Below are 123,219 nucleotides of genomic sequence, written 5' to 3' on the forward strand. Positions count from 1 at the left end.
CAATGCCTGTCTTCCCTGCTAAACTATCAAATCCAGGAAGGGCGGCTGCTTTCACTACTGTCTAGTGATACTGCCTAGCCTAGCTCCTGACACATGTCAGAGACTCAATACATATTGTTGGGATAAACTGATAGTGTTGTCAGATAAAATACAGAACACTCAATTAAATTTGAATTTCAGATAATCAACAAATTTTTTTTAGTGTAAAAGTATGTTCATGTAAATCTAGCAAAAGCATTTATCCAAGTGAGAATTTCCAAAGACAGTTCATATTTAAAATGCTGTGGGAATTCCCCGGCAGTCCAGTTGTTAAGAGTCCATGCTTTCACTGCCAAGGGCCTGGGTTTGATCTCTGGTTGAGGAACTAAGATCCCACAAGCTGTGTGGCACAGCCAAAAAATAAATAAATAGAAACAAAAAATAAAATAAAATGCTGTTTCCTTTCCTGTTGTCAAAGTACTCTTCATCCAACAAATATCTGTGGAGTCCTAATACTTGTGTATTAGAAGCTGGTAATATAAACTTGAAAGCACAGTCCCAGCCCTTGATGGGCTCACCTGATTTAGAGTTCTGAAAATATGACTGGTCACTGTAATTGTAGGCACCCAAAAATTTTTTGTTAATTTATTCTTATGCCCAAAGTATCACTGTTGGATACACAGTTACATTTCCCCATGAAAGCTCTCTGTACAAATAAACAATAATGTCTGTACTAAGTGTGGCTAGGAAATGTTAAATCATATAAAACTTGAAAACAGAATAAACTTTACCAAATTTTAGTCACAGAATAGAATAAGTTATTATTTCTCATCTGAAAATGCAGCTGAAATGACATTGTGGAAAAATTTGTACTCTAAAAGTAAAGGTAGGAGAGACGTGTCATTAAATAAGAAAAGCATTTAAGGTACACATAGGAGTAATCTTATATGCCAAGAAGAGGAGGATGGACAAATTTTAAATGACTAAGCTTTGTGGGAGACTCCAGAGGACTGTTTAAACCAAAATCTAAACTAACAAATTGGCCTTGGGGTGAGGGAAAATTATTATAACTTTAGTTAAATATTTCCCCTTGTGTACAGCCTAAGGAGAAGCTTTCTGACCTGCTTTGGGGGATTTACAGGGAAACTACAGTCATCACCTGACTGATCACCTTGGGCTTCCCAGAGTTGCCCTGACTCCCTGCCCTGGGAGGTCATGCAAATAAAGCAAATCATGCAGTCTGGAATTTCAGAGTTCAAAGTTTTTCTGTAGAGGGAAGCAACCCTTATTTTACAAAGGCACAATTCTCACCAGTTTTGGGGCCAATCTCAGCAGCTGTATTTAAAAATTTAGACACACTCAAAATGGCTTGAAGGCTTAAAGACATAACACCATAAAACTTCTAGAAGAGAACATAGGCAAAACATTCTCTGACAATAAATCATACCAATGTTTTCTTAGGTCAGTCTCCCAGGGCAATAGAAATAAAAGCAAAAATAAACAAACAGGGGACTTCCCTGGTGGTCCAGTGGGTAAGACTCCACACTCCCAGTGCAGGAGGCCTGGGTTCGATCCCTGGTCAGGGAACTAGATCCCACATGCGTGCCTCAACTAAGAGTCTGCATGCGGCAACTAAGATCCCATGAGCCGCAACTAAGACCAAGCACAGCCTAAATAAATAAATAAATAAATAAATATTTTTAAAAATATACCATATCTTTTAAAAAAATAATAATAATAAACAAATGGGACCTATTCAAACGTATAAGCTTTTGTACAGCAAAGGAAACCATAAAACGAAAAGACAAGCTACAGACTGGGAGAAAAATATTTGCAAATGATGAGACCGACAAGGGCTTAATTTCCAAAATATACAAACAGTTCATGCAACTCAATAACCAAAAAAAAAAAAAAAAAATCGAAAAATGGACAGAAGATCTAAATAGACATTTCTCCAGAGAAGACATACAGATGGCCAACAGGCACATAAAGAGATGTTCAACATCGCTAATTATTAGAGAAATGTGGAAATCAAAACTACAGTGAGGTACCAGCTCACACTGGTCAGAATGGCCATCATTAAAATGTCTACAAATAATAAATGCTGGAGAGGTTGTGGAGAAAAGGGAACCCTCCTACACTGTTGATGGGAATGTAAATTGGTGCAGCCACTGTGGAAAACAGTATGGAGGTTGCCCCCAAAAATAAAAATGGAGTTGCCATATGATCCAGCAATCCCACTCCTGGGCATGTATCTGGACAAAACTATAACTCAAAAAGATACATGGGTCTTCCCTGGTGGCGCAGTGGTTGAGAGTCCGCCTGCCGATGCAGGGGACGTGGGTTTGTGCCCCGGTCCGGGAAGATCCCACATGCCATGGAGCAGCTAGGCCTGTGAGCCGTGGCCGCTGGGCCTGTGCGTCCGGAGCCTGTGCTCTGCAATGGGAGAGGCCACAACAGTGAGAGGCCCGCATACCGCAAAAAAAAAAAAGATACATGCACCTCTATGTTCATAGCAGCACTATTCACAATAGCCAAGACATGGAAACAACCTAAATGTCCATCAACAGAGGAATGGAAAAAGAACAGGTGATATACATACACACACACACACACACACACACACACACAATGGAATACTACTCAGCCATAAAAAAGAATGAAATAATGCCATTTGCAGCTACATGGATGGGCCTAGAGATTATCATACTAAGTGAAGTAAGTTAGAAAGAGAAAGACAAATACCATATGATATCATTTATATGTGGATCCTAGAAAAATGGTACATATGAACTTATTGGCAAAGCAGAAATAGAGTTATGGATATAAAGAACAAACTTATGGTTACCAAGGGCAGGAGGGAGGGGGTAGGACGAATTGGGAGATTGGGATTGGCATATATACACTACTATGTATAAAATAGATAACTAATGAGAACCTACTGTTTAGCACAGGGGACACTATTCAGTGATCTGTGGTGACCTAAATGGGAAGGAAATCTAAAAAAAAAGTGGATATGTGCATACGTTCAACTGATTCACTTTGCTGAACAGCAGAAACTAACACAACATTGTAAAGCAACTATACTCCAGGGACTTCCCTGGTGGCACAGTGGTTAAGACTCCGCACTACTAACGCAGGGGGCCTCCGTTCAATCCCTGGTAAGGGAACTTGATCCCACATGCATGCTACAACTAAGAGTCCACATGCTGCAACTAAGGAGCCAGCGAGCTGCAACTAAGACCTGGTGCAACTAAGTAAATAAATAAATAAATAACACAATGAGTAAACAAACAAACAAACAAAAAGCAACTATACTCCAATATAAATTAATTAAAAAAATGAAAGTTTCTATTCCTGGAATGATGGTGGATTAATTTGGATAATGAATTTTACTCTTCAAGATTTAATTTGACACATCATCACAATTCCTTCTGCCATCCCCACTTTTCCATTTTACTGTGGGTTGTGCGCGCATCCTGGGTCAAAACTTTGATCTCATTCAAAAGATAGAAAAAGGGCGTCCCTGGTGGCGCAGTGGTTGAGAGTCCGCCTGCCGATGCAAGGGACACGGGTTCGTGCCCCGGTCTGAGAAGATCCCACATGCCGCGAAGCGGCTAGGCCCGTGAGCCATGGCCGCTGAGCCTGCGCATCCGGAGCCTGTGCTCCGCAACAGGACAGGCCACAACAGTGAGAGGCCCGCATACCACAAAAAAAAAAAAAAAAAGAAAAAATCAGAGTAATTTTGATGAACTCATGCCAACGTTTAATAAGGTGGACCAGTCACTTCACCTAATCGGCTCATTAAGTCTCATGTCATCTGCCATCATGTTAGACACTGGTGGAGACCTTTACATCCAGGCCCTCTTGCAGCAATGAATGAGGAGTTACCACACCTGAGTTCAAGTACTTAATTCTATCCTCTTTTATTCTTTTTTCTTGATAGTATTAATTTTACTTCTGTAGATGATTAAAAAGTTGTCATGAAAAACTTGGTCTTTTTCTTTCTTTTTTTTTGGCTGAGCTGCATAGCGTGTGGGACCCTAGTTCCCCCATCAGGGATGGAACCGGGGCCCCTGGCAGTGAGAGCACAGAGTCCTAACCACTGGACAGCAAGGAATTCCCTGTCTTTTTCATTTTTTTTTAATGAAGATTTATGGGCTCAAACATTTAAGTAAAAAACTTTTTTTGTACCCATGTGACCCAAAGCAACAAGAACATTTTCAGGGAGTGATTTGGAGAGTAGAGTTTTCTGCCTTCATTCAGAATGTTTTCTGGCTCCTAATTTACTGGATGCTCTTTTCATATACAAATCCTTATCTACGCTTTCTGGTCCAACTCAAATGTCATACTTTTTTAAAAATTTTTATTTGTTTATTTTTGGCTGTGTTGGGTCTTTGCTGCTGCGCGCAGGCTTTCTGTAGTTGTGGCAAGTGGGGGCTACTCTTCGTTGCAGTGCACGGGCTTCTCATTGCGGTGGCTTCTCATTGCGGAGCACGGGCTCTAGGCGTGCGGGCTTCAGTAGTTGTGGCATGCAGGCTCAGTAGTTGTGGCACACAGGCTTAGTTGCTCCGCGGCATGTGGGATCTTCCCAGACCAGGGGTCGAACCTGTGTCCCCTGCATTGGCAGGTGGATTCTTAACCACTGCGCCACCAGGGAAGCCCCTCAAATGTCATACTTTTATAAAGCTTGCTCTTACCACTCCCAACCTTCTTTTGAACCTCCACACTGCTCTGTATCATTCTTATGACATTTATTACCTTATATTTTGAGGTATGAATATATTGTCTATATCCTTCTTGAGGGGTCTCAGTGGGCACTAGTACACGGAGAAGGACCTTAAAGTCTCACACACATATATTTATTGAAGAAAAGAATGGGGAAGCTTGGACAAGCCACTTAGCTTCTCTGTTCCTTAGTCGCCTCACTAATGCAACCTATTTCAGGGGTAAGTTGTGAAGAGGTAAGTTGTGAATGGAATGAGTTAACATGTGCCAAGGAATTTTGAAAGATAAAAAATGAGGGGCAGTGTAACATACTTTTTCCTGTTCATGAATACTATGCTTTGCTTGTTCATAACTATAATCTTCTGTGTGAAGATAAATGGCTAAATGATTCCAAAAGAGCCAGAAGATGATCTCAAGAGGTGATGAGCTTTCAAGGTTCTTAAGATTTTAAGCAGACTGGAGAGTGGTAGTGCCACACAATGAAAGAGCTTGTAGTTTAAGGTCAGACATGAATTTTTTTTTTTTTTGGCTGTGTTGGGTCTTCATTGCTGTGCCCGGGACTTCTCTCTAGTTGTGGCGAGCAGGGGGTACTCTTCGCTGTGGTGTGTGGGCTTCTCATTGCTGTGGCTTCTCTTGTTGCAGAGCACAGGCTCTAGGTGCGCGGGCTTCAGTAGTCGTAGCATGCAGGCTCAGTAGTTGTGGTGCACTGGCTTAATTGCTCCACGGCATGTGGGATATTCCCGGACCTACGCACCCTGCATTGGCAGGCAGATTCTTAACCACTGCACCACCAGGGAAGTCCCCAGACGCGAATCTTTATCTCTTCTTTGGCCCTTGCTGGGTTAGCTTTGTTACCCTAAGTAACTTACTCAACTTTTCTGAGTCCGGGTTTCCTTATTTGTAAAATAGGGATGAGGAAATTGTGTTTTCCAGGGCAGTACGAGAATTAGTAATAATGCACGTAGTAGTATATGCTACCTAAGTGGGAAGAATCGTTAATACTTAGGGACTTGGGTTGAAATAGCCCCACATTTGCCCTTTATTCTGTTGACAATATTTTCATCCTGGTATTTAAAGGAGCTGTTACAGAGTATGCAAAAATTAGTTTGCGCCGGAACTTGGGAATATGTATTTGTTCAATGAGTTATTAATAAAGTCTTGAATTAAAAAATTCCTCCTAAGTCCGTTTCAATAAAGTTTTGCTCAAACGCGGAGCTGGGATCTTATCGCGAGAATCTGGCAGAATGCGTTTCTGGCCCGGGACTTGCTCTCGCGTTGTTTGAGCAGGCAGTGGGGAGAGGTGAAAGGAAGCACGAAATACCGCGAGAGTACTGCAGATTCTCGCGATATTTCCTGGGATTACCCCCTCCCCCTTCCTCCCAGTGCTGTTTCGGTTTAACCTAGTGTGTGACTGTGAGCCTCTGTGAGGGAGCGAGTGAGTGTGAGGTACTGAGGTGAGGCGGAAGCTAGAAGAGGGGCTCTTTCAGTAGCGAGGGACAAAGGGGGCGTGAGGCACCTAGGCCGCGGGACCCCAGCGACAGGAAGCCGCCCCGAGCCGGGCTACCGGGAAGGGGAAGGGCCCGTGCAGTCCTCACAGGGCCCCAGAGCCGGAGTCGGCCCCACAGCCCCGGGCCGTCGGCTTCCTACTTCCTCGACCTCCCCGGCGCCTGGGCCTGAGGATTGGCTCGGCGTGGGGAGGAGGGGAAACAGACTCGAGCGGCTACCCGTTGTCTCGCAACTCCACTGCTGAGCAACTCTCATTTCTTCCCTGGCTCCTTCACCCCCCACCTCATGTAGGAGGGTGCTGAGGAGTCGGGAGGGAGGAGGAGCCTGGGCTACCGTCCCTTCCCTCCCCACCCCCTTGTAGGGGCGCTTTGGTAGGCGTGGGGCTGGGGCTGGGGGGGAGGGTGGGGGCTACTTTTTGGAGTGCTGGGGAACTTTTTCCCCATTTTGAGGCCAGGGGAAAGGGAATGCCCAATCCAGAGAGACATGGGGGCAAGAAGGACGGGAGTGGAGGAGCTTCTGGAACTTTGCAGCCGTCATCGGGAGGTGGCAGCTCCAACAGCAGGGAGCGTCACCGCTTGGTGTCGAAGCACAAGCGGCATAGGTCCAAGCACTCCAAAGACATGGGGTTGGTGACCCCCGAAGCAGCACCTTTGGGTACAATTATCAAACCTTTGGTGGAGTACGATGACATTAGCTCTGATTCCGATACCTTCTCTGACGACATGGCCTTCAAACTGGACCGGAGGGAGAATGATGAACGTCGCGGGACTGATCGGAGTGACCGCCTGCACAAACACCGTCACCACCAGCACAGACGTTCCCGGGACTTACTAAAAACTAAACAGTCAGAGAAAGAAAAACACCTGGAAGCCTCCAGCAAGTCGGGATCGATGAAGGACCGGATATCAGGAAGTTCAAAGCGTTCAAATGAGGAGAATGATGACCATGGAAAGACGCAGGTCTCCAAAAGCAGCAGCAACAAGGAATCCAGGTCATCCAAACTCCATAAGGAGAAGACCCGGAAAGAACGTGAGTTGAAGTCCGGGCACAAAGACCGGAGTAAAAGTCATCGGAAAAGGGAAACACCCAAAAGTTACAAAACCGTGGACAGCCCCAAACGGAGGTCCAGGAGTCCCCACCGGAAGTGGTCGGACAGCCCCAAGCAAGATGATAGCCCCTCAGGAGCTTCTTACGGCCAAGATTATGACCTTAGTCCCCCGAGATCTCACACCTCTAGCAATTACGACTCCTACAAGAAGAGTCCGGGAAGTACCTCAAGAAGGCAGTCAATCAGCCCACCTTACAAGGAGCCTTCTGCCTACCAGTCCAGCACACGGTCACCCAGTCCCTACAGTAGACGACAGAGGTCTGTGAGTCCCTATAGCCGGCGACGTTCTTCCAGCTATGAAAGGAGTGGCTCTTACAGTGGGAGATCACCCAGTCCCTACGGCCGAAGGCGGTCCAGCAGCCCTTTCCTGAGCAAGCGCTCTCTGAGCCGGAGTCCGCTCCCCAGGTGAGCTATTTGTCTAACAGCCCGTTCCTTCTTTCGGTGGCTTATGAGGAACTGGTGATTAGACATGTTAACATTTTGTTGAAGCCCCCAGTGTTCATCATTGACTGGAACACTTTGCTATTGGTTAGTCATCATGTAGGTGAGTCTGGTCTCCTCTTAACCCAGAATTGGAGAAGTGCAGAGTTCACATGCCTACAGCTGCTAAAGGTAGGTACTTCCAGTGGTGGGATCTTCAGTTGTAAGCTCCCATGTGAGAAAAATCATAGGCTTCTGCTTACCGACTGCCTAGGATTGATACTGGTGCCCAGAGTTTATCCAGCTATTTCAGTTGCTTTGTCTTAACTTTTTAAAAATCACTTTGGTATTAGTGCCTTAGGCTTCATTGGACCTGATTGGAGATGTAAGAAATTAAAAATTTTCATCTGTATTATCTCGGGGCTATTTGCCTAAGTCATCTACCATTTGTGCTGTCCACTGAGTCTCCAAACTTGTAAGTTTATTTCCTAATTGACAATTTTTTGATAACTTACAAGAGACTCCTGTCTTTTTTACGGTACGCGGGCCTCTCACTGTTGTGGCCTCTCCCGCTGCGGAGCACAGGCTCCGGACGCGCAGGCTCAGCGGCCATGGCTCACGGGCCCAGCCGCTCCGCAGCATGTGGGATCTTCCCAGACCGGGGCACGAACCCGTGTCCCCTGCATCGGCAGGCGGACTCTCAACCACTGCGCCACCAGGGAAGCCCGAGACTCCTGTCTTTTATGTGATGTTTCTAGTGGAAATTCAGCCAATTAGTTCTTTTTCCCTTTTATGATATAACCTAGCAGAAATTGTTTCCAAGGATAATTTGATTTTATTTACAGCATCACCATTGACATATTTGTGACCACAGGTGAATTTCAAAATCTTTCTCTTAAAAATTGGTAATAGTACCTTCACTGTGATATTTTTGGTGAGAAAGTCATGTTAGTTTGAAATTTAATTGTTGAAGTGAATTGTCTACAGAAAACTGTTCTTGTTCCTAGGTGGTGAGATGTACCTCCCTCTTTGTAGACTTAACATTTTCCTCAAAAGCAGAACTTGGGCTTTGGAGTTATGCCTGAGTGGAATCCTAATCTTGCTTTTGTGACCTTTGGCGTATAATTTAATTTCTCTGTGTGTGAAATGAGAATAATAACTACCTACTTCTAGAGTTGTTGTGAGGATTAATTAGTAAATATGAGTGCATAGCCAGGTACAGTGCCTGGTACTTGGAGCCAGTCAGTAAATTCTATCAGTGAATGAGGGAAATGTTGTTGAACACTAGTAGAGAAAGTATGCGAATTTGAAAAAATCCATGCATGTCTTTTATATGTCAGTGTGAGTAATTTTTGCTGACTTAAAGTTATAATTATTCATAAACTAGTTTGAATTCATCAAGCTACAGGAGTTCCTAGCTGTCAGAGTCTGAAGTTCCTTAGGCTTTTCCCCTCCATTTTATTACAATTTTTCAAGCACAGAAAAGTTGAAAGAATTGTAGTGAGGACTCAAGTATGTACCACCTAGATTCTGCAATTAATATTTGCTATACATTTTATCATCTCTATCCATCTCTCTCCACCTTCATTTGTTTTGATTCATCTCAAAGTAAGTTGCATACTTACTTGAAGTTTATAGTGAAGTTCCATTCCGTATACTTCACTATAAACACTTTAGCATGTACACCATTAGCTAGAGTTCACTTTTTTTTTTTTGGAGGGATGAGGGGTAAATTTATATACAGTGAAATGGATGTCTTAAGTGTACCATTTGTAAAATTGCTTAGTTTTTTAAGGATGCCTAAGAAATATTCTCAGAATATTTGTTTTCTTGAGGGAGTAGTTTCATTAAGCCTGTTCTGAGAATTTTTGATTGTTATGGGGTTTGGGAATACAGAATTACATTGAGGCTAAAACACTAAAACAAGTTTCAGTAAAAACTGCTACTTTGCAATGATTCCTTTTGGATTCAAATCTCAAGTTCTCTCTTCCTCTACTCACTTAGTTGGAACTAGTGCAGTGATGGTAAAAATAAATCAAGAAAGAATTGGAGACACAGTATTATAGGACACAAATATAAACACTACATAATAATCCTGGAGTCACATGCACATTTTTAGTTGGCTTGAAAAGAGCATTATGTGTTTGTGTGTGTGCGTTATGTACGTATTCTTCCTCATTCAGTTTCTTAGAGTCAGGCTGGAGGAACATACAGATGCCTTTTATGGTATTCTCTTTTTTTTTTTCCTTGAGAGAGACAGTCAAGATTAAACAAAAGATTTCATTTTTAAAGACTGAAAATGCTTTGGCAGAAACGCAAGGTCTTTGCATCCACCAAATTATTAGTGATTAATAGTAGAAATTTCATTTCAAATGGTGGGACCTAACTTAATTTAGGGAAAAAATACATTTGTTTTTGAAGACAATTTTTTTTGTTGCCTGCATTTACCTATTTGTTGTTCCCTATACCCCCTTTTTTCCTTGAAGAGTGGACCTGGACCTCAAATGTAACGTTTATATAACTTATGGCCATCCAAACATCCTATTAACAGTAGGCTTCTGTTCAGAAGTTTAAGGTTTGTAGCAGAGTTCCTTAGGAAGATTTAGTCATGCTGAAAGATGAAAGAAACAGTGGTTTGTAGAGCACGGTCTCTGACATTACTTAGTGTTTTCCTGAGATAATGTTAGTTTTAGACCAGCCTATAATTCAATCAGAGAAAACCTCTTGTTTTAGCCACTTATTTATAAGAGAAGTATTAGTTTTCTGAAGGGTAAGTGGATATTTGGTAAATTCACTTAACTACTTTCAGTATTTTATATCCTCATGTTCATATATACATTGTTGTTATTGTTGTTTTGAGCACTTTGATTCCAGTGATAACTTTACATTTTAATAAACTTGGAAGAAAGTTTCCAAAAAGCATTATAGGTATAAGAAAATCATGACTAACATCATGTGAGTTGTTTCACCTACCATGTATATGCTATTTGTTTTGAAACATTTTGAATCACATCAGCCTTACCAATGATCAACGATAAAGGGAGATATTGAAGATCTGGAATGGGAACAATTTGTTTTACACTACTGGGCAAATTATCTTTTGTCCAGTCACATTTTTTGTGCTAATTTTTTTTCCTCCTCACACTGAGGCCTGAGCACATTAGACTTTATGAAAAAGCAAAAAAGAATTAATGAGGGTTTGGGTTTTAATTTAGAATAATCTGCCTTATAGATTCCCAGATTTTACTTTCCAGTCCTTCCTTAATAATGGAGAAGATAAGTTGAACATGCAATAATACCTTGCTTTATGAATTCCTAAAAAGTTTATTGGAAATCATTTTATATTTGAAAGTACTAGAAGCCATCATAGTTTTAATAACTTCTAATAAATTATTTTGGTAAGACAGTTTCTCTGGTTTATCTAGTTTTTGTAAATCCTAACTCTTGTAATTGGGGGTTTGTTTAGTATAGGTGCAACTTAATTATAAAGTGAGGATACAAGGAACAGAATCTTTTCCTGGGATTTCTCAATAAAATAGCTGTCTAGTTTAAAAAATTTAGGTTTTGGTGAAGTGTGCTAGTTACTTTTAACTTCCTAATTGATATAACCCACGTTTAGCATTAAGTATGACTTTTTAAAATCATGTTTTCAGTTTATCAGATATTTAAACCAAAATACTAAAAGTAATCATTGTGAATATGGGTATTTTCTAACATGGGAAAAAAGTATCCATCCATCTTCCTTCAGTTGAATAAGTAGTGGGTAATTTTTAGATTATATGATTGAAATATGTTGCCATGGAGGATTTATTTCCTTCTAATCTATTTTTTAAAGTAAAGAACAGTTTTAAATTTACAGAAAAATTGTAAAGATAGTACAAAGAATTATTTTATGTCCTCAAACTCAGTTTCCCCTATTGTTAACATCTTACATTTGTTACAATTAATGAACCAATATTGATACGTTATTATTATTATTTGATGGTACCTAATCTATTTTTAAGATTGCTAAATACTCAGTGGGTTTTTTAAGTTACAGTTCTTCATAGTTTGTTTAACTGATCTATTCCACATTGCTGTAGTCTATCCATTTTAAACTGCTTTTTTCTTTTTCCAGTAGAAAATCCATGAAGTCTAGAAGTAGAAGTCCCGCATATTCAAGACACTCATCTTCTCATAGTAAAAAGAAGAGATCCGGGTCACGCAGTCGACATTCCAGTATCTCACCTGTCAGGCTTCCACTGAACTCCAGCTTGGGAGCTGAACTCAGTAGGAAAAAGAAGGAAAGAGCAGCAGCTGCTGCAGCAAAAATGGATGGAAAGGAATCCAAGGGTTCACCTATATTTTTGCCTAGAAAAGAGAACAGTTTGGTAGAGGCTAAGGATTCAGGCTTGGAGTCTAAAAAGTTACCCAGAGGTGTAAAATTGGAAAAATCTGCCCCAGATACCGAACTGGTGAACGTAACACATCTAAATACAGAGGTCAAAAATTCTTTAGATACAGGGAAAATAAAGTTGGATGAAAACTCTGAGAAGCATCCTGTTCTTAAAGATTCAAAAGGACAGGGAACAAGAGACTCTAAACCTGTAGCACTGAAAGAGGAGATTGCTACTCCAAAAGAGACAGAGACATCTGAAAAGGAGACCCTTCCACCTCTTCCCACAGTTACTTCTCCACCTCCTTTACCAACTACTACCCCTCCACCTCAGACACCCCCCTTGCCACCTTTGCCTCCACTACCAGCTCTTCCACAGCAACCACCTCTGCCTCCTCCCCAACCAGCATTTAGTCAGGTTCTTTCTTCTAGTACTTCAACTTTGCCCCCTTCTATTCACCCAAGGACATCAACTCTGTCCTCTCAGGCAAATTCTCAGCCCCCTGTACAGGTTTCTGTGAAGACTCAAGTGTCTGTAACAGCTGCTATTCCACACCTAAAAACTTCAACGTTGCCTCCTCTGCCCCTCCCACCCTTATTACTGGGAGATGATGACATGGATAGGTAAGTCCTGTGGTTAACTGGGAAATTTTAACCCTCTTGTTCTAAGTGTAATGTATTTTTTCTCAAGCTTTGTCAAAATTGATCTAATGAATGGCTGTTTAGAATGCTTTCATGAATAGGAAATGCCTTTGATGTTTGGTTTTCAGTGGAAAAGTCCTTATATATGACATTTATTAGGAAAAGAGAATTACAGTTTGAGGTCTACGTAACCCTTTTTCTCATAAGTGTATTTATTGATAATTTTGATTCAAATTTTTAAAAATCGTGTGTTTTTCTCCTTAACTTTTTATGTTGAAAATTTTAATATTAAATAGCTGCAGAAAAGTTAAAAGAATATAATTAACACCTGTATACTCTTCGCCTTGATTCACCAGTTGTTAATTTTCTGCCATATTTGTTTTAACTGTAGATATCATGACACTTCTGAATACTTTAGCATGTCTCTCCTAACAAGAACATTTTCCTATATAATCACAATACCTTTATCACCCTAAAAAACTTATCATTCATTTATTAAATAATATCAGTAGCATATCAATAATAATAATATCCTCAGTGGTCCCAAAAATGTCTTTTATAGCTGCTTTTTTTTTCTCCTGATGCTTTAAAAAAATTAATTATCCTGTAAGAAGAAAAGAACAATATGTAGAATCTTTGCTAATTAGAATATAAATTCACAGTGGGGTGATGGGAAGAGCTCTAATTTTAATGAGTCCTCTGAGTGTTGAAAACTGAAATAATTTGAAGCATGAATCTGATTTCATGGAAGACATTAGGAAATATATTTGTTTAATTTCTTGACAGGCCTAGCCAGGCAAGTACCACCAAACAAACATGATTTAGCAGTGACATATGCCATGGCAATCTTTGTATTATTCTTTTTCCTATGGAGATTCTGCCCTCTTGTTCTGGAGGATGTGAGTTTCACTTATTGCAACAAACTTCCACTGTAAGCACAAAAATAAGTATTATCGGTCTTGCATCCCAGACCAATTCCCAAGCTTCCCTTACTTTCCAGGTGACATCAGTAGTTTGAACAGTGATACATTTCAGCCCTTTAGATCTATATTTTTTCAGATTACACTCTGAACTTTTTTTAGAAGGTGCAAGTGCAATGAATGAGAGGGAAAGAGATTATTTAAAAGAATGGCTCCATTACTATACATAGCTGTAAATCTGATTTTAAAGAAAAATTTCACATGCTCTTTCTAATATTAATAGGTATTTATGAATTCTGCCACATCCTGAGAACTGCAAAGGAGAACAGAACCTGAAATTTATGTAGAAAAATTTGTTTGAGGTACACAATATAATTTTCATAGATACAAGCGATATATTTTTACAGTTTTTGTTGGAAAATAGTCAATTGAGTATCATCCAAAGGGAACCTAGGCCACTGTCTATCCGCAGGAACCTTGTTTAAATCTTAGTTTACATAGTGGCTAGGACAATATCAGTGTGGCTGAGGATCTTCCTTTTGAAATGTTTCCTTGGCTAACCAAATAGCTGTTGAACCTACCTACCATGCGTCAGCATGGAGTACAGGTTTCCAGAGGTGGAACAATTTTGATAGAAGGCACATAGGAATTTTTATCTTTCAGATTGCAGATGAGGGGTAAAGTAAGACCATTCAGTGCTTATTTGAGTATGTGTAGCTATCTTTAAAAATGTGTAAGAGAGAGAATGAAGTGAGAAAACTTATTGTTGTTATATATTTATTCTGATTCCAAAAGTGTAACTATTTTATTTTATAGTCCTTACTAAAGGTAGAAAAATGGAAGTGAAGATTTCTTCCACTATCAGTTTTATTTTTTCACTATAAAACTATAAATTCAAGATAGTTTTTCTGTTCTTGTTTTTATTTACTTATTTGGTGCCACCCTATCCATGTACCAGCTGCACCTATCTTTCACATGAAAAATATTTATTTATTTAAAAAAATTTTTTTGGCCACACCGCGCAGCATGCAAGACCCTAGTTCCCTGAGCAGGGATTGAACATGCCCACCTTGCATTGGAAGCATGGAGTCCTAACCACTGGACCACCAGTGATGTCCCGAAAAATAATTTTATGTAAGAAAACTTTTTAGGAAGGAATCTGAAAGTTGCACATGGGACTCATATTCCTCCTACTTTCTCTCATGTGAGGCTTCAGGAGCTTAAATGTTGAGAATGTGACTTACACATCTTTTTATTGCCTACAGTGCTTTAAACATAGAACACAGAATGCAGTCATTAAATATTGATTATTTGAATAAGTAAAACTGCTGAAGGAGCCAGAGTCAGGGCTTGTGTGAAATGACATCGGGCATGTAGTTAAATTATTTGCCACCTGGATGACATAAAGCTTGTATTAGAGGATTTGTCCTTTTGGGAAAAGATTGAAATTTTTCTTTCAAACATATATATTGGGCAGGAGTGTATTAACCCAGGTATCAAATGCAGGAGTGAATTTAATTAATGGTACTGCAAAAACCTTTATGATTCATGGTCTACAATTCTTGGTTTCAAGAAGCAAAGGCTGCCAAACATCCACCGTGATATGGTACATTCTTCATGAACATAGCTATTCATGGGGATCTGCTGCTTTTTAAAAAATTTTCAGTTAACCACATAGGGTTTTTTTAATATTGTTTTCTTTATTTTTTTGATAGCCTGGTTCATTTGGAGTTTTATCAGACTTGAATAGAGTCTACATTATTCTCAAAGGCTGTATTTTTAAAGTACTGAGCTCGTGTAGAATAGAACTGGGTAAACATTCAGATTAGATTTTAGGATTTTTGTAATAGAATGCTTGTTTTTTACTAGAATGCTAATACAATGTTTTTAATCACTCAAATTTTTAATAGAAGTTTGTAAAAATAAATCACTTTTTAAACAACCTGCTTTAAGGGGAAGGAGATAAATGAACTTTTTAAAGTAGTTTATTTTACATTTTGAAAATTAATAAGAATTAATTTTGGGGAATTCCCTGATGGTCCAGTGGTTAGGACTCTGTGCTTCCACTGCAGGGGGCTCGGGTTCTATCCCTGGTCGGGGAACTAAGAGCCCTGAAGCCACGTGGTACGGCCACCCCCCCAAAAAAAAAATTAATTTCTTTTCACATAGTTCATATGTAAATTCATATTTTTTTCTTTATTAACAATAAAGACTTATTAGAGGTGTTACATTGTACCTACAGATTAAATCCAGCATCGTAAATTCCAAGAGACTATCCGGATTCTAAAATTTCAGCATCTTGGAGCTTGGCAACTTTTTTTTTTTTTTTTAATTATACACAAGCATTATGCAACCTTGTCACTACATGTGAACCCATCTGCAGGTATAAATGGAGAACCAGGAAATACTGCTATTGGTAGGGTAGATCAGCACTTCCTGGTACTGAATCTTCAAGTAATGACTTAGATGTTCAGTATCTGCTCCAATATGTTAGGCTCTCTGCATCTACTCCATGCCCTCAGAACTATATAGAGCTTTATTTTAGTGAGTGCCCTACACTAAAGGCTAAAGAGCATAATGTTGTTAAGCACTGCAATTTTATGGGTCATCATTATTCCAAGGTTTTTGGTACATTTGGAATTTATTGAAACAGAATTTGACCTCTATTAACTTGTGCCCTGAACTGGTAGTACGTATCCCATCAAACACTCATTCTTTCTTGACATAAACATACTAAAAATATAATTTTTCAGAAGCGATGTACATTTTCACAGTAGCAAACAATATTTGAACCCATAAAGTAAATTTTGGTTAAAACAAGTGTAAATATAAAATACAGACTGAACATAAATGATGGTGAAAGGATTCAGATAATTTGATTCTAGTGACACAGAACCAAGATGGAATCTATTTCTGAGTCATGAGGAATTGAAATTTATAAAAAATATTTTGACATTAGTTGAAAAATTAGGAATTTTCTTTCCCAAATGTCTTAAAAATTGGGGAAATTTAAAAAATCTATATGGCATCCTGACTCAAGAGTTTTCTGGTAACAGGCTTTGTTCCCAGGGTAGAAAAATCTTAGTGCAAATTATAATAATGTTGTGTGTTCATCTCTATCAGTAATTTAACAGAAAGTTTCAGGTGATTGTTTTGCTCTCCATTGACTACCCCAGTTCTGGTTGATATGGTACAAACTAGATTCTATTGTTCTGTCTGATTTATAAGAGATTAAAATGATGAAAATTGGTAGGAAGTAGTAGCTTTTGAGATTGTGTTTCACACACAGAGGGCAGCAGTATGCTTTAAAAAGATACATTGTGGGGCTTCCTTGCTGGCGCAGTGGTTAAGAATCCACCTGCCAATGCAGTGGACACGGGTTCGAGCCCTTTCCCAGGAAGATCCCACGTGCCGCAGAGCAACTGAGCCCGTGCGCCACAACTACTGAGCCTGTGCTCTAGAGCCCATGAGCCACAACTGCTGAGCCCGAGTGCCACAACTACTGAAGCCCACGCGCCTAGAGCCCGTGCTCTGCAATGAGAGTAGCCACCCAATGAGAAGCCCGTGCACCGCAACGAACAGTAGACCCCGCTCTCCGCAACTAGAGAAAAGCCCATGCCCAGCAACAAAGAGAACGCAGCCAAAAAAAAAAAAAAAAAAAATACATTGCAAGGGGTAGATCTGTTCTTTATGGTTCTGTGGAAGTATTCATGAAAGAATTTTTTTTTAAATAACCACTTGTTGAAAACGTAGAGGAGGTTTGTACTGTGGTTAGGATTCTCAGATTCTTTTTAATCTTCTGATAACTGTGATGGAATACAAAAGACTATCTAGCATGGTTTTATTTGTAGGCATGAATTAGTATGCTGCACTATCTTTTCTGAGGACATGCATGGCACAAAATCCTTCCTTTACTCATAAATAGAGGTGGTTAAAAATTGGATCTGAAAACTGAATTTTCTAGTCTATTCCAGGAAAGCCATCCCTTCTGTTTTCCCCACTGACTATTAAAATTTGTTGATTATCATGAGAGACCTTCTGCTATCAGTGTTTTAATGATTCTGAAATAGTCTCTTGGACTCTTTCTCCTTAGATTTTTAGTTTGAAAGTTATTTATCCATTTTGGATGGTCGGATATGGTTGCCTTTTGCTTCCCAGCCAGTAGAATAAATAAGTATATTTTTCACTTATTTTGATTTCCAGCTTAGCTGTATTTCTTACAAAACACTGTAAAATACTATTTGCTTTTTCCAAGTTTCTCGCCACATCTTCAGTAACATAATAGTATTGGCTTGGCCAAAAAGTTCGTTCAGGTTTTTCTGTAACATGGAAAAACTCGAACAAACTTTTTGGCCAACCCAGTATTACATTGCTGGGCTTTCAGTCATTTAAATCTTTGCTGGTTAAAATATGGAGCAGGTTTGGTGACTTCATGAGTTGCAGTGGTGCTTTGCAAATTTAAGATTATAACTTCCTGCGTTTTATTTCATCTCAATAAAAATCCACATAGAATCTTAGGAAGGACATTAAAGAAGTTTATTAAAGTTGCTACAAATAATATGCCAAATTTCTTATTAGTTTTTTTAATATACTATAGATTTCTTTTTGCAAAATCCAAGTCTCTTTAACTGTGATGAACTTCATTTCATTGTTATATTACTGGGGGTTTTTCCCTTAAAAGTAAAATCTTTGTAATCTTTTAACAGCCAGACCTTATAATCTTTGAAAAGTTTTATTTGCACGTCCTTTAAGTAATTGTGATCTTTTTCATTTTTTCCTCTCTGTTGTTTAGTCCGAAAGAAACTCTACCATCAAAACCTGTAAAGAAGGAGAAGGAACAAAGGCCACGTCACCTACTCACAGACCTCCCTCTCCCTCCAGAGCTCCCTGGTGGGGATCCATCTCCCCCAGACTCTCCAGAACCAAAGGCAATCACACCACCTCAGCAACCATACAAAAAGAGACCAAAGTGAGTTTTTGGAGGGACCCTTCCTTAATTACAGCTTTCTTCCTTACCTTTGGACCACAACCTACACCAGTAGGCTTATAGAGGATTGGGCCTAATGTAGATCTTATTTTATTTTAATGGATAAAATCCTTTCATCTACACTCATAGATACCATGTTGTGTTTTTTAGAAAAACAATAATTTCCCAAGTCCAAGTATACCATGAACATTGATCCCAGTGTATCTTTTGAATTCATAATACTTAGCGTATTGAAGAAGAAAAAAATCCTTTAATTCAGAGGGTGTCAACCATGTACACATTAATGAAGAATTAATAGATGGGGGATTTTTTTCCCCCGAACTACATAAATTGCCATGCCATAAATGTAGTAGAATCTGAGTTTGATCTTCAGATTGTTAGCATTCTTCTCTTGGTTGCCATTTATTGAGCACATATTATTGCCAAAGTTTTATATTTTACTTACATAGTAACCCTATGATGTAGGGATTATTTTCCCATTCTGTGGCTGAGGAAGCCAGTACTTAATAAAGTAGCAAATCTATTGTTATTTGATCTTATGTCTTCCTGAAGCAAAAAAAAAAAAAAATCTGTGAGAGATTAGCCACTGTGAGAGACTGTTTAAACTATTTATTTCATATCATTTGATTCCTGCTTTTTTAATAAAGAAACTGATAAAAGACTCAGGAGCCAGAGAAATCATCATAAAAGAATTCTGTTTTGTTCTTTGAATACGCTCAGGTAATTCCTTGGCGTGGTTAGGACTCCATGCTTCTACTGCAGGGGGCACGGTTTTGATCCCTGATCGGGATCCCTCAAGCCATGTGATGCAGCCAAATAAATAAATAAAAAAGAAAAAGAAAAAAAGGAATGCACATAATTTTTTAAAATAACTTTTTTGTTTGTTTTATTTTTGTTTTCCCTTTTTTAGAATTTGTTGTCCTCGTTATGGAGAAAGAAGACAAACAGAAAGTGACTGGGGGAAACGCTGTGTGGACAAGTTTGACATTATTGGGATTATTGGAGAGGGAACCTATGGCCAAGTATATAAAGCCAAGGACAAAGACACAGGTAAATATTGCCACAAAATTTTAGATGTCAGAAGGTTAAAAATTTAGCAGTACTGATGTCTTAGGTGGATTTAGCAAAAGTAAACTTTGAGTTCTTATTTGGTCTCCAAAAGTTATGAAGTAGATTAAAATTTTCCAAAAGAATAGTATAATTATTACTGTCTAAAAACCTTCCTCCTTCTGTCCATTGTAAATGTTTTATAATAAGCTTGCTGGGAATTTAAGAGAAGGTGAAAATAAAATTTGTCAGTTGCTCTTTGGTAAGGGGCTAGTCCTTGAAGATAAAATGAAGTAGCTGGATTATTGATATATTTTAATAATACAAAATTTTTAGGCTTAACAGAATATTGAATTAAAATTTTAAGGGCTTCCCTGGTGGCACAGTGGTTGAGAGTCCGCCTGTCGATGCAGGGGACACGGGTTCGTGCCCCGGTCCGGGAAGATCCCACATGCTGCATAGCAGCTAGGCCTGTGAGCCATGGCCACTGAGCCTGTGCATCCGGAGCCTGTGCTCCGCAATGGGAGAGGCCACAACAGTGAGAGGCCCGTGTACCGCAAAGAAAAAAAAAATTTTTTTTTAAATGTTTAAAAAGACAAAGATAAGAAAGGGAAAATGGGGATTTTTTTTTTTTTTAACAGTATAAAAGTATCTGCTATGTAGCATTAAAGTAGGCATTAAGGGGCTTCCCTGGTGGCGCAGTGGTTGAGAGTCCGCCTGCCGATAACAGGGGACATGGGTTTGTGCCCCGGTCTGGGAAGATCCCACGTGCCGCGGCGTGGCTAGGCCCGTGAGCCGTGGCCGCTGAGCCTATGCGTCTGGAGCCTGTGCTCTGCAACGGGATAGGCCACAACAATGAGAGGCCTGCGTACCGCCAAAAAAAAAAAAAAAAAAAGTAGGCATTAAGTCTGTTTCAGAGCAAGAGCATATATTGGTTGATTCATGATGGTGGCCAAAAAATGCTAATTGTAATATAACAGTTTGAATTTGTTGTAACAGGAGAGCTAGTGGCCCTGAAGAAGGTGAGACTGGACAATGAGAAAGAGGGCTTCCCAATCACAGCCATTCGTGAGATCAAAATCCTTCGTCAGCTAATCCACCGAAGTGTTGTTAACATGAAGGAAATTGTCACAGATAAACAAGACGCGCTGGATTTCAAGAAGGACAAAGGTACTAGCAAAGAATCATGTTTCTTCATGGGAGATTGGTACATTTTATTTCCCTTTCTTAGCTTGCCTGTTTGCATTTTTTAACAAGTTGTACTAAAGTCCAGCTTCTTTCTTTAATCCACATCAGAATTAAGATGTTAACAGATTGTTCTTGTGCTGAACAGTGCTTATTTTATAAAATGTCCATTCGTCATTATTGTACTCATACTTTTAGAAATCATTGTTAATCATTAAAATTAGAGTCTGCTGTTAACACCTAATAAGGCCAGCACACAAACAATATAAGATTCTCCTCCAACCAATGTTTTGAAGTTGGTTTTTTTTGTTTTTGTTTTTTACAAATTGTAATAATAATAATGGAAATTAAAACCCAGATTTGACAGTTACTCTCATTTTTACATCCTTCATTTATATGCATCCTTTTTTTTGCGGTTCATGGGCCTCTCATTGTTGTGGCCTCTCCCATTGCGGAGCATAGGCTCCGGACGCTCAGGCTCAGTGGCCATGGCTCACGGGCCCAGCCGCTCCGCAGAATGTGGGATCTTCCCGGACCGGGGCACGAACCCGTGTCCCCTGCATCAGCAGGCGGACTCTCAACCACTGCGCCACCAGGGAAGTCCAGATCCTTTTTTTTAATGTAGTTTTGTACTTATACAGTTTCGAATCCAAAGCAGGTATTTCTAAAACAGTTTTCAGGTCACATAGTGGTTTGTTTTCCTGGATTTGTAACTTTTGTCTATGGGGGATACATTCGTTTGTTGTTTTCATACTTATGTTTGAAGTAGTCTATATATGACATCCAGCCTACTTTTATTAAAGTAAATCTGAAGGTTTAGAGAGGGGCAGCTGTGAAGAGGTGGCATCTGTGAATATAGCCTGAGATGTTAACAGAGAATATGATTGAAATACATAAAATTAGGAGGGTAATGGATAAAGTTAAGTTGGACTTCTTTACAGAGCCTCAAATATATTAGCTCTAGGGGGGTAATACCTCTTGAGTTTAGTAGAAGTAGTTTTAAAGAAAAGAGGAAATCCTGCTTAGATAAATTTATGAAAGTTAGATTGGAATAGAATTAAGTATACTAGGTATATTTCTGGGTGTGTTTTTTTAACCTTTTCTGATTATAAAAATAATACAGTGTAGGGGCTTCCCTGGTGGCACAGTGGTTGAGAGTCTGCCTGCTGATGCAGGGGACATGGGTTCGTGCCCCGGTCCGGGAAGATCCCACATGCCACGGAGTGGCTAGGCCCATGAGCCATGGCCGCTGAGCCTGCGCGTCTGGAGCCTATGCTCCGCAACGGGAGAGGCCTCAACAGTGAGAGGCCCGCGTACCGCCAAAAAAAAAAAAAAAAATACAGTGTATAGCTAGTTTCTGTGAGGATGCGTAAGAAAGTGTTAATTGGTTGCTTCTGGAGAGGTGCTTGCTTTTCATCCATGCCCTTCTGTACTGTTTAAATAATTTACCATGTACTGTTTAAATTCTTTTTTAAAAAATCGTAAAATAATAGGGGACTTCCCTGGTAGTCCAGTGGTTAAGACTCTGTGCTTCCACTGCAGGGTTCATGGGTTTGATCCCTGGTCAGGGAACTAAGATCCCACATGCTGTGTGGCACAGCCAAAAACTTAAAAAAAATTTTTTTAATCATAAAATATTAAATGAATGAATGGATGTGATGCATGCCCCTTGTGGAAAAATTGAAAACATAGGCGAGTAAGAAAAGGAAAATGGCAATCATTTCTCTCCCACTCCCAGTATATGAGCATCCATAGAAGATCACTGTAGTATTAGCATGTTGGCATTTTTTTTTCTAGTACTTTATATTTTATATATATTGTATTTATTTTAACATAACCAAGATCAAAGTGTATTTAGTGTTTTATAACTTGTCATAAGCAATTTCTTGTATCATTAACATGTTTTAATGACTGTGCATAAAGATAGATGAATCCAAATTTATTTCACCAGTCCTTGTTGAACAATTAGTTGTCAGTTTAAAAAAATATAATAGCACTGCATTGAGCATCTTTGTGCATAAATATTTGTATTTTGATTTATTTCTTAATATAGTTTCCTAGAAGTAGAATTATTTGGTCAAAGGAATTTTCATATTTAATGTTAGATTGCTTTTAAGAAAGATAGTAATAATTTATGTCCCACCAGTGAGTCCCATCCCACTTTATCCTCCCTAACATTGAGTTTATCTTTTTAAGAAATTGTCATCTTACCTCATAGGTGAAGTATGAATGATATCATTATTTTGGATTGCATTCTTTATATTCTGAGTTTTTTTCCATGTCTATCAATTTTACTTATTTTCTCTTTTTTTGAGTTGTCCGTTTGTTCCTTTATCCACTCTCTTTTGCAGTTTTAGTGTTTTCTTAATTCATACAAGGGCTTAGCTAAAGCTAAGATATTCCTTTAATGCAGTGGTTCTTAACTTTTTGGGAGTCATGAACCTTTTAAAATATCTTATGGATTCACTCTTCAAAAAAATACATTTAAAATGTTGCATACACATGTGTTTAAAATGTTGTATGCTATTTAGAGAGTTCAAAGAGTCCTTGAAGCCTATCCCCTAGATGAAGAATCCTTGCCTTTATGCTACTGAGAGAAGAATTTTAGACTGGATGGATCATTGTCTAACTAGGTCTAGTATTTCTTATGTTACAGTATTTGCTTCTATCATGCACCTGTTGAAAGTGGAAAGATAATGTGGATTTCAAATCTTTCACAATTCTCTTAGCCTTTTATCTACTTTTAAATTTAGGGAGTTGAATTAGATGATTCATTTTTCTTTCAATTCTTAAATACTATAACTTTCATTAATAATTCGTACTAAATGTACCCCTGGCGTTATTATGTGAGTGCTGTTAACTAGGGTAAAGATTTCTACAAAATAGCCTTAGACGATGTGTAACAAATGGACATGGTTGTATATTACAAATAAAACTTTATTTACAGCAATAGACAGGCCGGATTTGGCCCAAGGGGTCTGTAATTTGCCAACTGATTTAGATCATAAAAGACTAGTTATACAATCTAATTGGGGCAGTTGTCCCTTTAGAGAAGTAAGTAGTCCAAAGAGCACTGGACTATGAGTCAGAAGATTAATTCAAAAAATAGTTCTGTTATTTATTGTTAGAATGGGCAAGTTATTCAACTGCTTGAGTTTTAGTTTCTTTATGTGTAAAATTAAGTGGTTTTTCCAGAAAGGTTATGGTCAACTCCAAAATTATGTTAAAATTTGACGCATTGTCATTTCGGCATCCTTTTTCTCTTGTTTTTAATTTTTTCCTTCGTCCTATGTAGGAGCCTTTTACCTTGTATTTGAGTATATGGACCATGACTTAATGGGACTGTTGGAATCTGGTTTGGTGCACTTTTCTGAGGATCATATCAAGTCATTTATGAAACAGCTAATGGAAGGACTGGATTACTGTCACAAAAAGAATTTCCTGCATCGGGATATTAAGTGTTCTAACATTTTGCTGAACAACAGGTAACACAGTAACCATATGAGGTTAAGCATTTTCTCCCTCTCTTCTGACACCCTTAGTTTCAGCTAGTTAATTGGGGTTATAGGTAAACCCAGTAATGCACTTTTTTGCATTTACGTACATCTGATGTCTGTACCTTAGGAACAACTTGTGATAGGGGTACTCTGATCAGAGTCTCCAGACTCAGTGTTGGTAAGGACTAAAGAGGTAGGATTGTAAAGGTTTTTTTAAATGCAGACATTTTAGAGAATTACTTACATCCTATAGGAATATTCAAAGAGCTTTTGCCATAGTTAGTAAATAATACTTTTGTGGTCTTAGGCAAATTCAAACACATATTGAGTTCTTAATGACACTCTCCTTTGTTTAGTGGGGAGAGACATACCTGGTCTTTTAACTGCTCTTGAGACTTTCTCAGTTATCGAATTTCAGAGTAAACACAGATGTAGTTGGTGACTGACCTTGCTGCCCAGCACTTACTCCTGGGTTTTTTTTTTTTGTGTGTGTGGTACGCGGGCCTCTCACTGTTGTGGCCTCTCCCGTTGCGGAGCACAGGCTCCGGACGTGCAGGCTCAGTGGCCATGGCTCACGGGCCCAGCCGCTCCGCGGCATGTGGGATCTTCCCAGACCGGGGCACGAACCCGTGTCTCCCGCATTGGCAGGCGGACTCTCAACCACTGCGCCACCAGGGAAGCCCACTCCTGAGTTTTAATAGTATAGACAGACAGGAATTTGGTGAAGAACAGTGTTAATTCTTCAGAAGTTTTTATCATCTGCTTTCTTCCTCTCTGGCTGTTTGCCTAAATTGCGTTGGTGATATCAGTTGCGTTACAGTAGTCTTTGGTGATAGCCCTACATACTGAGGAATAAAAAGCAAGTCTGGTACCATTGAAATAAGGCCAGTGTTTGGTTCTGTAGGTAGTGGGCTGTTTATAGCCATCTTTGTCTGATGCACCCTCTGTTTTAAATATTTCGGATCAGTTCTATTTAACAAACATTATCTAGATGGGAATATGGAATGGTTATGACATATTTCCTGTCTTTGTGAAGTAGGGTGACCAACTCTCCAGTGTTGCCCGAGACTGTCCTGGTTTTAGCACTAAAAGTCCCACATGGGATGGTTGGTCCCTGAAGATTTCAGAGTTTAGTAGGGAAGCTAAACAAATAAGTTGCTCAATTCAATAAACATTTATTAAGCTTTTTTTTTCCCCCCCTTGAATTTGGGAGCATCTGGGAAGATGCAGTCTTGAGGAATGAACAGGAATTTATCAGAAAGACTGACAACAGAGGTTCACATTTCTAGGCAAAAGAAGAGTGCATGTACAGAAGCACATAAATGTGAAGATAACATAACACGTTATGTTTGGAAAACTGTAAAGGAGCCAGTATTGCTAGGGCAAGAAGAGGGAAGCACATAATGGCAAGAGATGAGGCTGGACAGTTGCAAGGAGCCAATTTAAAGATCTTGTACATCTTGCTAAGGAGCTTAAATTTTATTTACAGGTAACAGCCATTGAAGGGTGCTGGTTAATTTTTTGTTTTTAAATTATACAATTAATGCATTATTATATTAATTGTACAGATTACTGTAAAATTGTTATTTGTAGTTAAATACCTTTTTTTTTTTTAAATTTTTTAATTTTTGCGGTACGCGGGCCTCTCACTGTTGTGGCCTCTCCCGTTGCGGAGCACAGGCTCCAGACGCGCAGGCTCAGCGGCCATGGCTCACGGGCCCAGCCGCTCCGCGGCATGTGGGATCTTCGCAGACCGGGGCATGAACCCGTGTCCTGTGCATCGGCAGGTGGACCCTCAACCACTGCGCCACCAGGGAAGCCCTTAAATACCTTTTTGAGACAAAACACGATATTAAAAATATCATTCCTTTCTGGAGACTTCCCTGGCGGTCCAGTGGTTAAGACTTTGCCTTCCAATGCGAGGGTTGCGGGTTCCATCCTTGGTCAGGGAGCTAAGATCCCACATGCCTCATGGCCAAAAAAAACCAAAACATAAAACAGAAGCAATATGGTAACAAGTTCAATAAAGACTTTAAAAATGGTCCACAACAGCAACAAAAAAGTCTTTGGGGAAAAAAAAAAAAAAAAAAAAAAAAAATATATATATATATATATATATATATATATATCATTCCTTTCTGTCACTGTCCCTGTGATCCACCACAATTCTCATTAAAGCTGGCCTTGGTTAATCTGTATCCACAGTAATAGTGCTTCAAAAATTTGATGATGGCTATCATCTTGCAGCTTTCTGGACTATAGTATTAATATACTTTTTTCTGTTCCTTTTGCTCCTCTATTGGGGGATATTTCAGGCCAGGGAATAACTGCAGTCCTGCTTGGTGTCCTTTCTGGTGGGTCAGGCCCCTTTCTGTCCCTGACTTCCCATATTCAGGAAGCTGATAAGGTTTTAGGCTAAAGTGAATTTCCTTCTCAGGTTGCTAAGCAGGATGCAAGAGTCTCATGGTGTAGTCTGATCCAGCCAGCCTCTGCTCTTGCCCATTTAGTTCTGTCTACACAGAGACTTCTTGGTGAGATGGCCTAGAGAGGAGTCCTCAGGTGGACAAAGAAGAGAAAGCATTGACGAGAGAGGGAGGAGAGCAGCGTTGGGCTCCATGATGTTTATTTTATCTTAATTACACAAGTATAAATGACACCAAATTATTTTAGATATAGGAGAGACATAATTAGTCTTCTGTTTTAGAAACATCACTAAATGGTCACCATATAGCATGTGGACTGGAGGCAGAGAGACTTATTAAGAACAATGTAAGAAATGGTCAGTGCTTGAACTAACCAAGGCATTGCTAGAAGAGGATGGGCATGATGGACTTGGTAGATCAGTAGACTGATGAGTGAGTGAATGGTGGCAAATGAATCAAAGTACTTTAACTCAAAGATTTCTGACCTGAGAAACTATCTAGATGGGTGGCACAGTGGTCAATATAGGGAATACAGAAGGAACAGCAGGATGCGTCGGGGGAAGAGTAAACCCCTTTTGGATATGTCTGTTATATATCCAGGGTAGTGATTTCAAATAGGCATATGGTCACATGGGAGTTTCAAACTAGCATTGTAGATTTAGGAGTTATCAAGCATAGAAAAGATGTGAGAAGATGGAACCCCAGGGGCTGATTAGACAGATAGGAAGAAAATAAGGAAATATGAATGCAAAATAGGCAGGTTTAAGAAATGAGTGGTCATAGATGTCAGGTGATGCAGGTAGATTTTAAGGCCCAAAGAGAGAATCTGAAAATTAAAAGGTCAGTGGTGAAAGTGTGGGGTAAGTGGGTGGGTAGCACAATTAATGGGAAGGTGATTGTAGGTGTGACTTCAGTTTTTTGTTTTTATTAATTTTTTATTAAAGAAGCAGAGGTTTGAGCATATTTAAATGCTAAGCAAAAAGAAAATCAGTAGAGAGGGGGAAGTTGAAGATTCAAGAAAGAACCAAAGTAATTTAAAGAAATGAGTTTCTTAAGGAGATGGGGGTCACGGCCAGAGGTGGTAATACTGATTATCCTTGAATAAGAAGAGAGATTGACGCACTTTTCTGTAATTGAAGGGAAAGGAGAAAGCAAGGTTAGAGGTGTAAATAAGTTTATAGGTAAAAGTATGTTAAATAGGTCCCACCTGATGGCTTCTGTTTCCAATGAAGAAGGTTATTTACTGAGAGTGAGAGGGGGAGGGAGGGGATGGATTAGGAAATACGCTAGGTGCTGGTGATGTTTAGGTCTAGCCTCATTTTCCATAACTGTATATCTATTGCCATTTTAACTTTCAGTCCTACCATAGTAGGACTTACTTTGAGTCTTGGGATCAAAGTTAGGATGCCAAGAAATTTGAGGAACGCTTTTTGTCTCAATATAGGGCTCAAGTCAGCTATTTCTTTCCTTTTTGCTTCTCTCAGAATTTGCTTATAAATCGAACTTAAAATGTGATGATGTCTGGGACAGGTGGGTAAGGTGCCTGTAATCTTTACGAGGAATGGTAAGAGTTGATTTAATGTAAAATTTCGTTGCTAGTAGCTTTTTTGTTTTAATATTTTGTCCCATTGCTCAGACTTTGAAGAGTACCTCCTAGAAGAGCCCTTTTTTTTTCTCTTCTATGTCACTTTTCTGCTTGATCTGAGCTATCAGGCACCTGAGATATCCCCAGTCCCTTAAAAAAGGTGAATTGGCTTTTCATTCCGCAAGATGTAAGGCAAACTGTAAATGTGAATAAATAGACTACACAAGAATTTAGATAAATATGATTAATCCAAAATAGTTAATGATGGTTTTTAAATAGTTTCCCAACATTTTGTGTTGCATTTTATTAAACTATTGCTTGACATCACTGTCAAAGACAGAATATTTAGCAGAGTGAAACGTGGATGTGATCCCTTTAAGGGAGTGGTTCTCAAAGTGTGGTTCTCGGATTAGCACCATTGGCATCACCTGTGGGCTTGTTGGAAATGTGGATTCATGGACCATGACCTACTGAATCAGCATCTCTGGGAATGGGCCCAGAAAACATTTAACAAGCTTTCCAGGTGATTCTTATTTCGTATTAACGTTTGAGAACCCCTCTAAAGTCATAATTGTGTATCTTTATGGTATAGGAAGTGATGGCAGTTTGTTGGTAGAAGGGGCCTTGTTCATCATAAAAATTGTTTGTTCAGATCAAAGGTATGTTCTCTGTTTGAAAAATCTGTTATAGCCACAAAACTGTTGCAGTTTACTTTTTGTTATGAAAAATGTCAAATTATAAGAAAAAGTTGAGACACTAATATAATTAATAATACATATACAATTAACATTTTGCTATATTTGCTCCCTTTTTATTTTTCTGCCTGACGTGTTTTAAAGTAAATTACAGATATCATTACGTTTGATCCAGTGGTTAGGACTCGGCACTTTTACTGCTGGGGCCCAGGTTCAATCCCTGGCTGGGGAACTAAGATCCCGAATGCCCTGTGGCATTGCCAGAAAAAAAAAAAAAAGCCTTTTGTATAGCTAGTTTATTCAAACCAGAATCAGTCAAGGATTATGAATTGGATCTAGTTGTTAGGCCTCTTAAATCTCTCTTAATCTAAAACAGCCCATTCCTTTTACCCCAACAGTAGGTATTTAATCTAGCAGGTTCTAGCCACTGTTGTTTGCCAAGAAATAAAAGAAATACTTAGTTAAGGAGTCAAATCCAAAAATACAGTAGTAGTCCAAAAAAAACTCTCTAAGGCTTTGTATAGTGGAGTCCTCAAAAGAGGCTTAATCTGGCAGAGTGACCATTAAGAGTAGAACTGAAAGAGCAGAGGTTAAAAATTCATTTTTGTAATTCCTTTAACTCCTAAATTAGCACTTGACTTTTTAGGTGTAATTTGGAGGCTGCTGTTGTTACTTATGAAAATAATTAATTTTTGTTTTACAGTGGGCAAATCAAACTAGCAGATTTTGGACTTGCTCGGCTCTATAATTCTGAAGAGAGGTGAGTCATTCAACAAAATTACATGTGGGAAATAGGAAAGAGTCTTTTTCATTCTTGGATATGCTAGTATTCTGCAAATTGCAATAACTCTCTGAGTTCCCTAATTTTCTAAGTGTGTTACCACCTAGATTTTAGACAGTAAATTATATCTAAATTCTTGAATCTGCCTTAGACTGAAATAAATCAACCCAAATTGGAATGGAAGTTATTTCTTCATCACCTTCTGTCCAGTTTACTTTTGAACTCTTAGGTTGCTATGGAGCTGTTTTGATGATCCCGTCTCCAGTTGGCAGCTATTTTAATTTGCATTTAATTGTACAAGTATTTTTCATCAGAAACCGTTGTAACCATTGTAAATTTATGTCATGGTTATGATTTACATTTCAGCCGCCCTTATACAAACAAAGTCATTACTCTGTGGTACCGACCTCCAGAACTTCTGCTGGGAGAGGAGCGTTATACGCCAGCAATAGATGTTTGGAGCTGTGGGTAAGGCTTTTTTCACCTTTTCTTTTGTTTGTAACTCACATACTGTTGAATTTGTATCCTGCTTTATCTCTACTTTGGCTTTTTGCCACTCTTCTTTAAGTTCAAAAGGATGGGGATCAACTTTTAGCCAGATTTCAAAGAAATCTGTTGAATATTTCTTAATATCAGACACATTTTTTTTAACATTTCCCCAATTTTCTTTTTTTTTTTAAGCTTTGAATTTGGATCCAGATACATTCAAATAAGGCTCATAGATTGTAATTGATTATCTCAAGTCTTTTAATTATAGATTCCCCCTCCATCTGTCTTAGGATTTTCCCCCCCCTCTTATAATGTTTTTTAGAAGAAACTGGGTCATTTGTCCTACAGAATTTCCCATAATCTGGACTTTGCTGGTTGCATTCTCATGGTGATCTTTTAGCATGGTTCTCTACTTTTTTTATTTCCTGTAAATTGTAGGTGAATTCAGGTTTGATTCCCAACACCCACTGACCCTGAAACTATTTTACAGGTGGTTTTGAGTACTTCTGACAGATTACATAGTCACTTGTACATCAGAGTTGGGGGTAGGAAGCAGTGGGAGCCTCTGCCCATAGTACAGGCAATAACTGGATACATTATCTGTAGAGAACTTAAAAACAATTTAAAAATGCATTACAAATTAGTCTACTTTTTATTATCCTCTTATACAAGCAGTTCTAAACAATGTCTAATAAAATATTCATCCCTATGGGAGCAGATTTACACATACACCACTTTATATAATATGCAATTGTCTCTTTTTGAAATGTTATTAGCTATTAATGATCCACATCCATCAATCCATTTGTGGTTGTTTTGTGATACGATAGTCTAATCATTTTATTCTTTCTTGAAATAAAGACAGTTTATCTATTTGGGTACAAATGATACAGAAAAGGTTTAATTAGGGAATTCCCTGGTGGTGCAGTGGTTAGGACCCCATGCTTTCACTCCTGAGGGCCTTGGTTTGATCCCTGGAAGGGGAACTAAGATTCCACAAACTTCGTGGCACAGCCAAAAAAAAAAAAAAAAAAAGTTGAAAAGGTTTAATGAAAGGTTGAATTATTTCATTTTATTTACCAGTTTTCAAAATAATGAGGTGGCTTACTATTATCCTCCAAAGATGACCAAAGAGAAGTTATTTGGGGTTTGTTTTTTAGTTTCATTATGAACTCATGGATTTTAAAAAAATTGACATGTTTTAATTCGTTGTAGTTATCATCTTTATTCCTCTTCAAACTGTCCAGTCTTTGGTCAGTGGGAGTTTATGCAGGTTAATTCTTGGGACCTTTTGACTCAACCATATTAGTCTTTGATAGCCTTCATTGTTTTCTGGTTCTAGGCTCATCCTGTTCATTTCCTGCTACAGACCTGGAATTGGCCATTCTCTAAGGAGTCTTAGTTCCTTTTAGTACAAAATGATACTTAGAGGCCACAATTTGTATGTAGGGGCATAGACATTTAAATGGGCTGTGTTAGTTGTTTCATTTTTTTTAATACATAAATTTAATTTATTTGTTTTTGGCTGCGTTGAGTTTTTCGTTGCTACACGTGGGCTTTCTTTAGTTGAGGCAAGCAGGGGCTACTCTTTGTTGCTGTGCGCAGGCTTCTCATTGCGGTGGCTTCTCTTGTTGTGGAGCACGGGCTCTAGGCACGTGGGCTTCAGTAGTTGTGGATTGCAGTCTCTAGAGCACAGGCTTAGTAGTTGTGGCGCATGGGCTTAGTGACTCCATGGCATGTGGGACCTTCCCGGACCAGGACTCGAACCCGTGTCCGCTGCATTGGCAGGCGGATTCTTAACCACTGCGCCACCAGGGAAGTCCCCTAGTTAATTGTTTTCTTACACTGTATGATTTATGTATGCACACTGACCTTGACCTCCATACTTTAGGATTCTGACACACAACTTCCCAGTGGAGCGTATCACTTTTTTCCATTTTCTCTCCTCTGTTAATGTCATTCTTTAAAAGGAGCAGTATAGGGCTTTTATTTCAAAATTCAAAAGGGTGATGGAGAAAGAGCATAATTTCTGTAGTAGCCTACCCAATTCAAATGAAGCTTTAGTTAAATTTTACTGACTCAAGCTGGGCGTGTTTGTGTTCTGGACTATTTGCTCTAACAGTATTAGCATTTAAATTGTCACAACTAGGCTCTAAAGTTAATGCCCCATTAAGATGCACAGGGAAAGTTCATAGCTCTGTTGGTACTATTTCTGTGCAACCTGCTACGTTAGTGCAGTAGCAAAGTGTTGATTACATAATGATGTCTTCCCCACCAAAGGACTGGAAACTGAAATAAAACACAATTGGAAATTAAAATTATAGAAAATTATACTTTCTTTAAAGCTCAGTGACTCATTGAATTGAGATTTTGCTTAACTTTTGATGTGCACTTACTGCTTTGGTGATCCATGGTAGTCTCTCAGAGGATACTTTTGTGGGATGTTCTTGACAGAATTAATTGATGGAGCAGTTCAGTTTGAAAATCCAGGGAGAAACCAGAAAGACTAGTACAACACATTATACCTAGAGTGTGAAAACTCATCTGGGTTTGTTCTTTTTGCGTTTTATTTTACATGTTGTGATAACACTGTATTTGGAATTTGATTTGGCAGTTAATATTAGAAACAATTAAATTTTACTTATACTTTTCTTTCTTTGGATAAGGTTTGTGAGAATATTGGAAATAAGAATTTGAGGTTAACAAATACTAAAAGAAAGGTGCTAATAACTTTAAAAGCTGGGTTTGTTTGCTTTCTCAAATTTTGTCAAGCTAAAGAATTTCAAAGTTAAACTATATACAGTTGTCCCTCTGTATCCACCGGAGGATTGGTTCCGGGACCCCCTGCATCCAAAACGCGGGGATGCTCAAGTCTGTTATATTAAATGGTGTAGTGTTTGCATATAACCTACACACATCCTCCCACATATCTTCCAGTATACTCTCAATCATCTGTGATTACTTGTAATACCTAATACAATGTAAATGCTGCATAAATAGTTGTAAATACAATGTAATTGCTGTGTAAATAGTTGCCAGGGTGGCAAATTTAAGTTTTGCTTTTTGGAACTTTCTGGAATTTTTTTTCTAAATATTTTCAATCCATGGTTGGTTGAATCTATGGATAGGAACCTATGGATACGGAGGGCTGACTGAAAACATTGGTTTTGGGAATATTTGTAAATTAATCTCATTTCAGAGCACAGGTTAGTAGAGATTCATTGTTCACTTTTTTCTTCCCCACTTTTTGAAAAATATTTCAGGCACACAAAAAAGTATAGAGTATTCATGTAATTTTTTTCATGTTTTAAATTTATTTTGAAATAATTTTAAATGTACAGAAAAGATGCTAGAATAGTACAAAGAACTTTAGTATAACCTTTATCCAGATTCACTGATTTTTTTTAACCTTTCAATTGAGATTTACAATAAACTGCATATATTCAAAGTGTATAATTTTTTGACATATTATTTATATACACCAGTGAAACCATCACCAAGGTCACCCTCCAAAATTTTCCATGTGCTCCTTTGTAGTCCCTCTTTACTGTCCATACCATCCCATTCCCAGGCAACCACTGTTCTGCTCTCTATCACTTTAGATTGATTTCCATTTCTAGAATTTTATGTAAACAGAATCATACTATATATGCTCTTTTTTCCCTATGGCATCTTTTTTTTTTTTGCAGTACGCGGTCCTCTCACTATTGTGGCCTCTCCCGTTGCGGAGCACAGGCTCCAGACACGCAGGCTCAGCGGCCATGGCTCACGGGCCTAGCCGCTCCGTGGCATGTGGGATCTTCCTGGACTGGGGCACGAACCCGTGTCCCCTGCATCGACAGGCAGACTCTCAACCACTGCGCCACCAGGGAAGCCCTGCCCCTATGGCATCTTTTACTCAGCATTAATTATTTTGAGATCATTTGTGTTAGATTCACTAATTTTTTTTTTCTTTTTTTTTTTGTGGTACGCGGGCCTCTCACTGTTGTGGCCTCTCCCGTTGCGGAGCACAGGCTCTGGACGCGCAGGCTCAGCGGCCATGGCTCACGGGCCTAGCCGCTCCGTGGCATGTGGGATCTTCCCGGACCGGGGCACAAACCCGTGTCCCCTGCATTGGCAGGCGGACTCTTAACCACTGCGCCACCAGGGAAGCCCAGATTCACTAATTTTTAACATCTTGCCACATTTCCTTTTATATTCACTTACGTATATATTATGTGGTATGTATATGTATTATATATATGTACTTACATATAATACAACGTACAATATATACATAGAATAAAATGTGCGTTTATATATGTATACCATATATGTTTTTCCAGAACTATTTGAAAGTAGTTCTATGTATCATGCTCCTTTCCCTCTTAATATTTAGTGTATGTTTCCTAAAAACAAAAATATTCTCTTATAATCACAGTATAATTATCAAATACAGGGAATTTAACATTGATACAATATATTTAATAGAGTACTTTAACCTACATTCCATACTCTGATTTTTTTCGGTACCCTCATAATGTCCTGGAAACAATACTTCACCTGATAGAGGATCCAGTCCATTATCATATACTACATTTAGTTTTCATTCTTTAATCTGGAACAGTTCCTTAGCCTTTTTTTGGTTTTGATTTTGGCTGGAATATTCCATAAGTGTTCTTTTTTAAGTTTAGTTGATTTATAATATTAGTTTCAGGTGTACAACATAGGGATTCAGAATTTTTGTACATTATGTTTCATTTAAAGTTACTATAAAATATTGACTATATTCCCTGTACTGTACAATGTATCCTTGTAGCTTATTTGTTTTATACATAGTAGTTTGTAGCTCTTAATCCCCTACCCCTATCTTGACCTTCTCCAAGTCCTTCTCCCCATAACCACTAGTTTTTTCCCTCTATCTGTGAGTCTATTTGTTTTGTTATATTCATTCGTTTTATTTTTTAGATTCTACATATTAATGATAATATACAGTATTTGTCTTTCTCTATCTGACTTATTGCACTAAGCATAATACCCTCTAGGTCCATCCATGTTGTTGCAAATGGCAGAATTTCATTCTTTTTTATTTCATAAGTGTTTTTTTTTTAGGGTATTACATTTGTATTTACATGAACCCTGTTTGCCTCTTACTAATGATGTTAATTTTGGTTACTTGGTTAAGGTGTTGTCTTTTTTCCACACTAAATAGTTATCAGTTTTCCTTTTGTAATTAAGTAATTTGTGGAGAGATACTTGGAGACTGTGTAAATATGTCAATATAGTTTTGAAAGGCCTTTTCAAAATGGTAAAAGTGTTTAAGCATAATGTGTTTGAAAGTCCTATTGAAACTGATCCTGACTGATGACAATAAACTTTTCTTTACAAATACAGTGCCAAGAGGGCTGTACATGTACATAGTGCACATTCTGTAGAGCAGATGAATGAAAAAGGCTAATATTCTTTTTACTGAAACTGCTGAGCATCTTTGTAAAATTGAAGTGTGTGTTTTTCAGTGTTTAGTTATTTCCTAAATTTACAGTGGAATTGATAGAAAAGGCTTCTTGACTCCTTTTTTCTGCTTATAGACTGTCCTTTATAGGTGGCAAAAGTTTGATCTACCAGCAAATCTAAATCTTTTGTACTATTTTCACTGCAAGAAATATTTTCTTTTATGAAACTCAGACCCTGAGTTTTGGGCTTATTTAGTATATCAGATACAGTCTGATATACTATAAAAGTTTATTGAGACACTTTAAATAGGCTCCAGGGATTTCTCTTCTGACCTCTCATTTTTATTCTTTCTAGATGCATCCTTGGGGAACTGTTCACAAAGAAGCCAATTTTTCAAGCCAATCTGGAACTGGCTCAGCTAGAACTGATCAGGTACAGCTGTGCATGTGCTCTGAGTGCCCAGGGGTGATAGGTAATCTCATCCTCTAATTTCTAACACTTTTCAGTCATTCTACTAAGTGAGTTTATGCTCCTTACGTCTACGTAAGTTTCTCTTCACTCAGTCAGGTTTACCATATATTTTGTCATGGGTTGTATATGGAAAGAAGTTGTATTCCACCTACTTCTTAGGTCTTTCTTTGCATTTTTTTTTATTAGTTCTTCATATAAAAGCATGCTGTTTTCAGGATAGCTGTTGCATTCTTACTTAGGTTAGATTAAGATCAACTTTATCCAGCAAACATTCGTTGAGCCTGTTCTATAATAAATTCCTATCTCTGTTAAACTTTAGGATTCAGAGATAAATAAGATAGGTCCCTGCTCAGAGAACTCAGAGTTTAGTAAGTGATGCATCAGGTAAACAGATAATTATAAAAGGGAGCCTGTAATAGAGGATTTGGGGAAGGTCTGGGGGTGGGATGGAACTTGAGTTTTGTTTTCTGTTTTGTTTTATTTCTTTTCAATAAGATTAAGGGGAAGAATACGACAGGCTAATGTAGACCTTTTTTTTTTTTTTTTTTGTGGTACACTGGCCTCTCACTGTTGTGGCCTCTCCCATTGTGGAGCACAGGCTCCGGACGCGCAGGCACAGCGGCCATGGCTCATGGGCCTAGCCACTCCGTGCCATGTGGGATCTTCCTGGACCCAGGCACGAACCCGTGTCCCCTGCATCGGCAGGCGGACTCTCAACCACTGCGCCACCAGGGAAGCCCTAATGTAGACTTTTTTTTAAAGGTGGTGTGTAACTCGTGTTATGCAGTAAATTCAGTTTTCCATCAAAATTCCAGACTTAGGCTCTCTTCTGCTAGTTTTCCCTTTTAGGGACATTATAGGACCAGCTCAGCTCTTCGAAATTAATATTAACTGAACAGAACAAAATTGGTAGTTGAAACCTATGTGGAGGATTAAGAACATGTTTTACAAAACCAAATCAGTGGATCATTTTGGACTATTGTGCCAGTATTATCTCTTCACTATCGTGTAACCAGTCTTTCTGTCCTGTTCCTTCTGTCCTTAAAGCAGTGCGGTCAGGTTTTATCTCTCTGCATGCCTTTTAACTTAATACGCCAAGATCCCCCAGACCTGAGGAGGTAATAATTTCTCCTTCTAGAATCTCCAGAATTTATGATGCTGACTCACTGACTTCCTTGTTCTTGCTTTTTGCTTTGTTTTCAGTCGACTCTGTGGTAGCCCTTGTCCAGCTGTGTGGCCTGATGTTATCAAGCTGCCCTACTTCAATACAATGAAACCGAAGAAGCAATATAGAAGGCGCCTACGAGAAGAATTCTCTTTGTGAGTTTGACAAATGTGTACATCTAGTTTCCGTGTTTGGCTGTTGTTTGGACTTGACTTTTTCCTGTCCTAGGGAGTTAGTGCTGTCCCAATTTATTATGAAAACACACCATAGGAAAACATTTTATTTTTGAGCAGTATGAGTTTTATCATAGCCCTTTTGTAGTTTTCTCATATGAAGGCTTTAGCTGATAGAAAACCATTTTATTTTGAATGATATACAAGTTTTCTCATAGTCCTTTTGTTCTTCCTAAAACAAAAAGAATAAAACTGCTGGCTTCATGTTTTCTACCTGTATTACTATTGCATTTCTTGAATCCTTTGTGGAAGTAAATCTGCTTGCTTGTTTAGCCAGGTTCCAACTCCCTTCCCATAGTTTTACATGGAGCTGGAAATTCAGAGACCTTTGACATAAGGTTACCGGTTTAAGAACTGCGGGGTCATTGTGAACTCATTCTTTCTCTCTTCCTTTTCACAGCATTCCTTCAGCAGCACTTGATTTACTGGACCACATGCTGACGTTAGATCCTAGCAAACGTTGTACAGCTGAACAGACCCTACAGAGTGACTTCCTTAAAGATGTCGAGCTCAGCAAAATGGATCCTCCAGAGTAAGTGCTGGTGGCCATGTAGTGACCCTAAACCTTCCCGAGGCTTCAGGAGATGAGAAACTCAAAATAATAGGTTTTTTAAAAAAGGAACTGCAGTCGCCAACCAAATAGAGAGGTGTCCTTGAGTATTATGGTTGATAAGTTTATTGCTTTATGTTTTTTTCTTAAACAAGGAATAGATTTAGATATGATATTTGTTCTAACTGGACTCATGCTATCTTCTTTTGTCCCTGGATCCCCAGCATATTGCTCTATATAACCTCTTTGAAAGTATTCCTTCTAATTTTTGCTTTTAACCTTTTCATCTTTTTTAATTCCCTATATCTGCGGTGACCATGTTATCCCACACGTGCAAGGACAGTCCTAATTTTAAATAGTTTGTTTCACTATCAAGCCATATGTCCTGAATTTTGATATAGAAAATATGGTCTATGAATGTGTCTTTCTTCCATCAGAATCTTATTAATTTCCTGTATTGTATGAGATCCTCAGAGGTTCTACACTCACATCTCACATTCTGATAGATAAAAATCTTTGACTCTCACTGACAGCATTATAGCTTTCATGTCAGAGTTTTTGGGCATTTCTTTCTTATAGAAATACTGTGTATCTTAAATGTATGAGATGTTAGTACACGAACAGGTAATATCTACAAATCTGATAATCCAAAGAAATGTTCGAATTCATTTATTGTGTTTGAATTTTGATACATTGAATGTGATTGAAATATGTAAGCTTTTTAGTAAAAATTGGAAACTTGTTATAGAGAAATTTTGGCTATGATAATCTTTATTGTGGTAAGGTTTGACTTACTGGAATTTATTGAGTATAGGAAAGTCTGGAAATATGTTAAAATATACTAATAAACCTCACAAATGAAAATATCCAGTCATGAAATTCAGTGGGCGGAAAGAAGAAAGAACCAGTTTTTTGGTCCTTACAGACCAAGTAATACATAAATCGATTTTACACAGAGGTGATTTAATCATGATATTCTTATGTGGTTCCAAGATTTAAATTACCACCTTGCCTGGACTTTTTGTAGATATTAACAAGGCAGTCACCTCTGTTCTATTTATTCCCAACTGAAACTTGACCAGTAAAGGTCTCCTTTATTTTTGTTATGCCAAGCAAGAACCGTTATAAAACTTAACTGTTTGACTGGAATATGGGCATTTATATAGCAAGTGTGTCTGTGGTATTAGCAACATCTTCATTTCTCACTGTAGAAAGAAATTCTTTGGGCTTTTGGATTTTTAGTTTCTCAGACTACAATATGCCATGATTCTATTTACACTGCTACTATCTGTTTACTAATTTTTCTGGTTAGTTTTATATTTTCCTTATCCTTTCTACTTCCCCTTGCTCTTTGCCTTCCCATTTTATTTTATTTATTTTAAAAATTTTATTTATTTATTTTTGGCTGCGTTGGGTCTTCATTGCTGTGCGCAGGCTTTCTTTAGTTGCGGGGAGCGGGGGCTACTCTTTGTTGCGGTGTGTGGGCAGCTCATTGTTGTGGCTCCTCTTGTTGCAGAGCACAGGCTCTAGGCGCATGGACTTCAGTAGTTGTGGCTTGTGGGTTCTACACGCGGGCTCAGTAGTTGTGTCACATGGGCTTAGTTGCTTCATGGCATGTGGGACCTTCCCGGACCAGGGATCGAACCCAGCGTGTCCCCTGCATTGGCAGGCAGAGTCTTTTTTTTTTTTTTTTTTTTTTTTTTTTCCGGTATGCGGACCTCTCACTTTTGTGGCCTCTCCCGTTGCGGAGCACAGGCTCCGGACGCGCAGGCTCAGCGGCCATGGCTCACACGCCCAGCCGCTCCACGGCATGTGGGATCTTCCCGGACTGGGGCACGAACCCATGTCGCCTGCATTGGCAGGCAGACTCCCAGCCACTGCGCCACCAGGGAAGCCCAGGCAGGCGGATTCTTAACCACTGCGCCACCAGGGAAGCCGCTGCCTTCCCATTTTAATCTCTTGTTCCTCCATTCACTCACTACTGCATTCCCACACACATTTCTTTTGTCTTTTTCCAGCCTCCCCCACTGGCAGGATTGCCATGAATTATGGAGTAAGAAACGGCGACGGCAGCGACAAAGCGGTGTTTTGGTAGAGGAGCCACCTCCACCCAAAGCCTCTCGAAAAGAAACTATCTCAGGGACAAGTGCTGAGCCTGTGAAGAACAGCAGCCCAGCACCACCTCAGCCTGCTCCTGGCAGGGTGGAGCCTGGGGCTGGGGATGCAATAGGTCAGTGCTGGTAGTGGTGGGATAGAGCCTTTGTGCTTTTACTAAGCACTTGGCAGATTTTGAAGGTCAAGTGCAAGGGGGTGTGTGTGTGTGTGTGTGTGTGTGTGTGTGTGTGTGTGTGTGTGTGTGTGTGTTTTGTTTTTTTGTGTGTGGTACGCGGGCCTCTCACTGTTTTGGCCTCTCCTGTTGCGGAGCACAGGCTCCGGACGTGCAGGCTCAATGGCCATGGCTCATGGGCCCAGCCACTCTGCGGCATGTGGGATCTTCCCGGACCGGGGCACGAACCCGTGTCCCCTGCATCGGCAGGCGGACTCTCAACCACTGCGCCACCAGGGAAGCCCTGTGTGTGTATGTGTGTTTTAATTTAAGATTAGATTACCCATGGCTCTCTAACATAACTGGAGCCCTGTTTTATGTTAGATTTGATAAGACCTTCTTAGAATTTAATCATGTTAAGTCACAATTGCTAAATGTAGTTAGTTCTGTAGCCTGTTATTTGATCTAAATATATCAAAAACTGTGTAATAATGAATTATTATAAACAACAAAGTAGCTCTCCTGTGGTGCAACCATTTTTTCTGAACTACAGCTATTCCTTCCTTGGCTCATTTTTCCTTCCTTGTCCACTTAAAACAGTGTTTTTCAATGCTGGCTGCACATTAGAATCATCTAAAAAGCTTTAAATATAAACACCTCCAAACAATTGCCAGATCTCTAGGGATGGGACCTGAGGCTTCTAAATTTTAAAATCTCTCCTATTCTCATTGTAGAGCAATTATACTCTAATAAAGATATTAAAAAAACAAACAAAAAACCTCTCCTATTCTGATGTACAGTAAGGGTTGAAAATCACTGACCTTGAAGAATATAGATAAAATGAAGTCACTTTTACTCACAATACAGAGATGTTTTAATTAGTCCCTGTATTTTTAAGTGAAAATATAAAGAATAACAAATGTGTCATGACAGTTGGAGGCATGAAAAATGAGACATTCAAAGTGAAACTTCATTCATTGGGTATTGTAAGTTGCTATTGCCAATTGAAGAAGGCAAAGGTCCTTGCCTTGCCTCATCCTCTTATACTGGCTCCACTGTCTCTCCACAGGCCTCGGTGACATCACACAGCAGTTGAATCAAAGTGAATTGGCAGTGTTATTGAACCTGCTCCAGAGCCAAACCGACCTGAGTATTCCTCAAATGGCGCAGCTGCTTAACATCCACTCCAATCCAGAGATACAGCAGCAGCTGGAGGCCCTGAACCAATCCATCAGTGCCCTAACAGAAGCCACTTCCCACCAGCAGGACTCAGAGCCCACGGCCCCAGAGGAATCTTTGAAGGAGGCACCCCCTGCCCCAGTGGTCCAACCTTCCGCAGAACAGACAACCCCTGAAGCTTCAAGCACACCAGCTGACATGCAGAATATGTTGGCAGTTCTCTTGAGTCAACTAATGAAAACCCAGGAGCCAGCAGGCAACCTGGAGGAAAACAACAGTGACAAGAACAGTGGGCCACAGGGGCCCCGAAGAACTCCCACAATGCCACAGGAGGAGGCAGCAGGTAAACAGACCGGTCATGAATCTCATTGAGCTCAGGTGCTGTTGATCCTCTTAAAAATCTCTTAACATTTTCTTTTTCACATCAGTGGCCTCGGTTTCAGTCTTTCTGTCACCTAGTCTACAGGAGAACATAGCACCAAGTGCTGTATTTCTTGCCCAGCTTCTTTTATTTAAGTCTCAAAGCTTCTTAAAGCACCTTTCATATACTGATTGTTTTTCCATCTTTCCATTTCCTAGGAAGTAGGTAAGTAAAGTCCCTGTGTTCTCACACAAGGAAACCACAACTGTAGCTAGTGATGCATCTTGAACCACTGTGTGTGTGGTGGCCAGCTAGTATTGGCACTTGGAAATCTGCCTTCCAAACAAACCATTATCAGATTGTACAAATAGTCAATTGTACTCTAGTATAGTGGACGCTAGATACCAGAGTCTCGCCAGAAACATACAGTCAAGAAAGCCCTAATAAGATATCATTGTTAATCTCCTGAAGAATAATTTGAGATTTCTAAGTAGATAATTAACAAAGTACATTTCCTTTCCAAAAAATAGCATATAAAAATGATTCCTTTAAATCTGTGTTCCTGAAAGAGATAATTAAATGGGCCCCAGATTAGGAATTGAGCATTATATTAAAAAAAAAAAATCTGAAAAAAGGAAATATGTATACCTTGATCTCAGATGACCACAGCATACAATTTATTAGAGGGAAAAGAAGTTTAAATTTTCTAATGAATTCTGATTCACAGTCTTTACTTGCAAAATCTTTACTTATCTGAAAGTGATTCCAACTCCTTGGAAATTTTTGCTGTCCATGAAGACCCCATGAATTGGGGAATGAGAAGATGTACAAGGTCTGATGGGGTACACTAACCTTCAACTTTTAGGCTGTTGCATTCACATTTCATATGGGTTGGTATGGAGAATATATGCCTTATTTCCACTAGTACAAGGTCAAATATATAAACTATTTATCATATGTAAAGTTAAAAAAAAAACAGAAGGTAACATAAATAAAATTACCCCCTTACTTTATAGATAGGGAAACTGCAATCCAGGGAGTTTAAATAAGCCTGCCTATGGTCCTGCTGAAATCATATTATTGGCAGAGGCAGAACTAGAATTCCTATACTTTGTTAATGTGTTTCTTTTTAATGTGCTTCTTAATTCACTTTGCTATTATGCCATAACAATTCCAGTTGTTTTTAAGAGACTCCAGGACGTGGAATAACAGAGAAAGCAAATCTAGAATTAAAGTAGGCCTTTTTGTCTTATCTCTCATACCTTCCTTCCTTGCACCACCACCCACCCCCCAACCAAAAAAAAAAAAATTCAGCTATAATCAAAATATCTGAAAGAAGTTGTTCAAGTTCAATGGCATAGTGATTGAAAGAAATTCACCCAGTAATTGAGTCAACAAGCTATCAGCCAAATGGTGAAATTGAACTAAAATTAAGGCCTGGCTCATGGCCAGAAATTGTTGGATTTACTTTTCAGAGGAGAGTAGAAATGCCATTCCTAATGATTACAGTCACTTTTGGATTATCCCGTTGGTGTCTCTCCAATGTCTCTATGTTCTTGTTTCTCCCCTGCTATCTCTCACTTGGCCATTTTAGTGTTCATTAGCACTTCCACCAGAGGGCAGACTGAGTTAGCCAGAGAAGGTAAAAATCTATCACTTTGGCTACTGTTTAGCTATTCTGTACTCGTTGGGAAAGGGTTTTGGTTGAAATCTAATGAGTAAAATGAAGTTTTAAGTTATTTGTGTATTTCATTAATCCCTCCCGCCATCAGTACAGGCTTTTAAGGATTGGCAATATTGTTAATACTTTGAATCTTATAACAGTATGTTTTTTTAATGTGATTTTACTTTTAATTCTCTTAAGATGTTTTATTAACCTTTAATAGTTCTTTACAATCCATCTGCCTTTGCTATTTTGAAATAGTCTTCATCCTCTCATACATGTGAAAGAATGTGAGCTCAAGAATTAGTTCTGTTGAAACACAACTAGGCTATTTACATAAAAGGCAAATATGAAAAGTATTATAGATGGAAGAAAATAAGTGTAGCTTTGTCCATTTTTGCAGTTAGGCATTTTTAAAGTTGTTTGCCCTTAGTATTAAAAAAAAAAACAAAAAAAACCCCCAAAAAACTGGTGTTCCATTTCATGTACAGACCAAAAATACTTTAAAAAATAACTGGTACTGTGATTGATGTTCTTATGTAGTGAGATATGTAGTGTTCACGGCAAAAAGCTCTGAAATCTATAGATGTTTGTAGTCCAGTTAGCTCTCCTTTTTCTGGATGTCTACTTTTCAAGTTGTGAGTTGTCTATAGCTAATTCTTTTGTCCTTTAATTCAGTTTTCTCTACCACCTAGTCAACCAGCCAGTCTGTTAACAAGTAACTTGGGTGCGTATTGTATATAGGATGACCACCTTGTCCCTGTACTGTCCTGGTTTTAAAACTGAAAGTTAGCAACCTGGGAACCCCCTCAGTCCCAGGCAAATTGGGACTCTTGGTCACCCTACTTGTATGTTACACACCGACCTTATCTTCCTACTGCTCAACAGTTTTGTAGTGTTTTCAGAGTACTTTCATCTGCACGCTAAGGGCATGCTTACTTTCCTGATTGTTTTTGCAAAATATAATTGTGGTAAATATACAACCAAAATACCTAATGATAACTATGAAAACTACTTTTGGCTTGCCTGAGTAATGACTTTATATCACTATCTCAGATAATAATAAAGAATTGATTATATGGACATTTAAAAATATGCTTCCATAGGGAACAGAAAAATCAATCATTTGGAAGATATCCCAAAACTTTAAGTCTTTTCTTCAGCAGGATGACTCCCAACTCTCTAAAGTCACAGTTCTGATTGTACTTGGTTTTGTGTGTCCTCAAACTCACGCCATTGTACATGTCTAGTCTCTTGCCTTGGCAGGAGTTCATTATCAGACAATGATTGCCATGGTTAGGCAAAGTAATCCAGCAGTGGGTGACAAAAACTTTAGGGAGTGGTTCTAGTAAGATCTTTGGAAAGACAGAGTGTAGTATTAGTTCAATACATTTCTAAATACTCGTTTCTTGTCACTGTCTCCAAGATAAACAGATGTTTATCAACATCCCATTCTGCATGACATTGCTATAGTGATTTTTTATAATTACTGTAACAAAGGAAACTGAATGACAGTATGGTGGTTAATATCCTATTCTTCAGAATGTGATTATGGGGAAAAGGGACTCAAGTTGGGAGAAGCAAGTGTATGATTTATACGTGACGGTAATGGAAGGTTTTTACTTTATTTCACCTCTCCTGTATATTCTTTTAGTTCTGTTTTACGTGTTAACCTTATATCATCAAACGTTCTGTAAAATGTGTTAGCTAAGTCCATACAAGGTCTCCTATTGTACAGCAAGATTATGTCCTAGATATGTGACCACAGCATTTGTATTGTTCCCTCTCATCTTCCTTCTTTCTAATTTTCATTAATGTTTTGATCCAACAGCAAAAAAGGGGCGGGGAGGCTACCAACAGCCTACATATTAGGACAATTCCTTAAGGAAGGAAATGGAGGAAATCTCAGACAAAAATCAGGACAATCATTTGAAATATATGATCTTTTTACACCAGCTGTTAGATCCAGAATGCAACTGTTTTACTTTTAATCACTTGATTTTATTTATAAATTGCGATTTCCTGATCCCAAGGTTTTATTCTTTATATATATTTGGTTACTTGTATTGATATTTGTTTATGTCGGGCAGTGTGTGTGTGTGTGTGTCTGTGTGTGTCTGTGTGTGTCTGTGTGTTTGTGTTTATAGTCACATGTGATTTTTAAGATGGTGTTTAAAAGAAGTAACCCTTCCACAGCATGTCCTCCTCACATTCTTCCACCAGAGAAGAGGCCCCCTGAGCCCCCCGGACCTCCACCGCCGCCACCTCCACCCCCTCTGGTTGAAGGCGATCTTTCCAGCGCCCCCCAGGAGTTGAACCCAGCCGTGACAGCCGCCTTGCTGCAACTTTTATCCCAGCCTGAAGCAGAGCCTCCTGGCCACCTGCCACATGAGCACCAGGCCTTGAGACCAATGGATTACTCCACCCGACCCCATCCCAACAGGACTTACGGAAACAATGATGGGCCTGAAACAGGGTTCAGTGCCACTGACACTGATGAACGCCACTCTGGTCCAGCCTTGACAGAATCCTTGGCCCAGACCCTGGTGAAGAACAGGACCTTCTCGGGCTCTGTGAGCCACCTTGGGGAGTCTAGCAGTTACCAGGGCACAGGGTCAGTGCAGTTCCCAGGGGATCAGGACCTCCGTTTTGCCAGGGTCCCCTTAGCATTACACTCAGTGGTCGGGCAACCATTCCTGAAGGCTGAGGGAAGCAGCAACTCTGTGGTACATGCAGAGACCAAATTGCAAAACTATGGGGAGCTGGGGCCAGGAACCACTGGGGCCAGCAGCTCAGGAGCAGGCCTTAACTGGGGGGCCCCAGCTCAGTCTTCTGCTTATGGAAAACTCTATCGGGGGCCTACAAGAGTCCCTCCAAGAGGGGGAAGAGGGAGAGGAGTTCCTTACTAACCCAGAGACTTCAGAGTCCTGAAAGATTCCTTCCCTGTCCATCCTTCCGCCCAGTCCTCCGAACCTTTAATGAAACCGTTTGCCAGAGTGAGGTAATCATCTGCATTCGGCTACTGCAAAGCTGTCTGTCGTAGTTCTTGCTCACTTGCCACTAGCAAGCGACTTACAAAACAGTGATGTTGGCACCAGTTCCCCCTGGATGGGCTATAGCCAGAACATTTACTTCAGCTCTACCTAGTAAATACAAGTAGAGAATACGGAGAGGGTCATTAAATTGGAAAGTAAATGTTTAATTAGTTCATTGCCTGTACTTCTTGAGCAGAAGAAAAAGGAAACAGTTTCAATTCTGAGATGGTTCAGGAGAGGCTCTCTTTAGGTTTTTAAAGTTTTGTGGTTTTTTGTTTTTGTTTTTTTAAGAGAATAGTGTTCACAAAATTTGAGCTGCTCTTAGGCTTTTGCTATAAGGGAAACAGAGTGACTGGCTGATTTAAATAAATGTTTCCTTCCTCTCCACCATCTCACATTTTTGCTTTCAAGTGAACTCTTTTTTTACCCCATTGAGCATCTTGAACATACCTTTTTTCCAAATAAATTGCTTGTCCTTAAAGTTTGCTCCACTTTGAGAAAAGACATGCCCTATCTCTCCCTGCACATGAAGCAGGTTGTAGAAAGTGGCATTCTTGGGCAAGTAGGTAGACTTTACCCCATCTCTTACCTTTTTTACCCCATCTTTATAGTTTTTCTTTCGCTCTCTCTCTCTCTGTCTTCTCTCTTATTTGAGGCATTTGTTTGGAAAAAATTAATTGTTGAGATGCCCAAAAACCTGGGATAATTCTTTACTTTTTTTGAAATAAAGGAAAGGAAATTCAAACTCCTATATTGTTCTCTGTAAATCTTCAATTCTAAAATGTTTTTTGGTTTTTTTAAAACCACGTTCTGATGGTGAAATTGATTTGTAGATGCAACCAGCCTAGGACATTGCTGCTGAGCTAGGATAGGAGATGATGCCTCCATACGTGGAGGGCTACTAAGATCAGTTAGCATACATATTGTTTACGCATATATTTTTATGTCAAGAAAAACCTTTGAAACAGAGCATTGTAATATTGTCAAAGAGAAAAAAATACATCCTGAAAATACATGGAAATGTAACTTAGTTTAGGGTGGATATTTTTCTGAAGATGTATCACTACCTGAGACCTTTTTTTAAAAAATAATTTTAAAAGAGCAGACCATAAGAAAGAACAGTATTGACATATACACATCTCAGCATGTATATCCAGCCAATTCTTTTAGGGATTTTCCTCCAGAGAGGTTTGATTTTGGTTTTGGTAAAAGGGGTTAAATTATGACTTCATGGCAAGAATTTTGCCTTATTATAAACAAAATGGAAGAGGGAAAGGCTTTCAGGGTGGGATAACCTGGGAGGTTTCTCATTCTGGCTTCCAGTTTTGTGTGAGTACCAGCATATAATGTGTTTTAAAAACATAAACATTTAAATAAATTATCTGCACAGACCTAGACCTTTGTGAAACGTAGGTTAGTCCCGTTTTACAAAGAAAAGGCAAATATGTTTCAGCATCTTGGAGAATAGTTTACAGACCTCAACTCAAAGTTTCATGTTTCAATGCCAAGTTCTTATATTAAAAAATAAACACTACTTGTAAGAGAGAGGTGCGTTAATTAAAAAATAAAACAAAAACAACAACAACAAAAAAAACTTTAAAGAAATGAAAGAAGAACCCTCTTCTGATACTTACATGAAGACTATTTTCCCCTGTTACTGAAATAGGCAGATATCCGGTGTGTGCATTTCTTTATTATTCTCTGGGTTTTGGTCTGGCCTTGCCCTCAGGGCCAAACACTGATTAAAAAGAGAACCTTCTAGCCATTTTGGCATTGATGGCTTTTTATACCAGTGTGTTCGATTAGATTTGCTAGGCTCACTGACATGCTCTTGGTAAATTGCATTAAAGTTCATCTGAACCTTTTGTCTGTTGACTTCTTAGTCCTCAGACATGGGCCTTTATATTTTAGAATATTTGAATTAGAGTCATTGAGCCCTGCTCTCCCATTTTTGATTAAAGAACTTAAGCCTTGGATACTTTCAAAAGTATCCAGTGAGAAAAATTGGTTTCCCATCAAATATGAATAAAATTCTCTATATATTTTAATTGTATTTTGGCTATCAGCAGTCATCAGTAGTGTTTTTCCCTCTCCACCCCTTATTTTTAATTATGCCAAATACTCTAAATAATATACTTAAGTCTCCATTCCCCCATCCCTACTACTAGGGAAGGGGGTGAGTATGTGTGTGTGTGTGTTTGTGTATGTATGATCCCATCTCAACCCCCACCCCCATTTTGGGAGTCTAACCTTTAAAAAGAAAAAAAATATTTTGGACTGTTTCTAAAGGCGGAGGGACAAAGAAACAACCTGTAATCTGTCTGGAGGAAGAAAAGGTATTTGCTAATTTTTCAGCTATGTTATCTATAAACGTGATGGAAGTACAGGTTTGGCAGAATTTCTGCTTGGCTATTAGAAAATTACAAACCCAATTATATTCAAAAGTGGTTTTGGTTTTAGTTACTGAACCATGGGAGATATTGTCCATTAAATACATTATTTTGAACAGATGAGAAGTCTGATTCTGTTCACGAATGAGAGGCAAAACTGGTTTGACCATAATCATTTTTGTGTTTTGAAAACAAATTTGCCTGACACAGTTTCTTTAGTTTTTTCCTTCAACTGTCCATGGGAACAATAAGGATTTGAAAACATCAGATCTATATGTTTAAAAGCAGGGCAGTTAGCACAAATTTGTAAGTAGGATTTCTGTTAGCTTATGCCATAGACATCACCCAGCCGTGTGTGTGTGTGTGTGTGTGTGTGTGTGTGTGTGTGTGTGTGTGAGATATGCATATATAGTTACAGTACTAAAATGGTTACCAGCAGGTTTTGAGAGAGAATGCTGCATCAGAAAAGTGTCAGTTGCCACCTCTCTCCCTGATTTAGGTTCCTGACACTGTATTCCTTTCTCTCTCTTGTTTTTGCCCCCCATCGGGTTTACCTTGTCTATGTATAGATATTTTGTAATATATTAAATTTTTTCTTTCAGTTTATAAAAATGGAAAGTGGAGATTGGAAAATTAAATATTTCCTGTTACTATACCACTTTTGCTCCATTGCATTTACTTCTTAATCTGTACCCTTTGAGCAGATCTAATTATATGTATAAAGGGCATTTCTCCTCCACTTTATCCTAGGGGTTCTTTGTCTCAGAATCTCTGTAGACTCATAAATTACCACAAAAAAAAAAGTTCTCAGAATTTGAAGAGGTGCTTCAAAACACTAGACTAGGAACTAAAGAATAAAGAATTGGGGGAAATCATAAGATGTGATTTTCTAAAGTAAAAAACAGTTGTACAAAAGTAATGATGGTGCTAGGCCATCAAAAGAGTTGAGCTTCATGTACCCTGACTCCTCCTGAAAGGAGAGGTAAGTGGGTTTGAGCTCAACTGTCATCAAGAGAAGTTGGTAAGAAGCTGTTTAGACCAAAAAAAAATAGTCTCTTAAATCAGAAACTCTCACCCTCACGCCAGTTCCTATGTTGCCTTGAGTAGGGCCAGCATGGGGATGGATTAGTGTTGCTAGTTCTGTTGAGATTTCCTGATACATTGCCAATCCAGGAAGTAAATCGAAGTTATTTATAAGGGTAAAATTCCTATTATTTCCAAAATCGTTTCCTGTCTCCACATGAGGAGAAAATTGCTTTCCCTTCCCTTTCATGGTTTAGGACACTGGGGACTAAACGTTCCCTTGTAATATGTGCTACAGTCCTGCTAGTTATGACATAAGTAGGCAGAGGACAGAAAAAAAAAAAAAGAAAGGCATCAGGAGACAGGAAGAGGGGAGAACAGGTATCAGGAAGTTGTGAGTGGGGTAAGCAATCATACAAGGTTAAGGGGTACACCAGCACAAGGAAATTAGGAAGAAATCCAATTCAAAAACGTGATGATGAGGGTTGCCAGCTTGTTTTTGAATCCCCACAGTTTAAGTAAGATGTTTCCTTGCCTGTGGGCTGTCATGTCTTTACCCAGAAGGAGAATGGAGAGCTCAAGATTGTTCCAATTCCTGGAATCCTGTGTTCCTTTTTACCCTCCAGAGAAAAGGAATTCGTTTTTGATCTTTATGTACTGCAAGTTCATGACTAGGAGTGTGAACTTCAACCTAGTAGAGAATATTGTTTCCACTTCATAGCAATGGCTGTCTTCAATTCTGGGCCTGAAAGTTGAGGACCTAACTAACCTGGACTTTTTTCTCTATCACACTCAAGGCTATTTCTAAGTAGAAACCATACTGTTCAGTACCTAAATTTCTTGGGCACTGTCTTTTCCTAGACAGGCATCCTTAACTGTGTGGTAAGGTTAATGCCTCAAGGAAGTTAACAGTTAATATTCTTTGTGCTGAACTGGGATTTACATTGTTACTAAAGACTGCCCAATAGCTTGCCTTTTTTTTTTTTTTTTTTTTTGGTATTGAGTTACTTCTCTGTTCACAACTTAGTCATCCTGAACGGCTAGGTGGAATGGAAGTGGGGAGTTCCTCAAGTGAGTAAATATTCAAACATTCCAAGGGAGAAATGGAACTGCTGAGTCTTCTGGTTGTCCTGAGAGGAAAGGTGAGCATTCCTGGACACTTTGGTTAATTTTACTGTCCAGGTGTGGCATTTCTAGTGTTCCTATATAGCCTTAGGAATACTCTCAAGTGAGAGTATACTCCAAGCCAGTTGGGGGAGGTATGACACCTAAAGGAATTACTGGTGGTACTCTACCACTCCTCACCATGTGCAGCTCTCTCTCCATCTCCTGTCCACCCACTTCCTTTCATTTCCTATTTTTCTCTCTTCTCCCAACTCACTACCCAACTCACATGCTTTAGTCTTGCCAGAAATATTGATTGATTAACCCTGCAGGGTATGTAGAGTTACTGCTGCTTAGTAGTTTTGAAGGGTAGTGAGAAGCAATTCAGGAGACAAATGTCTATTCCAAATCCTCAACTTAATGGGGTGAGAGGTGAAGGAGAAAGTAATAACTTTCTTATTGCTAAAAGCTATGAAAGGAGCTTTTAATTTATGTTGTGTGGGGTACAAGAGATTCTTTAACTGGTTAACCTTTGCTTCTTCATTCTCTTCCCTCATATCCTGAGACTGTTGCTTTTGCTGATAACATTTTGAAGCTCGGTTGCAGATGGTGTCTACAGGAAGTAAAGCTTGATGAGAAGAGGGCCCTGCTGTCCTTGAGAAAGCAGATGAGGGTTGCTTTGATGTCCTGGTGATTTAATCACTAGGTTGCCAAAACACTGGACCACTGGGTTGCTCTCATATCTCTGTCTCAAGAATTACTAGTCCAAGGCTGAGAGAAAGAGGCTGATATGCAGTTAGTCTTTAATACTCCCTAGGTGGGTAGTTGTTAGCCAAGCCTTCTCAATATGCAGCCCTCAGCCACATCATACTTCTCTGGAATGAGAGGGTATAGCCATGAAGTAAATTCATTCAGACATATGTTCCCTAGGACCTGGAAACAGATGGATTTTGGGATGTTTTGCTCTGGCATAGTTGTAACCTGAAGATAATATTGATAGTTCTAAAAGAATGAAGGACATTGTATCCAAGCCAAACCATCCCTGACGCCGTCAACATGGAGAAACCTTAAAAAGGCTATAATGTAGCAAAGCTAAGTGAAGAGCAGAGCCTGGGTCTTTGAGAGCGTCTTGTCTTTAGTTGAAGGCACCTGCCTGATGGGTTGTCTCAAGGAGAGGATCTTTCTTCCTCTTGTGTTTGATGAGGGACACCCTTGGTGAGGATGAGCTTGTAGACAGATAGCCCTCCCTACCAAGGCTAACGCCAATTTTGAATGCTTTTGGCCCTGGAGAAAGGAGGCTGAATTCAGAGACCTAGAGAAAGCCTAGGAGTCTGATCCCTTTTATAAATTCAGGAACTTCTAGGTTTGGCCTTGTATCAGTATTTGCAATTTCTGTTAGGGGACCAAAGACCTCATATAAAATGAAGCAATATGAGAGGGAGATGGAAATAAGGGAAAGAAGGGAGAACCAGAGGAGTCTGGGGGTGGGGCTGCAGAAAGAAACAGTGTATCATTGCTTATAAAGAAGAGATACAGATATGAGGATGGAAGGAAAAATTGTTGTTGGGGTACTGAAAGGGGATAAGTGCCTTAAAGGTTCACAATTCATTTCAAGGAGGCCCCATTAAAGAGTAAAGTGTCCCCTTGATTACAGTAGTGTTACCTTTATGGTTGGAGGATGAGCCTGGAACCCTTAAGCTGGGGGATGCTCTGCAGACAGTTTCACAAGGGAAGCTAGATTATATTAAGCAAATAATTTATATCAAGGACATTTTGCTTAGCACTGCTATCTATGTAGTTCAAGAGAGTATTTCAGGAATAAGAAGGAAATGATATGGATGCATCAAGCAAAAAATTATTTGTATTTTTGGAGTTCTAAAACTCTCCTGCAAAGTGGTTTTGTATGTTTTAGGTCAACCTGGAAGCTAATTATTCCGCTCCCCTTCATTTTAGACCCAAGTGAGGATGATGCATAGAAGAGCAAACAAACCAGAAGATGTGAATTAGAGTCACAGAACGTTAGAGCTACAAAAGGACATTAGTTTGTCTAGTTCAGTGCCGTCGTTAGCCAGTGAAAAAACAGACCCAAAAGGGTTGAGAAAGTGTTGGGAGGAAGAAGGGAAAGAACGGGGAACTAACGTTGTCTGGAACCTACTATGTGTCAGGTACCATAGTACCTTTGCTTTTATTATCTGGATTATTAAGCACCTTGAGGCCAAGGGATGGAAAGAATAAAAGGCAAATCCTTATTGTCCTGAGCAATATGTAGGAGATAAAGGGGGGTGGCAGATAATTTTTTCCTGTCTAAGCACACAGGGCTAAACTAGAGGAAGTGGAGTCAACATTTGAGAGTGAGGTTAATCTAAGGAAGTACTTGCTAAGTAGTTGAGAGAGACTCATGAATAACTTCTTTATTCCTAGGTACCTTCCAAAAATGTGATGGGTCAGAGGCAGGCTAGAGACAAGGCTGGTAGGAAACAAGATTACTGTTGCCTCTGGGATTGATTTCATTCTAGAAAATCAGGTCATGACCTGAGAACATAGGATTAATCTTAGAAATAGGGAACAAAAAGGGGCTTCTCATCCTAAGGGGTCTTAAAAAAATAGTATATATACTATGAATTAAGAAGATAAACAAAATCCTATGGTTACTGTATATATATATATTTTTTAGGTTTTTGTTTTGTTTTGCAACACACTTTGAAGTCATGTTCAATGTTGGTAAGGGTAGGTGGCAGCCTGAAAACTGACATTGAGAGTAAGATTGTATTTCTTGTAGTTGTTTGATATGATATCCCGAATTATACCATGAGGGCTGCTTCTATGGGGAGCAGTAATATCATTAGCTGGATCATGTCCTGAGTACAGGGCAACTTCTGGGGAAGATTATGAGAGGGTCCCAACTTTAGGAAGCTTCTGGGTCTAGTGAGAGATGAGGCTTATACCTGGTGGGAAGTAGGGAAATAAGTCAGTACATTAATGCAGGTTATAAAATAAAATAGTAACATAGTACAGAAGGAACCAAAGCAAAGAAGTAATCAGAAAAACGGGAGTTAACCAGAAAAGATTCCTCGAAGGTAATGAGGATAGAGGACATGAAACAGAAGAGAGGAAGGTGATCAGAGGGAGAAAATTTATGGAAAGCTTATGTGTTTTGTGCAGAGGGCTATGAGTGGAGTAGTCAGGGTAGTACGGGAAAGGAATATTAGGAAATGAAGTTGGAGGAGCAATCTTGTTGGCCTGAATGAGGAATTTGAATTTGATTTGGTAAGCAGTAACAGAGCAGAGCATGATGAGATGAATATGACGTTGAGGCCTTTTGCAGCTATACTAGGTCATGGAAGCAGGAAAGCTTGCTAGGATATTATTGTTCTTAACCAGATGTAAGGCCCCAAGAGCCAGGACTAGAGTAGGACAAGGGGAAGGAGAAGAAAGAGAGGGGGCAGTAGAATTAGCAAGACTTCATGATAGTTTGGATGTGAGGGGAGGAGTAAAAGGTTGAAGATGATAACCCCAGGACATATTTATGCTGTTGATGGTGATGAGAACTTGGAAAGAGGTAGCTGCTTTGTTTTTAATAATTCCAATTGATGGAATATGTCTGTGTTCATTATTACGGAGTCTAGGAGGAGGCACAGCCCCTGGAAAATAGTTGAGCACATGCTATGTGCCCAGATGATCACCTGCACTCTGACTTTTTCAGGTTGGAGAACCAAGTGAAAGAGAGTTTATTCCTGGGGTGTACCCGCAGACTTCAGGAATGCTATCCCACTCTGGATCTGGGAAAGAAAATACAGTTTTTTTGCCAGTTTCTTCCCCTTTAATGCTTTGAAAATGGGATATGACTAGCCTGTGGCAGCATGTGCCTGTGGATGCACAGTTCTCTGGCTTGATTCTTGGAAGGCCTTTTTCTCTCCCTCCCTGGGGGTCATTTGTATCTCTGGTTCCTGCTCCCAGAGCCATAAAGTGGGAGCCCCCATTTATTAATTGGGTTGGGACTGGGGAAGGGGTCGGCAGGGGACTCTTTAGTGCAGCAGGCGGGGGTCTTCCCGAATGAGCCCATTAGCCAGCCCCAATGGCAGCTGAAACGGGGCCGCAGCCAAGTCCTCTCGGTTTCAAAAACCCTCCGTTGCCTGCAGCAGATCAGAACAAGGCCTGCGGGAGCCCTTAGCTTCTGATTGCAGCTGTGAGGAAGGACAAAACAATTTATAGGAAGCCAAGTATCTCCTGTCTCACTGTCTCTTCCTTTCTGACTTTGGGGAGGGAGAAGACTGGGATGTGGTGTCCCCTCCCACTACAGCTTCTTACAAGGCACATATAGGCCTAAGTGGGAGAGAGCAGGAGTGAGTGTATATGCATTGATCGGACATTTACGTCTATGCTCCTGAAGTGTTTACACATGTCCTCGCTTTCTTCTTCCATCCACACACAGTTGTGTTGGCTAAGCAGTCACTGGTTATACGGGGCTCCCTAGGGTGAGTGTGCTCAGTGTGTTAGTGGGGCATGCTTGTCATACTCTTTCCTGCCACATACCTGCCTTTTCTCCTATCTGCTCTCAAGATTCAAGGTTAGAATTAGATCACCTTTTTAACATCTTTTCTTCATAATCAGAGGAGTTTGGCCTCCTGCTGGAACTCACTTGTTTGTCCCTTTAGTTAAGCCAGCATGAAAAAGGCAGGCATCTACAGGGGAGCTTCTTTATGCAGTGGCCCTGAGAGAAAGGTGTGAAGGGCAGGACTATCTCACTTCCTTATGGAAGGACACTTGTGTCTTCTTCCTGATAGAATCATAGATGGCCAGAGCTAGAAAGGGAACTAGAGACCACCTAATTCAACTTTTCAGTTTACAGAGCAAGAAACTGAGGCTTAGGGAAGGGAAATGCCTTGTCCACAGTATCACAGTGAGTTAGTGGCAGCCAGCCAAGATTAGAATCCAAGAGCATCAATTCCTAACAGCCCTGTGCTTCCTCCAGAAAGGAAGGTAGGGCTGTGAGATTTTGAGGGGGGAAGGACAGATTGAGGGGGGAAGTTAGGTTAAAAAAATTAGTAGAAAAACTGAGAAGCTTTATATATTTTTACCTCAAAGATTAATCTTTCAATGACATGCAAATTTTACAACTGTAATTTTTATTTAGAGTCAAGAACTCTGGTTCGTTGGGAAGCAAGTGGCAAGCCACAGCCAAAGATCCTGATGCCTCAGAGTTACATCATAGTTCTAGGAGCTCGTTGCCAACTATCTCTGGGGGTTGGATAGTAGGGAAAAGATCCTCAGAGGCATTGTGAGGAATTTACCCCAAAGCTCAACTCAGGCTCCTTTGCATTATAATACAGCTATATTGAAAAATAAAATCAGAAGGAAAGGAGAAAGAAAACACCTCACTTGCTGGGAAACTAAGGGGAATTGCTGAATGAGAGAAGGGATTATAGAACTCTGAGTAAAATAAAATATTCTCTGAGATTACAGGCAAATGGGGGTGGGGCTGTACTCCTCCCCCCTGTTATTTAGCTTTGGGTTGGTTTTCTCCTTTGTTGGGACGGAAGGAAGGTGGTGTGCTCCACAATGACCTAAGCCCTGAATAGTGTGCTCAATGCGCTGACATGCACAGCAGGTTCTAAAATCATCTCACTCTGGTACTGAGACTCCCCTCCCCTCTTTGGACCTCTCCCAGATGTTTCTACAGTCCCTTCCAATGCTTATTTTCTGAGCATGAGTCTGGGAGCTACTGACGTGCAGGGAGGGGAATGCTAACGAGTTCCTAAAGTGGAAGCAGTATCTTGGAGGGAGTAAGGCAGTTTAGAGATAGAAAGAATTATAGGTCTGGGTCAGAGGGGCTGGGAGGCTGCAAAATGAGTATTGACTGCTGTTGACAAATAGATCCCAGTACATATCTTTACGTTTTCTCCATCACACCCTGGTTGATAGCACAGGAGGAATGTGGAGTTGGTCCCCATGCAGATTAATCCCTACACAGGGAGTGTATAGACCTACCTGCCCAAATTGCATCAAATCTGCTGTCCCACAAACCTCCTTTCTATCTCATAGGACCTTTTTCTGACCTCTGAGCCTTTCTTCAAGAAGCTGTTTTGGACAAGAGAGGCTTCAAATACAATCTGATTATCTGATCTAAAACTAGATGCCCTCCTTTGAGTCACTTTCTTGCATTAACTTTCCATTAGCCTTGAACCTTCGTTGCCCTTTATAATTCTGGGTTTCACAGCTTCTATTTCTGTTGAATTCCTAACTTTTAAGTATAGGAACCATGGTTCTTTACTTTATCAGACTGGGAGCTAGTTCCCTGGAGCTAGGAATCTTAGAACACTTACAACTCTCTTTGGGAGCATACTTAAGGTTCACCAGAATCCTTCTCAGCTCTGTGAATTAGAAGAGTGGTGACCATTGCCATCACTTTACCTACCAAGGCCATGCTCCCTGGGTGAAAGCCCATAGACCCTTTTTGGTGTCTAATCCCTTATCTCATTTCTAATATAACCTGAATTTTCTTTTACAGGTGGCAGCAGCAGTAGGAGTGATGGCCCCTGAGGAATTTGGTAATGTCCGTCAATTACCTGACATCCGGACCCCTGCAAAATTCAGTCACTTTCACAGACTTTAAGGCCAGGTAGGGACCTTAAGCCAATCAGAGGCCACTGGCCTGCTTTTGTAAGGGATTAATACACACACACACACACACACACACACACACACACAGTCTCAGGGAAGTTCTTATACCCAAAGATCTCCAGAGGAGTTTACTTAGCTTTTTTTTTTTTTTAAATTCTTTTCCATTATGGTTTATTACAGGATATTTAAAATAGTTCCCTGTGCTATGCAATAGGATGTTATTTAATCTATTCTATATATTATATAATAGTTTGCATCTGCTAGTCCCAAACTCCCAATCCAACCCTCCCCCCAACCCCCTTCCCCATTGGCAGCCACAGGTCTGTTCTCTATGTCTGGGAGTCTGTTTCTGTTACACAGATAAATTCATTTGTGCCATATTTTAGATTCCATATATAAGTGATATCCTATGGTATTTGTCTTTCTCTTTCTGACTTACTTTGCTTAATATGATAATCTCCAGGTCTATCCATGTAGCTGCAAATGGCGTTATTTCATTCTTTTTTTATGGCTGAGTAATATTCCATTGTATATATGTACCACATCTTTATCCATTCATCTATCGATGGACATTTAGGTTGTTTCCATGTCTTGGCTATTGTAAAAAGTGCTGCTACGAACATAGGGGTGCATGTATCTTTTCAAATTATAGTTGTATCTGGATATATTATGCCCAGTAGTGGGATTGCTGGATCATATGGTAACTCTATTTTTAGTTTTCTAAGGAACCTCCATACTGTTTTCCATAGTGGCTGCACCAATTTACATTCCCACCAACAATGTAGGGAGGGTTCCCTTTTCTCCACACCCTCTCCAGCATTTGTTATTTGTAGACTTTTTAATGATGCCCATTCTAACTGGTGTGAGGTGATACTTAGTGATGTCGAGCATCTTTTCACGTGTCTACTGCCCATCTATATGTCTTCTTTGGAGAAATGTCTGTTTAGGTCTTCTGCCCATTTTTTCATTGGGTACTTTGATTTTTTGTTATCGAGTTGTATGAGCTGTTTGTATATTTTGTAAATTAAGCCCTCATCGGTGACATCATTCACAAATATTTTCTCCCAGTCCGTAGACTGACTTTTTGTTTTGTTTATAGTTTCCTTTGCTGTGCAAAAGCTTATAAGCTTGACTAGGTCCCATTTGTTTATTTTTGCTTTTATTTCTATTGCCTTGGGAGATCCTTAGCTTTTTACTTGACCCTGTTATGGTGTCCTGTCTTCTGATTAGCAATTCCTCCCTCCTGGCTGGAGTGGGTAACCCTGTCAGTTGGCATTGTGGTCATTTCATTCCTGTTCTTTTCTCTTGGCCACAGCTGTGCTAATGAATATTCCTCAATAGTGTGATGCTGATATTGGCTACTCTCAGCCTCTCTACAGCACCTGCCCCACTCACCCACCACCTCATACGTACACATAGTCCTGCTTTCTTCTTCCCCAAGAAGCTATTTTCTCTTTCTTTCTTTTGCGTGAGGGTAGGGCATTGATATCCCTTCTTACTACCTCTCATCAGCTTCTCCACATCATTTCCAGGTTTGATGGGAGATCCCCCCTCTCCAAACACTGTGCAAAGACACGAGAAGTAGAGGTCTGCCAGCCTGCTTATTTCCATCCTCAATGCCTAGACCTGGGCAGGTCACCAACCTACTATGCCTACCCCTACCCTTCTTGCTGCCAGGTAGGTGTGCTCCTCTCCCTACCCACCAACCCTAAACAGGGTCATATTTCTCCCTGGGACTATTTCTCTCTGTTGATAAATATCTCCAACAAGGGGAAGGCCTCTGTGACTCAGCTCTCCACCTTGGTGACTTCCAGCCCTAAATTTTAGAGAGCCCTTCCTAATGTTAACTCTCCACCCCCTTTTCTGTAGCTTAAAACCATTTCCCCGGGCTTCCCTGCTGGCACAGTGGTTGAGAATCCGCCTGCGGATGCAGGGGACACGGGTTCGTGCCCCGGTCCGGGAAGATCCCACATGCCGTGGAGCGGCTAGGCCTGTGAGCCATGGCTGCTGGGCCTGCGCGTCCAGAGCCTGTGCTCCGCAACGGGAGAGGCCACAACAGTGAGAGGCCCGCGTACCGCAAAAAAACAAAACAAAACAAATACATTTCCCCCATTTAGTGCATGTGGAAAGAAGGGAACAGTAAACAGTAAATGGTTGGTATTTGACACTGGAGGGGAAGGGTCTAATGACAGGCAACCCTTCTGTTCGAGCTGAAAGCCTGAAGTCCAGATGTGCATTCTGTCCAGTGGCCTGGCATCCTTGGGGAACACTTGAATCTTTTGAGGGAAAGGTTTTATCTGGTGTCCATTCCTGAGGACAAGGATCTCAGACTCTAAGAGTCTCTCTGTATTCATTCCCAGACCCCTCCAGCGGGTAGCGAAGATTGCTACAGGGAAGAACCCAGCAATAGGTAATACTCCGTCTTGAGCTCGGGTGGCAGCTCTTGTCTGGCACTTACAGGGAGTTGGCAGGGGTGCCAGAGCCTCTCCTGCCACTGGAGTTGACATCAGCTTACCCTTTTGACCTTAGGTCTCGTCTCTCAGCAATGCCTCTCTCACCCCTGCAATCCAGACAGCACAAGCAGCAGGCCTAAATAAGCGCCAGGTCTGGGTAAGGTTCTCCCTCCCCCGGTAGGCACACACCTTGAGTTGGAGGTGAAGCAGTTAGGATGGGATGGAGGGAGGGATAGAGTAGGTGTTAGAAAGTAGGAAATGTCTCTGGAAGTGGTTGAGCAGTAAGTAAGCTTTGGGCACCTGGGGTACCCTGCCTACCTCTCTGTCAACCTGGATGTCTGATCCCTCAAAGCTGCTCGTCCACTTGGGCGGCTGCAGTCTTGGTTTCTGCCACACGAGGGCACTGCTGACCAATTAAAACTCCTGCCCCTCCGCAGACAGAGTTTGGGTGAGGGGAGAGGGGGACTCTGCGATCTTTCTCCAAGATAGGGGTCAGAAACACCCCCCAGAGAGCCTGAGACCAGGGGCCCAAGGACCCAGAAGAATAGTTAGTTGTTCTTTCACTTCTTCTTCCTTAAAAATGGCCTGAGACCCTGAATGCTCTTCCCTAGTGGACTGACATGTCACTATATTCCCAGCTGAACCTGGGAAGCCCCCTAGCTCTAGTCACAAAACACCTTGCACATGTGTTTCTCTCCTTCAAGGTGTAGCAGGCTCCAGCTGTCCACCCCACTGTCCCCAGCCTCTAAGACAGTCTCTTTCTGGCCCAGAGGGTGGAGGTATCTGGTTTTTCAGAGAGAGAAAAAAAAAAAATCTCTTACAATTGTTTTAAGAGAAGTAGCTCTTAAAGAACTAGCTCTCTTAGGAAAGAGTTTTGGGGAGAGGACTCTGTCAGAGAGACTGAGAGACTAGGAAAGTTCAGTCTTCTATGCCCCCGTCACCTCCCCCAGCACAAACCCGCAGAGCTCAAGATGATCTGGAGGATGTTTACCACCTGAATGGCTGGAGGACACCCAGGACACTCTGGGGCGCTGCGACGACAGTAGTTTCAGAAAGCAGGATGGGCATGGCGGCTGCTCTGACCCTTGATCCTCATGCCGCCTCCGTACTGTGTAATGTCTCTGCTAGGGATCCAAGTGGCCGTGGAGCCCTTATGGGGATGAGATGTCCCATATTTGACCCTCAGTCTCCATGAAGCCCTTCCAGGCTGAACAGGCTAAGGGAGATGACAGAGGTTCTCCTCCTCCCTCCTACCCCCATGATCGAGGGCCCCTCCCCAGGAGGACAGCTTGATTAAACAGTCGGTGCTGCTGGAATTGCTGCACAGCTGGCGCTCCCCCCAGCACCCCGAGCAGCGCAGCAGTGCAGATTAAAATCTCCAATTAGCGTTAAAGTGAAGTGAGGAGGTACTGAGGCTGCCAAGGAGGCCAGACGGGGGCCCTCGGTCGGCAGATACCCCCACTACTGCCTGGATTCTGAGTACCACCCTTAGTCACCCTTTTTTTCCTAGCTCCTCTCCCAACATCTCTCAGTGCCTACTAGCTTTGCATTGCTTGGGGCCAGAGGGCTTTAGAGGGGTGGAGGGTGGGGCTGATGCCTTACCTGACAAAATGCTGGGGACACCATAAATGTGGAGGAGCAGAGATGCCCTACTCACAGCCTGCCAGTCTGAGGTGACTTCACACTACTGCTGCTTCTTTTTGCCTAGAGAAAGGGCAAATAGGACAAGTCCCTCCAGATCTTCTTACCTATAAGGTGCTGCCCACACAAATGTACATGCTTGTATATTTTATCCTATTTGACCTATCTGCTCCCACCCAAATTATGGCTCCTTCCTTCATCGCTCCGTTTTTTTCTCAGCTTTCCTGTGGGCAGGGGTAGGTACAGCCCGGCTCGGGAGCACAGCCATGCCCTGCCACCTGGGTCCCAAACAGCTTCTCGTTATCTTCTTTGCAGTTCAGGGAAGAGCAGGGATATGCCAAGAATGGAAGCCTCAGATTCTCCCAACCCCTGAACATCACACCCCCTCTTAAGGGCCCTCTACCATTTATACTTCTACTCCTTCCTTCACCAAGCCCAGAAGGAGGGCAGTATAGCTAGACACACCCTTTGACTTCCCACTGCCCCTTTAAGGGAAATGGAAGTGGGTACCCAGCTGACTGAACCTACTCACACCTCCAGAAATTAGACACCAGGGCACAGTGCCACCCTCCCAGGCTGGCACATGCTACCCTGGCAGAGGTTCAAATAGCTCCCCCGCCGAATACCCCCACCTCTATGTCTTCCTCTTCTCTCTCCCTCTTTCTTCGTCTCTCTCTCTCTTTTTTTTCTCAGCTCAAAGCACAGCTGAGCCTTAAAATGGGGGTGGGGAGGACCAAGCTGGGGCAGGGGGGTGGAGAGTTCCAATAGCACGTTTTCACCTGCCATTTAATTGGATGTATTTTTAATTAATGGGACCTCAGGGACCAACATGAGACAATCTGATCTCTGAATAGGGACAGGGGAGGGATTGGGTAAGGGAGGAGGATTGGGCCACTGGGTGCGGTTACCAGGAACCCAGGCCCATCAATCACTGGCCACTTTGCGTTCTGGCATGGAGAATAGCAAGGTGGAGGAGGAGGGGAGGCACTGGGGAGAGGTACCAGGATTTCCCCCCAATGGCCAGGACCTCCAAAAAGGATGGAACTGTACCAGCTGACTCAGTTTGGGGCCCCAAAATTGCAGCCAGGATATTAGGTAAGGCTGTTTTCTTGTTCCCGAGGTTTTGTTTGGTTGAGCTTGTCCCATTGAGTGCTGTAAAATTGTGAAAGGAAGGTGGGGATAGAGCTTTGAGGTCCTTGAAGGGGAGGACAGGAACTAGGGACCGTAGAACCAGAGACTGTGGTGACAGGGAGGAGAAGGGCAGGGTTCAGAGATATTTCTGTGTGTTTAGACATAAAATAAGTGCCGTTGAGATTACATGCAAAACAGCATGCAGATGAGGGCTGGTGCCTTTGGGGTATGAATCATAGACCCTTACTGTTGCAAGGAAGAGAACCTGGAGCTCATCTTGCCAAACGATTCATTTTACAGATGTGAAAACAGAGACCCAGAGAAGGGAAATCAGTTGAATCCTGCCGTGGAGTTGCTTTTGTTCCTGGATTTGGAGAGTTCCTGGGAACACAGGGAAATGTAAGTAGGTAGGGTGTGGGGAGGAAAGTCAAGGGAAGATGGTAGGCAGAATATTATTCTCTATTGCTTGGAGTCTCTGGCTCCTAAGTCTTGGAAGCAACTCAGAGGAGTCAGGTGGGTGCATTACTGGGGGAACATTTCCCTTGTACAGCCTGTTCCAGAGGTCATCTCATCCGTTCCCTTGCTTCCAAGTAGACAGATCCCCCAGAACCTCCCACTCCCATGAGATTTTACCATATTCTAAAAGGTCCACAGGGAAGGAGATACACTAACTTCCCCAGTTCCTTAACCAAGAAATAAATCCCCCAATGGTGACTAAATATTGAGCTTTTCCTGAGATCTTATCACAAGTTTCTCTGCTGCAGTATAAGCTGCTAGAGAAAATTATGCCAAAAAATGTAGCGAGGAGTGGTCTTGTCCCATGTCTAAGCCAAGAAGAGAGACAGAATTAAAACTCAAGGCTCTGAAAGCTGAGTCAGAAATGCCCCTGTATTCACGCGGTGCCATGGCCCAAAGCTCTTAGTCAAGCCCCATTTGGCTCTATGCGGTGTTGGTGCACACTGGAGAGAGGGGCACATTTCCAGCTGTCCCCATCTCCCACCCCCACCTCCTTCACTATTCAGACACTAGAGTTAAGAAAGAATGATGGAGAGAAGTGGCTTGCCCACCAAGTTGCCAAAGATGGCATTTCCTGGCATCTCCTTCCTTCCTCAAAAAATTCAACATTCTTTGTTCTGTGCTTCATGAGAATAAGTTGCGGAAAGCAGTATGGGTAGAAACTTTGTCACACCCTCCAAACCCCCAACACTTATCCTTTACTCCCAGAACTGTCTTCTCCTCTATCTTAGTACACCATTTAATGTCCCCAGAGTCCCTAGGGAAGAGCAAGATGCACCTCTCTAAGTGCCCCCAGACTCACCCTGCCCTGTCTTAGACACTCAGGGTCATCTCCTTGGCTACCTAATTCTCTGCCTTTTCTACTACCAACAAGATGAGAAGGGCCCCCTTGCATTGCCTCAGGACAGTCTGGATAGACTCCATCTAGCTCCTCCCCTGTTTCCAAGGGCCTGCAGAAGTGGGGGTGGGGGAGGAAAACTGTGCCAGGGAGTTGAAAAGGAAGATTCTCTCATGGGGGGAGATGGGGGAGAAGGCTGAAAGAGGAGAGAAGTTAGAGAGGGGAAATTTGGAAACTGAGGCCTGTAGTCCCACCTGTGGGGCTGGCTGCATAACATAAGGCAGGCCGTTCATATTGAGTATTGTTCAGGGGGGTTATTAGATGGCTCCTGTTTACAGAGCTGCTGCTTCTCCTCTGAAACAGAGAGCAGCAGAGGAGGAGCACGCAGTGAAGAGAGAGAGGAGGTGTCAGGCTTTCTCTAGGCCCTCTTTCTCACCCCTTGTCCACCCCTACTCCAAGATTAGAGGTATATTGGAGGGGCTAAAAGGCCCTTAAAGCATTCAGTCTAGATTCTTGATGTTTCTCTAAGGAACAAGATCTCCCTCCCCTCAATCCCCACCAGCCCTGCCTCATACTCCCAAGGTTTAGTCAAGGGTATGAGATCTACAGCCCTGGAGACAGAGCCTGGAGCCTACTCTGGAATCCAGAAGAAACCCTGAGCTTTTGCAGGGAAGGAGGGATAGGCTTGAAGTAAGCAGAAGGCAGAGGTAGCGGTACCCAGAATCCCCTGCGCTCTAGAGAAGAGGGAATTGTTGAGGAACTCATTGCTGGCCCAGGGTTTAGCTTTTACTCTGATGGGGCTCCTTTCCTCCTTCTCCCTCAGTGTGTCCCATTGGTTGGTGAGAGAGCTGGATGTCTGAACCTCCCACCTCAACACCTCGAAGGTTATCATGCAGATCCCCTCTCTAGCTCCCAAAGCCATGGAAGAAGTGAAGGAAGATATTTCAGAGGTGGCAGTGCCATGATATCCATCAGTACCCAGGGAGAGAAGCCAAGGAGAAGAAACAGTGCCCAGAGAGGGAGCCAGGAGGAGATGTGTGCTCCTGAAACAGCCTTCTTACCCCATCCCCTCCCCTGCCCCCTCTAACATGCCGACAAGGCTCTGTGCCCAAGTTGTGCCGGCTCTCCTGGCTGGTGATCCTGCTCTGTTGTACAGGCAGCTGGCCCTCTGCTCCAGCACAGAGCACATGGTGGGGTCTGTCGCACTTCTTTCTAACTCATCCCAGTGTGTCTGTGGTGCAGATTCCTAGGGATGCAGGAGGGGGCTGTGGCCCTGCGAGTAGACAGTGGGCTCTGGGGCCCTTTAGGTGCGTATCTTCCTGGCTGGAGCGGCTGTGGGGAGGGAGAAGGCTGCTGGCAGCTCACCTGAATTCAAGGTTCTGGTGGCTCATAGCAACAGGGGTGGCTCATGAAAACAACAGAAGGGAAGGGGGTCTAGGCCTGTTAGAGGTCTCTTTTACCCCATTTCTCCCCCACTCTGAGCCGTGGATAGAGGTCTGTCATCTGGATTGTGGGGCAAGGAGAGGCCCCAGCTAAGAAGGAAGAGAGGGAAATGGGAGAGAAGATAGCAGGGAGGCTGAGCATTCCCAGGGAGAGGCTTCCCAGTGAGGAAAGGATAGGAGAGGCTAGTTACTCTTGCCCCAGTGTATCCATGGGCTGCACAGAGGGTTCTGTGCTGAGGCAGCTCAGCGTTCCTAGGCACCTTTCAGGAAAGGGGCTTTCCAGGCAGACACGGCTACTCCTCCCTACTCTCACTTACCTGCCCAGAGGTCTGGGTACCCAGCTGACACAGCACGACTTAGAAATTAAAAAAAAAAAAAAAGAAAAGAAAAAGGCACTATTATAGGACCAGAACCTGGAAGGATTACCACTACTTGGTCTCAGTACTCTTTCGCTGGAAACAGAAACCATGATCTTCAAAGGTGCTGATTTTCTCTTCCCTTACAGGTCAGGTGGGCAATGTGCATCTTCTCCTGACTTTCTGAATCAGGGGGATGATAGACTACTGTGTTTGAGGTCATATCAGCAGAACAGGGCCAGAAAGTGGACCAGGAGAATCAGCTGTGCTTCTGACCACAGTCCCAAGGGCCTCCCTGTTTCAGCAAAAGGAAACAGGGATCTCGGATACCAGTGTATCCAGACACATAATAGATATCCTCCTTCTAACCTCAGAGGAGAATAGGAGGGGAGTTCTCTGACAGAGCCTAAGTTTCCATTTGCCTATTTCTACTCCTTTCACCGATGACGGCTCTGCTGTCCAGCTGGGATGAGGGGCCCTCTGCGGGATGCTCCTGGGGATCCAGAGACAGTTTTGATTGGAGGAAGGGACAGACCAGCTGCTCTTCGTGTAGGAAGATGGGATCAGCTCCACTCCCCCAGCTCTCCCTGGCAGCATCAGGAGCCCAGGGGCCCCTGCTGGAACACCCATAATAAAGCCCAATCCTGAACTGAACTGACATATCACCTGGCTCTGGTATAAAAGTGGTGCTGAGGGGGAGCCTGGGTGCACCAGGTGGGGTGTAGGCAGGTGTAGGGAGTTCAGCCCCAGGAGATACAAGGATCACTCCTCAATACCACGTGTTCCTCCTCTTAAACCTTCTCCTCAGTCCCCCTTTTCTTCCACCTCCCTTCAGCTGACTCCACTCCTGGCTACCTCATGCCCTCCAATCTGAGAAGACATCAGATAGTAAGACATCAGTAAGTAGTTGTCTGTTCCCTATACTTTTCTCTTTCTCACTCTCCTCCCCTCCTCCCAACTCCCAGCCAAGAGTTACCCCATTTGACCTCTTCCTATCAGTGAATGCCATCAGGATCTGAACCTGGAATCACCCCCTTCCTCTGAGAATGCCACTCTGCCTCTGAGACTGACTCACCAGTCCTCATCCTCCACATAAGTATAGCCAGGCCAAGACAGGTACGTCCACTGGCACCAAGGCCCCTGACCTGGAGCAAAGGGCAGCCCTAGGGGTACAGTGGGGCTTGGCCCTAAATGCGTATATGCCTGTGTATTGGGCACACTGGTTTATTAGTGTTATTTCAGCATTGTGATGCAGAGAGAGTAAGTGTAACAGCTGCTCCTTGCTTGCAGTGTTTATTGTTACCTAGAGACAACCTCCTGGCTTTTTCCCAGCTCCCCCTCCCCCCCCAGCCCAACCCCCTCTCTGCCAACAGTCCTCCTCTCCCCACACTGATGGGAAATTTATAGCTTGCCCATACCATGCCTTTAACTCTCTCCTGTCCATAAGGTAGATGGGCCAAGGGAAGCCAAAGTGAGCTGTGAGCATGCTTAGGCCCTGGCAGGGTAGAATAGTGCGTGGAGGAGGGAAGGAAGGATGGAGGGAGGGGAGACACCTCTTGTTCCCAATCTGTGTCTAGACTCAGGCCCCAGTTTCCCTCCTGGCTCTCATGTTGAGAGAAAAGAGCTTTGGACCTAGTCTTGGGATCCTAGCCTCCTCCTCATAAGATTATTCTTTTTCCTCAGATTATTCTCTAAGCTCCTCCCGTTAGGCTGGCTGGTCCTGAGCAAGTACAGCAAGGTAGTATTGAGACGGGAGGAATAAATGCAGAGTGGCAGAAGCCCCAGATCCCTCCTTTCTATAGAGATGTCACATTGCGACAAACAAGAGGCTCTGGCGTGAGGGATGCTGGCCAGACCTCCACAGCTGGATAAATGTCAAACATGAAGCTGGCTGCTGAGCCTGGTGGGGAAAACTGACCACCTTAACTTCACCCTGAGCCCAGGACTTAGGTCCTGAAAGAGTCCCAGGCCATTCTCCAAGTTGGTCTCCTTGGTCTGGGTAGGCTACTCTCTCTGCTTTTCTTCCTGGTCCATTTTCTGCTCCTCATCTTTTGGTTTGATACCTTGGGGAAGATCCAAGAGACCAAGGGAACTGAGGCCTCAATAGAGAAATTCCTCGATCCCCTCCTGACTCAGGACCTTTCATGGAGGGGCACCATGTCATATATTCACCATCCCCACGGGAAACAAGAGAGGAAAAGGGATTGGATTTTAGCAGAAAGGATAGAGGTTAGACACATGGAAAAACTTATTCATGGGATATAAGACTTCAAAATGGACCTACTTCTCTTCAGAGATTTTTCTTTTGCCTGGTATGAGTTTAAGTCTATGTCCACCCAAGGGGCATTGGAAGAACAAAGGGTATTTTTCTGGGGCTCCTCCAGATGTGGGCCTCAGTGCAGTTTCCTCCCCATTTCTTCTAAATGTAGTATGTGTGGTGGTTAGAGTGTAATGCCAGTGCTGCCATTTACGAGCTGTGCCACCTAGGTAAGTCGCTTAACCTCTTTTAGCCCTAGTGTCCTTGTCTGTGAAATGCAGATAAACAACCTTTTAAGGTGGTGAAGAGAGTTTAGTGAAATCATGTGTGTAAAGTACCTAGGACAGTGCCTGATACTGAGTAGGTGCTCAGTCAACAGTGGTTGATACAATAGAGTCTATTAATTTTATGGAATCATCAGGGCTGACACCGTGTCAAAGACTCTATGAGTCCCCTGGAATTATAGGCCAAATGTGAGTATGTGCGTGTGCTGGGGAGGATGTCCATAGTTTTACTGATGATTTGGAGCAGGGGGTGGCAGTCTCCTGGAACGGAAGTAGCCCCAATCCTTTGACTCATACTCCCAAAGAAGTCAGTTTCCCCATTCCCATGCCTCCAGCTAGGAGTTCCTTAGGTAGTGTTCTGCCTGGAAGTACAGCTTCATCTAGGATGGAGCTGGGAGAGACAGCCATTAAGATAGCAACACAGAGGAATTCCCTGGCTGTCCAGTGGTTAGGACTCTGCGCTTCCACTGCAAGGGGCATGGGTTTGATCCCTGGTCAGAGAACTAAGATCCTACATGCCACATGGCGCAGCCAAAAAAGGAAAAAAACAAAAGATAGCAACACAGAGCACTAGCCAAGCACTTTACAGTTTGTCAAGTGCATTTACCTACATTAGCTCTTTTAATACCCAGAACATCCCAGTAAAGTGAACTACCATTTATTGACTGCCAGGCATTGTGCTCAGTGTATATATTTTTTTAAGTATGTTTAAAGTCTATAGAGTATTTCATCACCTAGATATGCTATGATGTATAAAGCTCATCCACTATTTTAATCATTTAGACATATTTACTGTTATAAATAATACCATGATGTACATCCTATCCTAAAACTTCATGCATTTTTTTATAGTAAATTCCAAGAAGTGAAATTATTGGGTCAACAGATACAAATATCCCCCCTCCCCATAGGTATGATTACTTTATTGATGTACCATAATAAGAATAATATTTTTTAATCTTCCTCTTTGGAATTCTTCAGTGGAAACACACGGGCAGCCCCTTCTTTCTCCTAAACCCAGCAGAAACATTAATAATCTATCATATCCTTTTTAAAAAATTGAGGTAATTGTAGATTCACATGCAGTTGTAAGAAATAATACAGAGAGATCCCTTGTACATTTTGCCCACATTTACCCAGTAGTAACATTTTGTAAAACTATAGTGTGACATCACAACCAGAATACTGACATTAGTTCGATCCATGTTTCCCCAGTTTTACCTGTGTATGTGTGTATATTAAGTTCTATGCAATATTGTTACCTGTGTAAGTTCTTACATCTGCCACTACAGTCAAGATACTGAACAGTTCCAACACCACAAGGTTTCTTCATGTTGCTCTTTTATAATCACGCCTACATCACCCCCTTCTTAACCCTTGGCAACCACTAATCTATCCTCCACTTCTAAAATTTTTTCTTTCAAAAAATGGAGTCATACACTATGTAGCTTTTTAGGATTGGATTTTTTCACTCAGCGTAAGTCTCTGGATATCCACTCAAGTTTTTGAATGTTTCAATAGTTTGTTTCTTTTATTTATTTCATGATATGGATGTACCACAGTTTAACCATTCACCTGTTAAAGAACACTTTGTACACAACATTGTAAGTCAAGTATACGCCAATAAAAATAAAATATTTTTTCATAAAAGGAACACTTTGTGCTCCCACTTTGTACTCACTAGCAACTAATGAAAGAGCCTGTTTTACTTGGTGTCCTGAGTGTTGTTTTATAATCACAATTATTAAGTTTCTTAACCCTTCAGGCATGGCACCTATTATTATTTCCATTTCATAGACAGGGAAAATTGAGCCTTATCGTAAATGATTTTCCCACAATCACATGCTGTTAAATGGCAAAGAAGAGCTTGGAACTCAAGACAGTAGGGCTCTTTCTACTACACCAGGCTTTCTCAGACCTTGACGAAGGTTGCTGGGAAGAGGGTGTAGGCAGAACCAGAAGAGAGATGTCGGAGGCAGGAAGAGCACTGGAGCAGCCTGGGCCACTTCAGGTCCTCACAGCTAACTTTGGTTCATAGGTTAGAAGATCAGTGTCATGAAGCAGGGGGCAATATGGCTTATGCCCTTCAAATTGTTTCCCCTTTGTTGCTTCAAGACTGAAGTGGATGGAGCCCATGAGCAATCTGCCCAAGACCTGGGACCTAGAATAGGAAAGGGAGGACTCAGCCTTCGGGTGTCTGTCTATCAGAGCATAAATGGTCAAGGGTCTCCTTGGAAATGTGAAGTTGAGTGTATCTCTGTTGAGGTCTGAGGAAGTTGAGTCCCATGACAAGTGAGCTCTCTATTCTGGGGTGGGGGGCAGTAAGGGAGAAATAGCATTTTAATTTTATTTTAGTGTGGTGGGGAACTATAGGTCATTTACACACACACACACACACACACACACACACACACACATACACACATCCCTTGGGTAGGCTCAGTGTCTGGGACATGGTTCGGGGAAAGCAAAGTGGAATCAAAAATGGTAGTTCACTGTTTTGCTGCTGCGGCCGCAGGCATGAGTATGCTCAGGCTTCAGAAAAGGCTTGGCTTCGGTGTCCTCCGCTGTGGCAAAAAGAAGGTCTGGTTGGACCCCAATGAGACTAATGAAATTACCAATGCCAACTCCCATCAGCAGATCCGGAAGCTGATCAAAGATGGGCTGATCATCTGGAAGCCTGTGACAGTCCATTCCTGGGCTTGATGCTGGAAATACACCTTGGCCCGCCGGAAGGGCAGGCACATGGGCATAGGTAAGAGAAAGGGTGCTACCAATGCTCGAATGCCCGAGAAGGTAACCTGGTTGAGGAGGATGATAATTCTGCGCCCGCTGCTCAGAAAATACCGTGACTCTAAGAAGATTGACCGCCATGTGATCACAGCCTGTACCTGAAAGTGAAGGGTAAAGTGTTCAAAAACAAGTGGATTATCATGGAATGTATCCACAAGCTGAAGGCAGACAAGGCTCGCAAGAAGCTTCTGGCGGACCAGGCTGAGGCCCGCAGGTCTAAGACCAAGGAAGCCCAAAAGCGCGAAGAGCGGCTCCAGGCCAAGAAGGAGGAAATCGTCAAGACTCTGTCCAAGGAGGAAGAGACCAAGACATAAAGTTCTCTCCCTCTTCTCTGTTCAGAGTGGCCTCGGCAATTACATAGATCACTCATTCAATAAAAAACAAGCCTTTATCTGCTTAAAAAAAAGAAAAAATGCCAGTTCACACTTAGTCCTCACTTTACCACTGCTCTTTCTCTCCAAATCATGGACAGCTAAGTCAGAAGGAGCTAGAGAAATCATTTGGTCTATCCCTCAGCCTCTGGGCACTGGTAGAAGCTGACAGGTGGAAACCTAGAGTCAGCCCAAACGCTGCCTCTTCCCACCTCCTGCTGGAACTGGATTTTTTACAGTTGATGTTACCATTGCTCCCTTGGCCTATTCTCGTAGCTGTGGTGGACTTATAACAACTTTCCCTGTCTACTTAAAGCTCCAGAACCAGGCTGAGAGCGCATATCACTCTTCTCCATCTTCCATGGCCCATCAGAAATGGCACATCTTCTTCCAATGGTGCCCTCCATCCTTATCCAGTAATTCCAGCCATGGGGGATAAACACTGAGGGCTTCAGAATGTATAGGGAGTACTTTGCATTGTTGAAGCAACCAGAGGTAACCATTCTAAACCTCTTTTTTGGGTGGACTTTTTCTTTTTTTTCTGCTGTGCCTAGGGGCTTGCAGGATCTTAGTTTCCTGACCAGGGATTGAACCAGGGCCCTTGTTTGTGAAAGCATGGAGTCCTAACCACTGGACCGCCAGGAAATTCCCTGGATGGAAGTTCTTAGACAAAAGGAGATCACTATTTACTGGCTTTTATCCCCTCTGAGATTTCCTGATTGTCAGAGGTCCTGAATGTGGAGACAGCTACCTGCCCTTGAAGCCAAGATGGTGCCTTATCAGGAAACTTCAGGGCCCCTGCCTCTTCCCTTCCCTTGGCTGCCCCTCTACTCCAGGTACCCTCCTCTCCTGCCACCACTCCCTTCCCATCCCTCCTTTCTCTCTCTCTCTCTCTCTCAGCAAGTTTTTTATGTGATTACAGGCACTGCATGGTAATTAGTGCTAAACTCATTTGCACAACTACAGTTAATTGGCTACAACAATTAATTAATGTGTTGGAAATTTGGCACTGGAAAAAAAAAGTTTGTCATCAAAAACAGGGCAAAAATTGTAGAGTGAGATACCCATAAAAATCGAGGGCAGGCTTCAAAAGCCCAGCTGGGCCTCAAACTTCAGGCTGGCCTCAGATGCCTTCCGACTCTCAACTTCAACACATTTTCCTCTTTCATTTTTTCCCTCTTCCTTTCTCTATTTCTCTTCTTGCTCTCTCTCTCTCTTTTTTTTTTTTTTTTACAACTTAAGCAAACTCATTTCCCTGATAAAATATAGCATGACTAATGGCTAGAGCATGTAAAAATCATTGGGAAAATGTCCTTGGAAGACGAATGCATTTTCAGCAGAATAATTAACTTAATTAACAAATTCACATGCATATTCATCAGGCTATTAATGTCTTCTCGGCTCAGCTTGATGAACATTGCGGTAATAACCATCTCATTTACATACTGCATTCTACTGCGATCCAAAACAGACAACATACAGGCGTATACACACACACACACACACACACACACACACACACTTGCACCACTACACACAACATGCCTCCACCTATTTGACTTCCAGGTTGGCTGGGGGAGAGAGAAGGAGAGAGAGAGTGGGGGCTGGGAACCCCCACTGGGTGGTGTGATCTTTAGAGGGTCATGAGTGAGGTGTGCTAAGGATACCTACATGTGAATGTCTGAGAGAACTTTAATTCTCTCTGTCTGCCTCTGTCACTCTCCCTCTGCCTCTTTTTCCTCGTTTCCTTTTCTCTGTGTCATTTTCTCCCTTCTTCTCTACCGCCCCCCCCAAACCATGTCTCTCTAGGGAAAAACTTGGTATCCGTGCCAACTTTTTCCCCCCTCCCTTCCTCCTTCTCTCTCCTCCTTCCCCTCTCCCCACTGCTGCCAGCCGGCATCAGCACCGAATTGCCATCTCCTTCAGCTCTCTGTGGAGCAATCTCAGAGAGCAGTAAGGTGTGACGCGGAGTTCTGCCGGTTTCGCAGCACCGCCTGCGGAAAGAGCGCAGGATGGTGGAGGAAGATTAAGAGAAATCGCGAGCAGGGCTCGGCTGCCATTGGTGTGTGCAAACGCCGAGGAGCAAGGGAGAGGGAGAGCGAGGAGGGGGGGTAGAAAGGGAGGGGGAACCCAGCAGCTGTCGGCCTAATTCTTCTAACACTCTGCTTGTGGTCATATTAGAAAAACAGATTATGCCCCTCGGTGCCACTCACTTATACTTGACATACGTTAATGTTCTATATCTCCATTCTCGGGGCTTGATGACAGAGGACTTGAGGTCTAGGAGGATGGGGGTCTGGGCGGCCAAGGGGCAAAAAAAGACCCTGCCTCCTCATTCTTCCTGACCCCCAGCCCCAGCCTGTGCCTGATCTTTAGAAAGGAAGCCTGGGCCCAGAATTTGCTTCTGATGCCACCACTTGCCCCTGCTTTTCTCAGCCCTTAGGAGGTGCAGAGGTCAGAGGACACCTGGAAGTCCTTTCCCTAAAAGTCACTCCCCCTTTAGAATCTTAACAGGTCACTTTAGAGCCAAGTGTACCAGCTCTGTGGCATCCCCACCCCTAACCTTTCTGTGGGCCCTGCCCCTCAAATCAGAAGGTGGGGGTCAGAGAAAGGGCTCTATGAAAGCTGGTGCTCCTTGAGGGGGTTACAGAGAAGCCCTAAGCAAAACAAGGCCAGGTTTGTTTCTGGGTTGCTATGGAAACCAGGTTGCCTCCCGGCAGGAAGGGAGGAGTGCCTGAGGCCTTCCTCCTTCCACCAATCCTGAAGGCTATAAAGGCGGAGTTTGCCAAGGCCTGGGTAATAGGGCTGGTCTTGGAGGACACACCAACCATTCCCCAGAAGCCCAGCCTGCCAGTCTATAGCCCTTCGACCCCCACCTTCCCTACTCTCTCACCCCAATATTAAGTCAAAGGAGGCTTTTCCTCTAGGTGCCTTGTCATCTATGGAGACCTGTTGCTTAGCAACCACTAGTGCCTTCTTCCTAATAACTCGCAGAGACTGAGAGATATAATATCTGTCTCTATATTCAGTTTCCCTCCCTTGTCTATTTATATTTAATAGCCGAAGCCCTGTCTTGGGTTCCCTTGGCATCTGTTTTAGAAGGAATAAGCTGCAGCCTTATAAAGTTACACCCTAGGAAGAATTTCCAAACAGGGAAGAGTTGGAGAAAAGACTGGAGTAGGTAGGGAAGCTGTGGAATCATATTCTCTTAAGTATAGGTAGAGGAAAAAAACTAGTATTTAGAACTTGGAATGTGGGGAGGGGATGTCCAAAGGGATTCCCAAGGGTCCACTCAGGACCTGGAATGGATGCCAACAGAGCTGCTTCCTGGCCTGGCATTTTCCTCTCCCCACACCCTGCCCCGTCCCTCCGTCCTCACCACTTCCGGTCTAGAGCGCTCTCATATTTCCGTATATGGGAGACTCACCCCTCTGGGGATGTCCAGTTTTCTAATGTCTGGATTAGACTCTAGAAAGGGGGGTTCTGTGTCGATGTGTGTTCAACAAGGCCTGGGTTTTTCAGGGAAGGAGGTCTGAGCTCTCAACTAGAAAACCTCAGACTTGACCTGGCAGTGGAGGTGGTACAATAATCAACAAAAATGAGGAACAAGGAAGGCCCAAGAGTAGCCTAATGGCTGCATGTAGAGTCAGGAGGCTTAGGTTCCGGTCCCCTCTCCTTACTCTCCTGTGATCCAAGTTATTCACTTAATCTTTGAAACTCCTTGTTGCTTTATTTACAGGTGAATAATAATAATGTTTACCTCCCTGGACTTTAGCAGGATCAGTTAAAGTAATATGTGAAAGAAAACACCTTGGAAGCCATCCAGTTTAACTAAAATATTATTTTAAGGTTTGGCAAAGGTCTGACTGCTGGGAAGAAGGAAGCATCATAAATCCAGCCTGGCCCCGGGCTTAGGAACATCATTAGTTTGTTAGCCAGAAAAGTGTGATTCTTTGCCCTCTTGTCAGTGGGGTAGGGAACCTTAAATCAAAATCAAACACAAAGCTATATGGGAGAGTAGCATGCAGTGCCCCTACCCTCCCCACCTCCATTCCCAGCCTCTGACCTCTAGTTCTTCCTGCCGGTTCCCCGCCCTGACCCTCCACCTTCTCCCCAGTCAGCACCTTCACTGCCATGGTACTCACTTTCAGACTGTGCAGTTTCACCCTCTGTACCCCCTCCTCGGCACCTCCTCTAGCCCGAGCCTTCTGTGGGAGACAGATGGGGTGTCTGCAATGGAAAAGGCTCTGGGCTCTACGCCGCCTTGGGTGGGCAGCCCCCCTCCTCATCTCCCCACTACTCCCTCTCGCTACCTAAGACACTCAGATTCACCCCGGGCAGCTTTGAGAGCTGCTGAGGATTCCAACTGCCTTCTCAGACTCAGCCCCAGAAGCACAGCCAGAATGCCATCTTTCTCCAAGCCCCTCTTCATGGAAGACCAATGCAAAGGAAGAAGTAGTTTGGGGGATGGTAGAGCTCTATGTAAAGGGACTAATGTGGAGAGGCCCAGAGTCCCTCACTGACGACTGGATGGCTGGGGTTTGGGGCCTGAGTTGACAGAGGAGGCTAAGCCTAGACAGTTCCTTTGTTCCAGAAAGCTGGGGTCCCTGGAGGGAGGCTCAGCTTAGGGAGGGGGAAAAGGGAGCTATCATTACAGAGCACCAACTGTGAGCCAGGCACCATGCCAGAGCCTTTCCATGCCTGTACTCACAACCAGCAGGTGAAGAGTCAGGGCAGATAGGTGTCTCACCAGCTTGCAGCATCTCTCAGCACAGTTGACCACCTCGTCCTTTGGTTCTGTGATGTCACTGCCGGTTCTCCTACCACTCTAGCTGCTCTTTCTCTGTCTCCTTTGCAAGCTCACCCTCAGCTCCTTAGACTCAGCCAAGTCCCCCGATTATATACTTTCATGGTACTATATATTCTTCTTTCATAACATTTAGCGCAGTTATTTCATACTGATTTGTGCAGTCATTTGAATAATGATCCTATTTCCCTCACCAGATGGAAAGTTCCACAAGGACAGTGACCATGTCTGTCTGTGTTCACCAGTGTGCTCCCAGTGCCCAGCACAGTGCCTAGTATAAAGCAGCTCTTTGGAAAATATTTGTTGAGTGAATGAAAAAATGACAGAAGGACATCTCTCTGGCCTAAACTCAGCTTAGTAGCCACACCCCCACCCCAGTGTTGACTCACCTGCAATGTGTGGAACAGGGAACAAGGTGCCTGGGAGGCCAGGCCACTTCATTTTCCCTGGAAAAAGCTATCAGGACAGGACAGGCCAAGTCCCAGGATATGGGGCCCTTGCCCTGCCCAAGCCTGGTCCTGCCTGTCTGCCCTCCAGCTTCTCCAGGGATTGAGAGAATTCAAAGTCCCAACAATGTCTCCCCATGTTGGGGCCTGAAATCACTCGTGAGCTGGAAGGGAGGAGTTCCACTGGGGAAGGGTGCTCTGCATAAAACCCCTCTTTTCTGCCTTACTGCCTTAGCTGAGACTGCAGAGACCATCTGCTATCACCCCTCTGTTTGCTTCTGTCTCTTCCCCTGGGCTTCAAGGAAGAAGATGGTTTGACCAAGTGGAAGGGATAGATGGTAAGAGCAGGATAGTCCGCTTGTTTCTTGAAATCTCTTGGGGGCTGGTGATGAGCTTCAGCCAGGTGATTGGAGCAGAGGAACACAGGATCCAGCGGCCTCAAGTCCTTTGGAGCTGAATTCTCTAGACCCTGGGAAGCAGGGGTGGACAAAATGACCTCTAGGAGTGGCCAGGCTTCAGTCCAGCGCTTTATCTGACCTCTTCGCTGCCCTTTTGCCATCTGACCTCAAATAACATTCCCGAGTCTGCAGAAAGTTCGAGTTAGGCCAGGCCCAGCAGCCCTTTGCTCTCCCTGGCCACTCCTCATTCTAGCCAACCACCCGGCCCAGAGCATCTCTCCCACCCAGCTCAGGACCAATACCCAGTCCTCATGGCAGCCTCTCACCCAGCCCCCTTATCCTGACAGTGCCCCTCAGCACCTAGGCACCCGGGGTCATGGATCTGGAAGCCATTCTAGGCAGTGTTGTTCTCTCTGACCCCACCTGTTCTCTGGGCCCCTAATGAAGTAGGACAACTCAGGCTATGGGCCAAGTCCTTGTGTCCTCATCAAAAGCAACATCTGTCCCCTCCAGGAAGATAACCCTGTGGAGAGGGGGGTGAGACAGGCGCAGGGTAGGAACCACCGTCCTTCCCGGGCCCTCACTCCAGATTCCACTACAGGCACAGATTGAGGGTGAGGGCCAAGACAGCCGCGGAGTATTACGCTCCCATGTGCCCTGCACAGGCCTTCATGTCTCTGAGCCTCCGCATATGAGGGCCCCTCCTTGACTCACCCAGCTACCTGGGCTGCCGCTGCCACCAAGCCAGCCTTCTTTTATTCATGCGTTGTTTTATTGTTGGCAAGTGCTGCTGTTGGAGGCGTTCCTGCCAAATCCATCCCAACATCTTGGCCTGGCATCAGGGCAGCATGCTAATGTGGAAATTTAAAGAGCCGCTCGGCTTTAAATCAGAATTTTAAATGAGCAGCAGTGATCCAGAGGGACCCGGGCAAAATCGAACAGTATCTGATCCACCCTTCCTACACCCACTCCCATAGCATCACCCCACTTCCTCCCACCTCTCCCCTTGACTTGGACACTAGATGCGGGAGTGGCATGGGGCACACTAGGGGAAGAAGGAATCGGTGCAGGATGGAGTCATCCAGGCCAGTAAGCAACTAGAACCCCCCACTCAGGACCAGGGAGGGATCCAATGCTTGCTGTCATGGGCAAATGGAGGCAGGGAACCTCTACACAAGGGAGCAGGGCTGGGGACGGTGAAACTGACATTCCCACTTCCCGTTTTACCAGAAAACAAGAAAAGAAGTCCCAGAGCAGAGAAAAGGTAGAATTCCATGAAGACACTCACATGCCACATATACTTGTGCACCCTGGGATATGTATACACAGCTGTGTACGCAGGTCAGAATGCTTCCTGAGTCCCCCTGTAGCATGTATACACGCACCTTGTACATCACTCATACATGGAGAAGAATTATTCACACGTGCAGGTCAGTCTTTCTTCTCATATCCAGGCCACTGTCCTAACCAGAGCAAGTTGGTTTCTGCAAGGTGCTAGCCAGAGCTGTGCCTCAGGTTTTTCCATGAATCCTAATGCACCAACATTCCCCAGCTCCTGGCAGCTACCTTGAGTCAGCCGTATTTGTGACAGAGCCCCAGATCAACTCTGCCAGGATGGCGTAGGGGGCACCTGAGCTCATCCTGTGTACCTGTAATGGCTACAGTGTGGTGCCTTCTCCAGTGACCATCAGGTGACAGGCTCAGACATCTCATCTGAGAGAGGTTCTGGGCATAGGCTTGGTTTCGGAGAGAAGAGGGGGCTAATGGCAGGTGAGAGAGGCAGAGCCTGTGCCTTTCTGTGACTCGCCTTCCTTCTTACCTGTTTCCCCTCATTATCAGAAAAACTTGATTGAATGTCTACCCTCAGGGAGACACTGTGCTTAGTTTAGCACAGTGCCTCATAATTTTCTGGACTGGGTTGATGACAGCCCCAGAATCTGGATGTGCTGTCCCCATTGGAGGATCCATAATGACTCGCATGGTAACCTCAACCTTATCCATCTTAGGCTGCTAGGCCAAGGGATGCTCCCTGACCTTCCGCAGGATTCCCCCTCCCTAAGAGAAGGAGCCAGCTCTTCTGTGGGCTGGTGTGGCTGCCAGCCAAGAGGCTTGGGGAAGGCCTGGGGCATGCAGCTGGCACCTGCCCCCCAGATCCCCAAGGAGCACCCTCCTCCCTCACTCCATAGCCCCATTTAGATGGCCCCTGGGCTACAGGGAGACAGAGCTCACCGCTCCCCATTCTCAGAGAAAACCTCGAGCTGGAAAGCCCATCAACTCCCTTTCCACTACAACATGCTCCAAGAACCTCCATCCAGATTAGATATACTAAAGACACACCAGGTACTTTTTCCAGACAGGACCAAACAATACAGTAGGGGTTGGGCTGGGGCTAGGTAAGGGGCCTTGAGGGGTGAGGCCTGGGCTGGAATTATGGGAGAAGTTGCTGAGGGCAAGAGATGGTTGAGGAAGAACAACTCAATGGGAGTGAGATAGGACAGGGGGACATGAAGGGAAGGGGCTGAGTGAATCTGCCTCCCTCATCTAATTAACAACATGCAAATAATATGCAAATAATCCCCTCTTTGTTTAGAGACCACAGGGCCTGTGTTTTTTGGAAGTGGGCTACTGAGGAACCACCAGGCAGTGTCTCTGAGACCCTCAGATATGGGACACCCAGGCTCAAGAGAGGCCAGAGTGTGGCCATCTGGTTCTAGCTTATTCCCCAGATGGACTCTCTCTATGGGCCTCAATTTTCCTATGTGTGAAATGGCAGGACTGGACAGGATGGTCTCTAAGGCTTCTGTCCATAACTGACAGTCTAGGATTATCTGATCGGGGACCCAGTGCCAGCCCAGGGCAGACAGCTTGATTCCATTCAGGGGTGGAAGCTACTCGGCTCTCTTGCCCCTGCCTCCCACCTCAGCAGCTCTGTCATGCCACCCCCCACATCCCCATGCACCTGCCATTCCAAATGTGGGGAGTTTCCTGAAGGCAGTGCTTTCTCTTACTCCGTGCCTTTACCCACACTGTTTCCTCTGTTTGGAATGCCCTTCCTGCTTTAGCCCCTCACCTGGCTAACTTCTTCTCCAACTACAACAGCCTTACCTACCTTACCCTTCCACCCTCTGGGCATCCCTATGCACTGTCTACTTCTCCCATTTCCCACTAGACTGTGAACTCCTAGAGGGCAGGTACTGGGTTTTGTTCAAGATGGAATTTCCAATGTAAATGTATTGGTTTCCCCAGGTTGCTGTAACAAATTCCCCCAAACTTGGTGACTTATAACAGAAATTTATTGTCTCACATTTCTGGAGGCCAGTAGTTCATCAGTTTCACTGGGCCCAAATCAAGGTGTCAGCAGGCCTGTGCTCCCTCTAGAGGCTCTAAGGGAGAATCTGTTCTTTCAGCTTCTAGTGGCTGCTGGGCATTCTTTGGTTGTGGGCACATCACTCCAATTTCTGCCTCTGTCTTCACGTCGCCTTCTCCTCTTCTGTGTGTGTATAATCTCCCCTGCCTCTCTCTTATAATGACACCTGTGGCATTTAGAGCCCACCCAGATGATCCAGGATATTCTATCTCAAGATTCTTAACTTAATCACATCTGCAAACGCCCTTTTTCCAGATAAGGTAACATTCACAGCTTCCAGGGATCAGGATGTGGACATTTAGACTACCAAAATAAGCAAAGACATCTTTAAATTTACCTTTTGATAAGCTTTGCCACCTTTGCCATGTGCCAAACACCATATATACATTCTTCTCATTGCATTTAAGTCTCACAATAAAGGTATTATGAAAGGTAGATATTAATGCCTCTACTCTACAGATAAAGAAACTGAATAAGGCTCAGGGAGATTGAGCCACCTGCCCAAACTCACATAGCTGATGAGTGTCAGAGCAGGATTTAAAACCAGATGAGCTTGGTTCCAAAGCCGGCATGATTTTTGCCTCACCAACAGCCTCAGAGCCTACCTCAGGCCCTGGCACAAATTTCTTACCGGAATAGATGTGCCAAAAGAGAAAGATAGATGGACAAGAGACGGGAAGATGAGGCCCAACCTGCCTAATGATATTGACTCAGGTTTTCTTTTGCCAAAGACCCCTTACCACTTCTTTAATCCTCCCCCATCACCCTTGACTCCCTTTTTCAGAAGACTGGAATCTCCCCCAGTTTGTAGCCCCCTGCCAACTACTGCTGCCCAGAGGAGTGGCACAGTGCCTGGACTTCAGGCAGGAGATATCAAATCACAGAACCAGAGGGAACTCTGGAGGTCACCGCTTCTAGCCCTCTGCCCACATACAGGCCTGCGCATGAGGACAGGACAGACAGGGTCAGGGTAGTGGGCAGCAGAAGGGAGAAGTAGCCATCTCTTATCTCAGCTACCCTTTCTCCCCACTTCTTATACGATTTGTGTTGGGAAGTCCTCACTCAAGCCTAACCTTCCAGACATCATGCTGTAATGAAAACTGGCCAGCGTAAGAAGTCATGTAAATCGGTCCTAGATTGTCCAAAACATAAAATGAGATTTTGGCTAAGTCCCTTCACCTCTCTGGGCCTCTAATTCTTCATCTTTAAAATGGGATCGATAATGATAATAATACCATCTCACAGGGCTGGTGGGGGTATAATAACAGGAAAGAAGCAGCTAACCCATAGCCTGGAGCAAGGCAGGTGCTGTGAGACTATTTTGTAACAGCCCCTCAGCCCTCCAGCCGAAGCCCTTCATCCTGGGTAACACAGGGCTTTCTTTGCTCACCTCAGCCAGTCTGGTCTGCCTTGCGCGCTAGACTGTGAACTCCTCTTGGCAGGACCTCGCTCAATTTTTAATCACTGCCCATTCCCCTCCCCAGTCTAGCCCTTGCTTGGGCGCGTAGGCTCAATCTACATTTGATAAACAAACGAGTGAGGGTATGAGTCAGATCCCCAAATCCCGAGAGGCACAGAGCCTGACTCCCACCACTAAGGGCACGCCCCTTTCCCCTGGGGTCCAGGAGGCGGCGGCGGCAGGGAAAGAGGCGCTGCAGCTTTAAGATTTCTCTTGGGCGTCTCGGTTGCCAAGGCGCGGTTGCCAGGGGCCTGCGCGGAGCTGCGTCCGGCTTCCGCCGCCGCCGCCGCCGCCGCCGCCGCCGCCGCCGCGGGTTCGGCTCCTCCGAACCGTCTGGCGGACTTGGCACCGGCCCCGGCTCTTCAGTGCCCCCGCGGTGCGTGGCAGGCTGCGGCTTCATTATCCTGATTGATTCCTCCTGCTCCCCGACACCGTGGGGGCCCCGGCCAAGGAAGGGGGGTGCCGAGGCCGCATCTGCGGGCCCCTTCGCCGGCCTTTGCGCCCAGTCGCTCCTCGGGCTGCCGGGTGTTCGGTGCCCTGCTGCGGCAGGCCAGGCAGAGCGGGTAGGGAGAGCCGGCCGGCCTTTGCCCCCGGTGGGCGGGGAGGGCCCCAAGGAGGAGCGGAGCAGAGTCCAGCTCTGAACTACGTCCCGAGGGCCCAAGATGCCCTCCCTGGGCCACGAACACCGCCGGCCTCGGGCCTGCCTTCAGCAAAAGTTTTGCCCCTTCCACAGGAGGGTATGGATGGTTTGGGGTGGAGAGGCAGCACAGTGATGGACTGAGAAATTCGGTGGAACAAGCCTTAGCAAAATGGGAAATGTGACATCTTTGAGGAGAACTGATCACATGGGCCAAGACAGGGTGGCACATGTCTTATCAGATGCTTCCCTGGGTGCCTTAAGTACAGTTCTTAGGGGAAGTAGGGACAGGGTCTGCTCAAACAACACAGGACATGGCAAGGATCTGAGCTCAAAGGAAGGCCAGGGGCCTCTAGAGAACCTGTCCCCACATCTAGCAGGGGTGGTCTGGCCATGAAATCCTGGCCCCCAGGAAACCAAGTGCTGAGGGCAGGCCTCAGTGGAAAGAGCATCTGAGGCCAGACCTGAGATTAGAGGCTCTTTTTAGGTCAGCTACTTGGTTTGTGACTTGGGCAAGTGATTTTACCTTTCTTAGCCTTGGTTTATTCATCTGTTAAATGGGGTTAAGACTCCCCTGACAGTTGTCAATAGCTGAATGGGATAATATGTTGATGGCAGGACCCTGCCTCAATTCTGGCAAGAAAGAGAAAAGGAGATGAGGGGCTGGCTTCCATCCCTGCTGCTGTGCTGGGTGGATCCCTGCTCTCTCCTTGAAGGAGGTAAGTCTCCATATGCTTACATCCCTTTTTAATTGGAGGAAGACCTGGAACCTTCCAGCCAGAGCTGCTTGCTTGTCAGGGTAAAGGGACAAAACTTCTCTCCACCTCATTGGCATGGCATGGACTTAACTTCTACCCTCCTTCCTTCCTTCCTCCCTCCCTCCGTCCCTTCCTTCCTTCCTTCCTTCCTCCCTTTTTCTTTTCTTTTTTCCATTTGCCAGTTTATTATAAAGATTGCAAAAGAACAGCAGACAGCAGATGAAGAGGTACACAGGGCAAGGTCCAGAAGGGTTCCCATGGAACTGGGGTGCACCACCTTCCCAGCACATGATACATTCACCAGCCCAGAAGCTTATCAAATCTTGTTGTTCAAGAGTTCTCATAGAGCTTAATCTGGCATAGACTTAATTTCTAATTCACATCAGGTTCTCCATGCCTCTCTCCGTGGAGCCTCTCTTCCAACAAGCCATGACGGTCTCCCTCTAGTGCCTGGGCCCTGTCCTTTCCAAGGGCCAAACCTGGACTATTTCTTATATATGCTTAGGCTTTTTGGCTAACTCCAACCTTTAGCTTTCCTCAGCCCTGGGAGAGAGAAAGCTGGTGAAGGATTTGAGGCCAATTTTTCCAGTGGCAGTGGGGTTTGCTAACCTGATCTGGGCCACTCTGGCAACTCAGTGTCTATCTCTGGGCGTGTTTCCTCATGGGTGAGTTCATTCATTCTTCCAGTCTGTATTTCCTGGGTGACCACACTGGTGCACCCAGCAGGTGGGAGTTTGGGAATAACACAAGTGGGTGGGAAGAACTTTACTCTGAAGCCACTGATCTGGGGGCAAAACAGACAGACACACATGTCAGCCTCTCTAATACAAGGGTATTTACTTCAGGAGGATCCCCCAGATTATAGAACATTCCACAGTGTCGTGATGCTTCCCCCTTCCTTCCTGAACACAGCAGACTCTTGCCCTGGACTCTTGAGCCAGAAGCTGATTGCTTTCCTATGGGAAAAGGCAGATCCTAGAATTTGAGCCTGGAGCTTTTGTTTATTCTGTTTTGTTGGAATTATCTGTTTCTATAACAATCGTGTATTACTTTCATATTCAAGGTAAAAACACAATAAAAACATTCCCAATTAGGGAAAAAAGATGTCAGAGAGGGAGGATTTTTTCCCCCTCTGGTCACCAGACGTATCTAGGCATGCCAGGCTGCCCAGGGCCCTTGATCAATGTGGCCCTGTGAGCAGCTGCCTGAGTCTACCTACTGACCCTGCTTCCCACCTGCTCCTGGCTGGCCTGCTCCATCCTCAGCGTTTATAGGCCTGGGCTCCACTTCCTATTAATACAAACCACGTGAGACCCTTGCTGTGGTGTCTCTAGGCAGAAGAGGGAGCCACAGCCGCCTAGTGGCTACCAGGGAGACTGGCAGGAAGGGGCATCTCCACTAGGCGTCTCCTGGGAAACAGCAAGCTCCCCAGAGCAGGGACACTGGGAAGTAAAATCCTGCCTCTGCGTGTTTGTATGTGTGTTGGGGCCGGAGGTGGAGTTAAGAAACCCTCACCCAACCCCCTCTGCTCTTCACTCTTCAGGGAAAGCATCTCTCCTTACTCCCTCCCCAAACTCCAGCCCCCTCCCCAGAAACATGTGGGTTCTGCTGGACAGGTGACCCAGAAAACACCCCTTCAGACTCATGATGCAGGTGGGGAAATCAGGGGACTGAGAGCCAGAGGCCCACGTCCTCGGCTGCCTGCCTCACCCTGTGGCCCCGGTCAGTTGCACCCCCTTTCTGAGTCCTGGGTTCCTCCTCTGTAAAATGAGGGCGCTAGGTGAGACTTCCCCATCATTCTTAGCCCCCCGCATTGGAGCTCCTCCACAAGGCCCGAGAATGCAGTGAGGGCATTCTAGGCCATTCTTTCCTGTCTTTGGAGCAGGTACCTGGTAGGAGCTAATGATTCCTTGTGTGACCTTGACTGGTCACTTAAACCAGCCTGGGCCCTTCATCGGCACGTTTATTTATTCTAGTATTTGTGGGTGCTTAACGAGAGTAGTCTACCCTGAGACGGTCCAGAAATGGCCCAGATTTTCATGAAAAGGCATCTGAGCCTCCCATGCCGTCCTGCACCAGAGACCAGCTGCATGCTATATTCCTTCCATGATTACCCCCTTGACACGGAGCTGGAGGGCGCTGGAACCTTCTCCTTCCTTAGTGCCCGAAGTCAGCCAAGGGGAGAAGCCATGGTACCCCCTGGGGAATAGAGGTGGTGGCAGTGTCCCTGCGCCCTTCCCCTCTCTCACACCCACCTGGTTCCCTTTGCCCTCCCATGCTCTTGAGGGACCAAGCCCCCCTCCCAGCCCAGTCTACCCCTCGTCAATAAAAGATGGGATGCCCGGACTGAGGACAGGAGCCCTCTGGAATCTGCAGGCAGAGGTCAGAGATGCTTCAGTAGAAGCAAGTAGCTCTCTCCCAGCTGGGTCGCCGCTCCTCCTGGCCTCACTTCGAGAGATCCCCTTCCTCAAGAGACCTTACCTTCTGGGCAGGGAGGGGAGTGCTGACAGAGAACTCCATGCAGGAGATAACTCCCACAACTCTTGAAAGAGACAGAGGAGCTCCAGGAAGGAAGAGGGCTGGGGGCGCTGCAGAGACCCAGGGGCCCAGGCCTCCGTTGGGTGTCCTCTTAGGAGGAGATACTGACTGGCCCTCCTGGCCTGACCTGACCCTGTGGCTTCTCAGCCCTGTGTCTGCCCTGAGGGAGGGGCCAGGGAGTCGGAGGTGGGAGAGAAGAATGGGGCTGGGGGCAGGGGAGCGAGGAGGGGAAGCAGCAGAAGTGGGGAGGGAGGGTGTTGATCTGGGTTCTGACTGTCGCCTTTATTGGGCACCTACTGTGTGCCAGGCGATGGGCTCTGTCCCAGTTTTACCTGGATAGTCTCATCCAGTTCTCACCCTCACAGAAAGCTCTGTGCCACAGAAGGAAACTGAGACTCAGAGGTGTTATGTAACTTGCCCAAGGTCACACAGCTCATCAGCAGTGAAGCCAAGATCCTAGCCCAGGTCTGTCAGCCTCCAGTGGGCTCTCCCTGCTGCCAGAAAGTCCTCCTCCTGGAAAAGCAGGTCTGGGGTTGGGGTTTTCAGTCAGAGCTCATCAGGATCCCCAGAGGCAAATCTATTGTCATCTGCCCTCCTCCGTCTCACCCATCTGCCAGGCAAGTCGCAGGTGAGCCCCCTGCCACGGCCCCTGCCCCAGCCCCAGGTGCTAGCTCAGCTTTGACTGGCTCCCTTCCTCTCCCTGGTGCCCCCAAGGTGGCTCTGAGGTCACCCCACACCCCAATGCCTTCCATTCTGCGCTTCCAGATCTCAGGATGCATAGGAAAAAGGAGGCAGAGAGAGGAGGTCACGTGAAGGTTGGAAGCTGGGGCTCTGGTTTTGGGCACAAGATTGGGGGCCTGCTTATCTCCTTTGATTCAAATGAACCCTTTCCCTAACTCCCACCCCTCACCCCCCAGAGACAGCCAGAGCTTTGCTTAGTTAATGAAATACAAAAGAAGGAGTCAGGGGGTGGGAGCGGCTGGAGAACACTGGAAAGCAAGGGAGAGAGGAGAAGTTGGGCCTCTTCCAAAGAGTTAATGTTCCACAGTATGATCGATTAGGTGTCAGATGTAATTTCAAACCAATACAAGATGAATGGCATAATTTTCCCTCTCTCATTTTAGACAGAATTAAGAATCCATTAGCTAACACAAATTTTTGGCAAGTTTAATAGGAGCTCAAATCTACATTCGGAGGAAAAGCTCCCCAAAGCCTGTTTCAAGCTTTTATTCCTCAGGCTTCTGGCCTCCCACGTCCTCCCAGCCCTCACAGACCCTCTGCTGTCTGTCCCCACTAGCCGTCCTCTCTCCTCCCTTCCCCTGGTCCCCCTATGCGCCCCTCCCCAGCCCAGCCCAAGATGGACTGGCCTGACCTCTCTCACAAAGGCTGGGCCTGCCCACCATTGTCTTCCAGTGGCAATGGGTGGCGGGTGAAGGGGCGGAGGGGCTGGCAGTGGGCCCAGGAAAGGGGGGAGGTTGTTGAATTGGCCCCAGGCTCCAGACAGACCCTAAGGAGAGGGGTGAATTGGGGCTTTGGGGCCTTTTGGGTCTCAGCTACTCCTCAGTTTCACCCCGAAAAGTTCTTGTTTTTATCCTAGACAAAGCATTACCCAGTTCATAAGGGGGACTCCAACCTCATTCTTCCTCAAGATCTCTTACATAAGTTAATCCACACTGTAAACCTGAGACATGGGAAGAATAGCTATCATCCCATTTTATAGATGAGGAAATTGAGGCTCAGGAGTGGGAGGAGGAGGGGTTGATTGGAGTCATCTGGGTACAAGAGTAGCCCTTGGCTCTGCTACTTGCTCGCTTACTCGGACCCCAAGGCATTTACTTCTGGGCCTCAATTTCCTCATCTGTAAAATGGAAAGAACATTAGTACCCAGCTCATAGAATTACCCTAAGGGACAGACGAGAAAGCTCTTGATAAAGGAGAGCCTTCGTGACTGTCCATCCAGGTGGAGGTGCCAAGTGTCTACTCTGCAGCAGCCTATGATTCAGCTCCTGCCTTTAACCTCTGAGCTCACAGCCTAGTGAGGAAGACACACATGTAGACCAAACCTTGCCCTGGAAGGCAAGAGAGGCTAGAATAATAATTATGGCAGCTTACCCTTACTTACCCTGTGCCAAGTGGGAGCAAATTCTTTACACGTAGTAACTCATTTACTCCTCACACCCTTATCACATAGATACTATTATCATTACCCCCCTTTCCAGATCAGGAAACTGAGGCACAGACAGGTGAAGTAACTTGCCTGAGGTCACCCAGCTAGGAAGTGGCAGAACTAGAATTCAAACCCAGGCTGCCTGGTCCTGAAGTATGTGGCTCTTAACCCGTTGCTGAGCAGGGGCCAGGTCAGGGCTGGTGAAGGACCAGAACGCGACTGAGCCTGCTCAGGGGTCTGGGAAATCTTTGAAGAGGACAGTAGGCTTGAATGAGGTCTTAACTAATGAGTAGGAATTTACCAGGAGGACAAGGAAAGAGCATTCAAGGCAGCAAGAACAACATGTGCAAAGGCGCTGAAAGAAGTCTCAGCATGGGGGATGGTGAGTAACACACTGTGCCAACCACAACGTGGGGTTCATGTGGAGGATGGGGAGAAACAAGGTTGGACAGGCAGGCCAGCTGCTTCATCATGAAAATCCTGCTCTAAAAACTGGGAAGTCTGGGGCTTCCCTGGTGGCGCAGTGGTTGAGAGTCCGCCTGCCGATGCAGGGGACGCGGGTTCGTGCCCCGGTCCGGAGCCTGTGTTCCGCAACGGGAGAGGCCACAACAGTGAGAGGCCCGCGTACCGCAAAAAAACCCCAAAAAACTGGGAAGTCTTTCCTATTGTCTAACTGGTATAGACAGACTTGCATACCATTCTCAGGAGTTACAACTCTTGCATATTGTTATAATAGGTAGAGCTAGCATCTTCCACGTGTCAGACACTTTATATTGATTGCCTTGTGTCTTCATTCAGTAACCACACTAAGCAGGTACTGTTATTTTATGTTTAAGATGAGTAAACTGAGGCTCAGGGGTATTAAGTAACTTGTCCAAGAGACACAGCTAGAAAGCAACGGAACTGAGCATCAAACCTAGGTCTGACCCCAGAGGCCACACTCTTAATCCACTATGCTTCCTGTGTCCTGGTAGGCAGTGGGGAACTTGGGAGGAATTTTCAGAAGGGAGTGCTGTGTTTGTATTGAGTTTTAGAAGAGGAATTCTGGCAGGGTGTAGAGGTTGGATTGGGACAGAGTGAGACTAGAGGCAGGGAATCCAGTGAGGAAACCGTCGCACTGGTCTAAATGGAGAACAAGGTGGGGAAAAGCCCCTCCATCATCCATGGGGATGAAAGAGAGGGCCTCCTGGAGCCTAAGTAATAGTAATCATAATAATTAAGTGTCTACCCTGTGCCAGGAACTTCCCATGAGCCATTTCCAACTCGTATAATGCTGTAGGGCAAATACTGTTAGTCCCATTTTACAGATGAGAAAGCTGAGGCTCAGAGAGGTTGACCAGCTTCTCTGGACAACACAGCTATGATCCGGAAGAGCTGGGACTGACCTGAAGCCCTAGCCTTTCCTCCCATCTCACTGCCAGAAGGTGGTTGGGCCACACATCAGAAGTCAGCTCTTCCCTCTTGATGTGGCTTAATATTCCCTGGGATACCTAGGGAGTTGGCCCCCCTCCCCTTTGGCCCCAGCAAGTGGCCTTGAGCTGAGGGATGTGGGAAAAGGGGTGCGGAGGAGTGGAAAAGAGAAGTTGGAGAAGGACGAGCTCTGGAGCTCTGAGGGGAGAGCCGGCACTCATTTTTACCTGTGATTGACCATTCAGGAAGATGTACAAGAAAGTGTACAGGAAAGTGAGTGCATTTAATTCTCTTAACCCTTAAGTTGGGAAGACTTTTGGGAAGTTCTTCCTGCTATCTAACTCTCATCTCTCCTAATGGAGTCATGGATAACCCCAGTTGCCAGTTTCAAGGAAGAGCCCCTGCCCCTCCACCCAGCCATGAGGACATACCTCATCACCTTCCTCATGGGGTGGGACTCAGGGGATGGGGGAGGATTCTACCTACTTACCCTCATGTCACTGCATCCCCAGAGGTGTCCCTCTGAAAGGAGGAAATGACCAGGCCACCTGGCCCAGCCCCTCCTCAGCAGAGAGGGGAAGGAATAGCAGTGTCTGAGGTGGGAAGAGAACCAAGGAGGAGGGGGAGACCTCCTGGGGCCATAGCCTGAAAAACAGACCCAGGGCTCCTGCCTTGAAGGCAGGAGGATCTCTGAGTTTTGGTAAAATTTAGTAAAATTCATGAGCATCATAGCCAAGGTCATATAAAAGAAGCCATATCTCTACCTGGGCTAGAAATTGCAGGAGCAGGGAACTCCTGGGTCAGGCCAGGGTCACCAAGGAAGAGAACTTGGGGAGGGAGCTGGGGAGACTACTTAAGAGAAAATGGCTTCAAGGGAAAGAACTCAGGCTTTGGAAGCAAAGGGGCTCAGGTTAGAATCCAACCCTCCTGCTGCAAAGGCAGAAGTACCTTGAGCATGTGTGTTCATTTATTCAACAGAATTTCATTGATATCCTACCATGTGCCAGGCACTGTTTGAGGCTCTGGGATGTTTCAGACAAAGATTCTTGCCTTCAGAGAGCTTATATTTTGGCTGAGGAGACAGGCATAGTACATCAGTAAATTATATTAGAAGGCAGTAAATGCTGTGGTGCGGGGGAAGTCATGAAGAGGTGATCTAGATTGGAGGGTGGTCCCATTTTTAGCCACTCTTCTTCATTTGTAAAATGGGGGCAATCATACTTACTCCTCAAGATAATTGTAAAGATTAAATAAAATAACATGTTTAAACCTGCATTGCCCAACCGGAAGCCACTAGCCACATGTGACTATTTTAATTTAAATTGATTTAAATTAAATTAAAATTTTTAAATGATGTTTTTAATATAAATTTATTTATTTTCAGCTGTGTTGGGTCTTCGTTGCTGCATGCGGGCTTTCTCTAGTTGCGGCGAGTGGGGCCACTCTGTTGCAGTGCACGGGCTTCTCATTGCTGTGGCTTCTCTTGTTGTGGAGCACAGACTCTAGGCGCACAGGCTTCAGTAGTCATGGCTTGCGGGCTCTAGAGTGCAGGCTCAGTAGTTGTGGCGCACGGGCTTAGTTGCTCCGCAGCATGTGGGATCTTCCCGGACCCGGGCTCGAACCCGTGTCCCCTCCATTGGCAGGCAGATTCTTCACCACTGCACCATCAGGGAAGTACAAAAATTAAATAAAATTTAAAATTCATTTCCTTGGTCATATTTAGCCACATTTAAAGCACTTGATAACCTCATATTGGCTAGTGACTACTGTATTGAACAGAACAGAAATAGAGCATTTCCTAACAAATGCTGGAGAGGGTGTGGAGAAAAGGAAACCCTCCTACACTGTTGGTGGGAATGTAAATTGATGCAGCCACTATGGAAAACAGTATGGAGGTTCCTTAAAAAACTAAAAATAGAGTTACCATGTGATCCAGCAATCTCACTCCTGGGCATATATCCAGACAAAACTATAATTTGAAAAGACACATGCACCCCTATGTTCATAGCAGCACTATTCACAATAGCCAAAACATGGAAACAACCTAAATGTCCATCAACAGATGAATGGATAAAGAAGACGTGGTACATATATACAATGGAATATTACTCAGCCATAAAAAAGAACAACTCTGCAACGGGAGAGGCCACAACAGTGGGAGGCCCGCATACCGCAAAAAAAAAAAGAACAAAACAATGCCATTTGCAGCAACATGGATGCAACTAGAGATTATCATGCTAAGTGAAGTAAGTCAGAAAGAGAAAGACAAATATCATATGATATCGTTCATACGTGGAATCTAAAATATGGCACAAATGAACCTACCTACAAAACAGAAACAGACTCACAGACATAGAGAACAGACTTGTGGTTGTCAAGGTGGGGGGGTGGGGAGGGAGAGGGATGGACTGGGAGTTTGGGGTTAGTAGACGCAAACTATTCCACTTAGAATGGATAAACGACAATGTCCTACTGTATAGCACAAGGAAACTGTATTCAATAACCTGGGATAAACCGTAATGGTAAAGAATATGAAAAAGAATATATATAACGGAATCACTTTGCTGCACAGAAGAAATTAACACAACATTGTAAATCAAATATACTTGAATAAAATAAATTTTAAGAAAAAGAAATAAAGCATTTCCATAATTGTAGAAAGTTCTATCTGACAGCGCTGGTGCAAAGCACTCAACTCAGGGCCTGGCCAAAGTTGTATGTACAGTAATGTGAACGCTTACTGGAGGGCTCATCACTCTTGAAGGACTCAAGCAGTGAAACCGACAATTCTTCGATAGCCTGCCGAAGACCGCCCACTTGATGTTCTCCAGGGTTGAGTCTGAAAACAGAGTGGGGAAGAGCCAGGGATTGGTCAGGGCAGAAGGAGAGTAGGAGGAGGGTCAAGTCTACAGGTTAGGGAGTTTGTGTTAAGGATTGCCCAGAGGGTGGAGGTGAGGGGAATATGTGCCTGAAGCAGGAAAGAAAAGAAGAGCAAGAGGGAAGAGTGAGGAGAAAGAGAAATCCAGGCACCCGAGAGCTGGCCCCAGGATGGGTCTTCATTGCCAGCCCCTAGAGAATGGATGCCACTTTTGAGATCCTTGATCTCAATACCTTTATTATTGAGTTCATTCATTCATGCAACATTTGTTTATTGAGCACCTACTATGTACCTGTTCCTGTCCTAGGTGCTGGGAGTGCTACTATAAATAACCCCCCCCCCCTCAGGAACCTTGTTATGTATGATGTGGGGATGGGGAAACTAGACAGTGAGCATAATAAATGTGTAACATACATAGTATTTTAGGTGGTGATACGTACTAACAAAAAAAAAAAAAGCAAAGAAGGGGGAAAGGGAAACAAGGTACAGTTTTGGATGGGGTAGTCTGGAAAAGCTTCTTAGAGAAGGTGATGTTTAATCTTGTTTGCCTAGCGGGGAAATGGGGAGTGAGTGCTAAGGGGTATGGGTTTCTTTGGAGGGTGGTGAAAATGTTCAAAATTGACTGTGATGTTGGTCACACAGCTCCATTAATATACTAAAAACCCATTGACTTGTACACCTAAATAGGTGAATTATATCTTAATAAAGCTGTTATTTTTGTTGGTTTGTTTGTTTTGGCCATGCGGCTGGCAGGATCTTAGTTCCCCCACCAGGGATGGAACTGGTGCCCCCTGCAGTGGAAGTGCAGAGTCCTAACCACTGGACCACCAGTGAATTCCCTAAAGCTGTTATTTTTAAAAAAGTTACTCTTTGAAACTAATGTAATATTGTATGCAACCATATTTCAAATAAATATATAAATAAATAGGGGCTTTCCTGGTGGCGCAGTCATTAAGAGTCCGCCTGCCAATGCAGGGGACACGGGTTCGAGCCCTGGTCCTGGAAGATCCCACACGCTGCAGAGCAACTAAGCCCGTGCGCCACAACTACTGAAGCCTGCATGCCTAGAGCCCGTGCTCTGCGATAAGAGAAGCCACTGCAATGAGAAGCCTGCATGCCACAACCAAGAGTAGCCCCTGCTCTCCGCAACTAGAGAAAGCCCGTGCGCAGCAACAGAGACCCAATGCAGCCAAAAAATAAATAAATAAATAATCACTCTGGCTGCTACACCAAAAAGAGACTGAAGTAGACCAAGGACAGAAGCTGTGGGCATCCAGGAGCTAGAATATGGCATCTTGCACCAGGGTGGTAGCAGTGGGGAGATGAGAAGTGCTCTGATTCTGGATTTATTTTGAAGGCCGAGCAGACAGATTTGCTTTTGAATCAGGTGTGGGTGTGAAAGAGCATTATCAAGAATGACTCCGGAGTTTTGGGCTTAGGGAACCAGAACAGTTGAGGAACTAGAGTCCTGGAAAGGGAGAGGGGCTAGCCTGAGGGCACCAGTCACCAAGGGCAGCACCAGGACTCTGAAAGGGGCAATATTATGAGTTAGGTTCTAAGAGCCTGGCCTTTCGCTTTGGACTGTAGCCCTACGTATTGCAGAGCCCCTCGCAGCATTAGTTTCCTCAGCCTGTTTTCAGCGAGCTGCAAAGACTGATTGGGACAGACCTGACTCATCTGAGGTGCTGGGAGAGCTTTTATTCATTCTCTTTCCCCTTACTCCCCGACTTTCCACCTGAGACAGCTCTGAGCCAGAGCCCAGGAGAGAATGAGGAGGGGGGATCTTGCAGACCTCAGGTCCCAGAGGGAGTGCTGGACTGGGGTCTGAGCACTGCTCTCAGCTGTCTGAGTCCTGCAGCGGGGAGAGAAGAGGGAAAAGATACTCGACCCCCTGAACCTGAACTGTGGGCGACGTGTGTCCTGTGCTTCCACCTTCTCTGGGGCAGGAAGGCTGATGCTGACACGTTTGGGATTGGCAGAGGATGATCTCTGAGCCAGTTCTTCCCAAGCCAGTGGGAGATTCTAGGAAGTCTTTAATTACAGCCTCAGAGTGGATGCTAGGTTAATGTGATGATTGGAAAGGTGTATTTTTCAATTACATTTAACGAAAAGATTTATAGTCAAGTAAAATATAATTAGGAGGCTGCCAGTAGACAGGCCCCCTGAGAGGAAGAAAGAGAGATGAGACAGACCACTAATGGGGCAGGCTGGAGCCCAGGCTACAGGACCTGCTTACCCTTCCCCCACTCCTCTTCGAATATATCAAAGTACTTATCAATTCAACCATACAAACACATTGGCTAAGTACCTATTGCATGCTGCGCCCAGAGTTTACCGTGGGAACAGAACAAATACTACAGTCCCTCCCCTCAGAGAGCTTACAGACCAGCAGGAGAGACAGACAGACACCAAGTCAAGAGTTAATAAAGGACTTCTCTGGTGGCACGGTGGTTAAGAATCCGCCTGCCAATGCAGGGGACATGGGTTCTATCCCTGATCCGGGAAGATCGCACATGCCACGGAGCAACTAAGCCCACGAACCACAACTACTGAGCCCGCATGCCACAACTACTGAAGCCTGCAAGCCTAGAGCCCGTGCTCCACAACAAGAGATGCCACCGTGACGAGAAGCACACACACTGCAACGAAGAGTAGCCCCTGCTCGCCCCAACTAGAGGAAGGCGGGGCGCAGCAACGAAGACCCAACGCAGCCAAAAAGAAATAAATAAAATAAATTTACAAAAATAAAATAAAGAGTTAAGTAAAGTGCTGCAAAGGAAATAACAGAATGCTGAACTAGAGAATAACCAGGGCACCATTTTGGATAAAGACATCAGGAAAGGTTTCTCATGGGGGTGAGGGGACAACTGAGACTTGAAGGGTGAAAAGGAGCTGGTCACAAAAAGAGTGAGAGGGAGGCGAGGGGATTGATTTGGGCCAAGAAAGCAGCTCAGTCCCTAGGGTGGGAAGGTGATCTTTCCAATGTTTGCAGAGTGGAAAGGCCAGTGAAGCTGGAGTATGAAGAGGGAGAGACAGAAAATGACACTGGGGAGGGAAGCAGGGACCAGATCCAGCAGGTAAGGAGTTTGGATTTTATTCTACGTGCTAAGGAAGCCACTGCAGAATTTTAAGACAGGGAGCGAAAGGCCCAGCTTATATTTTTAAAAGATTACCCTAGGGCTTCCCTGGTGGCACAGTGGTTGGGAGTCCGCCTGCTGATGCAGGGGACGCGGGTTCGTGTCCCGGTCTGGGAAGATCCCACGTGCCGCGGAGCGGCTGGGCCCGTGAGCCATGGCCGCTGAGCCTGCGCGTCCGGAGCCTGTGCTCCGCAACGGGAGAGGCCACAACAGTGAGAGGCCCGCGTACCACAAAAAAAAAAAAAAAGATTACCCTAACTGCTGTGGGAGATTGGATTGCAGGGGGACAAGGTGGGAGGTAGAGCAGAGACTCAGATGAGAAGTGACATGAGCTGGCTTATGGGGGAAGCACTGAGGAAGGAGAGAGGTGTCTGGACTCGGGGTACATCAGTGGTTTTTGGTGAGAGTCTATGTGGAGAGTGAGGTAGGGAGAACTTGAGGGTGACTCCCAGGTTTCTGGCTTGAGCAACTAACCAGTGGTGCCATTTATTGATGGGGAAGCCAAGAGAAGAAACAAGAGGGAAGGCATGTGGACAATGGGTTCAGACTTTGAATGGAGACCCTCTAGAGGCTTCTGAAGGACAGAGATCTGAATGACCCACAACAGTGGGGTTCCCTCTCACCTCCCCAGTCCTTTGCTTCCTAGCTTGCCCTTCAGCTTTTCTGCAAGTCTAACTTCCACTCCCGCTGTGCTTGGGAGTGCATGCCAGTCAAGTTTGGAGAGAGAATACTGTCATTCATTCTCAATTCCCTTTAACTGCCTAAATTCCTGAAATTCTACCACTAAATTTATACTATACTCCTATGCATTGAGCACCCACTATGGGTCAGACACTGTGCTGGAAGCTTTAGCTACATTATTTCATCCAATCTGGCTAACCACTCTTTCCATAGTATTAATGTAACAATACAAATAGTGACCACTTAATGACAACTCTCTTGAGCTAAGCCCTTTACATGAACTGTCATATTTAAATTACACTGAGAAATAACCTGCCCAGGGTCGCACAGCCACTTAGTATTGAAACTGGGATGAGTAATCTAGGATTGTCTCCAGTACGCCAGGCTCTGTGAGGGGGATGAGCACTTCATGAGGAGCACGTGACTGATGGAGAGGACAGCCATCCGGATGCCTGTCCCCTCTCCCTCACTCATTCTGTCCCAGATGAAGCATAGAAACAGCAGTATCCCCCCAGATTTACCTGGGTGCAGAGGGCAGGCGCTCCTGATGACAACCCCAGGGCCTGCACCGCCCGTTTGTCGGGGAATGAACAGTTATTATAGGAGCTACCAGACCCTTACCGTGGTTGCCTGGTATCATTGGAGGGAAGTGCCCACTCACATGATGAGGCGTCCTGTTCTGTGACACAAAGCCTCCCCCACACTCTAAGAATGGCTTGGGCGTTTGTGTATGTGTGTGTGCATTTGTGCAGGAACTGGTACAAAAAGGGCCAGGTGACTTGCACACATGTGCAAGCCGGAATAGACCTGCCTCCCATGCATTTCCCTCAGGATATGTGTGTGTGTGTGTGTGTGTGTGTGTGTGTGAGGTATCTGGCTGTCTAGGCCCTCACAAAGGCAAATAATCTGTACATTTCTTCATGCCCGTGACTGTGAGTGGAGTTCATGCAGGATGGAAAGGGCCTGGCCCCAGAGTTGAGTTCTGAGCTCAGTTCCCACCTCTTCCTGCCTGTCTCCAGCTGCCTGCATCCCCTTCCACCTCCCCCCTTGCCGGGGCAGAATGCCCTCAGCCTGTGCCGGCTGGCACACATGCCACATGGTGACTGGAGCACGTCTGGGCAAGGAAGACGCCCCCCAGGCCCGGCTGGGATACTAAGCCACCCGCTCCCTCCCCCACCTCCAGAACGGAGCGTCCCCATCCCGTCCCCTTTCTCAGCCAGGGACACAGGCAGCAGGCGGGGACACAGCACAGACAGATACAAACACACAGATGCACCCGGAAATGCCCACAGGCGTGTGCCCCAGAGAGGCACAGACACGGGCTTCACACAGGCTTGGGTACACTCACATACACACACACACGCACAATCACACACGCCGAAAGAAACTCGTGGGCAGTCACCACTTGCACAGATCCCGGCAGGCAGAAGTAGACCCGCTAGGGTCCGGCCCCGCCCGTCAGGCAAACCCACCCAGTGCCTCTGTCCGTGGTTCTGAAAACAGACAGACCTCTTTACAGAAGAAAGAGATGGAAAGAGACTTGGGATAGGTAATGGACAAGAAAGGAGGAATGGAGGAGAGAGAAGAGAAGGGAGGGGGAAATCCACAGATAAAGGGGAGAGAGTGAGAGAGAGAGAGAGAGAGAGAGAGAGAGAGAGAGAGAGAGAGGGAGAGAGTTTAGAAGATACCAGGAGAAACAAAATATTGTGAACACTGGGACAAGGAGAGGGAGGTGATAATGGAAGGTGATCTCAGTCCCCCATTCCTGCCCAAGTGCAGTATCAGGCTCAAGGATTTATCTGTCTTTGCCTTTCAGGGCCAAGAATGAAAAGAGTTTGGTAGGGGTACAATGGCATGTTAGGGACCCTGGATGTGTGGTTTCTGTTGACCCCCAGTTGTCTTTTTCAGGGTGTCTTCTTGCCCTGGAGGATCTTAAAACAGTATAGTAAGGAGAGAGACACCAGGGAAACCCAATAATGACCCTGCAAATAGCTCCCCACATGATTTCTTATCCAAAATGGTGTTGGGCAAGTGGACAACAATGTTGATCTGGATTTGTTCCGGGGATTGCAGGGATTTAGTGACTGCTTAATTTTATCCACAAGATTGGATTGTGGTTTCCTATCTCCCTCTCTTGAGATAAAAGCTTCCCTCTGGTAGGATTGCCTAGTAAGAATGGATCTCCCACCAGCAGCCTCTTAGTTGTGAAATTTATGGAACACGAGTAATGCCCACTTTCCTGATTGGGAGGGGAGGATTTCAAGGACCAAAAGGCTTACCATATAACTAGGCAAGAGAGAATGAAGGGGGAAATGAGAGAGAGAAAAAAGAAGAAAGGGGAAGAGAAAGAATTGTGAAGATAGACAGAGGATGAAAGAAGGAAGGGAAGAGGAAAGAGATTGGAGAATGAGGAAGGGGGAGGGTGGAGATGCAGATGGCAGGAGTGCGAGAGGGCATGAATGACCCAGACAGACTACAGTGTCCAGCGAAAGGGCAGAGGAAGAATGCCAGGTGGAGCAAATTGCTTCTCTCGAGCTTCCTAGAGGCCCAGATTAGACTGGAAGTCCTGGAGCTGTTCACAGTGGCATCGTTCACCCAGAGCTTCAAGCCAAAGACCCCATGGGCCAAGACTATGGATGTGAGAAGAAGCTGCCCTAGCAAACAGGGTGGGTGAGGTCAGATGCAATCAAATCTGCCTGTGTGGTTTCCCCGTGGGTGGGATGGGAAGGGTGGGTGCTCCCTTGGGGGTATTTCCACCTATTTGCACCAGTGGCAGGAAGAGAAAGCAACATGTGTGGATGATCACTGGAGAGTGGATATTTGACTTAGGATGAGAAGCGGGCAGAGGAAGAAGAGAAGCAGAAGCAGAGTAAGTGGAAGAGAAAGGATACTGGATCTCCTAAAGTTTTTTGTTTTTTGTTTGTTTTTTCCTAAAGTTTTTTTGACCTCGTAATTATTCTTTCTTTTTTTCCTATCAAGAGGGAAGAAGCCACCCTAGGATACAAGCTGGGCAAAATATGTGTCCTTACCTATAGTATAGGTATAACCAGAGTCCCAAATTCATAGGGTGGTTGAGATGATCGTCAGGTCATGTACAATGCTTGTCAGTTACTGATACATAATGAACTCCAAACATATGCTAGTTTCCATGTTGTTGCTGCATCTTGGTCTTGCACTAGGATCAGCTGAGAAATCTTTCATCTATGACTAGACCTTCTTGCTACAGTCTCAGGTCCACCTTTGGGCACTGTGATTTTCCCAGCTTTTCAAATTTACTCCTGAAGAGAAAGAGCCAGGAGGTTTGCTGGGGTACAGAGGGGGAACCTCATGGTCCAGGGAACAGGGCACCCATCAGGGGCCATTAAGGATGTCTTCCTGGATTCCTGAAAAAGCTGGACCCTGGACCTACATCAGTGTTTCTCTGCCCAGACTGGAGCCTCAGCACCCCACCCTATTCAGTGCCGGTGCCTCGGTCCTGCTCAAGCCTGTACGGATGTGGACATGTGGGGCATTTCTTCCAGACTGCTCTCCCAACCTCGATTCCTTTGCCTTTTTTCTACCTACCCCTCACCTTCTTTCTTCTCAGGAATCTAGTTGGGAGAAAAGGAATTCCCTCACTATTTAGAGGTGTGGGATTTCCCCACCCTTCACAGGCCAAACGGATGGCCTCATTCTGGAGGTCAAGGAAGCATGTGGGGGCTGGTACAAGGAGGGGTGAGGGGTGGCAGGGCAGCCCCCATGTCCTCCCATTCCCCCCAGCTCCTGTCTCATCACTGTCACTATTCAATCATAGCAGATGGGCTGCAGCTGTGAGCGCCAGCCCGGCACACAGGCTGGTCCGTGCCGCTTGGGAGAGAAGGAAGAGAAAGGGAGGGAGGGAGGGAAGGAGGAGGGATGAAAGGAGGAGGGAGAGAGGAAAGGGAAGAAGAGGAGGAGGAGGAAAAGGAAGAGAGTAGAGGAGGAGAGAGATGACTTGAAGAGAAAGAAGACTTGGTACCTTTTATGCCTCTCCCATCCCAGCGGGAGAGCAGAGGCCAGGACTGGGCTCACAAGCTGGGCAGTGCCAGGCAAGATGGGCATATGCCCTTGATTACTACCAGGACTGCAGGCCAAGCCTCCGCAGCCACCACGGCCTCATAAATCAGTTTTTAAGTAGCAACCACATGGACATTTCCCAGCTGAGAGGCCTGGCCTCTGTTAGCCCAGCTAGGGCAGCCCAGGTGGAGGGGCAGGTGCCAGGTCAAGGCAGGGAGAGAGAGAGGTTGTCATCAAGGCTTGATGCGCAATGGGGTTGGAACTTGTTCAGGGAAAACCTGGGGGCAGGGGCTCCCACCAGTAAGGAGTAGGTAAGAAGGTGACAAGTGCCTGGCAGTGGGTCCAGAGCCCCCCGTTGGGGCTCCTAGACGCTGCCCTGGGTTCCCCTGGGGGAAGAGGAGGATGGTGCTGCCACTGGAACCTCCTCCCTCCAGGTCTCCCTCCCACTAGGAATCTATGTGAGCGTGAGCGTCAGGGCAGTGTGAGGGCCTGTGCACTTGGGTATCTGAATGTGCTCACAGCTCCTGTTGGGTAAGAAGGTATGTCCCCACTATCTAGCCCAGGCCCAGCACAGACCAAGTATCTGTAAAACTGCTTGAATGAATAAGTGATTGAGTGTGAAGGGGGCCAGTTATGCATGTTTACAAGAAGGGGAGCATTCATATCTGAGTGTGTATGATCTCTGAGTTGTGTGTATGTGTGTTTGTGGAGGGTGTCTGTGGGTGTTCTGAGGAGATCTAGCCTGACAGACATCCTTCCACATCCTCCTTTGCAGGATCTCCACCCCACACAGCCCTCCTGGGCCCTGATTCTCCCCTTCTGAGGACCCACCAGTAGCACAGCAGCTCCTGAATTTCACACCCCCAGTCCGATCCCCAGATCGGCGCCCCCCTCCTCCTCCCTGTGCAGGCCAGCGTTGGTGGCTGGGGATGGGGGCTTGGCTGAGGATGCGGGGGGGTCGGGAGTCCCGCCCCTGGAACCGCGGGCAGAACCGCGGGTGGGGCGCCCAGCCTTCCTGCGCCCGGTGCCTCTTCCCTGGGTGAACAGATGTCTCGGAATTTTAGATGTGCTCTCCGCCCCTCCTCGCAATAACCCCCACCCCCACCCCAAGCTGGCACCGGCTGTGGTGTGGCGCCCTCCCTTCCCCCACCTCCGACAGCAGAACCGGCTGATGGATCGGGGAGCGCGGCCGGAGGCCTGGGCCGAGGGGCGGCGGAGGCCCGCGGGGTCGCGGCAGCGGGCTGGGCCGAGTCTCGGAGGCTCCTGGCGCAGAGGGAACCGGGGACGGTGCGGCTCGGCCTCTTGCCTTCTCTCGTTTCTTCCCTTCTGCCGCAGCTCCTCAGCCCCGTCTCTCTTCGGTCCTCTGTCCGCGATCTACGGTCTCTCTGCCCCACCCCACAGCCCAGCCGCGTCTATGCAGACCCCCTCCGCACAGAGCCTCCCGCTTCGAGACAGAAACACCTCCTGGCAACTTCGGCGGAATTCTTCCCTCCAGAGACCCCTTTCCCTGCATTCCGCGAGCCACCCCATCCCCAGCTGGCCGCCCGCCCGCCCTCAGTAGAAACCCGGAGCTTATCCGGAGAACATGGAGGGAGGGGAGGAGGGGAGGAGGCTCCAGATTAGGGAGGCTGACGAGGCCGGTCGGCCCGGGCTGAGAGACACCCAAATTCTCTAACCGCTGCTAATTAATGAGCAATCCAATTCCGTGGACCCCCAACTCGGGGAAGGCGGGCGGGACCCGCTGAGGGCAGGCGGGGGCCTTGGCAGGGCTCGGCAGCCGGGTGGTGCCAGGCGCCCTCCCCCACCCCACCCCCACCCGCCAGCATTCCGAGGTAACAGGCATTTGTTACCCAGCTCGTGCCAGGAGCGATTGGCAGGTTCGAGTAGGCACAGTCATTCCGCACACAGATGTCCCTGTGCTCACTCTTCTGATATGAATTCTGTCAGCTCCAAATCTGAGGGAGATGAGCAGACAGCCACACAGACAGTTACAGACACAGACACAGACAGTGCAATTGTCTGGAGGACACAGAACTCCACAGATATTTTTCTTCCCTGAAAAAAAAATTGAATGGAAGAAAAATAAGAAAGGCTCCCACTAATTTGGGGAGACGTGTCTGAACCCCTGAGAGTGGCCCTCACTCCTTCCATCCTCCCTGGGTTGCCTGCCCAGACTCTTCCAGCCTCCCCCAGCACCCTACAACAGCATCCCTGAACTTCAAATCATTGCAACTAGAGTTGTTGCAACCAGAGCTCCAGAGTTGAAGCCTGGGAGGTCTGCTCCCTGACCCAGAACCCAGAATTTCTGAACCCCTGCAAAGCTCTAGAATATCACCAAGGTGTAGGTTCCAGTCGTCTAGAATCTCTGAAATTAAAAATTCCACAACTCCCACTCCAGGGCAAATTGTGCCCAGTGCCCAATCTTTGGATCACCTTCTCCATTAGAGAGGGGGACCTGGGCACTGTCTGGTGCCCTGGATTGGAGGACCCCGCATGCCTGGTACTCACCGGCTGTCCCCAGCCTTGGCAACCAGCCGCAAATGCAGCCTGCCCTTTGACTTAGGAATGTGGAAAGGTCAGGCCCCCTGACTCCTGCCCCTTTCTGGCACTCTTTTCCCAGCTCCAGTTCCCATCCTGACCCTCCACACCAAGGTGGACTTGGCTATTCCACCTTTGCCTGCCCGCCCCGCCCCCCCTCCCCGCGGCTGGGGGAGCGACCTGGTTGGTCACTGGGCATCTGTGAGCAGAGCGGGCATGAAGAGCCACTGGGGTTTTGTTCTCCCTGGGCAGCCCATGCTGGTGGAAGAAGGGGAGGCAGGCAAAGGGGGCAAAGAAACTCCACAATGTCGGAGGAGAGGGCACAGAAGGGTTTGGGTTGTGGTTTGTTGGATTGTTTTTTAAATTTTTTCTTTCTTTCTTTTTTAAAGCAAAAGCCCCCATCCTGTGTCATCATTTTTATGGGATCTGCAATTCTGGCAAAAATCTGTCTTTAATTTAGCTGTCCATATAAAACTCCTCACTGTATAATAATGAACAGATGCCATGGAATTTAAGCTGGAGCCTCAGCTCCTCCCCGCTTTCCCCCCGCGCCTGGCACCGGGCACCGGGCACCGGCTGAGTGGCACAGACTGGCACCAACGCGCGAGCGAAGGGTGGGCAGGGGGCGACTTGGGATCAGCGCCAGGGCGCTGGGGTGGTGAAGAGGTGTCCAGGCGCCGGGCTTAGCCAGCCGGGAGCTTTTCTCGTGGAGGCACCAAGGGAGAAGTGTTTGAGGAATTTTTCTGTCTTTTGCTACAAAGAGATCAGTAGTTAAGGATTTTGTTTTGGTTTTGCTTAGGGGCTGTGTGGTTCTTCTCAGATTTTTTTAAAAAGCACCGCTCTCCCCCCAATATAAACCCAAGTGTTTTCGCTGTTTTAACTGAGTTGTTTTGAACCCACCCCCTGCGCGGCGCCCCGGCCTCTGCCTCCGAGCCCAGCCGAGCGCTCGTTCGCTGCAAGCGGGATCCGTTCCACAGCCGGCCGGCCCACGGAATCCTGGGCGCCGGCGCCCCCGGGGACTCCCGGGCACCTCCCGCAGGGCAGGAGTACCCTGTTGCCCACCAGGAGTGAGGCTGGATGTGGCATCTGAGTAAGCAGCAGGAGAGATGAAGGCAAGAGTGAAATCCCTACTTGCCCCACACGATTCGCTCGCTTTTCCCAAGGGGAAAGAAAAAACTCTGCGAGTCCAGTGTCCCCTGCTGCCTCCGCCTGTGGTCGAGAAAGCAGGCATCGACTCGGGATTGAGGGGTTGGTTCTGAGCACCACCACCACCACCCCGCCCACCTCTCGCCTTTAATGCGACTCTGGCGAGAACAGATGTCCCAAGCCGGGCGGACTGCCCAGACCCCGCCCAGCTGTGCCCTTGGCGAAGACTTGGCTGAGGGTAGGAACTGGCACGCGGGTCCCCAAAGGGGTTTGGGGGCTCCCTCGGCCCTGGCGGACCTGACTTCGCAGCCTTGGCCTCCTGGCTAGCACAGCCTCAGGCGGGAAGTGGAAGCGCCCCAGAAAGACCTGTTCCTAATTCAATTAATTCCGAAAAGAGGAATGAGACGCAGACAGAAGTGGAGAGAAGCCCAGAGAAAGGTTCGAATAACGGAACACCGGGCACACGCTCTCGGCTCTGGAACCCTGCAACCGCAGTCCGCCTGGGAGGCTGCGCTGGAGTGGGCAGGCAAGTGGGCAGCAGCAGAGCACATCCAGGCACACATCTGGGCAGCGTCTCCACCCAACGCAGTGCCCCAGCTCCTTTGGCACAGGCAGCATCTAGGGGTTCCCTCACCCTCTCCCCCGCCCCGAGTGCCCCAGCTTCCCCTCCCCGCACTAGGGGGCTGAGGTTCCCATTCAGTGGCATCTGCCCCCAGAAACAGGTTGCCCTCCTGCTTGTGAACCCAGGCTTGGTCTGGGCGTTCTCATGCTGGCACTCCTGAGCGGGTGGGGTGCTCCTACCCCATTGCTTTAGGGTGGAGAAAATTTCAGAGAGCAATAACGACCCTCCCAAGGTGTCTGTGCCCTTTCTTACCACTTCTCAACCAGGAAAACTTTGTCCAGAATTTTAAAAGAATGAGGAATAGAAAGGCAGAAGCCACTTCAGGATTTGGAAAAGGAACAGGCTTTCAAGACTTTTCACCGCTCAGGTCGTCACCTCCCCTCTGGGCCTGTGGCCAGTGCCTGGGCACCCAGCCCTAAAGAAAGAAAAGTGACAGTGTCTTGGGCTGTGAGCTGAGAAGCCTGTTGTGAAAGCCAAGGCCCGTCTGCCCCCTCCTACATCTCACCAAAAGAAAAAGCTTTCTCCTTTGAGCACATATGGGCAAGTCAGGTGTGGAATCCTGTGCTCACCCTTGTTGTCACACGGGGGGCCTGGGAGTGGATGTCAAGGCCAGGGCTGGTCAGGCCTGGCCTCCACTGTCTCTTTCTTCCTGCCTTCCTTGAGAATTAAACTGTGGAATCTAGAACTATCCCTCCGTCTCAATGTTCCCTCAAATCAACAGATTCCTCCAAGGAGCAGGCAACTTCAGGTTAAAGATTTTGGGGAAGAGGAGGAAGAAAATGTTGCCCGAGAGGGAATGAAACCTCTGACCTCTGAGGGGGAATCCTTTTGCATCTCCCTTCTTGTGGACTTTCCCGTAAAAGGGAAAAAGAGAGAAGTAAACACAAGACAGTGGAGTCTAGGGTGTGTCAGGACTTCCCTGTCGCTGACTCCAATGGGGCTCAGTTTCCCTGGATTGTACTCAGTGATTTATGGAGCTGTCCTGGGTGATGAAATCAGAGCTGAGGGTTCACTGGAGGTTCACTGGGGGGTCAGGGTCCAGATCCTGGCTGAAATAGGGTTAAACGGAGAGGGGAGAATCAGTAGTGTTTTCCCTCTCTTTCCCCTGATGTACAAATGACCTGGACTCAGAGACATCTCTATTTCCCAGTCATTTCCAAACGCTGGACTTTGAACGGGGGTGGGAAAGTCAAGAGGAGGATGCCCTCCGGATTGATCTCGGGCTCCAGCCTTCGGTTTGGCAGCCCAGGGGTTGAGCTGAGACGGCTGGTTCCTGCTTGGAGATCCCGTTGCTCAGGCTCGGGCAAGAAGGGCATGCGACGTCTCCCCTTGGCCTCTCCCTCCCACCGCTCTGGCCCCTTTTTTCCTCCCCGCCCCCCAAAACACACCTCCTTCTGTTCCTGGAGCTTCTCCGTGTGTGCGCGCAGAAGTGGGAGAGCAGCGAAAGAAAAAGACCTGCGAGGGGGAGTTTGGGGCCGTGTGTCCGCGCGCATCTTCTTCTCCTGCTCATCTCGCCATCTCGCCAGGGAAGTTGAGTGTTGGGGAGGGGGGGCGATGGGAGAATAGAGCACAGCCGGAGTGCAGAGAGGTGGGGGAAGGGTCAGGAATTGGGAAAAGGGCGGCTCACGAGGACTCCGGTTTCACAAGATGCAGAGGCGCTAGGGATCCCCGCCCCAAAAGGGCCCCGGGCACTCCGTCCGCCCGAAGTGACCACAGACGCAGCGGCCCAAGAGTCGTCAGCATCCTTGGAAAGGGCTGGGATCCAGCTTCAAAAACAGAATCGAGCCGCGTGGAAGAGCAGAGCGCAGGAGTCTATGGTTTGGCCCGGGGAGCCACGTGGAGGGGTCTTTTGCGTCGGGCCCCAAGCCACTTGGATGCCACCCAGCCCGGGACTTCAGAGGGCGTTCTGGGAAACCAGCTGAATGGGAGGGAATCCCAATTAACCTTGCTCTTAGGGCAGGAAAAGACTCAGGCCTCGGGACGTGTACCGAGTTCCTTTTCTCTCCAGTTGCCCCTGCCAGGCCATGACCCATGCCATGAGCAGACCTGACTCCTTCAGATTTGGGTCTGAGGTTCTCACATTGGTCCATACTCCATGCAAGAAGTGAGGGAGATTGAAGGTGGGCCGACTTCTTTCTCCTAAGAATAGGGGTGATTTAGAGGTCTATAACAGCCCCCACCTTAGACCACCGACAGGGGCGAATCCTCAGAACGAAAGGCCCAGTTCTAAATCTCACGCGCGAGAAGCGATCCTACGAGAATTCCAGAGAACGCGGTGAAATTTGGAAAGGATTCCAGTGAAATTCTCCGAAAACTGTAGGAGAGTTCCGCCCAGAATTCTGGCAGGCCAGGCATTGGGAAGGGCCTCACGCTGCGCGGCACTCTCTGGAGCCAGGGAAGCTCGGCCTCCCTCTGAGGCAGGAAGAAAGCGCGAGGCTGGACGAGCGTCAGCACCCGGGAGCGGACAGCTCCCGGCCCGGTCCCTGCTTCGCGCCATCCATCCCGGGGTGAAGGAAGGAGGGCCACGTCTCTACTGGGATGGTCATTTAGGGGAGCCGCCGCGCTCAGGGTCAGAGAGTATAATCCGATCTTCCCTTTTGCACCTAGGGAGTCCTTCTTCAACTACCTTTCCCTTTCCCCCTTTGTCAGGGTGCTCTCGTTTTGGGGTCTTGGATCCAACCTTTAAAAGCCTCAGCGTGCCTGACCTCAAACCGCAAACTCAACACTACAACGCCCATTTCTGCTCGGAAACGGGCAGAAATATTTATGAAAAAATAATTTAAATAAGCAGACTCAGAAACAGTCTGGTCCTGGTACTCCTAAGTGTATTCAGGCTTTGGGATGGGGGGGCCTTTGGGACTTAGACCCCTCTCCAAATATTCCAGGGGGCACTGATGTCTGGAGGGGGGGGAGTTCTTTCCGGGAAGTCAGTTCAGAGCAGACTCTGTCCCTGAGGATCGGAGAAAGAACTCTGGGGCTATCTTGCCTGAGAGGGGGAAGCGGCTTGGGCCGAAGGCTCCTCCGAGGCGCCCTTCCTCCGTCTGCCTAAGTTGAGGGCTTCCTTCTACCAGGAGCTGCACCAGGCAGGAAGGGGGTTGTCCCTGTGTAGACCACAGGGCTTCTCGAGGCCCTGTCAGGGGAAGCCTGTGGCTAGGTCAAGCTCCACTCTGTCTACCTGGTGGACTCCTAGACTCAGGTCCCCTCATAGAACTCTGGGGTGTTCCTCCAACTTCATCAACACCCCTACAAATTTCAGAATTCCTGAGGCTGAAAAAGGCTGATTCCCTTGAGTCCACTGAAATTGCAAATTTAAGACTGAAAAGACTTCTCCCATTAATATTTCATCCTCATAACTTTATAGTTTTTTGTTTTTTATTTTAAAACACCCTTGTCTGGCTCAAATGGTTGTCTCTTCATTTCTACACACTTGTTTTTTGCAACAGTGAGCAGAGGGCTGTAAAATGACCGACTGCTCCCAACTCGGTCATTTTTCAGTGATGAAAAGATATTTTGTTTTCGAAAGAGGTGCGTGTGCATGTTTGGGAACTGAAGGAGTGTAATGAGATTAGTGCAATGCTTTGTGCTGGGGGCGTGTGTGAGTCTGTGTAAGGTCTGGGAGGGGCAGAAGTATAGCTGTTTCGGTGCCCAGTGGGTGGGTGGGAGGGGGTTTAGTGTGGGAATCCTACCCAGGAATGCCCAGGGTCCCTCTACATGGCCACTGCACAGTCACTTGACTCTGTTTCTCCATCACCCGGAGTCCCAGCTCAATCCCCCGAATGAAATGAGGCCACCGTGAGAAACCGGTCCGGCTTTGCATCTCATTTACATAAATATTTATTAATCGTCATTAAACTGAACAGAAACACGCAATGCACTTCGGGTGTCCGACGGGAGTTTCATCTTCACTACAAGAGGAAGGTAAAATTGCGTGTGAGTGTGTGGGTGAGTGTGTGGGTGTGTGGCCTGTGGGTTTGCATCTTTGCAGAGTGTGTTTGGATGCCTGATCTCCTGCCTCCGGTGGGAAGAGGTTCTCCTTTTGCCCCCTTTTTTGGGAAATCTCCAGAAGGAGCCCTCAGCCCTCTCCCTGCCCACCTGCCAACCAGAGCCAAGAGGATGTCTCGGACAAAAACCCCCTCTCCAGACACTGGAAATCGCTGGGCATCTGGCGCCCACCGAGGCACAGTCGGGCAGGGGTGGGGCTGCCTCCAGTTCTCGGTCTCCTCCCTCGTCCCGGGAAAGGACAGAGTTGCCTGCGGGGAGGGGGGGTGTGCGGTGAGCTCTCCTCTCTCTGTCCCCGGACGCCCGCGCCGGGGCTGCGTGTGCGTGCGGTGTGGTGTGCGTGTGTGTCTTCCATGCAAACCCTCCCTCCCCAAACCGACCCCCCCAACAGTTTGCCATTCCATACAAATTTGGAAACAGATTTTTAAAAAACAGCAGGACGCACAGCGGGGACGGGGCGGGGGAGGGCAGTGGCACTGGGGCCCCAAATCTCCGAGTCACTGATTGTAAGAACCTGGGGAGGGGAGGGGGCAGCGCCGGCCCCCACTTCACCAAAGTGCACAGATCCGCGCTTGGGCGGCGCGGCCCGCGGGCCGGGGGAGTGGGGAGCATCCCGGGGCCGGGCCGGGCCGCTAGGCTCAGTCAGAACCTCCTTGCATAGATATTTGTGTCTTTTTATTATTGGTAGTAGTATTTTTTGCCTTTTATTGCTTCTAAAAGTTCTTACTGCGTTTTCTCTCCGATCCGGACTCTGCGTTCGGCCTCCGTCGCCTCTTAGCTTTTTTTTTTTTTTTTGTATGTTTGTTTGTTTGTTTAAAAAAGGGAAAAGGGAAAAATGGATTCTAGTTACAAATTGTCTTGGCTTCTCTCTTTCCTTCAATCCACATTCCCTCCCGCCAAAATTAAAATCACAAAACGCTTAGACTAGGGGTTGGGGATGATGAGGGCTTCCAGGTCCAGGCTCCGTGCCCTGACTTCTGCCCTCTTCAAGAAAGAGGGGGCGCCCGGCAGCTCGGCGTCTGTTCTAGTAATAATAATAATAATAATAGGGGGAGAACAGTATCCCACAGCTCAGCTGCCCCCTTACCAAAGCCTTTGGGCCTGCAGGGGGAAAGGGGAAGAGAAAACCTAAGTGCAGGGATTGGGAATTGGTGGTGGTGGGGGGATCTCCAGGGAGTGCCCAAAGAGGGGTCCCTGTAGAAGTACTCCCTGGGAAAGAGGAGGAGGGAACCCCTTGGGGAGAGAGAAGGCAGTCCCCTGGGGGAAGCGAGGCCCCTGGGACGGGCCACCCACAGGTAAGAGGACCGCGCTGCCTAGGAGAGCGGCACGACCGGCAGCCCGCTCCCCGCGCCCCGCGCCGGAGTAGGTGGGGTGCCCCTGCGCTCGGGGGGCCTAGGGGCAGGGGTGCGGGCAAAGGCAAAAGAAAAAGAAAGGGGTGGGCGCGAGGTCTCAGTTATGGAAAAATGCATTGAGCTCCTCGTACACGGGGCCCCGGTCGTGGTGAAGGTGCATATCGTAAGACAAGAGATTCTCCGAGTGGACGCCCCCGCGCACAGCCGACGAACCGAAGACCAGCCCGTGGCCCGTGGGCCGCGAGCCGGGCAGCGCCGAGTAGTGCATAGAGTAATGGTAGCTCTTCTCGTGGTCGGGCGACGAGTCCTGCTTGAGCGAGAAGTTGCCATTGAGACAGAGCGGGGGGCTGAGCGGGCCCTCGTACTCGGAGCTGTTGTAGTCCGGGCTCGCACCGCCGCCGCCAGCCGCCGCGTACAGCGTCTCGTAGGCGGCGCAGTAGCCGTGGGTCCGCAGGGCGTGCGCCGCGCCGCTCCCCAGGCCGCCCGCCGCCTGGCACTGTGCGCCCGCCAGGCGCGAGCACGGGTACGGGTAGGGGTGCATGGCGAATGGGCCGCCGGAGCCGTGGAAGCGGCCCGTGCCGTCGGCGCCCTGCTCAGTGAGGAAGTTGCGCGAGTTGAGCTGCAGGCAGCCGGCCACCAGGTTGGTGGTGGGCTGCGACAGGCCCTTGCACAGCGTCTGCACGTAGGACACCAGGTCGGGTCGCTTGCCCGAGCGCAGAATCTCAGAGAGCGCCCAGATGTAGTTCTTGGCGAGGCGCAGCGTCTCGATCTTGGACAGCTTCTGCGTCTTGGAGTAGCAGGGCACCACCTTCCGCAGGTTGTCCAGCGCCGCGTTCAGGTCGTGCATGCGGTTGCGCTCCCGAGCGTTCGCCTTCTGCCGCCGCAGCTTGGAGCGCTCCAGGCGCGCCTTGGTCATCTTGCGCTTCTTGGGCCCGCGCTTCTTGGGCCGCTCGCCCTCTGCCTCGTCCAGCCCTTCCTCTTCCTCCTCTTCCTCCTCCTCCTCGCCCCCCAGCTCGCCTTCCTCCTTGACCTCGGCCAGCGCGGCCTCCGGCACCTCGTCAGCACGGAGAGGGACGGGCTTGGCGGCCCGGGCGGGCCCCGGAGCCCCGGGCCCCGGCGGAGGCGGAGGTGGCGGCGGCGCCTCGCCCTTGTCGCTTCTCGGCTCGTCGTCGTCGCCGTCGCCCCAGCTGGCGAACTTGGGCACGTCCGAGAGAAGACCGGGCTCGCTGAACAGGCGGGTCAGCATGGTGCCTGAGGGCGCCCGGCGGGCGGGAAGAGGAGAGAGCACAGAGTTAGGGGAGCGCTGGGGTCATCCCGACCCCCGTAACCCGCCTCCACCCCCGAGTCCGGCGCGGGTTCCCGCCCGGGGGGCCCTGGGTGCCCACCTCCTCCGCTTGCCCCACCCCGAGCCAGCCCAGCCCAGCCCCGCCGCCCGCCCGGGGTCTCGGCACAGGCCCTTTCTCCGGCCCTGGGCCCCGGCTCCACCCCTCGCCTGAACGAGGGGCCGCTCCCCGCGCCGGTCCTCTCCGGGTGTGGTCGGGGACAGAACAGGGGCTTTAGGGAGCAGATCTTTCGCCGGGGGGAGGCGGCGCGATCGCCAGGAAGCCTCTTCTCTCCCGGCGGTGGAGGAAGGCTGGGCGGCCGCGGTGGGGCAGCTGCCCCGCTCGGCGGCTCCGGCGGCCCGGGCCCCGCCGCCCGGCTCCCCCGCCCTCCCGTGGCTCTCACCCCCACACTCCCTAATCCAATTTGCAACTTGGCCGCGCGCCGCCCTCGGCTCGGCCCCCACCCCCGCAGCCCCAGTTCCAGAGGCGGGAGGATCGTCTCCTCCAGCCGGGCGTCCCCAGCTCCCGGAGCCGGCTCGGGGCGGCGAGGACTGAGAAAGCCGGGCGTGGGGAGGAGACTGAGAGAAGCGAGCCCCGTCCGTCTCCCCTGCGGTCAGGGACCCCCTTCCCCCCTTTAAACTGCCTCCCTCCCACACGGCTCTTCAGATCTCGTTGTATTTCGGGATTGATGGGAAAAAATCCAAATTTGTTTGTTTCCTTCTCTCTCTCTCTCTCTCTTTTTTTTCGGTGGTAGGGAAAGGTCGAAGGTTCCTCCGGGACAACCATGGGGGGGGTTCCCATCTCAGCCTCTTCACGCCCCCCCATGACCCTGCTTTCCCCCTCCTCCCCAAGCCCATCGCAGGCAGAGACGCCTCCCTCCGCAGCCCACTGAGCTGCAGCCCCAAGGGGAGAGGGAACCCTGGGCGCCTCCGATGCCCACCCCATTAGGGGGCATCGTCCCGGGAAGGGGGGATTTAGGGACCCTCCTGTCGGCCGAAGACGCTGCCCCCCACCCCCCAAGCGGCGGGTCAGATCTAGCTGTCTTTCGGACAACTTACCTCGGAGAGGAGTCAAGGGGAGAGGGGAGGGGAGGGGGGGGAGGGGGGCAAGAGAGAGAGGGGGGAGAAGAGGAAGCTTCTTGCTTATTTCATTGTTCCCCCATCTTCAGGGAGCGGGGGCAGCGGCTCCTCAAGGCGGCAGGCGCCGGCGTCTTCAGAGCGCCATGCGAACCGCGGAGCGAGTGTGGCATCTCTACCAGGCGGGGTACCAGCCTCTATGCCAGGCCATATGGGCTTGGCACGTCACGGGCAGCAGCTATCACATGAGAGACGGTGATTGGCATGCGTCTGCATTGGGGGAGAGCCGGCTCCCCCGGGACCCGCCGCCATCTGTCACTCTCTACTCCAAAAAAAAAAAAAAAAAAAAAAAAAAATTAAATAAATAAAGGAAATAAATAAATATCTCTGCCTCCCTCCCCTCCCCGCCCAACGCAGGGAAAGCAGGGATTGAGAGGGAGGTAGGAGGAGTTGCCCCCCTTGGATATAGAGTCCCCCACAAGGGAACAATGGGGTGGCAAGGCTGGAACTTGGGGGGTTTTGATGTCCCCAATTCTATGCTCCCTCCAGGGCCCTGTTCTGTCCACTTCCTCCCTTGCAGGCCCCCAAAGGTGGGTCAGGGACAAGACCCTCGGCTCTGGAGGAAGGACCTCTATGTTTGCCTTCACCCCACCCCACCCCCCCACCCTCAGGAGGATCCCCTCGGTCACAAAGGGACAGCTGAGGCCCCCTCCCAGGGTGGGCGTGGGGGGCGTTCCTGGCCTAAGCCCCATAGGTAGATGTTGGCACCGTGCCATCCCTCATCCCTGTCTGCCCCTCCCCCACCCACCCTCACGCACACACAACATATGTGGCTGAACGCAATTCAAACCAAGGGAAAGACAGAGGAAAGGAAAGACTTGCCTGGATGTCTGTGCCTTTGCATGGGCGTGTGTGTGTCTGTGGGGACATGTGTGTGTATCAGTGGTGTCAGCTGATGGGAAAGATTTCCTTGGGTGTTTAGGGGTATATGTAGGTTGGGATGGGAATGAAAAGGAACCCTTGGGATGAGCCAATGCACCCACCATCTGGGGGTGTGGGAGAGGGCTCAGTCTGGATTCCTAACCCAGAAACTTCTCCCTCCTCTCCCCCCCCTTCCCTGCCTAACATACTTTCCCCCTGCTAGACAAGTGACCATCCCACCAGTGGCTTTGTCTCCTGTCCTCTGACTTGCTTATTTGAGGGAGGAGGGGGCTGAGCTGGGAATTGCCTAAAGTTCCTGGAAGAGGCTCAAGCATTCTCCTCCCCCTGCAAAAAAATACTGCAAGTACTGAAGCCAACTCCAGCAGTCTTGAAGTGACCAGGGGGAGGTAGGTCAGACAGGTGTCTTGATAAGGAAGGTAGGAAATTGCTGTTTTATCTTACAGCTCACCTTTCAACCCTCTCCCTGGGCCAGACACAGATGGAAATGGCACGAGTTGAGGGAGGTAGCTTTAGACACACACACGTGCGTGCACACACACACACACACACACACGTGTTCCTCACTCTGTGGTGCAGAAAATGGATACACACCCCTACTCCGATAGATTCATGTGTGTAAGCAGGTAATCACAACCAGGTGTAGAGAGACCCTTGTCTACACCTTTATTCAGGCATTCGTGTGTTTCAGATCTACGTTTCCTATCCCTCCCCACCCTCCAGCGTCCATATGCTTAGACAACTTCAATAATACTTTAACCACGTGCACTTTGGTGGCAACCACGTGCTAAGCACTGGGTGGTACAAAGACAGGGGTTTCACCCTCAATCTGGACAGGAGCAGTTTTCTCCCTCTAGGACCTCCAGAAGGGGTCTCGGGCTGGTAAGACACTGATCTGATGCCCGGTAGAATGAATTAGGTTCTAAACAGAGGTACGCATGATGGCCAAGGAGGCCTTGGAGAAGGGGGGCTGGCACTGTGTAAGCCAGGACCAGGTACCGAAAGGCACCTCTAATATTCCTCCTACAGAGGCCCATAGAGGGGAACTGACTTGCCCAGGACCACACAGTGGAGAGCAGAACTTGGTCTAGAACCCAGGAACTTGACTCCCAGCTCAGTGCTCCTTCTACAGTCACACAGTCTGCCTCAGGGGTCTCCAAGGATGAGAAACCAATGGTAAGCTTTCCTCCACTCATACATCCTGGTTCTGGGAAGGTAGGCTCCCACCCATGGTCTGGCAGATTGTCTGGGGCACTCTGGGCATGGCAGAGAGAGGGGCCAAAGGATAGGCCTCAGGTGGGGCAGAGACTCAGGGGTGCTGGCCAGGCCTTTGTCCATGTTTGGGCACAGCCTCAAAGGCTTTCCTGTCCCTTTACAGAGGGTGGGGGTCTTCAATCCTGACACATGGCCCTTCTTGAGCCCCCCAGTCACATGGTATTTCGATTACAAGCACATGCTTTGGGCTCTGACTCCTGGCCACCCTACTTACCAGCTTTAAAGAATGCTGAATGCCTTGAGCAAGTTACATAACAGCTCTCAGTCTTGATTTTCCCATCTGTAAAATGGGGACAATTATCCTACACCTCATAGGGCTGTTGTTAGCACTAAATGGGATAGTACGTGTATTGAGTTTAGCACAGGGCTAGCAATAGAGTGCGCCTTCAATAAATGTCCACTCTCCTTTTTATTAAAGCACTTTGTAAACTGTAACATGCTTTATGCTATTGGTTTCTTGCACATACCCCCGGCACATACACATTCAGAATGCTTTGTCTACATGAGAACTGAGTTTTTGTTGAATTAATGGGTGAATGAATGGATGAGTAAGTGAATTAATGCTTCCTTGGGGTCGAAAGATACCCCCTGCCCTCTCCTTTGGACACTGGGGCCTGGGTTAAGCCTCACAGGTCCCTACCAGCTCTGCTTTCTGCTCCAGGCAGGAGGCAGACCTCCTCAGCATAGGGGAGCCCTTCAGAGGCTCTTCCATCCCTGCCCTGTCTCCTGTCAGGAATGAACTCAGCTCCTTTCAGACCCCCGGAGAAAGAGGCCTGAGGGGTCAGGGGGATATACCTTGGGGTATGGAGAACTTCAGCCCTCTCAGTCTGTTTGCTGCCCCTGTCTTTTCTTCCTTCAGAAAAATGGAACAAGTTTTTCTCACTCGACACATTTCAACTTTTTTTTAGAAGATACAATAAAAAAAAAAAAAAACAGGGGAAAATTGGAACAGAGGGAGGTGTGGGATGGGCCCGCCTTAGACATGGGCTTGAAAGAGGTATAGCACACACGTGTCCACATACACATGCACAAGCATGAACATACAGGGACGTCTGTGCTCCTCTCTGTGCATCCAGAGATGCAGAGATGCAGTGATGGAGAGACAGAAAGAGCCAGAAATGGAAGGAAGGAGACGGAAGGAGAAGGACACCCAGAGATGCCATCTGTTCCTCCCCCTGGCATTGGGGGAAGGGAGGTGGTGAGGGGCCTGGTCCCCTCTGGGTCTCTGAGAGGGAAAGGAGAAGGCTGGGCACCTCAGCCAGGTCGGAAAGACTCCCATTTCTGCTGCCCACTCCCATCCAGGGAGCTGGGAGCTGAGGGTCTGAGGTTCCCATGGAGACATAGCCCCGTCCCAGGGGAGGCCACAGTCTGGGCACCTAAAATGGCTGCCTCAGAGGGGTGGCAGCCATTTTGTGCGGGCGTAGGTCCTGGGGGGGAGCATTGGGGGTGCAGAGGGGAGAGGGAGGGAAGGGATAGGTCATTCCTGAGCAGTCTAGGTAATCTTGCTCAGAGGACAGGAGAATGTTCTATAAAACTGCTCTCACCAAAAAAAACCCCAAAACAGAACCAAAAACCAAAAAAAAAAAAAAAAACCAAAAAAAAAACACACCACACACACACAAATCTGTAAACCCGCGTTCCGTTCTGACACCCAGAAAGGACACCTAGCCAGACGCCACCACCACCAGCAGCACCATGCTCCAAATAAGACTGCTGGGGGCAATTGTGCCGGAGAAGAAGATTTCATTTCCCACCATAGTGCCAGACCACGAGGGGCAGGTGGATCAGAACCCAGGCGTCCATTTCCCAGCCGCCGCCCTCTAACTCCGTCTCCCGGGGCCTCCCCGGCTGAGGTGGGCAGGCGGGTGAAGCACGAGGACAGGAGCAGGGCGAGGAGGCGGCGGTCTGCTCTGCTCGCCCCCACCTCTGATTTGAGAGGAAGGGCAGGAATGTGGGGATCCTCTGAGGGCCGGTGCTCCGGGCATCGGCTGTGCTGTGGGGAAGGAGGGAGGGGAGGGGGCCGGCTGGCGCTGCCCAGACGGCGACTCTTCCATCAATTCGGATGCTCGAAGCTTCCTCCTGAAGTATCAGAGCACCTGCCGCCCTCTTCCCCAGCCCCCTGCCCACCTCAAGTCCAAAAGGACGTTGGGGGAGGGGACCTGCCGCTTCTTCCTGGCTCTGGGGTGGGCACCTGCCCCGCTGCCCCCTCCCCCCACCCGCTGCAGTGTTCTGGGGAGCGGCGGGCACGCCAGATGGCGTGGCTGAGAATGCGGCGACGTTGCCGGGAGGTGAGGGCTGGCACGGGTGATATGCGGCTGCGTGCCTTGTGGTGCCACCGGGGAGGGGGAGGGGGAGGGGGGAGGACCAGTGAGGTGTAGCCCGCCTCCTCTGTGCTGACCTCCTGGCCTGACCCCCAGAGCTCGCTACCAGGATTCTCTTCGACTTCCTTTGCCTGCGCCCTGGGCTCCCGCTCTGGGCCTAGGCGCCACGCAAAGATAGGTGGGCACATGCCCGCCGCTCCAGGCGTGAGCTGAGAGTCACGGGTCAGACCCCCCCTAACCTGGGACAAAGGCCGACGGAGGAGGCCCACTAATCCTCCAGCAAAGCCAGCACCCTTGGGATTGGTCCTTTGCTCCAAAAGTACAGTGACCTCTGCCCCATAACCTTTGACTTCCAGCTTCTGAGCCCTGTTCTTCTGAAAAGAGCTCCTTCCCTGACAGGCTCTGGCCTCTGAGTCCTTTTTTTCATCAAACTCATTCTCATTCCTCACCAAGAGGTGTTCCTGGTTGGACATCTCCTCCTGGCAGCCTTCCCTGATCTTCCCAGGCAGCTTCAGTACTTACCACCCTCTGTTAGGAGAAACCATTTACCCATGTCTAGCTGACTTGACTGTGGTGGCTACTTACCTTATATCTCAGTAGTCCGGGGCTTCAAATAGGTTGTATAGAGTTGGTGCTCAATAAATGCTCCTTGCGTTAATGCCTGGCTGATTTATAGGGTTTGGGGTACTGGAGCCTTTCTCCAGAGACTCTTCTAAAGCAGTCAGGTCCAAGGCCCCGGGTCAATCCCTGAGCCCCCAGACCCCCCCTCCTGCCTTTTTTTTTTTTTTTAACCAATTTCAGTGTGGGGAGGAGGACTTGGGATGCGGGGGTCACAGGTTCCCCTCAAAGTAGCTTTCAGAGAGAGGGTTCAGGGCATGGAGGCTGAGCCTGGGAGTGCCTGACCCCCATTCCCTGGGCACCAAGCTCAGATTCTGAGGCCACATGAGGCCCAAAATGCCTCCCGTTCCAGGGTGGTTCCTGCCCAGCTGTAGACCCCCTTCTTGGACCTCACACCTCTCAGCAGGCTTAGAGCCCCTCTCCTTCCTCTCCCTACCCCACACCTTCCCTGCATGGGGTAAAGGCAACTCCCCGAGGGGAGGGGAGATGAGGTCCAGGGACACAGCTGAGTCCCACTCCCACTGCCATTTCTTCTTTGCTGATGCTACTCCCCAAAGCCACCCCCCAATATCTCAACCCTTCTGACTTATGGACCTGGCCCAGGCTCTGTTCCCCTGGGAAGCTCTGACTTCCCACAGGCCCTTGCTCCTCTGGCTTCCCGCATAGGACCGAGGCTGTTCATCCTGTTGAAAAGTCAAATCTGAACGTGACATTCCCCTACTCAGGCACCTTCAGTGGCTCCCCATCACCCCTAGGATTAGGCCATGCTTCTTAGGGACACCCTGGTCTGGCTGCTATGCAGCTCTCTCTCGACGCTTGTCCCTGCCTTGAACTCTGCCCCTCAGCCACTCTAAACTCCTTTAGCTTTCACGAGCCTCATGCCTATGAGCCCTTGCTCAGGCTGTCCCCTCTGCTTGGAGCACCCTCTCCACTTTCTTCACCTTTTAAGCCTAAGCATCACCTCCTCCAGGAAGTCTCTCTGGGTTAGATGCCCTCCCCAGACTTCCCTAATGCCTTCTGCACACCTCTACGGAGGCACAGGCCATGACCTTTGCCTCATGGGTCTCTCCCACCTGGAAGGCAGGAACTGGCCCCAGAGCCTGGCACATACAGTATCTGCAATAAGCGGTCGTGGTGACAAAGGTCCGTCCTGCCACTGCCCAGAAACTGGAGGCTGCAGCCAGGGCAGGACACCCGCCTAGGGGAAGCTCCTCCTCCTTTCCCCTCAGCCTCCCTACCAATCCCCGCACTGACATGGAACCTCAACCTTCCCCCCTGTAAAATGGGTGTGATAATTACAATAAGATGCCTGCTAAGCATCAAATGAGCTAACAAATGTGGAAGTGCTGCCTCAGCAACTGCCCCATCCAGGTATGGCTGGTTTTGCCTCAGATCCCTGACCAACTTTAAAAAAAAAACCCACCACCACCACCAACAACAACAGCAACAAAAAACTTTGGGACTTCTCTGATGGCGCAGTGGTTAAGAATCTGCCTGCCAATGCAGGGGACACGGGTTCGAGCCCTGGTCCGGGAAGATCCCACATGCCGCGGAGCAACTAAGCCCCTGCGCCACAACTACTGAGCCTGCGTTCTAGAGCCCACGTGCCACAACTACTGAATGCCGCGTGCCTAGAGCCTGTGCTCCGCAGCAAGAGAAGATATTGCAATGAGAAGCCCGCGCACCGCAACGAAGAGTAGCCCCCACCTGCCGCAACTAGAGAAAGCCCACATGCAGCAACGAAGACCCAATGCAGCCAAAAGTATATAAATAAATAAATAATTAAATACAAAACTGTTTCTGAAGCTCTGTTCATCACTGCATCTTTGTTCTGCCTTTCTTGTCAGTTTTCCAAGTGAGCAGTCGGGATGTCCTGCCCCTGCCCCTCCACGGGTCTGCAGAGGAAGGCAGTCGGTGGAAGAGGGAGCTCGAGCTGGTCAAAAGAACACCAGACTTAGCAGGGTCTCAACCTTTGTTAAATCATGTAAACTTCTGCTTCCTCATCTGTAAAATGGGACTAGTGCCACTTGTCCACCTGCTGTCTCTCTCAGCACTGATGGGAGGACCAAAAGGACAGTGATTATGAAGTGCGCTTGGAGTGGTTAAGTCCTGATTGATGGCAGAAAGTGGGCGCCTGATGGGGCAGTGCAGGGCAGTGGGAAGAGCACAGGACGGGCGTGCATTCCAGGTTTCTTTCCTCCAGGCAGGCTCTGCTTTGAACTTGCCCATGACTTGGGCATGTCCTGATTTCCTCCCCTGGAAATCAGCACCAAGGATCTGGGCTGGGGACTTCTGGGTACCTAGTACCGGACAGTTCTCTGATGCCTCCCTTGAGCCCAGTAACAGAGCATGGGGCACCTGAGGCTGGCAGTGGGCACAGAGGACCCACAGCTGCAGTGGTGCTCGTGTTCACAGGAGGACAGCCTTAAAGGGCTGTGCATGGGGGTGGGGGCGGGGGTGTGCATGCGGGGCAGGAGGTCACAATTTAACCAGATACCTCTTGGCTGAGCCCCTGGGAGACTGGAGCCCAACACAATGTGAATGAGACTTAGCCTTTACTTCCCTGGTTCAGTGCCCTGTGGCATCAGGGGGGCACGGGGAGGGAAGGGAACAGTCTAGGGGTAGGAGCCTCATGGCCCAATGCCCCGTCTTACAGATAAGGAAACCACAGCACAGAGAGGAGAAGCAACATTCCTTGCTTCACACAATAAGTGGTGACAGAGCTGGGACTAGAAACTAGGACCCTGATTACTGCTTTGGGGTCCTCCCGTCCCTGGGACCTCAGAGCTCTCTGTAATACTTTAATGTTTTGTAATCCATAATAGTGAAATAATGACAGTGGCAGTGTTATCTGTGCCAGGCCCTGACCTCACACACACAATCTTATTTCATTCTCACCATGACCTCAGATGTGGGATTACTGTTACCTCCACTTAAAGACTAGATGCTGAAGAACAGAGAGGTTGAGGTTAAGGTTGCTGTGTCAGACTTCCCTGGTGGTATAGTAGTTAAGAATCTGTCTGCCAATGCAGGGGACGTGGGTTCGAACCCTGGTCCGGGAAGATTCCCATATGCCGCGGAGTAAGCCACAACTAGGTGAACCCGTGCACCTAGAGCGCGTGCTCCGCAAAAAAGAAGCCACCGCAATGAGAAGCCCGCATGCCACAACTAAGAGTAGCCCCTGCTCTCCGCAACTGGAGAAAGCCCGCAGGCAGCAACGAAGACCCAACGCAGCCCAAAATAAATAAATTTATTTTTTAAAAAATGTTGCTGTGTCAGGGTCACATGGCTGGTAAGTGGCAGAGCCTGGATTTGAACCAAGCTCTGCCTTACTCTGAGTCCAATCTCTTACTCACTTTTACAAAGTGTTCCCTTCTCTGAAACCTGGGTTTATCTCCACACTGTGGGACCAGCAGACGCTACAATAGAGAGGGAAAGGAGGGCACCCTGGGCGGATCTGGGGCCAAGGGTTTGCCTGTTATCCAGGCCCCCACGTAATGGGAGTCAGTGCCCTGGCCTGGGTCTCTGCAGTTCTACTCATGGTAGGGGGGGGGGCGGGCGGGGCGGTGTCTCTCTACACAAGGAAAGGGGCAGTCACATCAAACCTGGGTTTTCTCCACCCTGTATCCCTCTTCCCTCAGCTCCTTCAGGAGGTGCCTTCCTCGCCCCTGCAAGCTCAGTGAGGTGCTTCCTTCACCAGGAAGTCCTCCCTGATGCCCGCTGAGGAAATGTCACTCTTTCCCCTGGCCCTTGGCTCCACGTTGAGCACTTGAGGATGGACCGACCTGCTGGAAACCTAGCTTTACTACTTGATCACTAGCGGGGGCCCACCCCATTCTGTTTTTCGGTCTGTAAAATGGGAATAAGGAGCCCTGCCTCACGGAATCTTTGTGAAGATTGGAAGCAAAGCGGTGTCCTATGAAGAAGCACCTGGCACCCAGTGGGCCCCTGCCACTCCTTCTCCTTGTCCTTCCCACCCTGGCTTTCTCCCGGCTCTCTCCTCATCACCCCCGCCGCGTGCCGGGCAGAGGGCCTGGAGCTCCCCGGCCGCTGGGTCTCGGCTCACAGCCTGCCTTCCGGCCTGCCAGGCTCCCTCGGCACGTGCCCCGCGCCCCCTGGGGCCGCGCCACCTCCTGGGCGGCCTCGGCGCGCGCCCTCTGGCCTCTAGCCCAGCTCGGGCCGCCGGTCGCCTCCCGGAAGGGTGTTCAACTGGGGCTGGGGGGTGGGGTCGGCGGGGGTGGGGGCGGCCGGGCGGCGGCGGGAAGCGGACGCTGCCCCTTTAAGGTGCCACCGCCGCGTGGCAGGGAAACAGCTTGTGCCAGCCCCATTCCGCCAGGCTCCGCTCGCAACAAGAAACACAATGCATAACAATCAGGCGCGCTCTTGGAGCTGTGCCACGCGGCGGGGGCGGGGCGGGGCCTCGGGCGGGGTGGGGGCGCCCAGGTCACGACCCCGACCGGCGTCCGGTGGCCGCGGTTCGGCCCGGAACCCGCGCTGCCCCGCGCAGCCGCTCCGCGCCTCGCGAGGTGGCCCAGCGCCCCGGCGCCCCCGGCCTAGCCCCGCTCGCATCCCCCTCCCTCCCCGCCTTCGCGCTCCCTACAAAGTTCATTCCCACTAACTCTTTTCCAGGCCACTTCCTCCTCACATCTGACAACCCAGGGCCCCTCATTCTCCCAGTAATCACTCCACTGCACTAATTGCACATGCAAATATGCAAATGCGTATTAATTAATTACTATACTAATTAGTTCTGTGGTATTTGCGAGTAATAAATCATTGGATGGGAGCGAGGAAGCTGGAGACCTGGCCCATTTTCATTCTGCATAAAATTTTAATGGTCTCTCTGGCTGATCCGGGACGGCGGCGCGCGGAGAGGCTCTTAAAGGGCCAGTGGCGGCGGGAAGGGGCAGGGGCGCGGGGCGCGGGGCGACCCCGGCCCTGGGCGGGCTTGGAGGTGCAGCCCCACGTCCTGCAGAGGCGATCTCCAGCACGGGGTTGGCTCTCCCCCTCCCCTCCCGGGCTAAGGGTCCTCCTGGGTGGCTTCTAAGGAGAGAATCCGGGCCGGGTGGAGGAGGCTGAGCTCGGTTTCTTTAAGAAAGGAAAGAGGGCAAGGAGCTGCGAGAGGCCAATGCCAAGGCCTTTGGCGCCCCGGGGAGACAGAAATGAAGACTCCATCTCCAGGATGGCTGAGTAAACTGAGGCACCAGACAAGACAAGCTTAGCTCTCACCCCAGCCTGTCCCCAGGGGAAGGAAGCCTCCAGGATGTCCTGGGTGCCCCAGTCTCGTCTCTGGTGGGGGCCACCACGGCTAGGGGTACCTCCAAGCTTTCCCTTTCCACATGATCAAACT

General features: G+C 46.4%; 2 protein-coding genes and 1 pseudogene across 6 annotated transcripts; 2 read left to right on the forward strand and 1 right to left on the reverse strand.

Annotated features, from left to right (window-relative positions):
• Positions 1-6,090: 6,090 nt before the first annotated feature.
• On the forward strand, positions 6,091-49,768 carry CDK12 (cyclin dependent kinase 12). Of its 4 annotated transcripts, none has more exons than XM_022558180.3 (14): positions 6,091-7,726; positions 11,859-12,740; positions 18,471-18,647; positions 19,576-19,715; positions 20,712-20,882; positions 24,193-24,382; positions 29,801-29,857; positions 30,245-30,346; positions 36,155-36,232; positions 37,475-37,591; positions 38,070-38,201; positions 40,238-40,449; positions 41,555-42,007; positions 45,885-49,768. In XM_022558180.3, the coding sequence occupies exons 1-14, from the start codon at positions 6,678-6,680 to the stop codon at positions 46,595-46,597; spliced, it is 4,473 nt and encodes a 1,490-aa protein (XP_022413888.1). In that variant the 5' UTR covers positions 6,091-6,677; the 3' UTR covers positions 46,598-49,768. The 4 variants fall into 4 exon arrangements, with proteins under 4 accessions (XP_022413888.1, XP_022413891.1, XP_022413889.1 ...); XM_022558183.3 differs by having other exon boundaries at positions 45,912-49,768; XM_022558181.2 differs by having other exon boundaries at positions 11,862-12,740.
• A 9,625-nt stretch (positions 49,769-59,393) lies between these two features.
• On the forward strand, positions 59,394-98,301 carry LOC111166474 (large ribosomal subunit protein eL19 pseudogene; annotated as a pseudogene). Its single transcript, XR_016389001.1, has 4 exons — positions 59,394-59,538; positions 60,222-60,471; positions 63,387-63,485; positions 65,264-98,301. The product of XR_016389001.1 is annotated as a large ribosomal subunit protein eL19 pseudogene (transcript).
• Positions 98,302-110,299: 11,998 nt separating this feature from the next.
• On the reverse strand, positions 110,300-111,564 carry NEUROD2 (neuronal differentiation 2). Its single transcript, XM_022558152.2, has one exon. It carries the CDS (start codon positions 111,562-111,564, stop codon positions 110,416-110,418), a length of 1,149 nt encoding a protein of 382 aa, XP_022413860.1. The 3' UTR covers positions 110,300-110,415.
• Between the last annotated feature and the right edge of the window lie 11,655 nt (positions 111,565-123,219).

The sequence above is a fragment of the Delphinapterus leucas genome, chromosome 19 (assembly GCF_059928025.1).
Source record: "Delphinapterus leucas isolate spDelLeu-1000000601 "Yukka" chromosome 19, BTC_Dleu_Yukka2, whole genome shotgun sequence".
NCBI classification, from domain to species: domain Eukaryota; kingdom Metazoa; phylum Chordata; class Mammalia; order Artiodactyla; family Monodontidae; genus Delphinapterus; species Delphinapterus leucas.

Excerpts from the sequence above, each read along its gene's own strand:
- CDK12 (XM_022558180.3), top strand. The coding sequence starts at position 6,678 with ATGCCCAATCCAGAGAGACATGGGGGCAAGAAGGACGGGAGTGGAGGA. Across the intron at positions 12,741-18,470 it reads GGAGATGATGACATGGATAG|TCCGAAAGAAACTCTACCAT; the intron begins GTAAGTCCTGTG and ends TCTGTTGTTTAG. Across the intron at positions 38,202-40,237 it reads AGCAAAATGGATCCTCCAGA|CCTCCCCCACTGGCAGGATT; the intron begins GTAAGTGCTGGT and ends GTCTTTTTCCAG.
- NEUROD2 (XM_022558152.2), bottom strand. The coding sequence starts at position 111,564 with ATGCTGACCCGCCTGTTCAGCGAGCCCGGTCTTCTCTCGGACGTGCCC.